At 33.9% G+C, this 131,394-nt stretch overlaps 23 protein-coding genes across 57 annotated transcripts; 13 read left to right on the top strand and 10 right to left on the bottom strand.

The window, feature by feature from the left end:
* Window positions 1–1,677: 1,677 nt before the first annotated feature.
* Window positions 1,678–4,609, bottom strand: LOC111020669 (fatty acyl-CoA reductase 3). Its single transcript, XM_022297391.2, has 10 exons — window positions 4,453–4,609; window positions 4,217–4,320; window positions 3,907–4,109; window positions 3,691–3,791; window positions 3,377–3,569; window positions 3,113–3,274; window positions 2,868–2,949; window positions 2,487–2,756; window positions 2,102–2,229; window positions 1,678–1,953 (listed from the first exon to the last, which is right to left on the bottom strand). The coding sequence occupies exons 1-10, from the start codon at window positions 4,538–4,540 to the stop codon at window positions 1,797–1,799; spliced, it is 1,488 nt and encodes a 495-aa protein (XP_022153083.1). The 5' UTR covers window positions 4,541–4,609; the 3' UTR covers window positions 1,678–1,796.
* A 4,445-nt stretch (window positions 4,610–9,054) lies between these two features.
* Window positions 9,055–17,113, bottom strand: HIRA (histone chaperone HIRA-like protein). Of its 3 annotated transcripts, XM_088120673.1 has the most exons (11): window positions 16,284–17,109; window positions 15,898–16,038; window positions 15,152–15,427; window positions 14,585–14,836; window positions 14,106–14,503; window positions 12,966–13,986; window positions 11,737–11,947; window positions 11,356–11,596; window positions 10,963–11,085; window positions 10,429–10,546; window positions 9,055–9,982 (listed from the first exon to the last, which is right to left on the bottom strand). In XM_088120673.1, exons 3-11 carry the CDS (start codon window positions 15,179–15,181, stop codon window positions 9,620–9,622), a joined length of 2,757 nt encoding a protein of 918 aa, XP_087976799.1. In that variant the 5' UTR covers window positions 15,182–15,427; window positions 15,898–16,038; window positions 16,284–17,109; the 3' UTR covers window positions 9,055–9,619. The 3 variants fall into 3 exon arrangements, with proteins under 3 accessions (XP_087976799.1, XP_022153080.1, XP_022153081.1); XM_022297388.2 differs by lacking the exon at window positions 15,898–16,038 and having other exon boundaries at window positions 16,284–17,113; XM_022297389.2 differs by lacking the exons at window positions 15,898–16,038; window positions 16,284–17,109 and having other exon boundaries at window positions 14,585–14,839; window positions 15,152–15,293.
* Window positions 17,114–19,427: 2,314 nt separating this feature from the next.
* Window positions 19,428–21,825, bottom strand: LOC111020664 (large ribosomal subunit protein uL1). Of its 2 annotated transcripts, none has more exons than XM_022297380.2 (6): window positions 21,711–21,825; window positions 21,479–21,523; window positions 20,930–21,149; window positions 20,327–20,492; window positions 19,871–20,076; window positions 19,428–19,662 (listed from the first exon to the last, which is right to left on the bottom strand). In XM_022297380.2, the coding sequence occupies exons 2-6, from the start codon at window positions 21,481–21,483 to the stop codon at window positions 19,609–19,611; spliced, it is 651 nt and encodes a 216-aa protein (XP_022153072.1). In that variant the 5' UTR covers window positions 21,484–21,523; window positions 21,711–21,825; the 3' UTR covers window positions 19,428–19,608. The 2 variants fall into 2 exon arrangements, with proteins under 2 accessions (XP_022153072.1, XP_022153073.1); XM_022297381.2 differs by having other exon boundaries at window positions 21,479–21,520.
* Window positions 21,826–23,430: 1,605 nt separating this feature from the next.
* Window positions 23,431–23,751, bottom strand: LOC111020610 (protein BIC2). Its single transcript, XM_022297312.1, has one exon. It carries the CDS (start codon window positions 23,749–23,751, stop codon window positions 23,431–23,433), a length of 321 nt encoding a protein of 106 aa, XP_022153004.1.
* A 5,469-nt stretch (window positions 23,752–29,220) lies between these two features.
* Window positions 29,221–35,469, top strand: LOC111020579 (transcription factor TGA9). Of its 9 annotated transcripts, none has more exons than XM_088120932.1 (13): window positions 29,225–29,408; window positions 29,494–29,596; window positions 29,687–29,810; window positions 29,938–30,002; window positions 30,382–30,458; window positions 30,559–30,795; window positions 31,849–31,953; window positions 32,062–32,121; window positions 32,240–32,317; window positions 32,443–32,497; window positions 33,131–33,402; window positions 34,363–34,584; window positions 35,165–35,469. In XM_088120932.1, the coding sequence occupies exons 3-13, from the start codon at window positions 29,713–29,715 to the stop codon at window positions 35,318–35,320; spliced, it is 1,425 nt and encodes a 474-aa protein (XP_087977058.1). In that variant the 5' UTR covers window positions 29,225–29,408; window positions 29,494–29,596; window positions 29,687–29,712; the 3' UTR covers window positions 35,321–35,469. The 9 variants fall into 9 exon arrangements, with proteins under 9 accessions (XP_087977060.1, XP_087977058.1, XP_087977057.1 ...); XM_088120931.1 differs by having other exon boundaries at window positions 29,684–29,810; XM_088120934.1 differs by having other exon boundaries at window positions 29,221–29,596; window positions 29,684–29,810; window positions 34,426–34,584.
* Window positions 35,470–40,921: 5,452 nt separating this feature from the next.
* Window positions 40,922–42,466, bottom strand: LOC111020644 (CEN-like protein 2). The gene is made up of 4 exons (XM_022297355.2): window positions 42,186–42,466; window positions 42,026–42,087; window positions 41,680–41,720; window positions 40,922–41,605 (listed from the first exon to the last, which is right to left on the bottom strand). Exons 1-4 carry the CDS (start codon window positions 42,387–42,389, stop codon window positions 41,382–41,384), a joined length of 531 nt encoding a protein of 176 aa, XP_022153047.1. The 5' UTR covers window positions 42,390–42,466; the 3' UTR covers window positions 40,922–41,381.
* A 3,837-nt stretch (window positions 42,467–46,303) lies between these two features.
* On the top strand, window positions 46,304–48,517 carry LOC111020572 (uncharacterized). Its single transcript, XM_088121300.1, has 5 exons — window positions 46,304–46,638; window positions 46,745–47,004; window positions 47,165–47,376; window positions 47,480–47,741; window positions 47,818–48,517. Exons 2-5 carry the CDS (start codon window positions 46,747–46,749, stop codon window positions 48,157–48,159), a joined length of 1,074 nt encoding a protein of 357 aa, XP_087977426.1. The 5' UTR covers window positions 46,304–46,638; window positions 46,745–46,746; the 3' UTR covers window positions 48,160–48,517.
* A 3,105-nt stretch (window positions 48,518–51,622) lies between these two features.
* On the top strand, window positions 51,623–53,925 carry DPBF2 (Basic-leucine zipper (bZIP) transcription factor family protein). Of its 2 annotated transcripts, none has more exons than XM_022297266.2 (5): window positions 51,623–51,853; window positions 52,346–53,307; window positions 53,391–53,462; window positions 53,550–53,579; window positions 53,656–53,925. In XM_022297266.2, the coding sequence occupies exons 1-5, from the start codon at window positions 51,664–51,666 to the stop codon at window positions 53,782–53,784; spliced, it is 1,383 nt and encodes a 460-aa protein (XP_022152958.2). In that variant the 5' UTR covers window positions 51,623–51,663; the 3' UTR covers window positions 53,785–53,925. The 2 variants fall into 2 exon arrangements, with proteins under 2 accessions (XP_022152958.2, XP_022152959.2); XM_022297267.2 differs by having other exon boundaries at window positions 51,629–51,853; window positions 53,681–53,925.
* Window positions 53,926–55,014: 1,089 nt separating this feature from the next.
* Window positions 55,015–62,940, bottom strand: LOC111020618 (Glycosyltransferase family 29 (sialyltransferase) family protein). 9 transcript variants are annotated; one of them, XR_015789308.1, is made up of 4 exons: window positions 61,078–62,914; window positions 55,885–56,002; window positions 55,447–55,546; window positions 55,015–55,357 (listed from the first exon to the last, which is right to left on the bottom strand). XR_015789308.1 is itself a non-coding variant. In XM_088120752.1 (3 exons), exons 2-3 carry the CDS (start codon window positions 62,215–62,217, stop codon window positions 55,838–55,840), a joined length of 1,305 nt encoding a protein of 434 aa, XP_087976878.1. In that variant the 5' UTR covers window positions 62,218–62,730; window positions 62,816–62,940; the 3' UTR covers window positions 55,015–55,837. The 9 variants fall into 9 exon arrangements, 6 of the variants coding, with proteins under 6 accessions (XP_087976878.1, XP_087976879.1, XP_087976880.1 ...); XR_015789309.1 differs by having other exon boundaries at window positions 55,015–55,546; window positions 55,885–56,013; XR_015789307.1 differs by having other exon boundaries at window positions 55,447–56,002.
* Window positions 55,938–60,422, top strand: LOC111020617 (poly ADP-ribose polymerase 3). Its single transcript, XM_022297319.2, has 17 exons — window positions 55,938–56,460; window positions 56,594–56,789; window positions 56,871–56,984; window positions 57,077–57,134; window positions 57,218–57,287; window positions 57,594–57,768; window positions 57,845–57,978; window positions 58,063–58,297; window positions 58,380–58,507; window positions 58,596–58,672; window positions 58,754–58,914; window positions 59,009–59,218; window positions 59,305–59,407; window positions 59,494–59,576; window positions 59,650–59,793; window positions 59,873–60,055; window positions 60,287–60,422. Exons 1-17 carry the CDS (start codon window positions 56,126–56,128, stop codon window positions 60,353–60,355), a joined length of 2,475 nt encoding a protein of 824 aa, XP_022153011.2. The 5' UTR covers window positions 55,938–56,125; the 3' UTR covers window positions 60,356–60,422.
* Window positions 62,941–66,026: 3,086 nt separating the features above from the next.
* On the bottom strand, window positions 66,027–67,222 carry LOC148212640 (A20/AN1-like zinc finger family protein). The gene is made up of 2 exons (XM_088121301.1): window positions 66,895–67,222; window positions 66,027–66,746 (listed from the first exon to the last, which is right to left on the bottom strand). Exon 2 carries the CDS (start codon window positions 66,720–66,722, stop codon window positions 66,210–66,212), a length of 513 nt encoding a protein of 170 aa, XP_087977427.1. The 5' UTR covers window positions 66,723–66,746; window positions 66,895–67,222; the 3' UTR covers window positions 66,027–66,209.
* Window positions 67,223–69,552: 2,330 nt separating this feature from the next.
* Window positions 69,553–74,492, top strand: LOC111020631 (protein SUPPRESSOR OF K(+) TRANSPORT GROWTH DEFECT 1). Its single transcript, XM_022297337.2, has 8 exons — window positions 69,553–70,346; window positions 70,760–70,865; window positions 72,059–72,257; window positions 73,332–73,400; window positions 73,485–73,559; window positions 73,655–73,753; window positions 73,863–74,018; window positions 74,138–74,492. Exons 1-8 carry the CDS (start codon window positions 69,875–69,877, stop codon window positions 74,261–74,263), a joined length of 1,302 nt encoding a protein of 433 aa, XP_022153029.1. The 5' UTR covers window positions 69,553–69,874; the 3' UTR covers window positions 74,264–74,492.
* Window positions 74,493–75,142: 650 nt separating this feature from the next.
* Window positions 75,143–80,522, top strand: LOC111020632 (protein SUPPRESSOR OF K(+) TRANSPORT GROWTH DEFECT 1). Its single transcript, XM_022297338.2, has 8 exons — window positions 75,143–75,934; window positions 76,322–76,427; window positions 77,730–77,928; window positions 79,133–79,201; window positions 79,287–79,361; window positions 79,448–79,546; window positions 79,654–79,809; window positions 80,164–80,522. The coding sequence occupies exons 1-8, from the start codon at window positions 75,463–75,465 to the stop codon at window positions 80,287–80,289; spliced, it is 1,302 nt and encodes a 433-aa protein (XP_022153030.1). The 5' UTR covers window positions 75,143–75,462; the 3' UTR covers window positions 80,290–80,522.
* Window positions 80,523–81,499: 977 nt separating this feature from the next.
* Window positions 81,500–82,245, top strand: LOC148212639 (Late embryogenesis abundant (LEA) hydroxyproline-rich glycoprotein family). Its single transcript, XM_088120554.1, has one exon. It carries the CDS (start codon window positions 81,584–81,586, stop codon window positions 82,133–82,135), a length of 552 nt encoding a protein of 183 aa, XP_087976680.1. The 5' UTR covers window positions 81,500–81,583; the 3' UTR covers window positions 82,136–82,245.
* A 2,449-nt stretch (window positions 82,246–84,694) lies between these two features.
* LOC111020616 (Rho GTPase activating protein with PAK-box/P21-Rho-binding domain-containing protein) lies at window positions 84,695–89,107 on the top strand. Its single transcript, XM_022297318.2, has 5 exons — window positions 84,695–85,878; window positions 86,553–86,673; window positions 86,940–87,059; window positions 87,736–87,966; window positions 88,328–89,107. The coding sequence occupies exons 1-5, from the start codon at window positions 85,394–85,396 to the stop codon at window positions 88,910–88,912; spliced, it is 1,542 nt and encodes a 513-aa protein (XP_022153010.2). The 5' UTR covers window positions 84,695–85,393; the 3' UTR covers window positions 88,913–89,107.
* Window positions 89,108–89,755: 648 nt separating this feature from the next.
* On the bottom strand, window positions 89,756–94,823 carry LOC111020652 (uncharacterized). Of its 12 annotated transcripts, none has more exons than XM_088120711.1 (6): window positions 94,427–94,818; window positions 94,147–94,322; window positions 93,906–93,933; window positions 93,427–93,584; window positions 90,627–90,688; window positions 89,756–90,141 (listed from the first exon to the last, which is right to left on the bottom strand). In XM_088120711.1, the coding sequence occupies exons 4-6, from the start codon at window positions 93,497–93,499 to the stop codon at window positions 89,866–89,868; spliced, it is 411 nt and encodes a 136-aa protein (XP_087976837.1). In that variant the 5' UTR covers window positions 93,500–93,584; window positions 93,906–93,933; window positions 94,147–94,322; window positions 94,427–94,818; the 3' UTR covers window positions 89,756–89,865. The 12 variants fall into 12 exon arrangements, 6 of the variants coding, with proteins under 6 accessions (XP_087976837.1, XP_087976839.1, XP_087976838.1 ...); XM_088120713.1 differs by having other exon boundaries at window positions 93,427–93,578; XR_015789285.1 differs by adding an exon at window positions 90,171–90,207 and having other exon boundaries at window positions 89,756–90,062; window positions 93,427–94,322; window positions 94,427–94,823.
* On the top strand, window positions 90,620–91,718 carry LOC111020650 (uncharacterized). 2 transcript variants are annotated; one of them, XM_022297364.2, is made up of 2 exons: window positions 90,675–90,908; window positions 90,996–91,718. In XM_022297364.2, exons 1-2 carry the CDS (start codon window positions 90,764–90,766, stop codon window positions 91,589–91,591), a joined length of 741 nt encoding a protein of 246 aa, XP_022153056.1. In that variant the 5' UTR covers window positions 90,675–90,763; the 3' UTR covers window positions 91,592–91,718. The 2 variants fall into 2 exon arrangements, with proteins under 2 accessions (XP_087976835.1, XP_022153056.1); XM_088120709.1 differs by having other exon boundaries at window positions 90,620–91,718.
* A 2,299-nt stretch (window positions 94,824–97,122) lies between the features above and the next one.
* On the top strand, window positions 97,123–102,540 carry LOC111020649 (RNA-binding (RRM/RBD/RNP motifs) family protein). Of its 3 annotated transcripts, none has more exons than XM_022297361.2 (10): window positions 97,124–97,281; window positions 98,055–98,069; window positions 98,661–99,167; window positions 99,244–99,360; window positions 99,543–99,683; window positions 99,849–100,022; window positions 100,798–101,005; window positions 101,110–101,285; window positions 101,844–101,929; window positions 102,056–102,540. In XM_022297361.2, exons 3-10 carry the CDS (start codon window positions 98,694–98,696, stop codon window positions 102,198–102,200), a joined length of 1,521 nt encoding a protein of 506 aa, XP_022153053.1. In that variant the 5' UTR covers window positions 97,124–97,281; window positions 98,055–98,069; window positions 98,661–98,693; the 3' UTR covers window positions 102,201–102,540. The 3 variants fall into 3 exon arrangements, with proteins under 3 accessions (XP_022153055.1, XP_022153053.1, XP_022153054.1); XM_022297362.2 differs by having other exon boundaries at window positions 98,055–98,087; XM_022297363.2 differs by lacking the exon at window positions 98,055–98,069 and having other exon boundaries at window positions 97,123–97,281.
* A 416-nt stretch (window positions 102,541–102,956) lies between these two features.
* NF-YB11 (nuclear factor Y, subunit B11) lies at window positions 102,957–105,858 on the bottom strand. Its single transcript, XM_022297269.2, has 3 exons — window positions 105,319–105,858; window positions 104,976–105,094; window positions 102,957–103,483 (listed from the first exon to the last, which is right to left on the bottom strand). Exons 1-3 carry the CDS (start codon window positions 105,489–105,491, stop codon window positions 103,281–103,283), a joined length of 495 nt encoding a protein of 164 aa, XP_022152961.1. The 5' UTR covers window positions 105,492–105,858; the 3' UTR covers window positions 102,957–103,280.
* A 141-nt stretch (window positions 105,859–105,999) lies between these two features.
* On the bottom strand, window positions 106,000–106,922 carry LOC111020591 (germin-like protein 9-3). The gene has a single exon (XM_022297292.2). It carries the CDS (start codon window positions 106,694–106,696, stop codon window positions 106,088–106,090), a length of 609 nt encoding a protein of 202 aa, XP_022152984.1. The 5' UTR covers window positions 106,697–106,922; the 3' UTR covers window positions 106,000–106,087.
* Window positions 106,923–107,056: 134 nt separating this feature from the next.
* LOC111020592 (uncharacterized) lies at window positions 107,057–109,118 on the top strand. Its single transcript, XM_022297293.2, has 2 exons — window positions 107,057–108,179; window positions 108,446–109,118. The coding sequence occupies exons 1-2, from the start codon at window positions 108,050–108,052 to the stop codon at window positions 108,835–108,837; spliced, it is 522 nt and encodes a 173-aa protein (XP_022152985.2). The 5' UTR covers window positions 107,057–108,049; the 3' UTR covers window positions 108,838–109,118.
* Window positions 109,119–113,132: 4,014 nt separating this feature from the next.
* Window positions 113,133–114,147, top strand: LOC111020611 (NAC domain-containing protein 90). The gene is made up of 3 exons (XM_022297313.2): window positions 113,133–113,369; window positions 113,450–113,745; window positions 113,870–114,147. The coding sequence occupies exons 1-3, from the start codon at window positions 113,183–113,185 to the stop codon at window positions 113,957–113,959; spliced, it is 573 nt and encodes a 190-aa protein (XP_022153005.2). The 5' UTR covers window positions 113,133–113,182; the 3' UTR covers window positions 113,960–114,147.
* A 5,534-nt stretch (window positions 114,148–119,681) lies between these two features.
* On the top strand, window positions 119,682–124,756 carry VAMP714 (vesicle-associated membrane protein 714). Its single transcript, XM_022297368.2, has 4 exons — window positions 119,682–120,102; window positions 120,653–120,843; window positions 123,069–123,232; window positions 124,279–124,756. Exons 1-4 carry the CDS (start codon window positions 119,886–119,888, stop codon window positions 124,367–124,369), a joined length of 663 nt encoding a protein of 220 aa, XP_022153060.2. The 5' UTR covers window positions 119,682–119,885; the 3' UTR covers window positions 124,370–124,756.
* The last annotated feature ends 6,638 nt before the right edge of the window (window positions 124,757–131,394 follow it).

Genomic DNA, 131,394 nt, shown 5'->3' with positions numbered 1-131,394 from the left:
TTTAAGGGCCTTGTATAGTATAAAAATATTATAATGATAAAATAAAAAGAATATCTTTTGTCGTCGTAAAATATATATATATATATATTTCTATATAAGCTTAACTCAGTGATAATTCACCATCATCATTGGATCGGTCCGGCCCAACCCAGTCCAAAGAAACATAAGCTCAAGCTCGGCATAAGCTTCAGCCCTACAGGCCTCGAGCGTTATTTAGGTCGGATTTGGACTAAACCGACCACTAAAACCTAAGTCCGTAACTTAATCCATGGACCTAAATGGATGGACAAAAGTTAGATCGGACTTGGTACGGACTTACTTTTAATCATTAAATTTTGTACTATTTTTTATTTAGAATTTGTATTTTTATTTCATGTTTTTGTACTATTTTTTAGTTTTTCAAAAAATATTATCAATAAATTTTGTTATATCATATAACTACAGCTTAATTTATTTTGATTTTTAAAAAAATTAAATGGTATTACCATATTAATATAAAAATATTTAGAGGAATGAGAATAACAAAAAAAGAATGATCGTAAATACTAATTAATTATATATTAATAATTAAAGTATGATATATATATATATATATATATTGGATTATATTAGATCGAGTTTTTTGACTAGTTAACGGACTTATCCAAATATGGCTCAAATGGGTCGGTCCATGGGTAGCTCAATTTAAAAAACAAAAATTCATATTCAATCTAATTTATTCATAAGCTGGTCGATTGGGCCAAGTCGATCAAACGCGTGGACCGTGGGCCGTATTAAGATCCGGCCCGAACTGGACTTAGACCAGCCTTTGAGATTTGAACTCGATAATGATAATTGGCACTTGTTTCTAACGAAGAAATCATGACCCACTTGTTGTACTTAAAAAAACCAAACAAATATTATTTAAACATCTTTTTATAGCCCATAAAAATTCTTATGAACCTTTTTAATGTCCATTAATTATGGTCAATGTTTCATCCAAAGATTTTTAATGCTTTTGGATATATTGAATAACTTTTTAATATTTTGATTTATTTTAAGTGATTTTAAATGGTTGTTAATGAAAGTTAGTCTAACCAAATGTTAAGTTGTTTAACTTATTTGGCTTTAGTTCCTCTGAATTCGGCTTCACATAAAATTGGGGAAAAAATGATGCAGCCTTAAAAAAAAAAGTCACCTTTTAACCTTTTGAATGTTCAAAATTTCTATTGAGACTTTTTTTTTAGGGTGCTGAATTGAACCTCCGATCGAAGAAAAAAGGGAAAAAAAGTTATAAGTATTTACCTAAGTGATGATCGTGCCGTGTTGGTATTTACTATCATAATTTTTGTTTTTTAGTTTTCTTTGAATATTAATTAAATATATTATAGTATAATAGTAACCTTATTTTTTTCTCTCAAAATTTATCAAGTGATCGATAAATATGTTTACGTTCTCGTCCTCATCTAACTCCTGAATTGTTAATTATAGACGGGCTCAATCATCATCGAACTCATCCCAAGATTATTAAAAATCATGGAAATAACAAAAACAAAAACAATACCACAAAATTTTTATTTCTTTTTAGAGTAAGAAATTTGAACCTACACATGAGAATCAATAACTTTGGTTATGTAATTTTATTGCCTTTGATGTCGATAGATTTTTCCTTTGCTAAAAATACAATGCAATAATTAATTACCCCCACAGGACTTTATAGCAAACATAACTTTTATCTTAATTTAAATTTTTTCTAAAAAACATTCAATTAGGAAACAATCAAACAAGTAATTAATTTTATTTCAGATAAATTAGAATCATCTGATGACGTGTTTAACAAGCCCAGGCAAGTGGACATTCATGAAGTAATCCTCCCAGTTTATAGCCTTTGGATCCATAAAAAATAACGCCTCGGTTTTTGTATCTTTATTTTGTATATCCTTTCTCAATCTTTCAGCATTTGTATCATCAAAACTGTACATCCAAAATCAAAATAATACATATCAATAAATGAGTAGGTAAGATAAATAAATAAATAAAATTTATATATATAATATATAATGAAATGTTAAGAAACTTGTAGAATGGAAAATAGAATTTAAACAAAAAAAACTTCACTTACACAGCATTGAAGAATAAATATGGACGATAAAGTTCGATGAGTCGCATCACCAAATTGAACTTCCTCTTCATCTCAACATACTTGTCTTGAAAAGAGTGGCAAAATGCCTTGTTTGCAAATTCCAATCCCTTCATAATTCAATTATTAAAAAGATAAATGATGTCATTAATTATTATATATAAAGATAAAAAAACTAGAGTTGATTTAGGAGGTATCGCCATATAAATTTTTTTTTCTTTTCTTTCTAGTTTAACAAAGGTTAGAATTGAGATTTAATCATTAAGTTAGGTTAGGTTCAAATTGACATAGTTGGGTTGAAATTGAAAACTTTCTAAGTTTAAGATATAGAATAGAAATTTCAGGGTGGTTGATGATAACAATGTACCTTGAGAAAAGTTAAGTAGCGAATGGCAATATATCTACGGAAGCTGGTCATGCTCTCAAATACGGTAACTTTTCCAACCTTAACCACATTTCCATCCCTATTGATCCATGGGTTTTTGGTGAAATATTGAAAGTTAAAGCGTTGAAAATCAATATTTCTCATGGAATTTCTTGCCGATGAACCCACATGATATATGGTTTGATTAGATGGATGGAGTTCGTGAGCTACCATTGACATTAAAATTGTATTTACCACCATATCTGCCGGGATCTGCATTTTTCTAAACGTCAAAACTTTTTATTCACTCCCAAAAAATATACAGAGAAAGATTCTAACACTAAAAAGAGATGAATATTAGAAAACAAATCACGTTGATCTCACCAAATCAATGATTGAATTAGTACCAGCCAGAAAACAAGTTAGTTTTCCTTTAGCATATCCTAGAGTAATGCTATCGATGGTCCTGTAAAAATGCTACAAATCCTCAGTATTGATTTAAGTTTCAAAAGAATAAGACTAGATTAAAAAATCATTAAAATAGGAGACAAATATTTAAAAGGTTGTTTTGGTGGTTCACCTAATTAACCACTCCAATTTGAAAGATATACTCAGAATAAAATACGTACCGGACTCCTTCAATCCAACCCGGAAAAGGTTCTTTGTAAGTACTTGTAACTATGGTTGGTCGTATGATAATCAAAGAAAGATCGTCTTTTTGATCACTAACCAACATCTCACCCATTGCTTTTGTAAATACATATGTGTTTGGCCATCCATACATCTTAGCCCTTATCATAGTCAAGATTAAAACAAAAATTCAAATATTTTAGTGTATATTTATCATTAATTAATAAAATAAATAAATTCATTATGCTTTACTAATTATATACCTCTCGAGGCCCAAATCTTTCATCGCTAGAGTTATATATTCATTCGTAGCACCATTCTCTTTAAGTTGTTTTAATCGCTCTTCCACTACTTTTTGTTCTGTTTCAATGTCCAGCCCTTTGATGCCATTCAACGACTCTCCCAATTTATACGGAGTTTCTAGAATAAGTCCTTCCCTTTCTCCTGAAACATAAGCTAACAAAAACGCACATCCGATCACAATTAGTATAAAAGTAAATATTTCGCCTTGAAGATCCAAAACGGAGGATTTTTCAAGCTGGAATAATCAAATAAACTATGATATAGATGTACTAACCAGTGGATACATGAACAAGAAGCTTCAAATTACAACACTGCTTTGCAAAGCTTACAGCATTTCTAGCTCCGACAGTGTTGGTCCCAAGTGCTACATCGTATCTATCAAAGAAAAACAGACAACTTTTTGTAATAAAATACTCCGTCTTCAACTTTTAGTAATATCTACGACTTTTTCATTGACATAGATATTTTAAATTTTTAGCATGTACCGTACCTTTCATCGAAATTGGTCGTTGCAGCTAAATTAACGATTATTTCTACTTTACGCTTCATCTCTTCAACCCGAATTGAATCTTTCATTCCCAAACATGGGAGTGAGATCTCCCCAGGCACCACACAAACTTTTTCTGAAATCAATGCACTTAAGTTTGCACCCCATTTTTTTCTCAGCACTTGAAACAAATCCTTCTCAATTACCTGTATTAAAAGACCAAACAATAATACATAGTTTGTGTTAACAAATGATAATAATATAAAGTCATGGTTTTAGATCATCATAAGCAACTAATTAAATAACTAATTACCTCATTATGGAAACGTTTCACGGCTGAAATCTCATCACTAGACCTCAGTAGTAGATAGAGTTTCTTCACGTTGGGTTGAGTCCTCAATATTTTCTCCACCAAAACTGCAAAAATATCCCACATTATTATTTTTTGAACAATTTTCATCTTCTATAGATTACAAGTTTTTCTTTAGGAGAAAAAAAAAAGCTACAATATCACATAGAATAATCATAATTACATGTAATAATACATACTCTTTGCTAGAAAACCAGTAGCCCCAGTGATCAAAATGCTCTTGTTCTCCAGAAACTCAATTCCTCCATTATTGCCTGACTCATCCATGAGAGAGATAGAGAGAGAGATATATTATATTTCTGATGAATAATATGTAGACGATTTTTTTAAAACACTCTGGTTTCCTATATATATATAGAATATGATACGGGAATTTGAATATAGTTCAACTGGTTAAGGCATCAATATTCATACGGCCGTGTGAAGGTTCGTATTCACACGGCCTCTTAAATCTGCGTAATTAAAACGTGCCCAAAGTTAGAATAATGTGAACACACGAATTTGTCAACGATTCAAGACATTTACTTTTCTCTTAGAGTCGGAGGCTACAAATAATAATATATTAGCCTATACAGCAACTTTCTGTCTTTTGTGTTCAAATGTATTTTACTTCCACGTGGAAACAGACCACCCAACTTATGGGTTAGGTTTAAATCGTACCAATGATTCTTTGCATGAAAATATGGAAGCTTTTTTTTTCCATTTTTTGGCTGGAAATGGAAAATTCATCTAACATTGTTTTTAAATATATATATATCTATGAATATCTCAATAGTTAAAACTTTTATAACGAAATAATATATTCATTGATATTTCTACGATTAAAAGTTTGACATCAATATTAGAGATTAATTGATAATTTTCTATATAATTTTAAGATATTGAGCAAAATATAATATAATTTTACGACTTTAACATCTTCTCTATGTCACTAGATCTAGAGACATTATTTTGCTCCAATTAGTATTCATAACATGTTGTTTTCGTTATTTGTTCTTTTTTATCTTAATTATAAAGTTTTTTTTTTCCATTTCCACGCTTTACTATCCACCTAACTAAACACATCTTTGAAATTATAGGAAAATGTTTAAGAATTAAAAAAAAATTTAAATAGTCTTTTTGCTTTTAAATTTTGGTTAAGAATTTAAAATTGCTTCTAAATAGATTAGAAAAAAAATTAAATGAAGCTATGAGTTCACCAAAAAACCAACCTAATCCTTGAAAAACCAAATACAAAAATAATTTTCAACATTTTAATGTTGGGCTGCGAAGATAATTTCACAATATAATTGATGGTGTGTAATTAATAAAGTAGTGACCAAAAGTCGTAAGGAAGTCATTTGTAGATAAAAGTCTAAAAATAAAATCATGCATATTTAAGTTTAAGATCGACGTATAATATCATATTATTATAGGTGCGTAATATTAAACGGTGATCAAATTAAATATAAATGACATTAAATGTAATATTATTTTTTTAATATCGATCCCTATCCCCCTGCCATAAGTTTTGTAGGCATGGAGATGTGAGACATGTATAGATATTTTGTATTCATAAAATCATTTTCATTTTATTGACTCATCAACTAATTTGAATGAATAAAAATAAATAGTTAAATTAAAAGTTTGGTGCTGGAAGTTTTACTTCTGTATTTTAAAAAGTTTCTGATAAGCATTAAAACTTAATAGTTTGTTTCTATTTAATTTCTATGAAAATATTTTATATAAATATTTGAAGAACTCGTTATACTCTAGTGCTTACATCTCTAAATCTCTAAACTTGTCGAAAATTAGCCAACCCATGTATAAGCATTAAATCGTAAGGGAAAAAAACCTATTAAGCACAAATTTATAATTTAGGTTTAAATATTATTTTGATCCATGTATTTCAAAACGTACTTTTTTATATTTTGTACTTTTAACAAGTTATCATTTTGATCTCTCATTTTCATTTTCATATCATTTTTTTCCAGTATAATTTTAGCATGACACTTCATTTAATTTCTTGAGATGTAGCCATAAATAATTTGTATTAAACAATTTTCATTGTTTATAAAATTTTTGTTAAAATTTTACAAATAAAGATTAAATTGGTCACTTTTTAAAATTAAATGACCAAAACATAGTAAAAACTAAAGAAACAAAAGTTAAAAGTATCTGTATCAAAATAAACATTTTAAAAGTATATGGAGACCAAAATGAACCAAAGTCAAAGTACAATAACTTATAATTTAATAAATAAAAATATTAGTTAGAGGCGAGTAAATGAACAGGGAAAATTCGTGTTCGTAGTGTGAGTAAAGAAGTCGTAGCGATTTCAAGTTGTACTATCGGAGTATTAGAAATTTTTTCGAACCGACCATGTCGGTTCGGGGTGTCATGTGCTAGCCCCCACAGTAGCTTGCTGGAAATATAATGAATGCAGGCAGAGACAGATAGTTGGCTTAAATTTCTCCCATTTCACATTTCCGAAAGGCCATACCAAGAAATTTAAGACTGTTCTTTCAAACTATGAACTAAAAAGGCAACCAAAAATTTCTCTTTCTTATATTTATTGCTTTGACCTTTCTATCAGAAGCCATCTCTCCCTTTATAGAATCAAATTTATGTCTAACTTTAAATATACATTTGCCATATTAATGAAAAAATTTATGTCACTTTCCTTTTATGAAGTTTGCTTTGTGGCGATTTATTTTTGTAAGAAAGGAATTGGGTTCATAAACTTTCACGGATATATGACTATTTTGTCGATGAACTTTGAAAAGTTTTAGTTATGTCAATTATGATTTTGTGTATTTCTTGTCGTGGAACATGAGGTAAAGAGTGTATGTTGCAAGTTCCACTTTATTTTGTTAAATTGACCTTATGTTTTTATCTCATGTCATGTGGCTTACGCTAGTTGATCCTTATAACCAAGACTCGTTATGTAGCTGACACTATAACCAACTGTAAAATTTTATGAAAATGAAATGTTAAAAGATATAAATATCAATTGAAAATATTTACTGGGTTAAATAAAATAATTAATGGGCATCCTAAAGTTGTTACAAGTTGGCATTAATTGGGGGGGAAATTAGAGGAAGATATTAGGTGAACAATTTAGTGGTCCTCTAAAATATTTCATGAGCTCATCACGACCATAAAGTGTAGATTTTTGAACAAAAACACCATAATTTATGAGGGAGAAATGGGTGAAAAAAATAGAAATTGGGTGTCGTAATAATCTTTCTAAAACATGTGTCACACTCTGCAAGAAAGATTATTGATGAAGTTTTCTTTGCTTTGCACAACTTTGAACAATCCTTTCTACTTTCTTCTACATTTTCAAGTACCACTCCCACCTAATGGTTTAAACTAAACAAATTGCTTTAGAAGCTTGAATTTTAAAGTCCTTGAAAACTTTTTTTGGCTTTGAATTTTGTCGGATTAATGTTGCTAAAAATTGTTGAGAAAGAGAACGTAAACCCACTTTGATTAGAAGTGAAGAAGATTTTTAGTAAGTAATGATAGCACGTTGGGTAGACCCTAAAAGTAAAATTATATGAGATTAGGCTTAAAATGGACAATATTATAGATTCATACAATTGTGGAACTATGGAATAGCCTATTTCTCTTAGCAAGCAATATCAAAATCATTATGTCTACGCAGCCTCTCGGCCTTCTCTATACGTTTTCTAGATAGAGTACAAAAACACAGACCATGAAAGCTTAAACTCAAAGTAAACAATATCATATTATTATTGAGAAAATAAAAAATTTTATTAAAAAATATATATGCTTTTTTGTAAGAATAGAAAGAAGGGAAAGAAGGCAAAACATGCCCAAATTTTGTAAGAATGTTAGGTTTGTGTGTTTATGGGCAATATGAAGTAAAGTAATCATCGATATCTTTGTTCATACTTCATAGTTCATACTTCATAAGCCAACAGACATGAATATAGTATGTCTTAGCTTCCAAGACATTGAGATCACAAGTTCTAAAATTTCTCTTAAATAATCCATAGAAATGAAAGAAAATAAAAGAAAGGCCTAGGTTTATTCATGTGCAGAAACAGAAATGACAAAGTGAAGTGACCCAAATGGGTATAAAAAGTATTATAGGTTAGGTGTCAATATCTATCTAAGCTTTTGAGAAGTGTTGTTCCCTTTCTCACTTCTTGGGAATATTACTAAGAAGAAAAAAAGATTTAAACCAACAACCCAAACACAGATATTCTAACCAATTGATGTTCAGTAGTTACTATCTTACACCTATAATATAAATATTTGTATTGATGCACACCATATCATGGGCTGGTAGGATTTATAAGAATGAGGGATACAAACGACAAAAGAAGTTACCAAAAAGTAATGAAGAAAGTAGAGACGTTTGACAGAAATAAAACAAATAAACAAAGCAAAAACTTTCCTTGTTATGAATGGCAGTAGTGATGCAAGAGTAGAAGCAACCTATCATAGAACTATTTTTTTCATGAAAAATCTCAGACGAAACCAGACTTGTATTAACAATAGAAGATTTCAAATTTTCCAGTACCTCAATAATTTCGATGACTTCCAATGATAATAGAGTGCAATGTCCTCCCACCCTCTATTTTGATGTCAACCCATCAAAATCATGATAGTGCTGCCAATAATTTTCCTTCCTCCTTAGCCCTGTTCCTGCTTAAATACACATTATGGAAACTGAAAAGTACAGGTTAATAAAAGTAGGCAACAAGCAGGAGAATGGCATTGCAACTCAGCTCAAAGCTTTAATTAGCTGATTAAAGATTCAAAAGCAGTTTCAGAAGCACGGTTGATATAGATAGAAGTTCTAATCTGAACGTACAAGCATCCAAGATCTACATTTAACACAATATCATACAAATATGTGTAGCTAAATCTGTATCATTTGCGGAGACCTTGGCCATCTAAACATAGTAGGTCCCCTGGCTGAACCGATGTCGTACTGATATCTTTGGACTTGGGAATCTACGTCACACTCACATGGTGATAAAAGTGGCTCAGTTATCTAAACAGACACTATGTTTTAACATTGTACAAATGTAGAAAAAAGAAGGTTAAATGAAAAAAGAATTTCTCACTTCTTGCCACCATCCTAAGAATCAACTCTTGAACCACAACTATTACTTCAGACATGTGGTAGTGAGAAAGAATGTCCAAGAAGCAGAAGATTAACGAAGATGGAAAGCTTCTGTCATGCATATATGTATAGGGGACTGGCAGGCTAGATCAAGAATGAACGTTAAGAACACGACTTGGTGTGATACATACGTAGCTTAATCAATGTCAGTTGCAGAATTTAGTTTCAAATGTGATGTGATCTGTTGGGGTCAACAAGAACAGTCAGCCTTTCGCTTCTGATGCTAGGTTAACTTGATCTGTTACTGGCTGGCCCAGATCACCCTGATCTACTGGTGGAGAAAAACTTGTTTGATCCATTACCATCTTGGAGGAATCCTTTGGATGAGTCACTGTCGGGGGGTCAGATTCCATTTTATCTGCTGCTTGCTGTGGAGCAGACTGCTCATTATCTAATTCCAGATGGCATGATGTCGACGGAAGGGAAGCTTTTGGCTCAACATTATTTTCAGCATTTTCATACTCGGAGAGGAGATCCATGAACTCATTGAGCAGCCGCTGGACTTTTCTATTTGATGCCATGGCAGGAAGTATGTCTTCTCTTAGAAGTTTATGTTTTCTCATTCCCTGTATAAATATAAAATTGTGAGCAACGTAAACTGTTTAGAGCCAAGAAACCTCATCAAAAAAACCCTTAAGACGTTGTATAGATATATGACCTTAATTCAAAACCCAAAAGATATTGAGTGTGTCAACTCTTCACATTGATGATTGAGATTTAAACATAAAAAAGTTAACATGTGCCAAGAGAGTTGATCACAACCAGTCAACGCAAAAGAATTATCACTATTCCTCTCTCGTGACTTGTCCATCCAATCAAAATAATTTCAAAAAAATATATAATGAAGAAAAGGACACAAGAATTGAACACGGGGAGGGACTACATCAACGATTTCACAAAAGCAAAATTAATATACACAAGTTAGAGAACTTCAATGCAAACAACAAATTGGGGGATGCGAGTATCAGTTTGAGTGAGATGAAATTTGTCGGGATGGGTAACGAAGCCTTACAAGCACACAAGGATCCCAGGCTTGATTCTTTATATCTGCTGGTGCATCTCCAGCCATCCCAGTCGGTGGTCCAAGTAAACTCTCGCAAACTTCACGTAGCCGAGATTCATCTGCTTCTCTGTGATCATTTTTCAAAATACCAATTATAGGCATGAAACTGAAAAGCTACAAGATTTGCTGAATGAAAAATAAATAACATCATCTATCCATACAAACCATAAAGTATAGCTACTCATAAATCCCACCTAAGAGGAAAAAGAGGGACGGGCCTAATACCCCTCCCAAATCAAGAGACATCATGTAACTATTCTTATACCCGAGAATTTTGAACTCTAGAACAGAAAAAAGTGTTGAACCCATGTATCAACCACTATCACAGATCTGCCTATTGTATCCACATCTCTTGTCATTAATTTAAGACTGTTCCTAAAACTACATGCAATAAAGCACCGAGGAACATTTGCAATCAAATGATATGAACCACATGAATATGTGCTAAATCAAATCAAAGATGTTATGCTGAATGAGAATCACCTTGCCAGAAACCGTATGTATGATAGAAGCCACTGGCGATACTCATTGGGTGACTTCAATGCTAGTGCCGATGCCATCTGAGTTTCTAGGTGAGCACGTGTCTGCATTCCATCATCGGTCACCCTAGAATGAAAAGACTGAATTCATAAAATTGACTTCAAAATTATGTAAATAAGTACAAGATCTAGAAACTACTTAGGAACCTCAAGAATAATAAGAAATTGAAAACTCCGTCTTCCGTCCAAATTTATCATGTGTCATTAAGAACCAAACATGTTGGGATCAATATCATGATTATGGAAACGAATTGTCTCTGTTCCAGAAAAAGTGAAATTCCGCCAGAACCCAAAATCTTGAAGCTGTAGAACTCTATGATGAAAATTAAGTACAGACCTGCTCCAACCTGGCTTTCTAGCCAAATATTTCCTGATATCAACCTGAAGTGCAGCAAGCTCTCCGCTCTGAATTGAACCCAAGTTCCAAGAGCTGGAAAAATTAGAGGCAGGGAAACAGTCGTCTGCCACTCTCAGCCAACACGTAAGGCTTGTATCAAAGAGAAAAGCATGGCGAGTGGCCAAAACAACTAGAGGAGATCCAGATTTTGACAGCTTGGCAGATATAACTTTAATTGTGCCTGAAATAGTGGAAGTTTCAGCCATCCAATAAAATGAGAAAGGAAAAGACAAAAATAAATAGAAAGAAACTTTGATATAAGCCTGCCGCTAGGAAATAATAACATTCCTAGATCTAAATAATTCAAAGGTTGAATGTTACCAGAATCTTTAGTAGATGAGTTAGGGTTCAAAGGAATTAGCGATGCCAACGAGTCATGAAGGAGACAAGTACGGTTGAACAGGTCCCACACATACAAGGAACCCTTCCTTGTCACCAGCAACAATTTCCAGCAATCATCACAATCGATAAATGTAGCAGCAGATCCCATCATCATAGCTGGCATAGCACGTCTACCACACTTGGTATAAACCTACACAAGGATTAAAACATGTAACCAAATTTTAAGATTACTTAAAGGGATAGGGTTTGTTTCTTTCTTTTTTTAAGGAGAGACCAAGCTTCCACCGGGAGAAATAAAATAAAAAACCAGCCCAACAAAAGAACCACCTAGAGAAAGGTGATGGATAAATAAGTTTTATTTGTTATCTTAAGCTTAAGTAGCCATCGGCTTTAAAATGATGTTAAGAAATAACTAACAGCAAATTACTTGAAGGTAAATAGCCATTGGCTTTAATAGGTTGTTATGATTTAACCGTGGCCTTTAGGAACTAGTTAAAGCCTTGGTTAATCTCCCAACACCCCCCTCCCCCAAAAAAAAATAACCCTGCTCTAAACACAATTGAGGATAATAAAATACTTCTTATTTTGAGTTACACCATCATGAGTTTCACAAACACAGAGCACTAGCAAATTTAAGATGCCCCAGATGAATGGAAGGAACAGAGAAGAAAAGAAAAAAAAAAAAAAAAAAAAAAAACTTATTCAATAATGGTGGAGCCGGAGGTGAAGCATAGGGTAAGAGGGAAGCAGTAGAAAACATAAACGGAAACGAGAGATTAGTGTTTTATTGTTATATTAAACTCTCTTGTCTTTACTTCTGAGTTCTGACAGCATAGGGTAATATGAATAAGGCTAACTGAATCATCTAATGAAGCATTAAGCAAGTGCTCTACCGCAAAGAATGTAAGAAAATTTTGGCTCAATGACAATAACCATAGTTCCTTTTATCGAGGAAAGTCCAACTGTACCACATAATACATGGTACAGGCATATCATCCGGTGCATTCTCCTACTTAATCTTAGTGTACCTGGCAAACTTAATAGCACACTGATCAATAAACTCAAGACCCAACAATTTCACTTATAAAATGCCTAATGATACAGGAATTATAAAACTAATATACTAATATACATTAAAACACATAGAGAGCCCCTCAACAATAATTGTAACTAAATATTAAATAAAGAAGAGAGGATGGCAGGACTACCTGTAAGCATCCATCTTCACACCCTACTGCCCAGAAATTTGCATTTCCAGCCAAAACGGTGACTTTCCCTGAGACCCTATCAGACCACAGATTTCTAGATCCCTTGGTGCAAGAAATAACTGTTTCTTTCAACATGGATGTGCTTCCAGCCCCAACAATGTCATTTGCAGCATGCTCCTTTGGTCGAGCTTCTAAGCAAATTGGCTCGTTACCCTCCCCTTCTTTCTTATCAAACACTCTAATTGACAGAACAGAACTACAGGTGGCCAATGAATTTGAGGCCTTCAAATTCCCAGAATGATCCATTATGATGTCAGCATCCCTACCTGAAGAGAGTGGAACCTTCTCAATGACTAAACTCTCAGTGATTGTCGCTCGAGCAGTGACCCCTGAACGCTCCTTTAAATCAGTATGTTTGCTAGGCATTCCTCTCACGAAAGTTTCCCTGGCACATTCAGGGGTAGCAACACCATTATTTTCCTTTTTTTGGTCAGATGACATAGAAGGGAAATCAAGCGCATTACTGCTCTGAATCCCACCAGACTTATTTTCCTGCTGAACAGGCACTCCAACTGCTTCTGGAATAATTCTCTTTCTTCCATCAGGCCTTCTATATTCTCTTTGCTTCACAGGACTAGAAATCTTCTGGGAAGCTGACGTTACCTTATTTAAACCATCCCCACCAGCCCCCCCACCCTTCTTTGAATCGTCAACTTGGGCCTCCAAAGTCTTTGTAGCATCCCTCGCATCGACTGAAGATTTTCCATGTGTCTGGTTTGGTTGAGTGTCTGAGACCACTTTCTTACTTGGGGTTTGCCTTAATGAAGCTGCTTCAAGCATCAGCTGAGCAGGAGTTTCAGCTAAATTTACTTGTCGACCTCTAACATCACCATAACGACTTCTCTTTATCTCATCAAGCTCCGCATCAGGTAGCCTCTGTCCAATTTCTTTCACCTCAAAATGGAAAGTTGCTACTGACCCATCCAAGGAACACGCAAAAAGTGAATATCCATCAGGACTCCTGCTCCAATAGGAAATTTCAAAAACTATGGGTAGAAACAAATGAAGGTGTTGTAGATGAAGACTTATACAGGATGTTCAAATCAATAACATGATATAGGTATATTTTAAGAGACATACCAAGATAAATCAACAACACTTTGAGTAAAGAAATGTTTGGCAACAAAAAGAGGGCGAGGACTTGCTGTCGTCCATACAGTTATGGTGCGATCCTGACTCCCAATCGCAATCACATTATATGATGGGGATTCCTTGCCTCCAATCTTTGAAGCTCCGTTTGTCCAACCAACAGGTACAGCCTTCATCTCATTAGCATTAGTTAAATTCCTCCTAAACATAGAATGATTGAATTTCACAACAATAACAGGAGCATTGTGTCCTAAGAAATCGAATGTGGCAGACCATTCCCCTCTCTCCAAAACAGGTGCAGAATGTCTGGGCTTCTGAAAACCATGAGTGGTAGTGATGAAATGTCCACAAGGAGACCAGCCTAAACGCCGGAAAAATGTAGATCCAAGCTGAAAAATAGAAAACACAAGAACATAAATATAGCCTGAAATTATAAGTAATTTTCCATCCATAAAATGAAGTAAACATACAGATTTTGTCCAATGGCCATCAGTTCGGTGAGCAAGGCTCCAATCACTCGTTCGCCATATAATAACTGTCTTGTCATCTGATTGGCTGGCTATGAAAGAGCCTATGGGATCCCAGGCAACTCCTTTGACCAGGCTAGAGTGGCCCCTTAAAACAGCTGTACATATGCCATTGCTCATATTCCATATGTGAACTGTGTTATCTAAACTCCCACTTGCTAATATCGAGTCATCTGGAGACCAGTTAAGATCCACCTACTTCATGCATTTAAATATAACTCCCAGGTTAGATGCAATCAATGGGGCCATCAGTAACGCACTTATCAGGATGGATTAAATATGTCAATGAGTCAGCAAACTGGAAATTATAACCGACCCACAACTACAAACAGTTTATGAAAAACAGACATCGCCATGCTCCCAAATTGATACTTATTTTTTTCAAAAAATTTAAACTCGATCAAATGCAATAAATCCCGCATGAACAAATCAGATCATCGAATAAGTTTTAAGATATGAATGACTAATATGCTATCCAATAAATTCCATAATCAAAAGCTAAATCATTACCACATCAGCTGTGTGCCCTCTCAAAGTCATAGCAACCTTCCAATTTTCAACATCCGGGGGCTCCCCACTTCCAAATTCAGTGGTCCCTGAACCAGGTTTCTTTTCATGTACAAGAATTGTTTGATCATCAGACCCTGATGCCACAAAACGCCCATGCTTAGCCCATCTAACACAATTAACTGACCCAAAGTGATCACGAAGAGTTGCAAGAAGCCTCTGATTTGAAGCATCATCTTCTAAGTTCCTACCAACAGATTTCACATTCCATATCCGAACCTACAGAAGTACAGTATGTAACTAGGATGTAAGTGATTTAGTGGCTTACTGAATTGAATTTAATTATAATCACAGCAATCACATATCACAACCAACACCACATCAAAAAATTATACTTGCCAACCATGCTTCAACAAAACTGCATTAGTAATACAACACAATTTGAGACGCATGCATGTGTATATGGAAACTCTCATGAGAGCTGTTAAGAAGCACTCTCCGACAGTTAAACTCAATCCTGTGACAATCAGAATCAGAGTTCAAAACAATAGTGGAGATGGGTTTACATTGTTTAGAAGGTATTAATAGTAGGTGACATGCAGAGGAGGTGCTATGAAGTCAATGGCAAGTCATGGGGATGCCACTCATCTAGAGCTGAGATACATAACGAGAAAGCCAGGGCCTCAGACCACAACTAGTCAGATGAAGTAACAAACTTTGATGTTGAGGAGAAGGGGAAACAGGCTGACCTCTGTTTTTTAAGCGTTAACGGGAGCAGTAAGACACGAAATTTTCAATTCAAATTCACTCCACTATTCAAAGACACGAAACATGCACTACAGAGTCAACTCGATCGTCTTCAACAAGCATTATAGTTTTCTCCGGATTATCTAAGAGAACAAGAGAAAAGCAAAACAAAATTTAAGAAATTCGCACAAGTTTATACGGTCTAGACCACTCTCATCAACTATAAAGTAAAAGGATAATGATGGTGTGCCATAGCTCCAGCGCTAATTGGAAAAAGTATACATTTTTCTCAGTACCAGTTATAAATAACAATAGAAGTCCTTCCATATTAGCCAGGTTCTTATTCGCCACCAACAAGAGTAAAAAATGATAAAAAGGAAAATTTTACCTTGTGATCACCTCCTCCAGTGGCGAATCTCAGTCCACCAGGTTGGACATCAATCGAGAAAATTTGCATGCCTTCATGCCTAACCCAACTAGGTTTTTCTGCAATCATCTCTACGTCGGAACCCAGCTACAACCCCTCCCCCTCAGGCTGTTTGTAGCCAATTCATTGTTTTCCAACAAAATAAAACAACTCAGCACTGATCTAGAAAACAAAATTGCGTAAAACAGAGCCCTAGAGAAACCCAAATTTCAAAACACAATAATAAGTGGAAATTTGACCGAGTGTCAAAAAAAGACAAACGTTGAAACCGTCCAGCTAGAAACAAAACTCTCAGCCTAGAACCCTAGAATGAAGGACCAGAAGAGCCCTGGCCCTAAACCCTAGGTTCGATAAAACCCAGTAAAATAAGAAACAGAAAAACGGGCGGTCGAGCCTAGAGTAGCCGGAACTTGTAAAACCTCCGCAAAGAAGAATGGAAGCAGCTGAGAAGTGCAGGAGGTGAAGAGGAGAAGTGGGCGGGAGAGAGAATCAGAAATTGAAAAAGACAGCGGGGGGCGGCCATGAAAGAAGCATCGGAATTGCAGAGGGATTCCTCGTCTTCAAATTCAATCGTCAATACAATGCAATGAGATGAAAATCAAAGAACAGAAGAAGAAATAGCTTTGTTCAGTCTCTGTTGTTCGCTGCAAATTCTCCAAGCGCTTTGTTTGTTTCTTTCTACTCCCTTTTGCTAATAGAAGGGGAAGCACAATCCGTGCCGATAAATCGAATCCTTTCTTTTTAGGCAGTATAGGTTTTGTTTTGCTATCTATGATGAAATCGTGCCCTTCTCTCTCTTTTTTTTCTTTTGTTGATTTCTTATTTTGGTACTTTTCAATTACCATTTTGCAAGTTGCATAATAATAATATGTGGGATCCAATTTGTAAGCGGGAAAATAATTCTTAATGGTCAACAGCTGTTAAAGTTGTAATTTAATTTTTACTGCTTCATTTTGGAAATATAATTTTATTTAGTTTTTCTTTTGTATAAGAATAATTCCATTTAGTTATCAACAATTTTCATCACTTACGGATATTGAAATTGTAGTAATCGAGTGATATAAGCATTAAACAGGAGGCCAAATTAGTTCATGATAAATATGAGAAGGTAGTTCTTTCCATGTAACCCATGATGGTATTTATAATTAATAAAGTTTTGTTTCTTTCAAAAAGTATATATATGAGAAGGTAGTTGTATATAAGCTAATAATATCTTTAGCATCTTCCAAAGAAAAAAGAGAGATATTTCGCATTTTTATAAGCTAATTAATTTTGTTTTGTTATGTGGATTTTATACACATATTCAACATTTGATTTTTATTTTTAAAATTTGGTTAAGAATTCAAGTATATTTCCAGGGGAGGTAAAAAAATTGGGGAAATTTGAAATTTTGATCCCTCTCATAATTCACTTTGGATTTATGACCTCATTTTGAAAAAATCTAATCTATGACCCCATTCCTCCTTATTTATTAATAATTTCATAATTTTTAAATGTAAAATTACCGTAGTACCCTCACGTTTCAAAATCAACATCTCCCTCCACAAATCTCTTTACAAATCTTTATTCCCTCCACAAATTTCTCACAATAATTAATTCCGACCTTAAAAAATCTAACTTCTAAAAAAAATATCTAACTCAAATAGTAAATTAAAAGTTTAATATGGAAAAAAATAAAAAAAACGTACATAATTGCATAATTTGGACAAATTTAATTACAAAAAAAGTTATGATTACAAAAAATTTGGGACAATATTGCATTAAATGCTCAAGATTTAATTGATACCAATAGGGCCAAGAGGAGAGGAGAGAAAAAGAGTGAAAATCCCGAACCAGGTTACTATTCGGTCCGGGATTCTGCCATCCCGGTCCGGGATGGTTCAATCCCGGACCGGGATCCTTCTAACCCGGACCGGGATCCTCCTATCCCGGTCCGGGATCCCAAATTCCAGATTTTTTTTTTTTGCGTTATCTCCCTCTTAATTCCAGTTTTTTGCATTTACAGGATATTTTGGTAATTTTACAAAGACAAAAAGTAGAAAGGGATCACAAATTAGAACAATAGGGATAAGGGGTCAAAAATCCAGATGAGTTATATAATGGGACTAGAAACCCCAATTTACCTAAAAAATTGCTAATGAAAGTGTAAAAAACAAGCATGATTAAAAATACAAAATTTAAAAACTAAAAATGAAACAATTATTCCAACGCGGCTTAGGTAATTCTAATCATCTGTCATTAAACATTTAGAAAGTTATGTCTTTTATGTATAATTTAAACAAGTAATTTAAAAAATGTTGTTGGGTTATTAATTCAATATTATATTTGAATATAATAGATTGTTGCATTGAATATATTAAAATTATCACCAAAAGCAAGTACGCCTGGTTAAGATATCTTGCTAATTTATTTTTTATATAGATATTAAATTTATCACATTAGGAACAATATTTATTTCTGTCAAAAAATTAATGATTAGAAATGTAAATATATACTAATTATAAGAATAATTACAAAACAATGACTAAAAAATCCATTTTAATATTTGTATTTACGTTTTTAAAAAAACTTGATGAAAAACGTTTGTAAAAAAGCTCTGATTTTGTTACCACCAACCAAAAATACGTTTGTAAAAAAACACCCAAATGTTTGGTAGTTAACAAATACACTAAACATCTACGAATTCAAGAGGGCATCGAAATACAATCTAAGAATAAGGTGCTTAAACATCTAGTTCATAATAAAATTATTACAATATAAACTTCAGATAATTGTAAGAACATTGGATTTGTAAAAGAGGTAACAATCAATTCTACGGTGAAGAAAGGATTACTCAGTTCAAAAATCCAAGAACCTAGCCTCTACCTTTTCGATACAGCCCTTTAAACTAATACAATATAAACACCAAGTAGAATTTAACAATAAAATCCAGAAAGTCAAATTTATTATTAAAAGAACATCGAAAAGGAAATGACATGTTTTGACAACATTTGGAACACAGATCTTGCAGGCAAACTATATTTGACACGTTAAAATATTTTTCAAGGAATATATATGAGCTCGAATTAACATAATTTAAAACAAAACAATACGGGGAACACAAAATGAAACAAAAAGGTGAAAAGAAAAGCATTACTCCCAACACAAGTGTTATCGATTTTGCAGCTAATGGTTTACTGTGCTAAACAAAAAACAAACAGGAAAAAAATTTTCAATCATAAATATAATCTCAACCTGGTTCTTCAATCAAAGAGAAAACAGTACTATCTAAGTTTTTGAAAATTCTTCAGAAGACCCGATATGCCTTCCCCATAGTACTCTTCAGGTACAAGCACCTCACCTGATGAACAAAACATTGTTAGACAAAAGGACAGGAATTCGTGTGTAGAGAGCTCTAAATCATGTTGATATGTTCACAAAATCAAACTAGAATGATGATATTGTATTATCATCGTGAAATAAGGGAGGCGAGGCTCAAGAGTGCTCAGTGTATAAGTCAAAAACAGATAATTAAACGATGCGGTGGAAGAGTGAGGGCAACGACTTACGTTTTGCCAGTTCTTTTTCAATAATGAAACAAGGAAATTGACGCTCATTTGAACATTTTGAAAGACTTGCTTCTCCTCCATGGCAACATTACCCACAGCCACGCCCATGCAAAGAACTTTCTTCAATTGGAACTTAACCATTGCCTTTGTCTCATTAACTTTAGACTCAAGGGATTCTTGGTGAGTAACAAGGGTGGGAAACTTTCCTGTAATGACAATGTAGATGTCAATGTTGGTAGGAAATGTAAATACAAAACTCTCTAGTGATTATACACAACAAAGCAGATTCATCAAAAGAAAAGTTTGGACTTTTAAATATACAAGCACGCAGACCATGCTGAGCCTAAAAAAAAAGTGGAATATAAAGTGCCAAGTTTCAAATATCATTTGCTTGCATCACCACAACAAAAGATCAAGGTTAAATTCACTATGTCTAGTAGTCAGAAGCACACTTGCCTGCCTTGTTGAGCCCAGGGCCAAGAAGACGGGGAATTTGCTTGATAACAGCTTCAGAAGCTAAGAAGGCATGATACTTCTTGGCAAGTTTCTTCACCAACTTCTTGTTTTTGTTTAGCTTCTTTAGGCCTTCCACATCCATATAATCCAAACCAATCTTCTCTGCCTATAATAAGAGAGCACCCACAAATATTAAGTAGAAGGCTAGAGCTGAAGAGCAACGGTCTATAATTTCAATTTTCCATGTGTGAAATCCCCAAGAAGTCCATTATTTTCAAAAAAAAAATTAAGTACAATGTCACTGACAGTACGCATTGAGGATTCGGCATCATGCCTATTAAACATAAATAGAAAAGAGTACCAACATGATATGGTCGTATAGACATTATTACTATTTAAAATTTTCAAGTATATATTTAAACCCAGTATTGCGAGTAGACTGCAACACAAACTACAGCAAGCCACATGCAACAAAATCATAGAATAAAGTTTGCCAAGCTTTTCGCCACACTATGCAACCCAAGATATACTAGGAAAAAATGGAAAATAGTTACTGCCTACTGGACATGATAAGTGAAGAAGTTATGACCATATAAAATTTACCTCCTCAACGTGCAAAGCATCTCCAAGCATGCATATCTTCATCTTAGGGCGAGGAATGTGGGGCAACTTCACTGACCCACTGAAACGCTTGTCCTTCTGTGGATCATAGTTCTTTAGTCCAATCTGAAGTTCAATGGTCTCAGTAAACTTACGCTTCTTTTCATTGCTATCAACAAAGATAGCTGAAATGGCTTCTCTCAATGCATCACTCTGAAGTTTACTGCAGATATCAACCAACGAAACTACAATCATTAAATGCCGAGAAACCCCATAAGGCGAACACTACCAGGAATCAGAAGTTCCAATAAACGATATCTTAATACAGTATAAACGCACAAAAATGCATTATAACTCCAGTGTCAGTAGTCACATGAACTCAAACAACTACGGCCCCAAGTAAAATCCGATGTTGGAACTTCATATTTCCGAATCTACCTCGATTAAATAAAACGAACAAAAATTTATGAACCCGGCATATAATCCAATTCGTGTTCTACAAGTAGACTCTAAAAATTAAATAAAAATACATGGGAAAACAGTCCAACATACCTCATTTTCGGAGCCTCGTTTTTCCTATGGAGAAGCTACAGACTGCTGAGAAGAACACAACAAGAACAAACCGAATCAAAATTAGTTGCAAACGAACGAGCTAGTTGTGCCAAATCAAATGCACCAGTCAAAGAAAAACAAGAGAAACAAGAACAGAATATCAGATTAAGGAAGAACAAACAACACGATACAAAAAAGGCAAATCTCAGTTTGAAAGAGCGTGGTGGTGTACCTGGTGAGAAGAAGCGAAGCTAGGGTTTCCGACGGCAGTGATTATCGATATATAATGGAAGACCGAAGAGAGGCGATCCAAAAGGGGAGGGGCAAGTGATAAACCTAGGATATGTGTGGTCTGTAATTTGGACGCACAGAGCTATGGGCCGAAGCTTTTGAGATTCGGCCCGTTAGCTATCGGCCCAATATATTGTCCAATGGGCCTTAAGCTGGAGCCTTGATGCGCTCTTTTTGTCCTCAATTTTGTTGACGGACGACGGTCAGTCTTTCAAAAACGACATGTTCCATATTGTCGAATAAAACAGAAAAATTTTCAAGTATGTCCGATTTTCAATTTGCTTTATTAATTTTTTTAATGCTCAATTTATTTTGATTGTATTTAAATTTACAATTAAATTCAGAGTTTTTTAACAATAAGCTAATGTATCAAATCACTTTTTCAAAAAAAAAAAATTCATTCTTTTACTAGCATATTTAAACAGATTGATGTAGCACTTATACATGAAACTCAAACTACCGTTTAAAAAGGAAAAAAATTCAACCTACTCATCAACAAATTTAAGCGGCTCATGAACAAAATTAATTTCTTCCACGTGGCCTGCACACTTGTTTAAATATGTTAATAGAACAATAATTTAATAACACATCAACATTCCATGACAAATTTTAATGGCTTTGTTTATTAAAGTACTTAAAAAACAAAAACTTTCAATACATTTAAGAGCATAATTAAAAAGTTTAAGAAACTTAATCACCAATGTGAGAATTATTTAAAAGATTGTGGACCATATTTTTATATATTTTCGTTAATCATAAAAATCAGGCTTAAACATGTGTACCTTCTCATTATGGGTTATAGATTAAAATCATACTCCAGATTCAGGTCTTAGTATTATAATAAAATAAAAAATCAAAATGTTCAAGTTTGAATAAATGTGTCCACGAGGGGAAACAATTAAGCCTCCTTGTAAAAGGTGTATTACAATTTTAATTTCCTTTTGAGTACAATAAAATGTGGGACCAGGAGTCTGAATACACCACAAAGTCAGAAATACATACCAAACAAGGTTAATTAGACTCATGTTGACAATGAACCACCTTTAATTTTCAAGAGTATAGATGTTTAATTTAGGTTTATAATCAACTTGACTCTATGAAGTCGACTATTACAAACGTCAAAATTTGGATAATACAGGTTTGAATTTTGAAAAATAAATAAGTTTATTCATCTAAGTTTGTGTAAAGGGTGCTTGGTTTTATAAGTTTATAATTAAATGTCTAATTTTTATATAATTAAAAAAAGGAAATTAAAAACAAATTTTCTTCACATCAAATACATCAAATGCACGTTGTTCATCACATGTAGATGTATTAATACACAATTTTACTCTCAATAAATCATATTATATCTAGATATTAGAATTCGAAGTCACAGCCTCGAAAATAGATACTTAAACCAAGATAATGAGGAGCAGTAGAATTTTATTTGTAGAATAAGTGAATCACATTACAAATAAAAAGATCTACAGAAGGAGATCGAGAAATAATTGCAACCTCCAATAATTTAAAAAGGAAATAAAATTATAAATCCCCAACATAATAATTATTCCTCTTATCATTTTACAAGAAGCCCAGGTATGGTGACGTTTGTGTCTCTCTGTAACACTAATTAATGAACCCAAGGTAATTAAAAGTAATATAACACAATCAAATCTTCACTAACACCTACTCTCTACCCTCAACGCCGGCCGGGAATTGGCTGCCCGCCGTCCCTCCGCCGCAAGCGACGCCCTCGCCGTCGCAATTCTCTTGGCGGCCAAGATTCTGTCGAACGCGGAGTAGTCGATCCAGTCCTTAAGCAGCTCCTCCTTGCCCCATTTCTCCGGCACGGTGACTTTCCCCGCCACCTCCTCGCGGTGCCGCTTTAGCCGCTCGCGGACACCGCAAGAACTCTTCGATGGCTGCAGCAACTTCTCAACTCCGCTGCCGTCGTGCGACTCGGGAGCAGCCGCGGAGGCGGGGTTAATAGGCAGAATCATGGCGTTTTGGGTGATGGGTTGTTGTTCAAATTTGCACAATATAGAGGAGAGGAAAATTGAATTAAATAGAAGGGAGGGTTTGGTGTATGAATGGTGAGGGGATTGTCTACGTTGGGAGATGGGTTTTGGGGTAAAGTTTTATGTGGTGATTTTGATGCGTTTTGGGGGATAAAAAGTTTGTGAGGTGGACATTGGTTTTGTGTACAAATTACAAAAGAAAGAGGAGAAAATTGAATTTGAAAGGGAAAAAAAGGTGTGATTTTTAGGCGATTTTGGGTGGCGGTGGGCTGGTTTTGGTTTTGGTTTTGGTTTTGGAGTTGTGATGTGGAGCCATGAGGAGAAGAGAATTGATTTGGAGTGGGGCTTAGGGGATGTGGACACGAGCCATTTGCGTCTTAGATATTTTTTTTCTTTCTGACCACACATTTTCACATCTGTCGTGTCTTATATTTGTCGGGTGTACGTGGCCGCCACCCGATGTATAGTTGAATTGGTTAAAATATTGGTAATTTTTCAATGAACCTTTTGTTTGATGGGAATCTATTAACTCAATTTTGTAGAACAATAAAATAAAGTTTTTTCTAATTTATATTTTCTGTTTTCTTCCACCACATAAATGAAAACATTATTCTATGTGTGGGTCAGTGGTAAGATAGGCAAATAAAGTCTTCACATTGAGTATAATTCTCATAAATAAAATATGGCTTCTTACAAAATATAATTATGTAAGTAGAGTAATATTTTTTAATAAAATAAAATAGTGGGATTATACTATTTCTTTTAATTGAATGTGTGAATACAAGTATTTGACTTTTTAAATAATTCTAAAAATAAATAATTCAAACAATTTGAACTTTGAAGCAAATCAACTAAGAAATTACATGGTCCACATTTATATTCATTTGGATCGGCAAGTTCATGACTCGAACATTTGAGTTTTGCTTCTAAAAAAAAAGAAAAAAGAAAAAAGAAGAAAGAAAAAAAAGTGTGTTGTATGAACATCCCAGCCCAATGCATGAACTCTGGTATTCTCAAGCCCACAAGAAAATAAAAGGGCAATTAACCAAAATAAAATGGTTGTGAAGGTTTTAAATTTGAAATCGTATATCCATTTTTTCTTTTTGATTTCAAATCGTGAATCCAATATTGTTTCAAAAAAAAAAAAAAATCGTGAATCCAATTTGATGTTGAAGAAGAAGGTATAAATTTATATTTATGATTTTGTACCATATCTTCATATAAATTATTATTACACTAAATATTATCTCTTTTAAAAATTATTATAATAAATTATCGAAAAAAGGTTCAAACTTAAAATGACAAATGAAATATCTAACATTAATTTATCTAACTCTGGTTTTTTTTTTTAAACTTAAGCATAGGCATAGTTGAACACATTAATAATATTTTTTAAAGGTTTAATTATGCTGGAAATGTCAAAAGTAGGAGGTGTTTTACAAATAAATTATTCTTTCAAGTAAAAGAAAATAATTGATTTAGAAGTCAGACGGGTGTTTAAATACATTTTAAATTAATATATGAAATTTATTTTTGTTTAACGTTATAAAACGTTTTATTATTAATAATGTTCTTAGTTAATTTTAACGTCATACAGTAATTTTGTAAATTATTTTTTTCTTTTTATCTTTCCTCTATTATTATATACTTCTAATGGATTACTTGTGAAGTGATTTTTGGAAAAAAGTTTGTTCAACATTGTTTTCATTGGTTTTGTAATGAAAATATTATGAGCTCTAATTTTTTATTTCATCCGTCTCCGACGAGTGTACGTTTGAGGTCGAAGTTGTGTTAAGATTGGAAAACAACTAACAACATACGATGTAGTAGCAAAGTGGTGTCAAAATTGCTTTCAAGGTAGTGTCCTATCCACGACACAACTAACCATTTTTCATCTAAATTGTTCATTATATTTCCTACAAATTCTACACTCTCGTTGGACTTAAACAAATCTCTTTAATTAGTGCATTGATTGGCTTTCAATTTTTACTTGGAATTAATTGCTCTATTTATTGTTGAAATTAATAGAATCTAATTGCTTCTACGTTGACATATAGTATATTTAAACTTAAATTAATATTAATTATTACTGTGCTAATTATTGATTTTAATGCCAAAAAAAATTTTAAGTACAACGTGTGGGAGTGAGATTTGAATTTACGATATTTTGTCGGAGATATATATTTTATGCAACTGAACTATTTGCTAAGACTCCATTTTATTAGATATTATTTGAATTCACAACCATAGAAAATGTGACAAAGATTGACAAGCAAGGAGAGGGAAAGCAGCACCGATATTGGTCGCTGGAGGAGGAGAAAAAGGAATGAAGAAGAAGATGGTGTCCAATCGCAAAAAAACTATATGAAATATAAATTTACAATTTTCCAAGAAGCAAGCATAATCAACCAATGACTGTCACGTCATTCTTTCGGTTAATTAACTAACGATCAAATGAGCTCATAAATTATTTACGACAATTTTTTCCAAACTTCAGGGAGTAAAAGTATTGGCTTAAAATTTAAGAGGCCGTTTGTTTTTCGGGAATGTAGATGTCCGACATCTACCGATGCCTGGAATTTCAGATGCCCGGAACTTTAGATGTCCGGCATCTTCAGATAGCCATGTTTGTTTTGTAGAAAAATTTATTAAGGATGTTCGGGAATATTTGGATAGTCACGTCTGATATTAAATTTATAGAATGTTCCGAAAATGCCCTCACGAATATTCATATAATTTATAAATTTATTTAATATAATTAATTTATTTTAATTAATTTAATATTTTGTTTTGTAGAACAAATTAATTCCTATTAATTCAATATATATTTCATTTTCAACTTTAGTATTTTTTCCAAAAAGACAATCATATAATTGGTATTATCTTGGGTAAAATTTATTTATCTTACCATCATATTATATTTTTTTAAGAGGAAATATATCACAGATATATTGGTCGTCAAAAAAATTGTTGCTTTAAAATTATATATTTATGATAATAAATATTATTAATAATATAATTCCTTCAAAATATTAAAAATAAATCGAGATATTATATAATTTAATTGCAGTTTATTTTATAGGTAAATGTAATGTATAAATATACTTAATTGCTTATTAAACAACGGGTCCATTAATTTATTTAGATTATAAATTTAAAAGTAAAATAAAAAATATTTTGGAGAAAAATAAAGAAAATTGATGAAAGAAAATATATTGAAGAAAAATGAAGTGCAAAAATGTAAAAAGCGGATGTCCACGAGAATCTACGTTTCAAAAGGCATTGCGTTAGATGCCTCCCCTACAGGCATTTTAAGATATCAGGGCACCACAAATGTGAGAACCCAGATGTCCGCCCAATGAAAATCTTAAATTTCCACGAAAGAAACGGTGCCTAGAGACAAAATAGACACCAAACTTAAATCTTAGGGACCAAAAAGTATTTTGCAAAAAGTAAGGATACTAAAAAATATATATAATTTTCAAAGCGACCTTCTTTTTTTTCTTTCTTTTTGAGTTCAGCCACGATGGATATTTGGACTACTTCAAAATTTTAATCGAAGGTACGTGTCTATTAGACCCTTATTATTTAGACTTTATCTCCCGTAACTATAGGGATATATATAACAAAAAAGTCTTAATAATGATAAAGGAAATATTCATATAATATAAAGTTTGAAAATAACCCAAAAATATTTTAAACCTTATTTTAAAATATATATGTGCATAAATAATTACGTAATCCATAAACACATTTATTTTTTGACCCATACTCATTTTTTATGTCAATCATTGGTATTGTCAATGAATATTATAATTTAGACTTATATTGCCTACAACAATAGTAGATACACGCATCCTAAAATATTCACATATATTAGTCTATTTATGATTAAAGATTTGTGGTCCATTTCATGTAACTCTTGTTTCTATGCCTATATATCATATCATCTTTCATATTTAAAACACTTTTTGTGGTCCATAACTCATATGTTCTCTGTAAAACACTTTTAAAATTTTATGCTTGAATTTAACTTGATATATCAAGATTCTTGTATAATTATTAAAGAGAAAACAACATTTTCAACTATTTATCGAATAAAAAAAAAAGTTAAAACACGTGTTTCTACTGTTGTTCTTTTCTGTAAAAGAACCCATGATGTCTTTTTTAAGAGTAACTTTCTAAGTGGTGCATTCATTTTTCTAAAATATTTTTATATAAAATATGCATATAAATTAGAAGAGTATAAGAGAAGTTGGTAATTTAGATTCTGTTTATTCTTTTCGGATCAATTCACTAAATCAAATGAATTGAGTGAATACGTTTTTGGAGGGTTCAGAAAACAAAATTTTATCTTTTTTAGTAATTTCATATCTCGAATTTTGAATTTTAAATTTTAAGATGTAAAATTATATTAAAAAAAGATAAAACTTTGATAAATATATTATTTCAGTTAAAATTAGAACATGTAAATATAATATTTTATAAATTATATAATATTGTAAAATGAAAATTATACAAGTTTCATGACAATGTCGATAAATTAATTAACATTATTTTAGATTAAACTAAATTTTTAGTTGGTAAATACTACTAGTTTAACATATATTGCTCAACATGCATTGAATAATTTTTCAAGTTGAGATTCAATTACGGAATTTACTACTAAACATATCTCTGAAAATACCGAAAACGAATAATAAAACTTTGTATTTCATTGAATCCCTGACAACTAAATGCACACTTACACATGACAGTAGAGACGTTTTAGGCACAATGAGAGACCTGATTTTTCTATAAATAGAAATTGAATCTAATTTTTCTAATAATACAAATCAATATCACGAGAGAGTGATTAAATAAATATTTATACATGATTAAATTTATCCAAACACGTCGATCTAAGTTTTTGAATTTATTGGTGATTTAACATGTTTAAGATGGTAAAATCTTGGATTCGAATCCTACCCACGCATGAGAGAAATTAAATTTACCCTATGAGAAGAACATGCAATCTTATTTCAATAGCTAAAATAAAAGTTTTGCTCTATGCATTATTGACAACTTCGTCCAAGGTAAAACTTTACTGATCAATGGACCTTAATTAAATTTTTTTTTTAACAAAAACATTTTCCCACTCACACCTCTAATGGCAACACTCTGTCTAAAGCAAACTCAATCCAATTAGAGAGGTTAAAAGCATCCATGTAGAGGAACAGCCACTTTGTTGGAGCCTTTTTCCTTTTATTATATACCCTTTTGATCGTTCAAACAAAATGTTGTCTCACCCTCAATATTCCAATGTCTATCCATTCCTTTATTTATTATGTACTTGCTCCTTGTTGGAAAAAGTCCCACAAAATGACCAATTCAACCCCAAAGCTCCCATTTTTACTCTGTTTTTTAGCATTTTATCCACTTTCCCTTTATATATTAACATCTTTTTTCAAACCCCACATGGCAGAGAGAGAGAGAGAGAGCGACAAGATTTTCCACATCCCTGAATTCAAGTTCCTCAAACTCTGAGATTATGTATTCAATTTCAATCCTCAAAGTTCATTATAAAAGTCATAAAACTCGAGAGAAAGCACCACCAATAACCCTGGTTTTCTTCGTAGAGAAGCACGCACCAAAGAGAGGTTTTTTTTTTCCCTTTTCCTTTTCCAATTTTTCTTAATGTAAATTTGGCACATGGCCACATTTAAATCAGAGTAAGAATCACAGCCCTTTCGCATAAAAAGTTCATCCTCCAGCCCTCTCTTCCTCTGTTTTTGCTGTCTTCTCTTGGCTCTGTAGAAGACTTGTTAGAGTTGCAATAGAAGCAGAGGTAAAAGACTGAATTTTTTACAAGTTTTCTCTAATGGGTTCTTAAGTTTCTGCTCAATTTTTTGAAGTGAGTTTTGTTTATTTGTAGAAGGCAATGATTTGAAGGAAGATTTGTGCATGGCGAGCCACAGAGTTGAAGAAACTGAACCTTCCAGCCACCATCTTCCATATAATCTTTACGGAATCCACAACAACAATCCTCCCTCCACTTTGATGTAATTTCCAAACTTTTCTTCATCAATTCCATCCTTTTGAGTCTAATTCATGTTAGATTAAAAAAAAAAAGTTCGAAACTTTGAAGTTTTTCCTCTGAAAATGCTTAAAGATTGCTCACTTGTTCAGCAACCAAGATGGCCCAGCTTTTGATTTTGGAGAATTGGAACAAGCAATTGTGGTACAAGGACAAGGTATGTTCTGTGTGTGTGTCTCTCTCTCTATGACGTTTGATAAGAATAAGAATATAACCAACAGGAGGGAGAGAGAGAGAGAAAGGGGTTTTGGTTTTGGTTTTGGGGGTTGCCATTTTCATAATGATAATAAGTTGGAAGAAGAGAGTTGAATGGCATGAGGGTACAAACTTGGAAACTCAAAATCTGCAACTTTGATTTACTGACTTCTCCATAACTATACGCTGCAGAATCCCCAAAAAAAAAAGAGAGAGAGGATTCAGGATTGAGGAGTAGGTTTCTTATATAGAATTCTACTTTAAAGGCATTGAAAAGAAAAATCCTCCAGATTTTTCAAAACTGGGGATCCTCTGAGATTTGCTTTTATGATTCTGTGCAGCCTTTTCCTCAGGCAGGCCTGCAATGACTCTGGAAATGTTCCCTTCTTGGCCAATCAAATTCCAACAAACTCTCACAGTAAATTGTTTTTTTCTTCCCCACAAGCACTAGCAGTGGCCATTAGTTTAATTAATTTTACTGTCGGTTTTTAATTGTGGGGGGTTAAAAAATGGAACAGGGGATTAGTTTGAGGTGGGGAGAAGGAGGAGGAGAAGAGAGGAGTGATGAGTCAGGATCTGGTGTGGACGCTCATACAATTCCGATGAGTAAAAAGGCATCATCTTCTTCTTCTTCTTCTTCATCAGGTCGTCATCATGATCAGAGCTCTTTTCAGAAGAATCTGCAGCTTCAAACTCAGATCACGCAGCTCACTGATGGACTATCACCACACCATCATCACTCCCCTCAACAAAAGGTTTATTAAATTCTCTCTAATTACGTGTTAAATCGTTAATCAATCTAAAAACTTAAATGGGTGGATTACGGTAAATTTTCTACATACTCTAGTACCATATTGAATTCAAAAAATTTAAGTTGATGGATTAAGATTAGGGTAAGTTTAATCTTGTATATATATCTTTTGCATAGCTTTTGAATTTAATTGTGATTTTAGCAGACGAGTTACTAAAAGATTCAACTGATTGAGAACAATAAAAAGATTGTTCAAGCCAATGTTTTATCATAATTATATATAAATGTCAGCTGCATTATTCTACCTCATGCTAATTTAAAAAATATAGTTATTAAAGAGGGTCATATTTTATACACGGTGATGATCAAATATTGCTTTCGAAGTCATTAAAAAAATTAATAACTCATTATTTAAAAGAAAAAATTATATTTTTATATTTCCCTCTTAATTGTTAAATTTAACCAACGTGGTACGCACCAGTAAAAAAAGCCAAATATTTTCTAATATCTATATTCAGTCTCTAAAAACTTTGCCTTTCTTTGATTTTCTGAGAGTTACTGGGATCTGTGCCGTTGGAGTGATGAAGAACCAGATGAGGTGGCAAAATATAGATATATATATATATATATATAATATTTATTTATTTTTATTTATTTATTATTATTATTTTTTTTGGTTTTTGTGTTGGAATGTCTGACATGAAGAGATAGAAGGAGAGGTGAAACTGCAACTCCATGAAAAGGCGATGAACGGAATCTTCACAGTAGTTTTCTTTTTTTGTCCACTGTTTCTGCTTATAAATTCACCAACTTTTACTTTACTTGAAGATCCTAATTAAATTACCCTTTTATTTTTTTTTCCCTTTCGTTGTCGGTTTTTCAGAACAGAAACTAATTAAATACAAATCCAAAGTCTAAAAAAAACAATTATCAGATAATGATGTTTTCTCGCTAAATACATTTCATTTGTTGACATGTTTGGTTGTTGTTGTTGTTTTTTTTTTTTAAATTCATTTAATTATTTCTAGAGATTAATTAACTATTATCTTCATTTCAGCACCCATTTTTACTTGTATTCATATATTTTAAAAACAATCCACCAATAATGCAGAGAAAAGGATGTGGTTCGACTTCAACATCACACAAACAACTTGACGCTAAGGTCATTTAATTATTATTAATCAAACGTTTATTGTTGTTGTTGTCTGTTGTTTCTTTATTTATTCTTTGACTCTTTTTTTAATTTTTTTTCCCTTTGAATTTTGTTCAGACATTGAGACGTTTGGCCCAAAACAGAGAAGCTGCGAGGAAGAGTCGACTCAGAAAAAAGGTATTTTAAAATTTTTTATTTTATTTATTTGCATTATTAATGAGATATAATATAACTGAGTAAAAATAGTGTAACGTTAAATAAATATGGTGATTTGGTTTGGAAAATTGATTTATAGGCGTACGTACAGCAACTTGAAAGTAGTAGAATTAAGCTTACGCAGCTTGAACAAGACCTTCAACGGGCACGATCTCAGGTTTTAAAATTTTTTCAACCTTTTGGATTTAAAATAGCTTCAAAGTTTTTGTTTTTTGTTTTTTGTTTTTGCTTTTTATTATTAATCAAATTACTAACAAAAATTGTTGGGTTTTATTTTTATAGGGTTTATTTCTGGGTGCTGCCGGTGCCAATCTCACCTCTGGTAAGCTTCGAAAAGGTGATCTATATGTACGGAAGTGTAATTGTTAAATATATATGTATATATATAATATCTTCATTTTAGCCTTAACTAGAAGTTTTATGTTTGTTCTATTTTTAACCGGACGATGTATTTTATGCAAAATAATCGGTTCCTCATTTATGGGGAGGACCGAATTTTGTTCTTGCCACTCTTGAAAAATTAATTACTTCTTATTTTTTAAAAATATTATATAGTTTGTGTTTCTCTTTCTTAATTTGTTAAACAACTAAATTAAACGAGGGTGAGGACAGAATGGATCTAAGTATGAAACGGATAACTAACAAATTATATATATATATATATATATTTAAGTTATCAATAAATTTTTAAAAAATAATCATTTTTTGTTCCTATTATTATTTTGCTTCAAAACCACGTTATCCAATTTAGAGAAGAAAAAAAAAACCCTCAATACATATTTGTTAAATATAAAATATGAATAAGGATCAAAATAATACTTTTAACTTCATGACTAGAAATTTTTTTGATTGAAATAGATTAAATGTTTAAAGAGTAAAATAAAATAAATTACTTTACAAACTAAAATAAGATTTAAAATTAAAATGTTAATATTTTGTTATTACTAATGGAGTTTTTGAAATATGGTAGGAGCTGCAATGTTTGACATGGAATATGCGAGATGGTTGGAAGACGACCACCGGAACACGGCGGAGCTGCGGGCGGCGTTGGACACGCATCTACCGGACGGCGATCTCAGAGTGATGGTAGACGCGTGCGTTTGCCATTACGACGAGATTTTCCGGCTGAAAGGAGAGGCTGCCAAGTCCGACGTCTTCCACCTCATCACCGGAATGTGGATGACTCCGGCTGAGCGCTGCTTTGTCTGGATCGGCGGCTACCGGCCGTCGGATCTTATGAAGGTTTGTTTTAATTAAATTTATCTTTCCCTAGCTTATCACCTCACTTATAAAATATTAAATTTAAGGTTAGAAAATATATTTGGTGTCTTTACTTTCGTTAAAAGTAACTATTAAAGTAACGATTTAGTTCATAAATTTTTAGTTGTAACAATTTAGTCCATACACTTTAATATATAACAATTTAATTCCTATCAAGAAAATTCTCTCCAAAATTAAACGTCAATTTTTATCGTATAGTGATTTAATTTTTGTAATTTATAAATAAATTTGATACTTCATCAATTTATCGATCTACATATATTACAAGTTTAACAAAAAAAAAAATCACAATGGAAGCTGAATCATTAAAGACTTTAATTTCAACAACTAAATTGTTACATTCTAAATTTGAATGACTAAATTGTTATCAAATTACGTAAAGTAAACTGAATCATTACTTTTAAAATCGTTATTTCAACTAAAGTAGAGACCAAATGTGTTATTTAACCTAAATTTGATAGCTTATTTTTTCAGAATTTCATTTTACAAAATGGACGGTTCAATCCTCCACCTGATCATGGTATGTTAAAATAATAATTAAATTGAGCCACGTGGAGGCAAGGGTCGTCCCCAACCTTCATTTTTTTTTTCACTTGTACAATAAATATAGAAATTACGGGAATTTGAACCCAGAAAAGTCATGTCTTCACACTTACTACAAGTTGGCTCTCTTTTTCTAATTCAAAGTATATACAATTTCTCCTTCATTTATTAATTTTTGTTTGAGTCTCTTCTTTAAATTTGATGTTTATATTTATATTAAAGATGGATAGAAATGGGAGTATTTTTTTTTCTTTTCAAAATGGTTTGAAGAAATTACTTAATTAATTGAGTTGAAGTTGGCTGTGATCAGATAAAATGAAGAATTAACCCGTAATTAGAATCTGAAATTGAAAGTGAGGAATTGAATTGAATATTCAGATGTTATTATCACAATTGGAGCCAATAACAGAACAACAATTGATGGAAATATATAAGCTGCAGCATTCGTCACAGCAGGCAGAAGATGCATTATCCCAAGGTCTGGATCAACTCCACCACTCTCTCATGGAGACCGTCGCCGGAGCTCCAGTCATCGACGGCATAAACCAGATGATATTGGCCATCCACAAGCTTTCCAATCTCCAAGGTTTCCTTCACCAGGTAATTACACATCTATTATAATTACCATTATATCCTTCCTTCCTACTCATTCTTAATTATTAATTAGCATTCACATCCATTCAAATTTATAGGAATAGAGCTCGTTAATTATATGAAAATACATAGTATCATCATCATAATCAAGCATTGAGACTTTCATTCCAAAGGTTCATGCAATGTAATGCTTAATTAATAGGTTCCCAATCAAAGTAAGTTTTGAATCGTTTTCAAACTTTCTTTCTACACCTGTATTTTAGAAAAATGTTTATATTGAAATTTTTTTAAATTTCTCTAATTAGAAAACGAATACTTCGAAAGTGTTTCAAATTAATTAAAAATATTCTTCATTATCTTAAAGTCACATGTTACACACATTACTTTCGAAACTAGAAATACAAATGAGGCATAGAGCTTTCAATTCTTCATGATTGAAAACTTTGATTTTCAACCATTTTGAAAATGGGTATGGTCTTTGTTTAATAATATGGTCATATGATTGAATTTTGAGGGGGGAAAAACAAGTCAAAAGCACATTAAAATTGTCAACCCGTTCACACTGACCAAACTTGAGGTTTTTCAGGCCGATATTCTGAGGCAACAAATACTTCATCAACTTCAAAAGATACTCACCATCCGACAAGCAGCGAGATGTTTTTGGGTCATTGGTGAATATAACAATAGATTACGAGGCTTGAGCTCTCTATGGTCCTCTCGTCCAAAGGAGCAAGATCAATAACTATATATCTCTTCTAAATTCACATTTTAAAACCTTTATTTGAATCATTGTATTTAGTTTGTCGGGTCTATGATCGACTTGTAAGAGTACTTGAGTAGTTGTGACATTAACAAACTCGTAGTTTGAAGTGGTAGTTAACTTCCCATTAACGACCCATTAGGATTGGTACGAGAAATTCCTCTCGGATCTAAATTCTCTCTTACCTGCAAGGAAAATAACTTTAGTTCTCCATTTAAGGTGACAATTAGGCAATTAGGCAATAATCCTTATGATTTAAAATAATACGATATAATAACATACGGGTACAGTTATATAATACGTAACCTCCCTTTGAAAGGCTACTAAAATTGCTAGCAAAATACGATTGTGCAACATTTGTTACATAATGATGAGTTAATTGATAGTTACTTATAACAACATAGGAACTCAACAAACCTACCTATCATATATAATCTCGACATAATCATGCAACTTACTTCACAATGATATAATATTGTTAAGTTATTGAACTTATACCGAAGGAAAAAAAAAAAAGAAACATTTACAAAATTGTGTACATATTTTGGAATAAAAAAGATTGGGGTTCTTTTTTTTTATTTATAAGTTTTTAAAATGGTTATTTATCATTTTTTTTCCGTATGAAATGCATGAATATTTGAACATTTTGTTTTTTTATAAATTTGTCCCTTTTTTTTTCAAGTAAAACGTTTATTTATTTATTTAGAAAATAAGAACTTAAACATAGGTGCTAAATACATAATTTTTTTTAATAAGAAGGAAATAATAATAACAAAATAAGAACAATTAAAAACATTTACCAAAACAGGTTTCTATATTTTAAAAGTTGAAAAAGGAAGAAGAAAACAAGAAATATTGATTAGAAAAAACGGAATCGATTTCAAGAGTACTGAAAGTGCGTTCGAATACACTCATTCCCATTTTCCCTTCCAACCGTTGGATTACCAGAAAGGCATGACATGGGCCCAATGGCCCAAGCCCAACTAACCTCCCCTAATCTATCTTTCATTAATTTAAATTATTAGTGTGTTGATTTTTAATTATAATTAATTATGCTCCAGATAAGCTAATGTTTTTAGTCCAAGTTAACTATAATGTGGGCATTGGCCTAAAAAGAATGTTAATTGACAGTAACAATATCTTAATTAGTTTGGCTATATTATTGACTTAATAAGTTTGCTAGACTTAGATTGGTCGTTAATTTTTTTTAATTTTATTATTCTATCAAATAAAATAGAGAAAATATGGAATTAAATACGAAAAAATTAATTAATTAATCATTTGTGTCTTGTTGATATAATTAATTAATCATTTATATAATTAATCCCAACACACACTTCAAGGCCTAAGTCAGACTCAGACAAATGGTGTTTAGTTGAAATTAGCAAAAAGTCGAATGAATTTGAGTGGACTGTAAAATTGGAAAAGTTAATAGAAATTTGTTCACGAGTAGATTGGTTGATAATGGGGAATCCGCTTTTTGTCCTTAAATAATAATAACGTTGTCAAAAAGTTGCTGAAGTCCACGTGGAGCTGAGATGTAAGTCCCATGGGCCGTTTCATTCCAATATATTTTATGTTATTTTAGCTTCTAAATTTTTTATATATAGGTTCAAAATGTCTATTTTAATGTATAAATTTTAAAAAACAATTATTTTAATGTGTATATATAGCTTCTAATACATGCCTACACGTAAATAAGTTAGTAAAACATTCCAGTACTAAAATAAACGTTTTCAAAATTTAATGATCAAAATGAATATTTAAAATTTTCTATAAAAAAAATGAATATTTAAAAGTTTTATGGACAAAAATGAAATAATTTGAAAATGTTAAAATGAAGAGGGAAAAAAAAAGAGAAATAAGGGGGCTAAAAATGTGTACATATGGGTAGCTAGTTTGAAAATTAGGGTTTCTATGTAAAAAGAATCTCTCTCTAGCAATCATGTTTTCCCCTCGTGAGGTTTGGAGTAGAGAATCTAATGCACTTTTGCGCTGCATTAGATTTTGGATCGAATCTACTCATATAATTGTGTAATGTTTAAAAAGGAAAAAAAAAGTCTTAGTTGAAGTATAATTATTATTATTATATATATATTTTTTGTATTTTGTGACTTAAGCGACAGATCTTTATAACCTTAACTTAGTCTAAAAAGTGAGGATCAGATATTCGAACTCGTAACCCATTAGTTAGAGGATTACGAGGAAGGAGAGGTTTGGAACCTTTCCCCTATTTCTGCATTTCATTCTCTATTCAGTCCGCCTCAAACAAAATGAGAAAAAAGGAGAGGCCAGTTGTGGTGTAATTTATGTTTGAATGAATTTGCACTACAACAATTGTTACCTTCAATGTCAGCTAGTCATTTATAAACAATGTCGGTTGACTAAATGATGTAGGTTTTATAGTGAGGCGCCTTATTTTTCGAAAATGTCATATTCGATGTCGGTTAAGAACCGATATTAATACATGCCAATTAATGTCAGTTAAAAAACGTCATGGTAATACAAGAGAAATAGGCACGCACGATTCATTTTAATATAATGTAATTTGGCTACATGCGCAAAAGCTGAAGTTAATATAAAATAATGAAATAATAAGATAAAGAAGAGAACACTCCACTGCAATTAACAAAAAAAGAAAAAAAAAACTCATGCAAAAGTAGTTTTCAATGATCAATAGTCACAAAACCATAAACCAAAAAATAAACCTAGCCGCTAGTCTTTATTCCCCACTATCAATACATAGGTTCTAGTTTTTCTCACATCGAATGTCACGTGATCTCGTAGGTTTCTTAGATCAATCCATTAAGATTTGAGTTACGCCCATGTATTTGACATATGCGGTAAGTTAGAGTAAATTTATTCAACGAATATAAGATTCAACATATCACGTGAACCATTGACCGAAATCGAAAAATATAGACATAGATGATGGTAAAGAGACGCAAAATGACATCACATTTATAGCACAAGATAGGAGTGTTGGTTTTGGTACTTTAATTTGATTGAAGATGCTTTTAACCCCTGGCTACTACCCCTAGTGCCACTCTGTCATTGTTCTTAATTTTCCCCCAAAGAAAGCATAAAAAATTGAATTTTCAGTGACCTGAAAATGCTTCCAATACTGAAACTTTGAGAATCATTCAAAGGGGGGGCCATATTTGGAACAACCCCTCACATTGGCTGTTTCAGAATTCAAAACCTGTCTCATCCATTACTTTCATTTTTCCCTCTCTCTTTTCTTTAATGAATTTCAGAATCCCTAATCATATTATTCCACTCAATAATTCCCAATGGGAAGAATTGTTTAACTAATTAATTAGTACAATTATGAGATTATTGGTTAATTAGTTTTAATTTAGTGAGAAGAATCATAAACTTTTTTTTTCTTTCTTTTTTTGGGCCAATGGGTTGAGATATGGATCAAGCAACATAGGTGTGAGGGAATTTTATGCCAATCTTTTGCATCTTAAGAAATTGAAGCCTTTTAATTTGCTTTATTTTTATTTTCCCCTCTACTTTACTTGAAAGCTATCAAAATATATTCTTATCAAAATTTATAAGACTTTCCTATCAAATATACATTTGTTTGAGCTAGAACGAGCATATCTTAGTAGTAATTGGCATATATCTCCAACAAAGAAGTTGTAAGTTCGATCTCTACCTCACATATTATACTAAAAGTAAAAAGAGTGAAAAATCTATGCAGTTTGATATGCTGCTTGGTGAAATCCTCCCTATTTTTTCGTTTGTAGAATGCTTTCTTTCTCCATTCGTATACCTTAACCTCTGTAAAGTTTTTTATCTTTTTGTTCATAGAGTGATGAAAATCATTTGTTGACCCTAACTTATATATATATGTCGAAGATCTTTCTATTCTCTAGACAATGTAGAATTTTGATCACATCCCCAAAAATCCTCACCTCGATCAAAAAAGACCATGGGTGGAACTTTGATTGCAAATATAAAAGATACACGCATTATATATATATATATATATATATATATATATTTTTAAGGGTAGCATATCACATCATGAATGACAATATTGGAGTAAAAAAGCAATAAGCAGCTGATGATGTATGTGGACACAATGGGGTTGTGAGAGGGGAGGCAAAGATACGGTAAAATGTAGACCAAATCAATTCCCAAGATCTGTTTGGTTGGCGCAGAAACATTGGTTTTCACTTTTCAAATTAACCAACAAAAACAAAAAACACAAAGAAAAGACCACTTTCAATTATTGTCTTATCGTGATCAATTTCAATGTACCATTTGGAAGTTCTGAAATTGCACGTGCCCCTTTTTCAGACATGAGCCACTCAAGTTTCTCCTGCTCAAAGTATGTTTTTTTTTTCATCTCCCAAAAACACAGGTTTGAATCCAACATAAGTAGCAACTACAGAACTGCAGTTAAAAATTGCCACTTTTTCTGTTCTTTTCTCTGCTTTTTCCCACACCCAAGAGGAAAAAGAAAAAAGAAAAAAGTTTAGAGACTGGAGAGTAAATTTGATATAAAATCAAAGATTTGTCATTTGACAGTGGGTGTTAGTTTTGTGGGTGGTGGGGGAGATAGGGCCTATAGCTTTAGAAACACAGCATCTTTTCCTTTTCCTTTACAAACATAATTAGTGATAATATTAACTTAGGATATTTGGTTCCTACAACTACAAGACATGTTCTAATTTCTCCGGGTTTTGTCTGCAGTCAGATCAAGTGCCTAATTAAAACCGACCCGACCCAAAAATGTTTGTTTAGGTCCGAGCCAGGTCACGGTTTCTTTTCTATTTTTTTTGCTAGTTAAGCTATATATCTAAAGCTGCCGCTGCTCGGTTTTTTTTTTCCTCTCCTTTTCTCGCGAAAGCTACAGAACCCACGAACTGAGGTCGTCTTCACCGCCTTTGCTGCCACATTCCGTTGTATTCGTCGAAGGTAGGGTAAAACTAAGAACCTCGGTTCGATTTAGACCCGAACCAATCCGATTAGTATTAGAACCGGCCCGAACTAAGAATTTCTCTTTTTCAGGTCGGTTTGGTTCTTTGCACCCGGATTAGCAGTCATATGTTCTAGTATTGGGAGTAAAAGCTACAAACTTTTTTTTTTTTCAGCTGGGATATTCGTGAGTGTTGTTTAATTTCAAGGTTATATACGAAATTTTAAAGCTGTAAGTTGGAAATTAACCTTTGTTTTTTAGATGTGAGTGACCGGATTTCTTTATGATTTGAGTCGAAAAATGTATTATAACTTTAGATTGAAAATTGAAAAATGAGATGGATGATACCACACAACTGTTCAAGGTTTTTCTCTTTTTCTTTGTTTGGATATTAATTATTTTGTGATTCTTCTCGAAAAAATAGATCCCACATGAATGAGACAAAGGACTTAAAAAGAGTTTATTAATAACATGTCTAATCTTTTTATTGCCAATTAATTTTGGAATATCAATAGAATCCTACATGAATATTAATATAGTATTAAAGTCCAAAACGAGTCAAACGAACATCGGATCAGAAAATGAAATCCGACCAAGATTGATGAGCCAAATTGAGATAAAACCCCTTATTTCTTGTCAAAATATAATTTTATGTTTTAGTCCACCAAATATTCAATAGTTATAAAAAATACAACTAAGATAAATCACATAACAAAAGTTCAAACACATGACATATTTACTGCGTTACCACACTAAACTCAAAAACTTTTATCAATACTTACGATTAAAGCTGGACACTTTTTTACTTTATTTGAGTCTGTGATTTGGTCATTAAATTTCACCACCAACCCAATATCTCTCTTGAGTTTTTCCTGATAGGAGTTCACACTTCAAGGTGACCGAAAGATGTAAAGAAAAAAAGTTACAGACACAAACCATAAAATGACAGTGGAAAAGAAAGCAACTGCAACGGCTAAGTACAAACTAAACCACTGAAGACCTCTGCTGCCCTTTAATTTCCATGCAAATTTACATAAAACTTTATTCCATTATCAGAAATCATAATATTTACTCCAAGTTTTGAATTCGAGGAATTCTGTTTAATTAGTTTCATCTTCTTCGGGCGGCGGTGGCCCTTTGGGCATTGAAATAGACAGCAGCCACTGGAAGGCCAAGATCGTTGTCTTGTGCAAATTTTCTTGCATTGAAACCATCCCTTGAATTTGCAGGAAGGTCCTTCACTGTTTGCCTTCGTTTTTGCTTGAAGAGAAGGAACACGAATCTGTGGATCCCTATGTTTGGACTTGGAACTTCATATTTCACTACTTCTTTTCCTATTTCAAATACTATGATTAAATTCATGCAAATGGAAGTGAAGCTATCAAGAGAAAACCAAAATGGAGCTTACCAAAACTGGAATCTGTTGTGCCTGGGATGTCTGTAACTATCCTGAAATCAAAGTTTAATTATATCCCAGTTTTATTGCTTATACATATATATACACATGGAAATAACTTGTAATAAAATATATAGTTGGTTAAGATATTAATAACATTTTTACGAGTCAAAAATTCAAACCGATCGACCCCGACATTGTTTAATGGGTTGGGTTCGTTTTATAGCTTATATACCCAAGTAAAAATTATGATAAAACATTGATTGACCATAACGTTTTTGTGTTTCATTTTCGGTTTCTAAAAATTAAATTTCGTATTTACATCTCTTTCTGAATGAGAGTTTAAAGAAGATGATACCAGTGAAGATGTTCTCGCAAGTAAGGATCACTTGGACCGGGAACATCTGGATCAGTCATGACCTACCAAATTTATTAGTTGAAAATTATGGGGCAAGAATTAATGACATATATAGAGAGATGAAAAAAATGAGAGGATGGATAATTTAATAGGATCGTACCAGTGTGAAGAAGGATCTAAGGTCACCTCCAAGAACCTCAACCTTAGGTTTAAGGGTTACAAAAGTTGGGAGAAGCTCATGGCCATTGCAGACCTTCTTGTTTGAATGGTAAGTGACAGTCATCTTCACCGTCGGGGAGAAGGCGTCGACAACGTCTCCGATCACTCTCCCGACGACAAGAGGGTCCGACATACTTGCAGCCATATATTTTATACAGAGAGAGAAAATTAAAGGAGAAAAAAAAGATAGAGAGATTTCAAAAGGTTGGCCTTGAGAGAGTGAGTTTGTTTTGTGTATGGCTTTTTTCTATGAAGTGAGGGAGTATTTATAATGGTGTGTTGAGAAGAGATTTGGGAAAAAAAAAACCTTAATTAATTATTTATTTATTTTTGTGAACATTTCATCTAGTGACAAATGGCAAAATGATATGACATGAAATCTTACTTGTTGAAGTCTGCTCTCACAAATACCCATTTTGATATAAACCCATTATTCAACTCAAAGTGCTCATCAAAAGAAAAGGGGTTTCTCTATACTTTCAAACCTCCAAATTTAATCTTCATAATTTTGATAAATTTTAAAATTAGTCACCTTTAAATAATAATATTCATTTAAGAAAATGTGCACAAAATAAATATGTTTTCCAAATCTCTGGAAGAAAGCTTATAAAAACTAAATTTTATTTAAAAAAATTAACCCTAAATCAATTTTAAATATAGTATACTAGAATCAAAATAGTATTTTAACCCATATATGTATAGGTATATATTGTGAGGGAAGGATAAAATGGCAAATATATTATAAATAAGAATAAAACAAATAGTAGTGGTAATGGAAATGGTGCATTTGGGGGCAAAGATGATATTCTTTTTCATTTCCAAAATTGGTAATTTCGGAGAGTGGAATTTGTCATATTTGGTAGAATTAATCACAGCCATATGCAACCAGTGCATATTCATATGGGATATATTTGTTTATAATTGGAATCACTTCAATAATTTCAATGATTAAGCATCTTTTCTTTCCTTCTTTATAACCTCTTGTTTAATCCATTCCACATAACCTCATATTCTATATTTATTTATTTTGCATATCATGGCTATCCCTATAACCAAAGCCTAAAACCACCTCTATCTCTCCCTCATTTTGATTCTAATTATATATGAAATTTACATGATTAATTAAATAACAAAAACTTTGATTAGTTGAATGATGGAGCAATAATTCTATGGGGGCAAAAATACAACTTTATATAATTATATTTATGGGATATATAGCTTACTTTTTGAGATAGTATGATATATAGCCATAGGGGTATGGTGGTTTCAAAATTCATTATTTATTGCCACGAAAATTATTTTAAAAAAAAACCGTAAAAATACTTCTTATCATATATGATTTTCGATTGAGTTGAAAATTTGTTGGAACGAAAATACATAGCCAAAGATCTTTATGGTATACAAGTCAAGAAAATCATGAACACTAATAAAACTATTTTGTTTTAAGATAACTAATTAACTGTAAAAAACGAATTAATTGTATTAAATAAATTGAGTTAAAAAAAATTATTGAATAAAGCGAGTTGATTTTTATTTTATTTAAAGGCCTATAATATTTCAAAAGTCTATACTTATATTACTAAAATAGTATAGTTTTTCTTAGATATAATTTGTTGTATGTATAAAAGGTAATAATTGTCACAAAATATTTATATGTTCAGGGGTTATTTTATATCATGTGCAACTAAAATTTATATTTCTATGAGGAGTTTTATGTTATTTGTATAAAATCTTTTATACTGTTTTTAAAAATACACATTCATATTTTATGCTATTTGTATTTTGTGTAAATAGCTAAAAAAAATCATGATCTTTATTTGGGCCTTCGACAAGAAGCTCGACCCGGCCCATTATAGTGTGAGCAAAGGCCCCGTTGGAGCCCAAACTTACAGAAATTAGCAGTCGAATAAAAAATTTTGTCAATATAATTTTAAACGTAAACAGATTTTAATTTCTTGTACCACCGAACTATAATTTGCAAAGTCGATCATTTTCTTTTACTGAATTTTGTATGTTTATTTTTTTTAATTATATATCACAACGTTGTTTTTTTTTAATCCTTTGGCTGATCCAATATCGGAATGAAGACTAATAATAATAATCTTCCAAAAAAGGAAAAAAAAAACAATACTTAGGTATAATAACAATAATTTCAAATAAAAACAAACCACAATTAAATTTAAATTAAAATAATAAAATGTATTTTCATTCGATTGTTCCATTTTCAATATCAATAAGATCATGTAGATTTTGGAACACGCGTAGGTCGAAGGTCACTTATTTAGTTGAATTTATAATTAAAAAAAGGCAATACTAGGAAAATAAACAATAATAAACAAAGAATAAAACTAAGACATGTCCACATAAATTTCTTCAAAATGTATTAACTTTTTAAAAGCAAAATATATTTACTCCCACTCAACAATGGCGAGGCAAATACAATAATATCCAACTTCAAAATTGAATAATTGGTATATATCTCCAGGTTGTAAGTTCGATTCTCATCTCAAATAAAAAACCTATAATTCATAGTATGAATCGTCATGCTTTTTTAATATATCACACAACATTTTGAGTTAGCTTTCGAGATTACGAAATTTAAAAAGTAAAGAAAATAGAGAGAAATAAATGTAGGAAAAACAAAATATGGAACTTAAAATTGTTGGTGAAATAATGGTGGGATAACTCATTTTTATAATGGTAGAGAATAGAAAAGGTTATACAACGAGTTTAAAATTCCAACACATTTAAAAATCTATCATTAATTAAGATTAAAGATAAAATATTTTAGTTTTTGAAAATAAAAAGTAAAAAGTTTTCATACTTTAGATTTCATACATTTAATAATTTAAAAGTGCATTTAAATTTTCATTTATTTGGAACTAAATTTCCACCCATTGTATTAATAACATTATACTTTATACTTTATTGTAGTAGAATTTTGCAATAAATAATTAACCTATTTACATAACTTTATTAAATTTAATAAAAAAAAAACTTCACTTTTTGTGAATTTGACATAAAATTCTATGCCCCAAAATAACTTTTAAAGCAATATGGTACTGTAAAATTTACGCATACTAAAATTATAAATTCTTTTAAAAGATTTTCAAACTCTTGATATTCTTAAATTAAATATAATATAATTAAAGATACTAATTATTGAATTAATTTAGATATATAAACTTTTTCTATTCTAACTTTTTAAATTACATTTTTATGATTTAATCTCAGCTTTTGGTCTTAATCTATTCAAATTTGTCCTCTCTCTGTTTTCAACGAACTACTAAATCCTTTTGAGTTTTTTTTTTTTTTTTTTTTGATTTGAAATCTAAATAAAAATTTTAAGTTAATGAAAATTTGTCAATTCAATTGTCCTCTCTCTATTTTCAACAAACTACTAAATTCTTTTTTTTTTTCTTTTTCTTAAGAAACATACGAGAGGATAAATTGAAATGTAAACAAAAATTTCAAGTTAACGAAAATTTGTCAATTCAATTATCAGTAATGCATATGCCACAATTTGGACATGAAAATAAATAAATAAATAAATAAATAAAAAAAAGTGATAGCAGAATCCAAAAAAGAAGTGCTACAGAATATTCTTATAAATTAAAGTATAAACCATACCCGCAGGAAAGAAACATGATGTCATCCTGAAACAATTATTCATGCAAGAAACAAAGAAGTGGTTTTTTATTTTTTGTCCAAAAAAATTGTAAGGAATGGTTTTTAACATTCAAGCAGAGAATTTAAGTCATTAGTGAAATTTATTTGATTTAATATGCATTTAATATCTAAATAGAACAAAATAAGAACATATTTTTAAATATAATCAAAACTTAAAATAGCATAATTCAAATTAAATTCAAACTCAAATGTAATATAAAAAAAAATAATCATATTTGAAAACAAACTGTGACCGTGAGTGAAATTTATGATGTTTTACGTCTCGTCTTAAAATGACATCATCCCATCGCATGTCTGTCTTTCCTCCATCGTCTTCTCATTTGAGGAATAAAAATTGAAAGATATTGAAACCCCAAAATTTCCCAAATGCTCAAAAACCCTTCTTTTTCTTCTTCTTCTTCTTCTTCAACAATTATCCTCTGGAGTTCAGATTGGTGACGTCTCTCCCAACATTTTTCAAAGAAGGATCCAAAAATGGGTTTCTACAGAAAGTCAAAGTATTTCAAAGTAATGGCCCATTAGCCATTAGAGCGACAACATTTGTCCGCAAGATTTATTAGGAAAAAAAAAAAAAAAAAGAACACCCCAAATACGCGCTGTCTCTGGCCACTGAGGTCAAACAGAAGCTAAACCCCCAAAAATCTCACCATCGGCTCCAATTTTCGAACCCCCTGGATCGATTTCTTCCATTGAACTTCGTTCAGGTCAGATTCTGAATCTTCCATCTGTATTGGTATTCTGTGCTGTGTGTTCTTGGTGAGGTGGGGTTGATGTTGGCCAGATCTGTGGTTTTGTTTGGTTTTTTCCCAGGGATGGTTTCGAGAATGGCTGTTGTGTTGCTGATTGGTTTTTTGGGGATGTTTTATCAGGCCACCCAACTTCCTCCTCCACAAATTAATGGCTCTTCCTCTTCTCCGGATCTCCCTGTTTCTTCTCAGAGAATCAGACTCAGTGATGGAAGGTACCTTGCTTTCACTGAGAAGGGGGTTTCTAAAGACAAGGCCAATTTCAAAATCGTTGTCTGCCATGGATTTGGAAGCTCCAAAGACATGACTATTTTGGCATCCCAAGTACACTAACTCACTCTATTTTTTCAATCTCTGATTGTTTTGATCTCAAGTTCTTTGATGTTGTCTTTACTGGGTCTGCCCCCAAATTAGAGTTCTCATCAGAGTCTTATGCTAAAATTAGCTACAAGTCTTTTGACTGATGGAATATGATGGTCTTTAGGAATTGATAGACGAGTTGGGGGTTTACTTTTTGCTCTATGATAGACCTGGGTATGGTGAAAGTGATCCAAATCCCAATAGCTCAGTCCAGAATGAAGCATCTGACATTCAAGAACTGGCTGACCAGTTGCAAATTGGTTCGAAATTTTATCTGATCGGCGTCTCGATGGGGTCGTATTCGGCTTGGAGTTGCCTCAGATACATACCAGAGAGGCAAGATTATTTTTGGTCCATTTTTCCTGTCTTTGAGCTGTTTTCTCTCTTTGATTCAGTTGCTATCTATTGCTTCCTTTCACCAGAAAATAACTTAATGTAGGTTAGCAGGCACAGCTCTTATAGTCCCATTAGTAAACTATCAGTGGCCTTCACTTCCCTATAGCCTCATAAGGGAGGATTACAGAAGAAAGGTTGTGAAATTAGGATTGTGGCTTTCAAACTATGCCCCTGGGCTGTTGCATTGGTGGGTGAGTCAGAATTGGATTCCTTCAACTTCCGTACTCGAAAAGAATCCGATATTCTTCAACGAACAAGACATCGAAATCTTAAAGACGATACCGGGCTTCCCGATGCTCTCCAAGGTATAAATAGTCATCTCTCTTTCACCCTCTTACACATTTTGGTCCGAGTGAGGTTTAAGTTTTATTCTGATTGCAGAGGAGGTTAAAGGAGCAACGCGTTTTCGACACCCTTCGGAGCGATTTCATGATGGCGTTTGGCGAATGGGAATTTGATCCAGCTAACCTAAGAAACCCGTTCCCTCGAAACGAAAGTTCGGTCCATATCTGGCAAGGTTGTGAGGACAAAGTTGTGCCAGTCCAGCTGCAAAGACATGTTTCAGGGAAGCTTCCATGGATTCAGTACCATGAAGTTCCTGATGGTGGGCATTTGATTATTCACTACAAAGGCTTATTTGACACCATTTTAAGAGCACTTTTACTTGGAGAAGACCCAGTTTCTTATAGACCAAAACCTCTTACAGCAAAAGCCATGTCTTAAAATTTAAAGTCAGCAACTGATTCTTTCAGAGAGACAGAAACATAACATTAAATTTGTGAAGTTTGGATCAGATTCTGCAGGAAAACCAGAGACAGACAGAGAGTGGGTTTTCCATAAATTAATTTTCAGAGGAATAAAAAAATGGTGTTCAAATGTAATGCAATTGGTACGCAGTAGTTTAGAGACGTCTGGTCGATGATATATGCATTAACTAGTTAAATTATATTCGAGTTAGTTTGGAGTTTTTAATTTTAGTTTGTGGATGGAAACAAGACATTCTTGTCTAATCTTCTTAGGAGTGTTTGTTTTATGCCTAGACAGTTGTATTTTGTGAATACGATGATACTATTGTTTCTCACTTTCTTTATATGGATAAAAATTAATTTACTTCCCAAAATAAATATATATGAGAGGAATCAGTGGGAAAATGGAATAGGCAGGAAAATTAATCAGTGAGAAAAATTATTAAGACAATTTTCCTAGGTATCAATAGGCCTATTGATTTTTTTTCCTGATTTAATTTTTTGGGACGGGTATGTATTCCCCATCCTGACCCTGCCCGTCCACCATCTACATCTTCCAAATCTTTTTAGATTTTAGGTTAAAAAACACATTTGGTCATTGGAGCTTACGATTTATTAAAATTAAATGTCAAATTTTATCATATAACATTTTAATCATTCTAATTTATGAATTTATTTGGCCCCTATTTAATTTATGAATAGTATTAGAAAGTTAACCAACAAAAAAAAATCACGATAAAGACTAAATCGTTACAAAATTAAAATTACAATGACTAAATTATTACCAATTTAAAAGTACAAGAATTACATTATTACACACTGAAGTTAGAGACTAAATTAGACTCAATTGTTGCTAGAGAAACCAAAAATGTTTTTTAACCTAGATTTTGTGCATGCATTAATAAAATTTAATTAAATATTTATATAAAATTATTGATTCAAAATAATAAATAATCTAATAAATTAGTTGGCTTATGTATATGTAAATTATAACTTAAAATTTCGTATTAAACATATTATTTAACATTAAATATTAAAAAAAAGGAAGAAAAAGAAAAGGATAGCTGACAATTTTTTCGAGGGCAATTCTGAGTCCGCCCTAAACATAAACACGAGGAAGAGTGAGATAGACAAAAAGGTACATATCGTATTTGATATGGGTCAATTTTGAATTTATTTCATTATTGTTATTGTTATAAAAAAAATAAACAAAAATTAAAATAACAAAATTAAAACTGAAAATTGGGTAGAAATAAGATTTAGGAAAAAAAGAAATATATACATATATCTTCCCCAAATTTCTCAACTTACATATCTCCTCTTCCTATTTTGTGGGGATTTTGGATGAAATCGAGATGTGGAGAAGTTAGATATTTTGGGGTTTAATTTAATGGATGTGCTAAGTACTAAAAAATAGATAATAAAAATAAAAATAAATAAAATAATGGATGAGCTCACATCCTTGGGCCAACCCAGAAATTTTGTCCATCCTCAATGTTGGGCCTTGATCCTTTAAATGGATAGTCAAGTTTGGGCCCATGTAAATCATGCATCTGATGACAATGTCCTTAAAAATAAAAATAAATCCCCTATTTCCCCCTTTTCTCTCATTCTCTCCCCACTCTCCCAATTATGGGTAATTTTCCCTTTTCTCTGTCAGAATGATGCTCTCGCTCTGAATTCTCACGGTCTCCCATAGATTATTATTATTATTATCTTTGATCTCTTCCTTCACCGTCCCCCACTCACTAGAATTTCCAAGGCATTCTCCATATATAATCTTCTCCCCTAATTACCGTTACCAATATTCTCACTGCCACACACTTTCACCCAACAGTATCTTTTTTCACCGTCTCACAATTGTTTTTCACAACAAATTCTTTCCCAATTTAGAAGCCTTTTTTCTACCTGACCTATATTTCTTTCCCAATGTATAAATTAATTTTACTCTTGCTACCCTGTTGTTGGATGCTTTTATTATTTTTACTGCTATTAATTACTTTTTTTTTACTCGATTGCCCACCTTATATGTTGTAGTAAAAAAAATTTGTTATGTTTCTCGTTTTTATAATAAAAAATTAATATTATGTCTGGTTACGGTGTATAATTTTGTTTCAAAAAAATTAAAAAAATATATATTTTTTTTTCATAAGTCTTCAAATATAAAAATAATGAATTAATATTTATTCTAGCTCGAGTAGAGTGCAAGTGTATTATTTGTAAGGGTGCTAATACATGTCCTACTCTATCAATTTTAATATTAGAAGAATACCCACAAAGATGTCACCAACTCAACTTAAACATGCAAGAAAATTACTGTCTGGGATGAGGGATTGAACCCCAACATGCAAGAAAAGAGTAAGATGCTAAGTTTATGTTGTGAATTACTATTCACTTAAACATAATCACCATATAATCTTAATTACCATGTTTTTTTAATGATGCCTTTTATTATAAATACTATTTTTATATCAAGTTTGAACCTTGCTCAACTGATTATATATACTAGTAAAGGTATATAATAATTCTATCTTTAAGATAGAAGTCATCACTAATATTTGTTGTACTAAAAAAATATATTAATAATTTTTTTTGACATGCTTTGCGATTAATCTAAAAGGTTCATCAATAACCTTAGGTCACTTTGGACATAAGTTCTCACGATTTTATCATTGATTTCACTCAAAAGTCTTGTACTCGGATGTTGTCTCTTTCTTATGCACCCCTCGATATTTCCTCTCGACTTTATTCGTATTTTCTGACAATCTTCCGCGTTCCAAACATGTAGCATAATTGTACTGCCATGGTTTACAAATGAAACAAATATATTTTGTAAAGAATATGCAATGTCAAATGTGATTTTAATACAATGAAAATTGTAACGTATATATTTATGTTGTGAAGAAATCTAGTAAAACTAATACTATTACAACCCAAAAAACTGCATGACACGTGTCTCCAACAGAATCTACTTACGTTTCCAACTTCCCAAATTCGATGACGTAATTGGCCACACTCGTGGGTTTCCGGTGGTTCCGGCCGCAGCAGATTTAATCTCCCACCTCGTGGTGCCAATCACGTGCGTGCGCAATGCATGAGAGTTCTAAAATGGTATGCGAATCCAACGGCTGAGATTCAAGGATGGTAACTGCCTTTGTCCTCCTTTTCCTCGTATTTCGCAAACAGTTTACATCAGCTGATGGAAAAAAGTTGCATGCTGAATTAAACGTGTCAAAAAAAATCTCTCTTTTTTTTGTTTTTTTTTTCTTTAAGAAAATGGGCAGGGTCAGAGAATAATTATAAATGAAGAAAAAGAATAAAATAAAATGAAGTTGGTTTATTTATTTGAAAAAAAAAAAGAAAAATAATTGAAATGGCAGTTACTTTCAAGTCTGTGAGCCTTCTTTCTCACCTCCACCGCTGCTCCTCGAAACTACTCTAAAACAAAAACAAAAAAAAAGAGAAAGAAAAAGAAAGAAAAATGAAAAAAAGAAAAAAGGAAAAAAAGTTCTCCTCTAAGTCCTACTTCTACATCTTCTATATAAGAGAGATTAAAATAAAACAACATAATGCTTCTCTTTGTTCACTCCGCTCCTTTCTTCTTCTTCCTCTTCTTCTTCTTCTTCTTCTTCTTCTTCAGCAGTGCTTTGAGCTGTTTTTTCTGATCAGAGGTAAAAATCTATCTTCACTTTGAATTTTGAAAATGGGTTTCTGTTTTGGAACAATTTTCTATGATGATTTATGGGTAAAGTTTCTTCCTTTTTTTTTCTTTTTCTTTAAGGATCCCTTTCTGGTTTGGTTCTATCTTCATCTTTCGTGGTTGATTTGCTTTGCATGCGAGTTTTGAATTGGTTTATCTCTTTTCAATGTGAATCTCATTGAATATTGAAACAGAGAAATTGGATGAGACTGGCATTGTGATATCAGCCACTGTATTTGATGTGGTTAATGCTGTGTTTGGAAGTGCTTCTTAGATGAGAAATTTTATAATAACAAATTGTTTTGATGTTTCACTTTTACAATGGGAGATTGAGAAGAAGTGATTTTTGGTCATATCAAAAGCACTGCTAAACACATGCGATGGAAAATATGCAGAATTGCTTTCACTTTCATTGTTAGATTTGATGTTGGGATTTTGATATCTGTTTTTTTGTGTTCTACAGTGAATTTGAAGTTGTTTAAGCATAATTTTTGGCAATTCAATTCTAGCCATCCAAACAGTGTTATTGTTATTGTTGGAGAAATGGATAACTCTGAATTGCAAGATATGGGAATTGGGCAAATGCTATCAGAAGCAGCAGCAACACAGCCATCAGATGGAGCATTAAGAGACTATTTATTCTCTTCACTTAACAAACACAACAACATTTTATCTCTCACATTTGATGAAATCCAATGCAAGAGTGGGAAGAACTTTGGGGGTATGAGCATGGATGAGTTTCTTGCCAACGTCTGGAATGTTGAAGAAACTCAAACCCAATTTCAATCCCAACCCAATGAAAATGAACCTCAACAAAATTACCCTTATATGGCCCCCAATTCCCGCCCGACGCTCGCTCGCCAGCCCTCATTCTCCATCCCCGTTCCTCTCTGTGGGAAAACGGTGGATGAGATCTGGTCCGAGATACACAGAGAACAACATGCAAATCGGCAGAACTTCACAAGTGTCCCGTGCCAAAGCCAGCCAGCTTTAGGAGAAATGACTTTGGAAGATTTCTTGGTGAGAGCTGGAGTGGTGCAGGAATCATCTTGTTCTTCAATGAAGCAGCTGCCCTGTTCTCCAAAGGAGAGCAATAGCAATACCTTCTATGGAAATAACAGGCCAATGGTGGATTTGGGGTATGGGATGGGGGACAAATTGGGGCTTTCATTGTCCTATCAGCAGAATGCTGCAAGAAATATGCCTGGGATTTGCTTCCCAACTTACCAAATCCTCAGCCACCACTCAGTTGGGGAACCATCTGATAGCAATTCAATCCACAAATGCCATAGCATGACTGATTGGGTTGAGCACAGCAACAAGAGGAGGATAATAGACGGTCCCCCGGAAATCGTGGTGCAGCGGAGACAGCGCCGAATGATCAAGAATCGGGAGTCGGCCGCGCGATCTCGGGCTAGAAAACAGGTTCCTATGCCCCTCTACATTACCCTCATATCATCTAATAACCTGCTCACAATCTAACCTGCAAGTGCAAATTTTGATTGCAGGCATACACAGTGGAGTTGGAAGCTGAGCTGAATCATCTAAAAGAAGAGAATTTAAAACTAAAGCAAATTTTGGTGAACCTTTTGCTATACTCTTGACAAAGCTCATTCATTCTGTTTTTTACTTCCATTCCCTTATGCTCAATATTGTTAAATGTGCAGGCTGAATCTGAGAGGAAGAGAATGCAAGAGGTAAGAAAGTCAGGTCGAGTAGTCAAGATTTATCGCGTGTTTCGTTATGTTTATGAATGTGATGTTTTGTTGATAGAGTTTGTGGAACATATCAATGGCAGATGGTGCAGAGGAAGGAGACTGTGAAGAGGCAGAAGCCTACAGAGAGGCTGAGGACAATAAGGAGGGTGGGGAGCATGTGTTGGTGAAGGAGGAGAGAGGATAATTAAGTTTGATTATGTAAATGGTGAAATTTTACAGCAAGTGATGGAGTGGAGATTGTGTCTCAGAAAATAAAGAAGGAAATATGTATTATTCACTCTCTTACTCACATAAAGTTGCATAATGGAAATCAAGCTTTCCTTTCTTTCTGGTTTGGATTCACCTTTTATTTACCTTCTATTTGTAAAAGTGATGCAAAATGGTGGAGAATTTTCAAGAGGTAGAACTGAAATTATCTATGAGAGAAATTTTGAAATTTTGTTTTAAAATATGGGTATATTAAGTATCTGTTCGGTAATAATTGTGAAATTTTGAATTTTTGTTTTAAAATATGGATATATTAAGGTTTTGTTGGATAATATTCTTCTTATTTTATATTTTCAGTTTATTAGGGAACTATGTTTCTAGTTTTTTATTTTTTCTTAAAAAAACGTAATTGTATAGAGATTTAATTTTAGAAACCACATAAAATTTAATAATAACGTAAAAAATTATTATTTAATTAAAAATAGTTTTAATTTAACTTTTTACTTTGAGAGAAAAAAATAAATAATTACCTTAAAAAAGGCTTATAATGGAATATATCATTGTTTATGATATAGGAGTTCCTATAAAAGGAAAATGCTCTACCTTTGAGTAGAACTATTGATTTAGTTAGCTTTAGCCGCTCAAACTTTCTATATTTTTATTCCTTATCAAACGAATAACACCTTCCTCTGAAAATCCTAACCATTCTTGGGATGATATTGAAAAATCTCATTGCTATTACTAAAACAAGCATGAAACATATACTTGCATATTCATATATTAGTAAAATTAAAAAAAAAAAATTCTTTATAAAATATGTGAAAACAAGATTGAATTATTTTTTTTTATTATTCAAAGTGACCATGCAAGAAACGAAAACGTTATTAGGATCACGATTATTAACTTCATATTCTAAGTCAAAATAGCAAACGATTATTAACTTCATATTCTAAGTCAAAATAGCAATCTCATCTTTAAAGTAAGAGTAAAACGAATAAAAATTGAAATTCCATTGAGAAGATATCTGTAAATCTTTGGGTGATTTTTTGGTATTCAAACTTATGATTTCATTACGTATGAAAGGTAATACACACTCATTTGATTCAACATTTTCAAGGTTCAAATATACACAATTTTAGGTACGTGACAATGAAGACAATAATAAAGGAAGAAGAATGGCTATTTTACCAAATATACCACCAAGTAATGAATAATAAGTCCATAATTTCATTAATCTCATAAATCCAACGACATCTCGAGCACAATATGGAAACACTAGAGAGATTGAAATCTCCCTATCTGAGCCATCTCATTCTCTGTTATCCTATTAAAGCATACTTCAGTAATATTTGAATTGGAATGAAATGAAACAAATTGTAAATCTCTCCAAACGAGCAGTCTAGATTCACCACCTGTCAATTGCTGAGGCTACAAAAGCATCCCAGTTGGACACGTGGCAGCCACCCTGGTGCCGAATAACACCTGGAATTCTACTAATATGACAGAGAAGTCAAGAACAAGTATGGACGTGTCTCTCTCGGAAGTTGTCTCTGACATGAAGTTTTTGCAATGTTAAAGGGAGGAGCCCACGGAATGGTCTCACTTCTCAGCTAGTTTCCAGTTCAAAAAACCCAAGTACCTGAAGGAAGCTTCAAAGTTGGATCTCATCGATTGTTTTGCTTTTCACTGGCTTCTTTGTTGGGGAGTGGATTGTTTGCTGCTTTCTCATCTGTGTTCATCTTAAAGAGAGACAGAAAAACTCAAAGATGAAGGTTTGAATTTGGTTAATCTCTTGGTTTTCTGTGTTATACCCACATGCGGATTCCTTTGGTTCTATCAATAATATCCTCTATGAATCTGTGGCAGTATATTTCATGGCTTTCCTAGGTTACTTTCTGGAGATTCTCCTATTCATTTTGTTACATCAGTAACTTTTCTGATACTTGGGAGTCTTTTTCTTCTGGGTTTTTGTTCAGTTGTTGTTTTACAGCTTAATCATCTAGTTGGCTTAACTTTTTGCACTACTTAGATCAAAACTTGTAGAAGTTTAAAACAAAATAAAAACCAACTTTTGTACCTGCAAATATAATTAAGCTCTCAGTCAGTTCCTTTTGAGATGTCCAACTGATGCAGAAATATGGTAGTACTGCAAGGCTCTTTCTTGCTTTAGTCACCAGTTGCTGACAATGATTCAGCTGTGTGAAATCTTGAAAAAATGACACTTAAAGCAAACTGAGGAAAAAATAAAATTTAAAGATTATTGAAGAAATGTTACAGCAAGAATAGAATTTCGGAACCTTCCATTTAGTTTAAGCGAAATGGGAATGCTAGTGCTAAGTTCTGTAAAAATTTTGAAGGTTCATGAAACGAGGTCCCATTCTCACACTCATGGTTCTGGTGAAGAAGAAAAGAAAGTGACAAGGAAGCAGAAGGCAGAGAGCAAGACACATGAAAGCGAACAATCGCCAAAGAAAGTCAAGTCCGAAGATGAAAATAGCCGCCCCAACGGCAAATCCGAAGTCAGCCTTGCAGATGAATTTGAAGAGTTCTGTAAGGCTACGAGAGAGAGTCTCTCCATTAATCAAATGAAGGAGATTCTGCAAATGAATGACCAAGACTCCACTGGCCCTGACTATGAAGTTGCTTCTAAATGGTATACCACCGACAGACAATGCACATTGTAGCTTTTTCCTTATACCATTTGAACCGTTATTTTTCTTTAGCAATGCTAAAGAAAAATTCATAGATATTGTTGTATGTTTCTGAGACTGTTCTTACGTGGACAGTCAAGACTTGCTGTTCTATGGTGTCCTAGAAACATGCCCAGTTTGTAGTGGCAAGCTGGTATTTGATGGGAAGCGCTACTCTTGCAATGGCTTTCTAAGTGAATGGTCTACCTGTACCTTCAAAACGAAGGATCCTCCTAGGAAAAATGAAACCAGCAAGTTACCAGAATCAGTCTTGAATTCTCCCATTTCAGATGTAACCCTCCATTTCCCTACTTGTTTCTTCTTTTCCTAGATAGCCAACATTGTCATAGATCTCTGTTTCTTAATGGTGTAGTTGATAAAGAAGCATCAGAATCCGGGTCAACGTCCAAAGAGAAATCTTGGCCAGACAGATAAACCCTTCTCTGGAATGACAATTTCACTCTCTGGTCGTCTATCGAGAACTCATGTAAGTTCATGGGTTGAGATTGAGCTTTTATGGCACAAGTTTTTAACTTCCTACTACTATGTTTAACAAGTTTCCAATGATTGTCAACTCAGCATTACTGGAGAAAAGAAATTGAGAAGCATGGAGGGACCGTTAACAATTCTGTAATTGGTACGTTTTCTTTATCCTCGCCAAGTCCTTTTGTGTTGTCTTCGCTGTAATCACTGGAAGTATTGATGAACAAATCTTTGCAGGTGTCAGTTGCTTGGTTGTCTCTCCTGCTGAGAGAGAGCGGGGTGGATCTTCTAAAGTTGCAGAAGCAGTGTATATTTCTTCCTAACTAGCCAAGATATATGTAGTTTAAGGGCTGTTTGGTTTTCAAATTTTCATACTTGGGTTTAGGCTTTTACTCTCTCTCTCTCCATGTACTGTTGTTAAAACTTGAAACCAAGGCGCACCAAACAAGAAGATAAGAAAATTAAAATTGAGAAATGTGGTTTTAAAACCGGGCAAAGTGCTTCATCAAAGAAACGATCTAGTTTTCTGCCTAGTGAATCAAAATCTAGTTAACTGAACAAAATGAATGTTTCTCAAAGGTCCTGCTCTCTTAATAAGTATTCTCTTTTTCAGCGAAACAGGTATACGAGTCATCCGTGAAGCTTGGCTACTTGACAGCATTGAGAAGCAAGAAGCTCAGCCATTGGAAGCTTATGATGTTTTGACAGATCTCGCTGTGGAAGGCAAAGGGATCCCTTGGGATAAACAAGATCCCTCGGAAGAGGCACTTGAATCCCTCACAGCAGAAGTATGCATATAATTTTGAACAAACCGTAGATAAATATATAGAGTTCTTACCAATTACTTTTACATATGTTGTGCAGCTCAAGTTATATGGAAAGAGAGGGGTTTACAAGGATACCAAATTACGAGAACAGGGTGGAGAGATATTTGAAAAGGATGGAATCTTGTATAATTGTGCCTTTTCACTCTGCGATCAAGGCCGGGGACTCAATGAGTAGCATACTGAAACTTTTCTCCAGAAAGTTATTTGATCGTTAATTTTCTCCAGTTGGTTCTTATCCACAAGCTACTGTTGTAGGTATTGTATTGCTCAACTGATCAAAGTACCAGATAAGAACTTGCATCTATACTATAAGAAAGGAAACGTGGGGGATGATCCCAATGCAGAGGAAAGGCTGGAGGAATGGGAAAATGAGAAAACTGCTATAAAGGAGTTTGTGGGGCTGTTCGAAGAAATAACTGGAAATGAATTCGAGCCATGGGAAAGAGAGAAGTTTGAGAAGAAACGCTTGTCGTTTTATCCCATCGATATGGTACAGTTCCAGTGTTTCAGTCAGTTTGTTCATGATATTTGAACTTCTTTATTTATAAGTTATTCTGGGGCAATGGCTATAGGATGATGGAGTAGATGTGAGGCATGGAGGGCTTGGTCTTAGGCAGCTAGGAGTTGCATCTGTTCACAGTAAGCTTGAGCCCGCGATTGCAAACTTTATGAAGGTTTTGTGCAGCCAGGAGATTTACAAGTAAGGAATTGTCTATAGAACCAGATTTCATTTCCCCTTCAATCCCACTCTCGTCATTAGATCTTACATCTTAGTCCTCGGATTTCAGGTATGCTCTCATGGAGATGGCACACGATCCTCCGGAATTACCTATGGGAATGCTTTCTAATCTTCACTTGAAGAGATGTAAGCCCTTCTTGGCCTATTCTCTTTTCTTCTCCTGTTTTTGTTCTTCTGCTCAAGTGTAAAGAGAGAACTTCTTTGCAGGCGAAGAGGTCCTTCTGGAATTCATAGAGAAAGTGAAATCAATGAAAGAGACGGGGCTTAAGGCTGAAGCTGTTTGGACAGATTATAGCAATAGATGGTTCACTCTTATGCACTCTACCAGGCCTTTGATCTTCAAGGACCATCAAGAAATTGCAGAGCATGTTAGCCTCAACTAGAAACTTTCTACATTTTGATGCAAAAACTTATTTTTATTTTTTTCTGGTTTATGTTTATCTTAGCCACCTAGTTATCCAGGCTGCAGCTGTGCTGGAGGGTGTTCGAGATGTAACAGTGGCTTCACATCTTATCGGAGACATGAGTGGATCTACCATCGAAGATCCACTCTCAGATCGATATGAGAAACTGGGTGGTTCTGTTTCTCTCCTGGAGAAGGATTCAGATGACTACAAAATGATCGTTAACTATCTGGAGAAAACCTATGAGCCTGTGAAAGTTGGAGACATTGTAAGAGCTGGCATTCAGTTAAATACTTGAAATATTTCAAAGAATGTTGGTTTTTGAGGTTGGCATTTTGAACCTGTGTTTTCCAGGAATATGGAGTGAGTGTTGACAACATTTTTACGGTAGAGTCGACAGCTCTCCCCAGCTACGAAGAAATAAAGAAACTACCAAACAAAGTCCTATTGTGGTGTGGTGGGTTGGCCTAGTCCTGTTAATTAACCATGACTTCAAGGACGATGATCGTTTTTTTCTATCTAAATTCCCAACTTTCTTCACAGGCACCCGAACTTCAAACCTCTTGAGGCACTTGTACAAAGGCTTCTTGCCAGCCATATGCTCTCTTCCAGTCTCGGGTTACATGGTACTCAGCAATTGCAATCTTTTCTTAAAACACCAAAAGAAACCTCAATGTGGATTCTCATTTTGTTTTGTAGTTTGGCCGAGCGATTGTGTGCTCTGATGCTGCAGCAGAGGCAGCTAGGTATGGGTTTACGGCCGTAGACAGGCCAGAAGGGTTTTTGGTCCTGGCCACTGCATCTCTTGGAGAGGAGATCACAGAGATGACAAGCCCACCTGAGGTAAGTGTATAAACTTGATTTTGCGGTGTTCCTGCACATTCAGCAGGTGGTTAAATTAATCGGCACGCGGCTGGTACAGGATACAAAATCGTTGGAAGAGAAGAAGGTAGGAGTTAAAGCATTGGGGAGAAAGAAGACAGACGAATCAGAACACTTTGTTTGGAAAGATGACATTAAAGTTCCTTGTGGCTCTTTGATCGCTTCAGAACACAAAGATAGCCCTCTTGAATACAACGAGTATGCTGTCTACGACCCAAAGCAGGTATGCCTCTCTTACAAACTGCTACTACGTTCTTTCTCATCAAAGAAAAACCTATATCAGGAGCACATTCTCGCACATGCATAGCATTAATTTCCTGGTGAAACTAATTGAAATAAGTTTAAAAAGAAAAGAAACGAAACAAAATGAATGGAGTCCTCTCGTTTTTTATAATTGGCATTTATTTGGCAAGTCCATAAAATTAAACCCGTTTTCGGGTCCTATACCTTGCAGACAAGTATAAGGTTCTTGGTGGGGGTGAAGTACGAAGAGAAAGGTGTGGTGATGGAAACACAGGAATGAAGGAAAATGGAAGCAGTTGTCAAAGCAGGCCCTGCATGGATCTCTCTCTACCCCTTTTGCTCTATTTTTGTAAAGAGAAGAGTGTTAGTTTTGTTCCCATGGATATAAGTTGCATATTGTAGGGAATGTTTGATTCACTTCGTAGTGTAGGTAGTGCATATAATCATAATCACTAATCTGTTGTAGGAAGTACTCGGTTTCTGTGACGCCTTTCCACAGTCTTTCTTAGTTCCACTTAGTTTCAAATAGATAATACGAACAGCAATATGTAATGTTTAGCTACGGCCTGTTGCCAGGTTTTGGTGTGACAAAGCTACAATGTTGACATCTGAATAAATTTCTCTGATTCCTCCCCTCCCCTCAGTTTGGATTAAATTTCTGATTCCTCCCCTCCCCTTGGCTTGGGTGGGTATTAAGTTTACTGTTCTGATTCCTGATATATATATATGTATGTATATATATATATATGTATGTATGTGTATATATATATATGTATATATATTTATGTATATACATTCATGGTTGGTGTGCATTTGAAATCATGCTCACTCGAAAAATGTATTATGTGCAAAATTGCAAAGCATTGTACAGAGGATAAGCCCAAAAGTACCAGAAGCACCAAAATTTCCTTTGCTACCTAACGAACAACTATATACCAAAAAAGAATGAAGCAAGTTCTACAATTGACATCAAAATCATTGATATAGAACCGTAGGAGGTACCTCGAACTTGTCCGACAAGAAAGGTATTCTCTGCGGCCTAGCAATCAAATCGTAATAAAAAGCATACTCTGCCTCATAATCGTGTAAACCCAGTTCAACCTTCTGGTTTGTATGATAATGATGCTTAGCTGAAGCCGACTTCCCAAACCCAAATATACTTACTCTCTCACAAATTCCCAAGGCCAACATAACGGCTTGCATACCAGAAGAATAGTGGAATAAAGGACCTTCATGGGCTGTGCTCCACTCTTCCAACGACTTCCCTGTTACCTCCACAAAGTGTTTCATAGAGTAATACTTCACAATCCTAGAGCACAGAGCGTCAAAATTCGGATCAGTAATCAGCAGCGGAGATTTGTGGGAATTGTTGCAAACAGTGTAATCCATGAAATGTACAGGTTGACAAATGTACATGACTGTCGGCACGTTTCGTCCATAAGGGTGGCAGAAACACCTCTCTCTTCTGGCACAAAGGTGTAAGATGTTGCTATTGATGAAAGAAATGTTGGTTTTGGACCCAACTTTGCTCTCGTAGTTATCTGTTTTTGCATTATTCAATCGGATTACCATCTCGTGGCTGTCAATTAGCTTACCGTGATTACTGTTCAATAAGATTCCACTGTTTCCCACGACGGCACATGATGAATACCTCTGATCGGAACCCACAAACCCATTGTGCCTGTCAAGTGGGTGTTTGATAAGTCTTACCAGTTCCGGCATGATATCCGTCGGAATCCGTTTCTTTCTCGCCCAGCTATTCAGCGCCCGCCTGAAATCCAACCAATGTCGGTAAAAAGCCGGTGAGCGGAAAGTTACCGGAAAGCTATTTGAGGACCTCGCTTTGCTGTCGTAGTGGTTGAATCTTCGCCAAGTAGCGTACGTCTTGGACGTCTTCGGACCACCGAAGCTCGCCTCCAATAATTGCTCTATCTCACGCTTCGAGTGGGCTTCTCCGAGATCAATCGAAGCAAATTTCAGCAGCGTGGAATTGAACACGGGCGCTGGAGGTCTCGGAGCGATTACATTAGTTTCCAGCTCTAGGGAACTGAAGGCACGGCGGATGACGATGCGGCAGAGGAGAGTGACAGCAAAGGTGATGAACAGCAACACGCTGAACACCGGACGGACCGTGCGCTTCATCGCGAGAATGAAACCGCCGGACCGATCGGGGGGAAATGCTAAATAAAACCGGCCATGGATTGTACAGATCTTGAAGCAATATGTCTCAGATCAATATGCAGGAAGTTCGGCATCCAAAGAGACGATAAAGAAATGGTTGGGATGACTCAAATTTGAACTCGAGAAAAAACCGAAAAGCGAGATTTATGTGATTGCTTAGAGATTTCGAAAAGCAACGAACACTGAATGGGAATGCTATCTCGTCGGTGACGAGATTGGGAATGAGTAGGTAAGAAACAAGAACCACGCAACCGAAGACTCCAAATCCCTTAAGATTCGAAACACAGAGTGAGCATACAAAATACACTAAATCCAAAAGAGAACCGTCTCAAACAACAGTAACACCAAAGAAGATCTGCGAGAAACAGTAGGCAAGCAAGTAAGTGAACTAAAATGTTTGCAGTTAGAATTTAGAATTAAACCCCAATGTCGGTTCCATTCATGCATTCCCCATTGAAACGGAAACAAAGCACTCTGAGAAAAGGAGAGTAGTTCAGACAAAAACAGAATCCCGAGAAGTCATTATCGAAACCAAAAGATTTAAACGAGAGCCACAAACCCTAACATAAATCATCTGGTTCCGTGGAGGAATTATGAGATCGCAAAGAAAGCTCAGAATCATAATCTTGGTTTCCGGACGGGATTTTCCCGTCGATCTTACGGCTATTATTGCGCCATTTTATATACACCAGAAATTATAAGGTGCGGCGCAGTACATGGCAGTAACCATGTAGCGCTCTTTTAAGTCTATAAGTATTTACATCAGACGGTGCAGATCACGCGCATGCCACGTTTTCAATATTGGAATGGAATCCGTCCACACAGAAACAATTCCCGGAGTTCCGCATTTAATTATCTAGTTACTCGACTCCAAGAAATTCTATAGTTATTTTTAAAACCGTGAATGGGTATAATGACTGGAGCGGGGTTTGTTCGATAATTACGAGAAAGAGCATGATTAAACCTTGTAATATAGAATTAATTTATGAATTAAAAATTTTAAAATATGGTTGGTGATTGGTCTAAAGAATATAATATAAGGTGAGATTATTCCCAAGGCATAGAACTTTGCGACAAGAAAGACAATGGTGTATTGTATTTTCTTTCTTTCTTTTTGGCATAAGCAAATAATAATAAAGGAGAGTCTTGGGAATCGGCATGACTATTTTTTATTTTTAGCGGTCGTTTTTTTTGGTGAATACAATGGTGAATGTTGCTCTATAAGTTGATTTTTGATAGTTTGCTTCTCCCGGCCTTCTTTTTGTTTCTTTGTTAAATAAATTGTAATTTGGTTTTCAATAATTGTTGTGTAATGTTTTGTTTACTTCTTGTTCTTTTCATAAACATGTATCTTATAACTATTTTTTGTGTTTATTTTCTGGACTTTTAAAAATTTGTGTTGTATTTATTTTTTTGTATTTATATGCATTTTATAAGTTAAAAAATTATAAAATAATATTTTTATCTATGTTTTGAAAAAAAAAATGAAACATTGAACAATAAATCATAAAGGAGAGTCTTGATTTTTTTGTTTCTAAAATTTATTCATTAAAAATAACAAACATAAATAGTTGTCAAATTCTTGTGTTTATCCGAAATTAAAAATAGAAATCAGAAATAGAAATATTATTAAATTTTGTTATTTCTAAAATTTATTCTTTAAAGTTAAGAAATACAAATAATTATCAAATACTTGTTTTTCTCAAAAATTAGAAATAAGAAAGAGAAATAGGAACATTATTAAATGTTGCCATAAATGTTTGTTTACTTTTTTACATTGTGTTATTGAAGCGTTGATGTGATGTGCAAGTTTTGTTTTAAATTTTCAATTGAAAACTCTCTTCAACTGAAATAAATGAACCGGTGGATCTTAAGCAAAAATATAATATATTTGTCGATTACCTACCTGAATATCAATGGAAATAGAACTAAATTTGCATTTAATTTAGACTAACGAATTATAGTTTGGCAAGGTGTAGTTCAAAAAAGTTCAATTAGCATGGGGTAAAATATATGTTAAATTAGATTTATTTGTTCATCTACTTTTATTTATCGAAATGAACTTCTTTACATTTGACTATTGTCTCATCATACTAAACTGCCATTTATTGCCGATTGAACCACGTCGAAACTAGGGTTGTGTCCCTCACCCTTACCTTATTTTTTGAGGTACATATACATATTTTATAGCCATTCGAATTTAACCTACATATATGCAATGTTATATTTTAAAATAATCAAAATAAAATATTTAATATGACTAACATTAGCCAAGTTTTCTTAAAATGTGGTGTATTTAACAAAGTTAGTTTTTTTATTATAAGGATAGATTTAAATGGGGGAATAAAAATTCAAGACCAATATTTTATTTTAATTCAATGAACTTACTATATGAGGCAGACATCATTTGGAGTGGAAAGTTTTTTTTTTTTTTTTTTTTTTTTGGTAAACAACCAAATATGAGATCATATTTGTTTTTCCAATGGCATATATATGAAAATGAAGAAATCAGTAGAATATTTCAAATGTAATATCATAACTATAATGTACATCATGCGTCGTGCTTGGTTTAGTCGCTAAAACACACCATCATATATTTTTTTTAAGGTTGACGATAATAGTATCTAGTTAAATTGAGAGTAATATTTAATATATTTTACATTTATTTTAAGTAACGTTAGGAAGACTTAGATCTTAATTTTAAAATGGAAGGAGAAGTTTGGAGACGAGAAAACTTTAAGAGATGTGGGTGCGTAAATTTAAATTCATGATTTTAAGGAGTTGTATGCTTTTCCCAAGTTATGTTCACGTCGTTCGGTAAGTACTCAGATATTTTTTTTATTTAAAACATATATCAAAATGATGAATGAATATTTGAGCTCAAATTTCACTTAATTGATATTATATTGGAATTGGTCAGCCGAGCACGTCCAGTTAGTACGTGTGGACGTTGTAAAATACTTCCTATAGGAATAGTATAGACTATACCAACTAGTTCTTACATAAAAAGTTTGGTATCGAATAATAAACTTGAACATAGCTCAATTGGATAAGACACTTATGTCTGACTGAGTTCGAATTTCTACCCCTATTTATTGTACTAAAAAATAAATAAATTTTTGTCCCAAATATATATAAAAGTGTCCCTCATCCTTCCTTCTCCCTCTCCCTTCCCTCTTATCTATTGGAAGTCTAATTCATTTTATCCCAGGTTATCACTAGCAAAAATTAATTCTAGCAAGTTCTTTAAGCATAGTCCTAATTGACATATATCTTTAACCTTGTAAATTCTAATCCTCACCCGACATGTTGAAAAAATCTTAAATAACAAATCTTATTTCTTCAACTAGTTATCTTTATTTCATATTTACATTCTATAAATGAAAATGTGTTTTAATGATAGAGTATGACATTCAATCTCCCAATTTCCAAAATTGTGTCTAATAACTTCCATGAATTTTAAAAATTGTCTAAAATTTCTTAATTTGTAATATTGTATCAATGAATTCTCTAAATTTGTTTTCGCTTGACATAAAACAAACGAGAGTGAAAATTAAATTGTAGTGTGGATACAATTTTCAATAGTTGCTGTCATGTGAGCGGGTCCATAAAACAATCCAACAACGGCTGGCTGGCACTAGAAATTATACGTCCCATGGACATGGACAAAGTCGTAATTAACGCTCCTTTTTCAGAAAAGAAAAACATTTAATGCTTTTTCTTTTTTCCTTTTCCTTTTTTTTTAGACTTTATGCAATTTTCACAGGAAATAAATGCAAATGTAGAATATTATTGAATTTTTATACAACCCCCCCAATTTTTTCGAAATTGTCCATCCAAGCCCGTCCCGTCGCCTACCCACCACGCATTAACCACGCGCTGGGCCCACAGGAAAGTGACATACTGCATACATCCAAAGGAAAAGACTATTTTGTCCCTCTCTCTTCTCTCTCTCAGATCTTCTGGAGTTTCTCCCCCTTCACCACTGGATTCGCCTTGGCGATCTGATCCTTCCCCATCCCCTTGAAGTCAAATTCGCAGCCGTGTTGCTCCGGGTACCGGTGGGTCCCGCAGTACACCATCCCGCACCTGCACTTGAACCCCGTCAACCCCACGCGCCTCCTGCACGCCGTGCACCGGCTCGGCTGCGGCGCCACCACTGCCGCCGCCGCCGCCGCATCTCCCGACCTCTGCGCCTTCTCCGCAACCTCCGCCACCGATTGGTTCGCTTCCGATGAAGAAGCTGGCTTGAGATTTAACAACGAGGCATCTACGAAGGAGGAAGAGGCGGCGGCGGCGGATGTTAGGGTTTGGTTGAGAGCGAGTTTCGCGGAGGAGGATTGACGTTCCTTGAGCTGCAGATCTCGGTAGCACTTGGAGCACAGATCTCGAGTCGCCGGACTCCCGAAGAATCCGCAGTTGTTGACGCAGAGCTTCGGCGCTTGACATCTATGTTCTTCCGCCATTTTTTTCCCGATCTCAAACAATATCTACAACAACACAAATCAGAAGGAGCAAGAAAAAAAAATCAGATACATGGATGAAAACGATCGCACGGACTCTCTACAGATCCAGAAAACGAACAACGCCATACAAAAACATGAAAAAGAAAAAAATACAGAGAAGACGAAGGATTACCTGTTTCGGATGATCGAAACGACGAGCAGACGATGGATATAATAGCCGATCGAAACCGAAGGCGGAAAGATTTGGCGATTCTGCGGAAGAAAGGAAGGGAAATTGAAGCGTTGGGTTTGAAGAAAAAGAAAGGAATCTCCAAAATGATTATAAAGGAAGGGAAGCGAAAAGCGACAAGACGGGAAAGGGAAAGGGCGGTTGTGAGCTCTGAGGAGATTCCTCTCGGGTCTGGAAGAAAGTTCCAGACAACTTCCCTTACTCCTTCTTCTCTCTTTTTTTTTTTTCTTTTTTTGTTTATTGAGTTTTGTTCTGTTAATTGGTATTATATTTTTATTTTCTAAATTTTACTGGTTCGTTCGTTGGTTTGAATTTTCTTTTTTTGTTTTTCACTTTTCTTTCCCACCAAACAAACACCGATTCCATGTCTTTAAATACGCGTTGGTTCGTGTTCGTTGGTTCAATGGCGTAATAAAAACTCCGCGTGAAAACCAAAACACGGTTGTTTATTTGTTGGCTTTCGCTGGCAATCCAAATCATCTAGAAATTGCCCGTCCCGATCCTCATTTTAATTCTTTTTTATTTCCCAATTCAACTCCATGCCTCACAATTTTTTCCTATTTTGGAATTATATAATTATTTTTAACAGTTCACTAAATTTATCTCTTCTTTTCCTTTCTTTTTTTTTTCTTTTCAAACTACTTTATCTCCATCTCAGTAAATTCCATTTCTCTCAAATTAATTTTCTCTTTCTCAAAAACTCTCTATTTTAATATTTCCATTATATTTATTTCTCATTCCTCTAAAAAGAAAATTCTCCACCTACCTAAATTACTTACTCAATTTAACTCATCCAAATAACGTTTTATATATTTTTCTTTATTTTATTTTTTAAAATTCTATTTCACTTTAATTTTACATTTTAAGTGTTAGAATATAAAAAGGAAAAAATTTATAATCTCCCTTCCTTACAACTATAAAATAACTTTTTTCACTCATTTCCTACTATAATTTGAGTTTTATTTCTTTCTCTGCCTCTCTTTTTTTTTCCTTTTTTCTCACTCACATTCTTTTTATTTTAAATATTTATTGTATTATCCGCGTATCATGTTCCAATTTTTCAAAGCAATATTATTGGCTAGAGGTTTTGTTATTCTTCTTTATTTTTATCTCTCACCATTTTTTTTCAAGAGTATAGTAAATCTTGTTCCAATTTTTCATAACGGTATTATCTAGTCGCTTTGAATATTAGTGAGAGGTAAATATATATACATGATACATCAGTGAATATCATTCGTCCTACTTACATATTCAAAAGTTAAGTTTGATTATTAGAGAACAAAATTTATGGATATTATTCATTTTGGTCTTTTAAATAATATTGTAAATAGGAAAAAAAATGTAGCATAATTTTTTTTTCTAAAGGATAGTATTATTGAAACTAACAGGCCACATGCGCTACAATTTTCCTATTTAATTATGAGAATTTATTCATGTTTAACCCTATTTTAAGGTTTGGGTGACTATTTTCTTTTTCCTTTTTTTTTTTTTTACAACAAGTATGATGGAGACTTAATCTCGTGACCTCTTGGTAAAAAATAAGTATGTGCCAATTACTACCGAGTTAAGTTTATGTTGACATTCTGGTGACTATCTTTCTCCCTTTAGTTTATTTTTTTAAAAAAATGTTACGACTTTTTATTTATGTTTAACTATATTATAATTTTAACTTTTGTTGATACATTTTACATATGACTTTGACTTTGCCTAATCTAGCATAGCTCAAATGGTTAAGGCACCTATCTCTGACCAAAAGATCATGAGTTCAAACCTCATCCCCACATGTTGTACTAAAAAAATATATGACTTTGACTTTAATTTGAAATATGATATTTGACATACATATGCTACCTCCAATTAAATATTAAAAAAAACTGCTCTTTTTTAGTACAAGAACCTATATGGAAATTCGAATTCACAAATTATTAGTAAAGATATATTTTTAATTAGTTTACAAGTATGTTTGATTTTAAGACTTATATAATGAGTATATAAATATATAAAAGTCAAACATCTAATACAAAATAATAATAACAAAAAAGAAAAAACCAATCTCTCTCTATAAATTTTGTATTTATTTTTTCAATGTTCGAATTGATAATTTGTTTGGATCATGTAGATATTTGATTGCAGCTAAAATTGGATATCATCGTATGTTTCTTTGGATCGTCATAACGTACTTTCACATTTTACACTCAAGTGAAGTTTCTTTTCAAACTCAAATGAGCCAAACCTGAAGAAGTTGATTCGATCTAGGGACCAATGCCCATGGACAAACCAATTGGGAGCCAACCCACCCACGGGCCAGTCTAGTCTACCTTCGACCATGATCAAAGCTGACTAGGTCGAAGTTTGAACGTCATGCCTTAGCAAATGAGTTACATTTTTTAGATTTTTTTAATGTGAAATGAGATTCGAACTCTCAATATCTACCTTAACTCGTCTTCGCATAATTATTTTTTAGATTGATACAAATTCGACAATTCACCAAAATTCAAGCATCTAACATAAATGATTAGCTTCCCTCAAGCTTTAAAAATTTTGGAAGCGGGGAAAATAATTGCTTAGGGCTATTTTAAGCTAATTTTGTGTAACTAAAAGAAAATTCAACCATTTTAGCTGATAATTTTCAATATGTGACGGCTACTGGGTGAACGCTGCTGCTTATTTCCCCCCTTCAATTTTTATATTCTGCCTGTGAATTTTATTTTCTATCGTAGCATTTCCATTCAAGCTTCAACCGTTGATTCCGAGTTAAGAGATTCTTTTTGAGAAATTTTCTGATCAATTAAGTCTAGGTTTTCAATTCTTGGCACGCTTTGAAATTCGAATAGTCGCAGACCAATGTTTTAGGGATTTCGGGAATCGGGTTACGATTTGTGAGTGGCTTTGATCTATTTATGAAATTTGGTTGAATCCAGACATGTATAGCAATTTCAAGGAGCAAGCTATAGAGTTCGTGAAGCAGGCGGTGCAGGAAGATAATGCTGGCAATTATGCCAAGGCCTTCCCGTTGTATATGAACGCCTTGGAGTACTTCAAAACTCATTTGAAGTATGAGAAGAATCCGAAGATCAAGGAAGCCATTACCCAGAAATTCACCGAGTATTTGCGCCGTGCTGAGGAGATACGTGCTGTGCTCGATGATGGCGGTCCTGGACCGGCTTCCAATGGAGATGCAGCTGTTGCGACTAGGCCGAAGACGAAACCTAAGGATGGAGAAGGAGGAGATGGAGAGGATCCAGAACAGGCTAAGCTGCGGGCCGGTCTTAATTCCGCGATCATAAGGGAGAAGCCGAACGTCCAGTGGAACGACGTCGCTGGATTGGAGAGCGCCAAGCAGGCATTGCAAGAGGCGGTAATCCTACCCGTGAAGTTCCCGCAGTTCTTTACTGGTTAGTCCGATCTTACTTCTATTGATCTCTGTTCTTTGATTGTAATGGTCTCGATCACTTCTGTAAAATTGTGCTGCTTCTTTGAGGAGGGATGTAATTCTTTTCGCGTTCTGGTTTTATTTGAGGTGTGATTATTGCAATTAATGTTGAATTACTTCAACGGCAAAAAATTATTCGTTGTCCTGTGTGGCTACCTTGGAATGGAGAGGAAATCCCTGCGCATGGAATTCTAGTTTAAGAATAATGGCGACTCTTATACCAGCCAAACGCGACCTCTGTAATTACACAATTTTATATGGAATGAACTTGCCTTGAAATCTTTTTCTCAATATTTTTTTTTGTATTTTTTGAATTTTTTTTCCATTTTAAATATAATATCTACCACTCATAAATAATCATCTAGCTTTATTTAGGCAAGAGGCGACCATGGAGAGCTTTCTTGTTATATGGGCCTCCTGGAACGGGAAAATCATACTTGGCAAAGGCTGTTGCAACAGAAGCCGACTCAACATTCTTCAGGTAATGGTTTTATGAGCATATGAACTGGCAGCCTGTGATTTGTTTTGTCAATTGTAATGACAAATGTCTTCACTGTCTAGCCGTTATATTTGAATGTAACTGTGTGAGCAACCGACCACTCCATAATTTTCATGGAGCTTTTGTCATGCCATCAATAAATGTCATGAACTTGTACTTCTTAAATCTTATGAAAAACATGCAGGTGATATGATCAAAATCCTTTTGAAGTGGTATTTCTTATTAAACATCTTTCATGCATTAGAGTAGGGGACCCAAGGGCTAAGGAGTTGATAACAGATTAAGTCGTGGACATTCTCTGTTTCTAAATGTCTTATGCTAGTGTATCTCAAGAATTTATGCTGGAAATTGGATGGCCTGTTGCTCAAATTCTTTGTGGATAGTTTTCTGGTTCTTCATCATACTCTGTTTGCTCAGCAGGAAACTTTAACTGGAAAATATTACTGGAGGTAAAGGTAAGCAATGGAAAAAGTAGAAGATTAATCTACTAGGTTGTTTGGAGGAAAAGTAGCATCTTAATGCGCAATCTTATTGAATTTTGGACAACATATATGTCAAATTTTAAGTGGTAGAATCTACTTTTTTTCTGCTCTTGCCAACCAAGGAGAATAGCTGCTTTAATTTTTTTTCTTCTATAATTTCTTTGAAAAAGCCTATTTTTGCATTTTATGGGTCTGACCTATGAAACATCGGACATGGCAGTAGGAATTTTATGGACTGAAATCATGTTCTTCAGTTGGACTAGGAACTAGTTTTGGTTGTTCACTTTGACAAATAGCAGGCTTCAGGAATAAAATAAGTGATTTAAAATAATGTTGAAATTCTTTTCAAGAGGATTTGGTGGCCATGACTGTGTGAACTCATTGAACAGCTTCAAGTAATAGGATTTTTCAGTATGATGTTGATAGTTTTCATTTATCTCATTCTTTGGGTGTAATATACAAGTTTTTTTCTCATGTAACTGATGTTGGTTCTCCATTTAGTCCGATAATAACCATCTATTTCTTTATTTTCAGCCGATTCTTATTGTAGTGCATGCACACCCCAGGTTCCATTGGTCCATTGGATATCTTTGCCTGTTTCTAAGACATGTTTTTTTAATCACTTAACTTGTTGGCTATTTGCTGGTTCTTTTACCTCTTGCTTTAAATTGAAGTACTTTTTTGTGCTGGTAGCATTTCTTCTTCGGACCTTGTCTCAAAATGGATGGGTGAAAGTGAAAAGCTAGTTTCAAATCTTTTTCAAATGGCTCGTGATAGTGCTCCATCCATCATCTTTATTGATGAAATAGATTCCTTGTGTGGTCAGCGAGGTGAAGGTAATGAAAGTGAAGCTTCTAGACGCATCAAGACAGAACTTCTTGTGCAGATGCAGGTATTGTTTGTGGAGTAACAGTATTTGTGAAGAGGGAGGGGGGTTGAGGGGGAATCAATCATCATCTAATGCTTCATTTTCCTTTTCCATTGTCTTGACAATGCTTGTTTATGAACATTGTCTCTTTACTTGCAGCTGAGCTACTTTAAGTGTTTTTTAGCCAGTTGAAAATAGTTTTTGTCTAAATCTAGCGAGTTATGTTATAGTTAAAAGTCCAATGACTTGTTTATGTGATCTGTCCATGCACATGGGTTTCACTTCTTAGATGGTAGAATATTGATCTGATGTTTCCCTGGGTGTTTCCATATCTCGTCAATACCCAAAGATTTTCTAACCTCCCCATCCCTACTGGGTTTGCAACGCAGTTCACATTTTAAAATTTGGTAGTTGGGTAAAGAGAGGGACCTAGATGAGCAACCCCGAGGCTAGAGGGTTTGAAAACGTTAGCATGGTTCCTATCATTATGAAACGTGTCCATCCCCTTAGTGTATGTTCCATAAAGTTTATGCATGATATATGTTTATTCTTTTTACTACTTGCATACGATCTTCTCTATATTGAAGGAGTTTTTATGTGAGCTTCTATTTTTTAAGAAATTTTTTAGATTTAATGTTAGTCTAACTTCTCATTAGAATGAAGTAATCTGCTTAATGTAACACTAACCAAGCAATAGTTTATTGTGTATATGTTTCATTGCTGTGGAGAAGATTACTTTATGAATGACATATGAATTAAATTGGTTGATGCCTTTATGTTTTGATAAAATGTAATACCATCCTTTTTACTTTCAAGAGTGAAAAAGGGGATGGAAACAATTTGGACACTTGAAGGTCTTAATTTTTTCAGTTCCATTTATGTTTTTCTTCTCTCTTAGAAAATTGGTAAAAGAATGCATGCTTGTTTGGAAAATTAATTTCTAAATAGTTTTCCATTCTTTCCTCAATTTGATCTTTGTTCTAACAGACAGAGAATTGTTTGAGTAGTTCCCAAACAAGCTCAAAGACCATTTTATCTCTGTGCCATTTTTGTTATCAATGTTATTTCCAAACTGAAGGATATCTCTCGCATTAATAGGGTGTAGGTCACAACGATCAAAAAGTTCTTGTTCTTGCTGCAACCAATACTCCCTACGCTTTGGATCAGGTGAAGAGAAATTTTTCTATTTCAATATCATGTTAAGGATTATCAAAATGAAGTGCATGTTTAACTGATAAGTAGTGCTTATAGGCCATTCGTCGGCGATTCGATAAGCGGATATACATCCCTCTTCCTGATTTGAAAGCCAGGCAGCACATGTTCAAAGTACTTGGAATTATATTTTATTTTATTCTACAAAAAGCAAGATTTAATTTTGTGAGGAATAATCTCTGATAATATGCCTGGATGTATTTAAATAGGTGCATCTGGGGGATACTCCACATAATTTGACAGAAGCAGATTTTGAAAACTTAGCACGCAGGACGGATGGGTTCTCGGGATCGGATATTTCAGTTTGTGTAAGTGTATAATATTTGATTGGATGAATTGAAATCTTGTTATTGGTGCCCTTGACTCTGAATCAGGTATTAGTCGAAAAGTAGTTCATTGGAACCCTTGAATGCGCAGGTGAAGGACGTGCTCTTTGAACCTGTTCGTAAAACTCAAGATGCCATGTTCTTCATTAAGAATCCTGATGGCATGTGGGTGCCCTGTGGACCAAAGCAACCAGGCGCTGTCCAAATTACGATGCAAGAGCTAGCAGCAAAAGGACTCGCCTCACAGGTAAATGTTTGAATTTATAATTTCATAGCTGATAATGTGCAGCAGCAGAAGACTCGCGCCTCTTTTATATGATATGGAACAGAGAAAAGTTTGCTAAAAATTTGCTGGTTTGGGTGCAGATTCTTCCTCCCCCAATAACAAGAACAGATTTTGACAAGGTGGTAGCTAGACAAAGGCCTACAGTGAGTAAAGCTGATCTCGAGGTTCATGAAAGGTTTACAAAAGAGTTTGGGGAGGAAGGTTGAGGAGTTTGTGAATACCAATTTATCACTTCTCCCACCAGTGTTGTATTTCATTTGCCATTCCCATAATCTGACAAATCTATATATCTTTCATTTTTCTATTCAATGGGAAAGCAGACATGACATTTTGTATTGTTCTGGAAATATTTAAGTCTGACCTTTCTCAACTCACCAATTTGTGTATAGTTACAAACATTTGAAATAATTAATGGTGTTTGCCCATGTTAGTTTCTGCTTGTGGAGTTCTTGAGAATCTGGCACATAAAATGGGTCTGGAAATACTCTACTATTCATTATCATGTATTTGCCATATTTGTTTGTATTCTTAAAATTAGTTATGAGGCCACCACGTTACTTCATCTAAAATTTATGTCAATCGGAGCTAATGCCATATAATCATATAATTTGAATATAATTAAAAGAAACTTAAGTTTACATAGTTGCCAGATACATTATATAATGGTGGCCGAGTGTAGTTAAGTGGTAACAAAAAAAAAAAAATACCACCGTGGTTAGAAAGTAAACAAAAATAAAATCACCGCCAGAAAAAATCGAGACTACAAAAGCTAGAAAAAAAAATGGGAAGATTTTCGGAATAACTTTGCTACTAAAAACATACAAGTATAATTAAATTTAAAATATATTTTAATGCTGAAAATTAATATTGTGAATTGACAGAGATAATTTTCTTACAATTAAACCAATTTTTTTTATTTAAGAGGTAGAGCAGTAGAACTTGTAATCCACAAATGAATCATTAATCTTTTCCACTGGTAGATTGCGAGATGGTTAATTTGGATGCCTTCAATTCAACAATCTTTCTAATAATTAAAAGAAAATGCACATATATAAATATATAATGAGAAAAAAAAAAGAAAAAAGAAAATCAACCATTTGTACTTTTCAACACGCGACGGCTATCTGCAGAAGCGAGCTTCCCACTGGCATAATTTTTTTCCTTTCTATCGTATCCTTTCAATTGTTCGAGCCTCAGCCTCCGATCTCGAGCCAAAGGATTTTCTGATAAATTCTATGCTTCCTGGGAAATCAACACTTAACATCTAGGTTTCTAATTGTTTATTTGCTTTGAGATTCGGAGAGTCAAACATCGATGTTCTAGGGTTTTCGTTTTCCCCGGCGGTACAATTTGTGATCGCGATGTTCTAATCTATCTATGAAACTTGGTTGAAGTTATTCCAGAGATGTATAGCAATTTCAAGGAGCAAGCTATAGAGTACGTGAAGCAGGCGGTGCAGGAAGATAATGCTGGCAATTACGCCAAGGCCTTCCCCTTGTACATGAACGCCTTGGAGTACTTCAAAACTCATTTGAAGTATGAGAAGAATCCCAAGATCAAGGAAGCCATTACCCAGAAATTCACCGAGTATTTGCGCCGTGCCGAGGAGATACGTGCTGTGCTCGATGATGGCGGTCCTGGACCGGCTTCCAATGGGGATGCGGCGGTTGCGACTAGGCCCAAGACGAAGCCTAAGGATGGAGAGGGAGGAGATGGAGAAGATCCAGAACAAGCTAAGCTACGGGCTGGCCTTCATTCCGCGATCATAAGAGAGAAGCCGGACGTCAAGTGGAACGATGTCGCTGGATTGGAGAGCGCCAAGCAGGCTTTGCAAGAGGCGGTAATATTGCCCGTGAAGTTCCCGCAGTTCTTTACTGGTTGGTTCGGTTCTACTTCTTTTGATCTACCAGTATATTGATCTTATTCTTTGTTTGCCATGGTCTTGCTCATGTCAGTAAAGTTGCGCTGCTTCTTTCAGCTTGGGATTTTTTTTTTAGTTTGATTTGACGTGCAGTAGTTACAAGTATTGTTGAATTACTCCAATGGTAAGAAATGCTTGGTTGTCCTGGCTGTGTGGCTCCCTTTGTCTTGGAATTGAGAGGAGATCCCTGAGCATGGAATTCTAATTTAAGGATGAGGATGAATCTTATCCGAATAAAATTGATTAGTTCCTTCCTATCACTGTAATCGTGCAAATTGACATAAAATAACCTTGCGTAATCATTTTTGTTGTTCGTCATAGATAATCATCTAACTTTATTCAGGCAAGAGACGACCATGGAGAGCTTTCTTGTTATATGGACCTCCTGGAACTGGAAAGTCGTACTTGGCAAAGGCTGTTGCAACAGAAGCCGACTCAACATTTTTCAGGTTATCATTTTATGGACCTATGGACTTGCAGCCTGTGATTTGTTATGTCCTGATCAGTGTCTTCACTGCCCTAGCCGTTTTATTTTAATATGACTGTGAACAACCAGCGACCTTCTCATTCTCATGCAGCTTTTATATGCTACCGATGCCTCCAATAAATGTTATGAACCTTGTGCTGCTTTTTAAATCTTAATGAAAAACATGCAGCCAATGTGATTAATATCATTTAAAAGTAGTATGTCTTATTAAATATCTCTCATGCATTAGGGTAGGCGACCTAAGGGTTAGTAACAGATTAAGATGCGGAATTTTTCTTTTTCTAAATGCTTTATGCAAATGTATCTCAATAATTTATGATTGAAGATTGGATGGCCTGTTGGTCAATTTGTGGGAGGTTTTCTGGCTCTTCATCATACTCTGTTTGATCGGCAGGAAACTTTAACAGGAAAATATGACTGAAGGTGAAGGTAAAGTTTATTCTAGAAGGTTGTTTGGAGGGGGAGTAGCATTTTAGTGCACCATATTATTGAATGTAGGACAACGTCTGTGCAGTTGAATTTTTTCATTGCAACTTTTTTCTAATGATTATTTTTGCATTTTCTTATCATAGCCTGTGAGACATGGCAATAGGAAATTTCTGGATTGAAATCACGATCTTCCATTATGTCATTGCATCAAGAACTTGTTATTGGTTTTGGTTCCTGACTTTGGCAAACATCAGGAATAAAATAAGTTAACTTTGTCCCTCTTTTATTTTTTAAAAATTAAATTGCAATTGAATTCTGTGGCTATTGACCGTGAACTCGTTGGTTGAACAGCTTCGAATAAGGGAAATTTTGGGTAGGATGTTGGTAGTTATCATTTTCTCATACTTCGTACCCTGTATGAATTTGTTCTCATGTAACTGATGTTAGATCCCATTTACTCCGGTGATAACCATCTTTTTCTTTCTTTCTTTTTTCCTTTTATTTGTTTGTGGGAAAACCAACTTTCGTTAAGACTATAAGAAAGAGGCCCTCACTAAAATGTCTTAACTGAGTGGGGAATATAAAAACAACTTACTAAAAAGATCCCTACTCTTGATAATAAAAATAAAGGACAATTACAAAAAAACTTTTTGGTAGACATCTACTTTCTTTGCTGTCATTCCATTCTATTCATTGCAGTGCATGCACACTCCATGACTTATTTTCTTTGTCTTTTGCAGTTATTTCAACACGTTTTATTAAACACCAATCTCAGCTACTTGCTGATGTTTTACCTCTTGCACTAAATTGAAATATTCTTATTTTCTGCTGATAGCATTTCTTCTTCGGACCTTGTCTCAAAATGGATGGGTGAAAGTGAAAAGCTAGTTTCAAATCTTTTCCAAATGGCTCGTGATAGTGCTCCATCCATCATCTTTATTGATGAAATAGATTCTTTGTGTGGTCAACGAGGTGAAGGTAATGAGAGTGAAGCTTCTAGACGCATCAAGACAGAACTTCTTGTGCAGATGCAGGTACTGTTTGTAGAGTAACAACATGAGTATTATGTGTAGTAAAGGATGGGGATTGGTTAATCTTATGCTTGCATTGTCTTTTCCAATTTTTTGACTCTTGACAATGCCTATTTGCCAAAAATGTCTCTCTACTTGCTGTTGACTTCAAGTATTTTCTAGTCAGTTTAAAGTGGACTTTGATTATATACAATCTAGAGAGGCTATGTAATAGTTAGAAGTCCAGTTACTTGTTTCTTTGATTCTGCCCATCCACCTGGAGTTTCTGCTGCTTCTTAGGTTAGATATCAGGTTGTTTCTTGATTTGTTTCCTATCTTGTCAAGACATAAAACTTCTCTAACTTTCCCATGTCTACTGGGTTTCAACCTAGTTCACATAGGGACCTAGATGAGCAACTCTGAGGCTGAGGGGTTTCAACACTAGCATGCATCTAATCATTTTGCAATGTGCCCAACCCTTGAATGTATGTTCCGGGAGTTTTATGTATGCTATTTGATTGTTATGTTTTCTGTTTGCACACAATCTCTGTGTTGAGCGAGTTCTCAGGTGAACCTTTATGTGTAATGAAAATTTCTCAATTTGATGTTAGTCTTATCTCTAATTGCAATCAAGTAATTTACCTAATGTACCACTGAATAAGCAATAGTTTATTAAGTCTATGTTATTTTACTTTGGAGAAGACTACTTTATAAAACATACTATCAACCCTTGCAATATGGGAAAGGGGATGTAAAGTTTGGGAACTTGGAGGGCTTAATTTTTTAGTTTTATTTTATGTTTTTCCCTCTTAGAGAATTAGTTAATAATAAGAATTTGTTTGGAAAACTGTTTTCAAACCAATTTTTTCTTCTTTTTCTTGTGTGTGTGTGTGTGTGTGTTTTTTTTTTTTTTTTTTTTCAAATTGGTTTTAAGAACTGTGGTGTGATGATCAGTAGAAATGAATGTTAAGATGTATTGAAATCAGAACATTTATTTAAAAGAAAACAGGTAAGTTGTGGCCGCCCATTGGAACACTCAAAAAGAAGAAAAACAACAAAACTTTTAGAAAGCAGTATCCGATCATGTTTTTTTTGGTTTTTGTTCTTTAAAAACTGGAATATTTATTAGAAATATTTCCCAAATAAGCTCTAAGGCTATTTTCTCACTTTACCTCATTTGTTATTAATGTTCTTTTAAAACTGATACATATATATCTTGCATGAATAGGGTGTTGGAAACAATGATCAAAAAGTTCTTGTTCTTGCTGCAACAAATACTCCATATGCTTTGGATCAGGTGAAAGAGAGATTCGTCCATTTTCAAATCATGTCAAGGTTTATGGAAATGTAATGCATGTTTGACTGATTAGTAGTGTTTACAGGCCATTCGTCGGCGATTTGACAAGCGGATATACATCCCTCTTCCTGATTTGAAAGCCAGGCAGCACATGTTCAAAGTTCTGGAATTATATTTTATATTCTTATACAAAAAGCAAGTTCTATTTTTATGAGGTTGCTAATATGCCCGGATGTATTTAATTAGGTGCATCTGGGGGATACTCCGCACAATTTGACAGAAGTAGATTTTGAAAGCTTAGCACGCAGGACCGATGGTTTCTCGGGTTCAGATATTTCAGTTTGTGTAAGTGTACATTGTTAATTGGATGAAGTGAAATCTTGTTTTTGGTGCCTTGAATCGTAATCAGGGATTAGTCGAAAAGTAATTTCATGGACCCCTTGAATTCACAGGTGAAGGATGTGCTCTTTGAACCTGTTCGTAAAACTCAAGATGCTATGTTCTTCATTAAGACTCCTGATGGTATGTGGGTGCCATGTGGACCAAAGCAACCAGGTGCTGTCCAAATTACCATGCAAGAGCTGGCAGCTCAAGGACTCGCCTCAAAGGTACATTGGATCTTAACTATCCGAGATAAATGTTTGAATTTATAATTTGATATTTGATGTGCGGCACAGGTTCTTCTTCTAGCTGCTTATTGCCAGTTACTATTATATTCTAATATTCTATGCATTGTTTAAAAATAAAACCTTACAAATATGTGCATTCCTTGCGAAGAAGATTCATTCGTCAATCATGGGATAATTTATAATATTTTGACTCAAGCCTCTGATTGATAGATGGAGATTTTCTAGGCCTCTTATTCTACTATTCTGTCTCTTACGATACGATGAAGAAAGAAACTCCGCTCCACCTCTTTTGCTGTAATTTATCTGACTAAACATTTGCTTGTTCCGGTGCAGATCCTTCCTCCCCCAATATCAAGAACAGATTTCGACAAGGTCCTAGCCAGACAGAGGCCTACAGTAAGTAAATCTGATCTGGAGATTCATGAAAGGTTTACAAAGGAGTTTGGGGAGGAAGGTTGAGGAGTAGTTTGTCATGAATCGCACCGAGTCAATCATCATTATCGGGTACAACCCTCGAGAGTTGTATTTTATTTGTCATTCGAGCTCCGACGAATTTATATATTTTTCAATTGTCCATTAAAGGGGAAGCAAATATGACATTTGTATTGAGCAGGACCTTTCTCTAATTTGATCCCACCAATTTGTGTATAGTTACAAAAATTTGAAATAACGAATGATGTTTGCTTATGATATATCTTCTGCTTGTATGGTTTCGCTCATCAAAATATCATTTTCTGTTATTCTGGAAAATTTATTGCAATTATGAATGGTAGATTCTCCAGATTGTGGATTTCTTGGCACATGATTTTGTTACCCAAAATGTTTCCATTTATTGATAGAGACGTTTGTTCTATGTATATGCATATGCATTCACAGTGCTTCTTAAATCCATGGCTTTATTGCGGATATCAGTTTTATTAATTTTCAGTGGTTGAAACAATATGGCCGGTGTTGGTAAAAACTGTTTTGTTTGACCATGCATCTGACAGTTGGAGAGGAAAATTATTCGCGCGCTAAGACAGGTAAATTAGATTGAATTCAACCGACTAAAATAGATATTGTGTACCTGTTTAATGGATTCCTTCCTCCATCTACTTTCATTCACATGTTTATTGAAGTCAAATAGTAATAAGTTTTGTCTGAAGAGGGAGCACTCTTTTCAACTTCTTTATATTCTTGATTTGCACTTGTGCTAAACTTCTTCGCAATAGAGAGGAACTTGGTTAAAACATTTAATTATAAATGTAGTTAATTTGGTGTACCAATTTTTCTGAAATTGTAGTTATTTACTCATTTGTAAGCTGGTTGAAATCGTAGCCATCAATGATTTCACGTGTTGAAAATTTAAAAAACTTCAAATTGTAGTGCAATTTGGATAAAATTGTTGGAGCAGAAATCAATTGTTTGGATAAAATTCAACCCGAAAAGGAAAAAGAAAAGTTTGGTAACTCTCGTCAGTGAACCGTCGTCGTTTCACACAGTTCCTGGCTTCAGTCGGCCACGTGATTTCTCCGGTCGCAATCCGTCCATTCCTTTCCCAAATCCAACGCAATTGCTCTTTTCCTAAACTACCCTCATCCCACAGTGATCTTCTCAAGCTATGTGGAGGCTATTACCGTCATTTACCATTCCCACTCCATACAGCTCACTTCTCTTTCCTTCCTTTAAGCCAACTTTACTCTCTCTGGCCTCTCTCTGTTTCACCTACCACCTCCCAACCGTCGGCGTCGGAGCAGAATCTCCGGCGAAGAGCATGGGGAGAAAGCGTAACTGGAGCTGGAGCTCCGCCCTGGTCGGAGCGGCGTCGGCGATTGCGGCGACGGCGGTCGTTTCCGCGAAACCTAAGGACCCGACGTTCCACCTGATTTCAATCAAGTTCACTTCCTTCAAAGTGAAGCCGCCGGTGGTGGACGCCGAGCTCATCCTGACCGTCCACGTCACCAACCCCAACGTGGCCCCCATCCACTACTCCTCCACCGCCATGTCCATCTTCTACGACGGCTCCCTCCTCGGCTCGGCCCGGGTCGACGCCGGGTCGCAGCAGGCCCGGTCCTGCCAGGTCCTCCGTCTCCCGGCCCGGCTCGACGGCCTCAAGCTGGCCCACCACGGCGGCCGGTTCATCTCCGACGTCGCGAAACGGGAGATGGTTCTGGACGCGAGCGTGGACATTGGGGGAATCGCAAAAGTGCTGTGGTGGAGTCACAAGTTCAAGGTCCACGTGGACAGCCATCTCACCGTTGATCCCGTGTTCCTTGATGTACTGGATCAGGAAAATACTTCCCAACTTGAGCTCTTTCTTACTTGATTTGATCATATGATTATGAAATGAACAAGTATGCAATTATATATGTCTTTCTATTTGATTGTTTGCTTCCCTTATAAGATAAATAATTTAGTTACACATATTTTATATTATCCAATTTCAGTATAACAATCTTGTAGTAATTAGTACACTCTTTTATTGTTTTATTTTCATCTTTGCAGTATTTATTAATCCAAGATAAGTAGTCTAATGCTAAACATATATATATTATGATTAATCATTTGGTTAGTTGGGAATTTGTCTTGTCTGACTTTTTTTTAAGTACAACCATACGCGAACCGCGAGATTAAACTCACAATGTTTTAATTGTACCACCACATAAAATTAAATAGACATTTTCTTCTCAAATGAAGTGTCTAAAGGTTTGAAAAAGTTACACTTTTAATCTTTGAAGTTTGAAAATTAGTTTTAAATAGTTTCGTAATATTTTGACCCTCAGTAACTAGCACGCTCCTCTCCTGTCAACTCGAACTCTGATAGATTCTCTCTTCTCCCTTCGATGTGATATCTCCTTATAATTGGTGAATTTTATCTTCATATATATTTAAATTTATAATAATAGTGGTTAGGAAAAAAATATCAAGCAGAGATAAAATATAGGAACAGTTAGAAGAATATAAATGGACATTTTTTTTATCATCAAAGATGTTTTTGCCATTTTTCAATATCGGGTGACAAATAGGATACCTACAGTAAATTCTCTTAAGTTTAATACGTGGTGCCAGGAAATAGCCATGGTTATTGGTTAAATATGGGCCTGGGTTTAAGAGCCCATTTCCGAGTCCGAACTGGCTTGACCTTTAATAGAAAAATTATAGTAAATAAAGACTAACTTAGTTACTTTTAATTACATAAGTGTAACTTTCAAGATATATGTACATACCTAACTAATTTATAAAATGAGTGGATATCTATGTTCAATTACAATTTAGTCACTGACTTTAAAAAGCGTATAACAGTCCTTTGAATTTTCAATTTTGCATCTCATAGGTTATTTAGTAAGTTCAAAATTTCAATCTAATAAGTTTCAAACCTTTTTGACATTTTAAAATTTTCAATTAATTTTGTGTTAGGACTCTAAACTTTCAGTTTTACAAGTAATATGTTCATGAACTTAAAAACATATAATAGATCAATAAGTATTAAATATAAAATTAAAAGTTCGGGACATATTGGATATTTTTAAAGTTTATAAACTTATTGGACATAAATCAAAAGTTCAAAAATCTGTTATGCACTTTTTAAAATTCAATTTACTAGACAAAATTTCGAGATTAAATTTGTGACTTAACCTACTCAGAAATGAGAAGAGAGAGATAGCTGCTATTATCCTATCCATGTTGATGTGGAAAAATCAATGAGAAATGTGTGGATAATGATTAGTGTAGCTTTTTACTTCAGATTAATTAATGTTGAATTTAATCTAAAGTGATTTATTGTAGATATGGTTGCATGGAATCTTATAAAAAAAAAGTGAAAAGCGAAAAGAAAATGTTATAGTAATCATAATATTAATATAGTATGAGTAATTAAGTGCGTTACTTCAGGTAAAGGTAGCAGTGGAGTGGCAAAAGGCACGTGGAAAGCAATGCAATTTATAATCAACTTTGGATTTCAATTATTCTCCCGAAAAACAAAAAACAAAAATCAAAGAGTGTTCATTTTAATATCTATCAGGTTATTTATGATTGGTTCAAAATTCACCGACTATCATTATTGCTATTCTATTGAAGTGTCTCCAATAGATAGTTTGGGTGACTGAAGGCCTCAAAGAATGACTTTCAATATTTGACTCAAGTCGTATGGTGATTTTTTGTGCATGGGTAGGGAGACAATGCACATACTCCAGATTCCAAAAGACAATAGAATTCCGATAATTAAAAAATATATATATTTGATAGGTGAAAAAATAGGAGAAAATTAATTGTTTTGGGGTGAGTACCCAACCAAATTGAAAAGAGAGAAAGGAAAAAAAAAACTTAAATCATACCCATCAAATTTATAATTTAACATTCCTCTAAAAAAGGAAATTATAGTTTAACAAAATAAAATAAGCCCATACCGTAAAATACATCACATCATTCTTTCTGTCTTTAATTAATTAATGGTCACTATCAAATGTCAATGTAATTTAACAACCTCACATTTAACATGCATGTATGAAATTATCCCATAATTAGAGAATTTTCAATTTTTTGAAATCTAGAGAGTACATTACATTCAATTTGGGAGTACTTCACTTACATAATGTTTTAGTTTTATTTCCTACATAATTTACCTTTTATCTGTATGATCATTGGATATTTCTGACATTATTTCACAAAGTTAGGTTACATTATTCAGTCAGATTGCAACAAAATCTGAGATGAATTATTTATCGATCTTGCTTTTCATATAAACGACAGTTCGAAAACAGGAGATTTGGTTGACCCATTTAATATTTGGTGCCGATGAATAATGATGCATTAATTTCTTTAAATCTAACTTACATTTTCAATTAAATAAAAAGTCTGTTTTTTTCTTAAGAACATGATACCGCAACGCAATACTTCATCCAGAACTTCTCAAGAGAGGACATAGAAAAGAGGAAAAGAAACTGTATGAAATGGGAACTGTTCCTTCTGTTCAAGCGTTGGCAAGTTTCTATTTTTATCAGTAATGAGGCTTAAGATTTAAGAGAGGAGATTAGGGAATTGAAGCGCGTCTGTTCTCTTCTTGTTGGGGGAATGGAAACTGGAAACGGAGAGGAGCCAAAGAAGCAAAAGCCTAAAGTTGTAAAACCCACCATTAATGAAAGCGAAAAGGAGGAGGAAAAAAGGGAGGCGTCTGGTTGAAGCTGCCAAAATTAAAATTAGTAATAATTACTCTCTTGGTTTCTTGAGTCTTTGCCTTGAATTTCTCCACTCTTCTTCTCCATCTGCAAATTCCCCCACCCACATTTCTCAATCGGGATTTGCTTTCTTGTTTCTTCTTCCCCAATAAAAAAGATCAGCATTATAAAAGAGAGAAGGGAGAGAGGAAAGGGATTCTGTTAAATGATTCTCACGTCTTATTCCTTCAATCCAACTCTTCTCCAACCCAAATTCCTTCTTCCCTGTCAGCGTTTTCTCTCTTAGGCCTAATCTTTCGTTCGTTTCTGTTTTATGAAAGACGTTTTTGGGGGTTTTCTTTTGTGTTCCCAAGAAAAGAGAACAAAAAAGAGAGGCCCCCCTTTTTTTTTCCGCCTTCCCATTGCCAGCCATGACTGAGGTTGTTCTCCATTCTTCTGCCCATTTTGCTTCTTCTCGTAGAAGGGTATCTTCTTCTTCTCCTCCTCCTCCTCCTTCTTCTTCTGCAACTCCTGCTGTAACGTGCGCTACCTCTCCCAATGATGGATCTCTCCCCATTATTAACATGCATTCCCAAACACCCACTTCGTCTTCTTCCTCTGCTTCTGTGGATGGCGATGGGGATGTTACTGTGGTAGACTGTGAAGGGGAGGAGGTGGGGAAGGACGGGTTTAAGCAAAGAAGAGATCAGCTCTCATTGTTGGCTTTGATTGTAACCCTTTTTAGGAAATCTTTAATTGCTTGCAAGAGTGATAGAAGGGAGCTCTGTGCAATGGAGATCAGTTGGCCCACTGATGTGCGTCATGTCACGCATGTAACTTTTGACAGGTTTAATGGATTCTTGGGTCTGCCTGTTGAGTTCGAACCAGAAGTGCCTCGCAGGGCTCCCAGCGCCAGGTACATTTTTGGATTGCTTATGAATTCTGGCCATAATTTCAATTCTTAGGATTTGTCATTCTTTCTTTATGGTCTTTTATTGCCTTTGTGTGGTTCTTGAAGTTGAGTTGCTAATTGATTTTGTTTAATCCTCTTGGTCTTGCTATACTCTTATGACTTATCTTTTGCAATTCTGATGTTTGGAAATTGGTTCTAGTTGGATGAGGTTCAACCCTCCAAAACTCTGGTTGCCATCTGTCTATCTATCCATATAGCTATGTTTGGATTTGTTGTGAATAACTGATACCTTTGTTCTTCTTTCTTTTTTTCCTTTGAGATTGAGGATTTGTTGAGTAATGTTTCTGTTCCTGGAGTTGAAGCATTATGGAAATCAAAATGGAAACTTGTGAAGTTTCTCCTGAATAAATCCTTAGTTCATGTTTTTTGTAAAAAGAAAGAAGAATTGAGGAGTCCCGTTGCTTCGCTTTCTACCCAAAATGGAAAGGAAAGGGAAACATACGATTTTACTTCCCAATGAAATTTATCCTACAAACTCACATCATACGTGCGGCCCCTTTCATTTTGGTCCTCTGCATCACATCTCCAGTAATTCCATGGTCCCATGCATTTTTGGTGCTGTTCTTCTGCCTTAACAATTGATGTCTATAGTTACTTCATTTGGAATAATTTTGTAGTACAACTGTTTTTGGAGTTTCGACGGAATCGATGCAATTGTCATATGACTTGAGAGGGAATAGTGTGCCAACAATTCTTATACTAATGCAACACTGTCTATATGCTCAAGGAGGCTTGCAGGTACTTACATTTGTTTTTTCCTTTTACCCACACCACAACTCCTTTTTAATTAGCTATTCAAAATACTGCCTGAATAATCCCACTGAGGCCTAGTGAAAAAAAAAATGAAAAAGTTCTTCAGTCTTTTATCATGATGGTGAAGATAAGATGAATTTTCAGATATAATGCAGAAGGTGGTTTCCAGTCTTTTAGTTTTACACAGTGCCTATGCTTGTAAATTTGTTCGGTCTAATGCGTGCTTCTGAACCTTGCTTTCATGCCTTCAGGCTGAAGGTATTTTCAGAATTAATGCAGAGAATAGTCAAGAGGAGTCTGTACGTGATCAGTTAAATCGAGGAGTGGTACCGGAAGGCATCGATGTACATTGTTTAGCTGGCCTTATCAAGGTTATCTCATTTTAACAGTCTCCCACAAAGATAAATCTATGGAATGGTGAATTGCCTAATGCTGCTGATTGGTCTGTGAAAGTTTGTTTTAGTCATAGAAATTCTTATGAAATGATAAAATTATATCTATTCTGGTGCGTGTTAATAAGGAAATGTAATGTCTCAAAGAACATGAACTATAGCCATCAAATATGCTGGCCTGCATTCGTTCCCTTTTAAACAGCATGTCTAACAAACAATGAACTCTCTGTAATGTAAATTGAATGTTCATACGCCTCTTGAAAAGAACATACTATATGTACTTGAATCATCGTCTCTTCTCTTGGATATTATATGCCAAAGTTGATTGAGTGGTTTTAGACGATAGAACGACCTTATTTGAACAAGATCTTTCTATAGATTATACACTACTGTGTATCTAGAGTTCCAATGAATAACCTTTAGATGATAGATGCAGAAAATTTCATCATTATAGATTCTTTTTTAGCTCAAGTGCTCTAAGGAATGGTTCTATTTGCTCTCTTTCCACTAGTATGTCTGATTCTTGTGGTTTAGTTGGAAGAAATAAAAATATAACCAAGAGCTAGATGCTAATGTTGGCTATGAATGTGATTAGTTTCTTTTGCAAGTAATGTTGACTTCCATGTGCTCAATTTTTACTTGCTAAAATTCACAGGCTTGGTTTCGAGAACTCCCAGCTGGGATTTTGGATTCGCTACCATCGGAGCAGGTCATGCAGTGCCAGACAGAAGAAGAATGTGCTGATCTAATAAGGGATCTACCTCCTATTGAAGCTGCTCTACTGGATTGGGCAATCAACCTAATGGCAGATGTTGTCCAGCAAGAACATTTCAACAAGATGAATGCTCGCAATATTGCTATGGTTTTTGCACCAAATATGACTCAGGTGAAATTAGAATAGCTTATATTGATTGAATCCACTGTCTGGGGCAAGAAATATTGTTTCTAACTTGTGAGTCCACATGGCACATCTCGAAAATTTGGTACCTTAACTCTCTCTTCCTCCTATATGTGAGATTTTCTTTAATCCTTTTTGGAAACCTTTGTTTCCATGTGCAAAACCAACCTCGCTAATAGCGTGATAAGTTCCGAGATAATGCAACAGTACATAAGTTTGGTTTCTCTGATTGTTGAATTCCTGTTGTTTATTCCCTTTCAAGGGGGGACGGTGGAGGAGGGAGTCGGTTTGATGATTATTGGTTACTTGATCCATCTGATAATGGTTCCTTGGCGTACTTTTCGTGCAGATGGCTGACCCTTTGACTGCATTGATGTATGCTGTCCAAGTAATGAACTTTCTCAGGATGCTTATCATAAGGGCGTTGCGAAGAAGGGAAGACTCCATTCTCGACTTTGCTGCTACACATTTTGAGCCATCTGACGAGAGTGGACACCAGAGTCCTTCACAGTCCTGCCCTGGAGATACTATCGCCATATCTCAGGGGGCAGATCAGGCCGTGCCTGAATTTTTTGCAGAACCACCTGTTCTAGAAGCTCATTCCGACTGTACCGAAGGTGCACGGTTATCCGTTGGAGATGTTTTTTCTATAAGCAGTTTCAAGAAACTGTTACCTAATGGGTATGGAGCTTTACCGAACGCCCACGAAGACAAAGAAGCTGTTGCAGGTGATGACTTAGAGGCAGAAGAAGTTCTACCCCAAACTGAAAAGAACAAGACCGATCAATCAAATGGTTCAAAACTGAAAAAGGAAACTAACAAACTAAATAACCAGAACTCCTCGGTGTTCCAAGTCTTGGCGCCAGTGGAGAAGCGGCTGAGCAACCTGAGTTGTATAAACTCATGGACCGAGCGAATCGAAGCGTGGCGATAAATAGGTAACTTGTTAATGAAAACATGATGTACTATAGATACTGTTAAGAGTTTGTTGAATATGCCGACCCTGACCCATTTGAGGTTACTAATTTTCACGTTTGTTTGCTGCATTAACTTGATGGTTTGCAACTGCGCTTCACTATGGATGGCATTGGCATAACGTAATATGACACTTACTGTGCGGTTTCATGTATTTGTTCTCTGAGGAACAGCGGCACAAGAATTTGCCTTTTCAGTTATGTAATAAGAAAATCTTCAATTCTAGGCATCTGCTCAAAGCAGGTGGCAAATTTTATGTTTTTACATGAATCGTGAGGTTGTTTATTGAAAAAACAAAGAAGAAAGATGAATCACGAAGGGGTTGCAAATGAAATATCTGCTGCGGGATACCAATTTTGACAATATAGTAGAAGTTGCAGAACACTTTGAGTACATATTAGTAGACAAAGGACTTATTATCATCTCAAATATCAAATGATTTGAATATTTGATCCTCACTCTTGCAACTGTTGACCTAATAAAAATACCTAACATGTATAAGATGAGTAAAGGTTATATTGATTAACTATATATAAGAGTTTGAGTTAGGTAAAAAAGAAATTAATTAATTAATCAACTAGTATACTTGAAATTCTTACCGTGTACCACCACTAAAGAAGTGGAGAATTTCAAAAGTTTAGCGGTAGGCAACTGGAATCAACAGGAAAGATTGTTAAGAAAAAAAATTGTAGAAGAGAGATGAGTTTTTAGATCCAGAAAACAAGTTGTGCATGTGCGTGAAAAGAGTTCAATCTTTCTGTCTTGTGAAAAAGTATGTCAATTTAACCTAACAAATAAGAACTTGAAGGAAAAAAAATGGATCAATATGCACCCTACAAGGGGGAAAAGCATTCCAAAATGCAAATAAAACAAAACACTGCGGGGATTTGATGTTTTTATTTGAATCCTTCCTCAAACTACATGCATTGATTTGATTTCAGAAAGCAAATAACATACAGAGGAAGAGGCCACAATATCTGGATTCTGGAAACACAATGACGTGTTGCTTTTAGAGCCAGCATCAATGAAACTGTCCACGTCCGCAGTAGATTTGAAAGCCAACCATCCATCTGGCCATCTCATGTGAGAAGTATCGTTTGGAATATTCCCTATTTCATTGTCAAGTGGCAAAATAATACAACACGAAGCAGAGGAAGAGACATTATCACCAAGCTTTCTGTTCACATGCTATAACCATACAAAAACACCACTATCACCTTACAAGAAGAGTTGATTTACTGTGAGATTTCAATCCTGGAAAGTAAATAGTAATATGGAATCAAATTGAATTTAAATGACCAGAGAGATCAACTTAGCATATGTTTTTGTGGAAGATACAGGCCTAAAAATATCATTTTTAAAGGTTACTGGAACCAAAAAGAGGTTTTTGGCAAATACAACCACAGGCAGCTGTTTCATAAGTATGGTTTGGCTGTACATATCATTTCCATTAGATATTTTCCTCATGTGTAGGATAACGATAATAGCAATATGAAAATGTTATCTACAGGGGCGTGCTAAATATAAATGTTCAAAGGAAACCATATTTTAGTCTCCAAAACAATCAGAACCACCGAATCCATGCCTGCCCTTACAACCACCCGTCTATATTCCACTCCAAGAGACCCAAAAGAAAAAAAGAAAAATCAGCTGGCCTAATTAATAAGCCTTACCTTGATTGTTTCTACCCATTGCCAATCTCGTGCATCCTTTCCATCTCCGCTCTCCAGTCCACCTGCAAGAATTCATTTCCTTTAGGTCTTAGATTTTATCTTCAGAACCAGAAATCACAATTCTGCAGAGCCAAGCCATGGCTGCCTGCAAAAGCTTCCAGCACATCTTTGAAAGGCCGTTGCCTGAGAAGCAAACTCTTCTTGAGTCAGTCATGCCACCGTGGAGCCAGAACATTAAACCTGTTGAGCAAACTGCGCGGTCTTCATTCTCTGAGCTATTTGGTGAGCTCTATTCCAAAGATAATACGGTTTCATCTTTATCTGCTTCGCTTTCCATACCACATGACCGATATCCATTATCTTCCATAGATTCAAGCCAAATGTCAACAAACAAAAACCAGAATGAGAAGGAACACCAGACAAAAAACTTCTCCTTCTCCTTCCCTCTTGGGAATAATCATTTCAGCTGCAACAAGAATCATATTGGCTTTTCATCGGTGAAGTCAGAAAGTTTGCAACTTTGCACAGAGAGACTTGGGTCTGAAAGTTCGGATAACGTCGAGGACTTGAAAGGTGAGATGATCAATGAAACCTGGCAAATCAAGGAGAAAGTAGTGAGTACTTCCCTCAGGCATTTTGCAGCTGGGAGTGGGAGATCAAGGACGAGCAGAGAATCTTTCCCTCCACCTTTATCTTTCGTAGGAAAGAGCGGAAAGGCAGGGGTTTGCTTCACTTCCTATAGGCAAGATGGTAGGTTTGTCTTGAAAGAAGTAAGAATTCCCAGTCAGGAATTTCTACAAGCACACAGAGAGGATGGATGTCTGAAATTGCAGATTGTTCAACCCAATGACTACGTGGAAGAGGAAGATGAAGGGGATGAAGAGCGTGATGATGTAGTAAACAACAATGAAGAATATGGAGAAGATAGTGATGTTAGCAATGTTAGGGACAATGGTCAATCTTGAAAGATAGCAAAATAAGCCCAGAAGGTCAAACCCTCATCCTTTATTGTATAAGCTATGGTGTGTTTGATTTTAGAGACTTTGTTTTCCTTTCCAGAGATGGTAAGAAAAAGGCCACTTTCTTCTTTTCTGTGTTAGCTTGCATTCATTGAGAAGGAAATCCTGATAACTGCTGTGATGGATCAGCTAAATCTTCATGGTAACGAGCTAAAAGGATTACGTTTGAGCAATAACTTAAACCTGAAGTAGTGAGAGAATCCTTATTCATGAAAACAGAATTCCCAAATAGATAGTTCTCTGTCATAGCAAGTACGACGACCATGAATTTAGTATATAATAACTGAAAGTTCCAACATGGTTACTCTTCAAAGTTTGACCACCAAAAAATTTGCAGATTGAAGTGATGCATCACAGAGTTTCTAGCAACACACTATAAATTACCGAGCAAGAAGTGAAGCACAGATGGATTCTAAAAAATCTTATTTTAAGTCAATGAGGTTATCTTGAGATGGGAAAGAGAAGGTGATAACTGAAATTATAGTTATGAGTGATTGTATGATTGTACGATTGCTTCTTCCCACTTTAAAATATTCAAGAAGGCCATGATGCCAGCCCTTGAGAGAAGTACATTGAGACAATTTATGATGAGAGTAAAAATGAAAGGGGAGAAGGAATCACCTTCTTTTGTACCTCTAGGCTCTAGGCTTCCCCAGTAATCCTTTCGGATATCCGTGAGTGTCCAGGCCAGCTCACGCGCACCTCAACTAATCTCATGGGACAACCGTCTGACTCTACAACATTTGGTGCCAGAAAACATATAGGAATTACTCATTCCTAAGGTAGGTGGCCATCATGGAGTTTGAACTCATTCTCTCCTACTTAACCCTAGCTCCTTTGAACCAATGAGCCACTCATGATAGTTGTAGGCTTCCCAATTATGATAATAGAATAGTTGGCACTTGAGAGACAGACGGCCCATAATCCATGACCTCCATTATTACCCAAATATCAGTGGCCAGTGCACCCTTTATTAGCTTACCAGGAGTCGCAAGATCATTCATTCACTGTCACCTTGCCACTTCTTTCCGGATCTTCATCTTGGTGCAAGATAAGCGACCCTTATAAAGAAAAGAAACTATAATATTTATAATATTTTGTTAATTGGAAGGGTTTTTTTTTTAACTTCCAGCCTTGGGTTGAGACTTTCCCGTCTCTTTAATATATTTCGCTGGTTTAATAAAATGCCGTTGTTTCTTATCATCAACAGCCACAACCATAAACAACAATCCTTAATATATTAAGCAATAGTTGATAAAAGAATAAATATTATAAGACGATCAGGATCACTCAAATCAATGTAATGGCCCCCAGATCCTCATCACAGTGCCAACTTATAATGTTACTTACGACAGTGAATGCTAGGAAATTAATTTCTCAAGTCAACGGGGTACACTACAAAATGCAATACTGGAAAGCAAAACTCAGGAGGCATAATGAATACAGGACTCTGAATGAATGACCTCAAGCCTCGAGGAACGATTTTTGAACTCAGAAAGAGATGGAAATATTTGTTGTATAATTTTATTATAATGCATGTGGTAGCTACAGATAAGACTGTAATCCTTTTTCCTGTGTTAGAGGATTAGGACCACAATCCTGAGAAGAGATGCTAATGACGGCACCCCCATTTATTGCTCAGGAGAGTTTCTTTGGAAGTTGGAAGTAAGATTTTTGCGCAAGAATGAGCAATTGGACAGACACTTGGAGAATTCACCAATAATAAATAGGTAACTATCTTTAATAGATACTCTTCCAAAAAAACAAGAGAGAGAACTCACGTGCATAGGGTAGAGGTTCACCAAGGTACTGACGAGAATTTGATCCAAAAATCCAGAATTGACTCAGTTCCATGAACGTCGACCCTTGCCTATGATGAAATTATGACCTCCAGGCAAGCAGGCCATCGTCAGACATTTCCAAGTTCCAGCTTCTGCATCTTAAATTTCAACCCATTGATTATCAGTTATTACTACCTAAATTATTCTTGCAGATGTCGATAAACAATTGCCAATACAAAGCACCTAAATATTTTTCAGAACTATAAAACACAATCTAAAATGAACAGAAGAAAATCTATGATATTCCAATTGCTTCCCCACTGTTCAAAGCCAAGGAACTTTTCCACACATCACCTAACAAGTTCAATGCCCAGCTCACCCAGATTACGAATGTGCATTGAAATTGAGGATAATGATCTAGCTTAATGCTCCTGGATTACAACAATATTAACGCAAATCATATAAATTAATAATCTTACCTTGCCTCCGTGCAAGCTCCAATTTCTCCTGTTCAATTTTTATGCAATGTTGCAATAAGTATAAGAAACAAGTAAACTGATAGGCATTATAAAACAAGCAGCAAGTAAAGGGGATCTAAAACATTCAGCTCGCTAGTAAGACGAACTTTAATAAGAAACTCAGCCAAGAAAACCATAAATTTATAATCACAGCAAATCTCTAATGGATCCATAGTTTAAGAAAGCAATTTCAGTCACTAACCCATATTATATAATTCGGAGAACAGACATCTATACCCGACGACATAAAATTTTATCACATCAACAATACTTCGAAAGTACTCTAATGTAGACGTTTTCTGCAGCTCTTTCCTCCCCACTGATTACAGTCTCTGAAACAAATATCACCCCTGTTGCCGTTTTTCTTTACTGTCTAACCTGCACGAAGTAGAACACCATTTCAGTGAGATTACAATACAATATAACTGGTGTTATGGTGCACGATGCACACTATATCAAGAGTATAATACAACATTACGAACAATTCAGTAAGCCAGCCTATTAGGGCATTCATCGCTAGATTCTACAAGATTATACATATATCGGCCCAATCACTACAGTTTTGATTCAAGCACAAAGAGAGCAGCAGGCTCGCTGAGAGTTGCTTGGGAAATTGACATAAATGGCACACTGAAAAAAACTATTTGCTCAAAGCCCACAGTTGAAAAATCACTTCCAATTCTTCCTCTCTTGATCTTTCTCGTTCGAACTACTGAAATTATTCAAATCACTTCTTCTTCCTTCTTCCTCTCTTAATATTTATGGGATATTTCTTCCTATTCATTTCGCCCGTTTTTCTGTTATCGTGCGTGCTTTCAACGCTTCGCGGATTGTTCTCGTTGAACGCCTTCGCCTGCGCCTCGCCCGCGAAACTAAAAGGTTAGGATCTCATCTCACTAAACCTACACTTAATAGCCATGGGTCATGTTTAATTTCGCTGCGGAGTTCTTCTTTGACGTTGTGGGTTTAGGGTTTTAGTTTGAACAATTATGTGAAATATTTATGTCTTTCGGGCGAATTAGGTAGAAATTGCCGTGTGTTTTGAGAACCTCTTGAATTGGGTTTATGGCTTTTTGCGGTTTCGGGCGAGATTGATAAGTTTTTAGAAAGTATTTAGAATTCGTTGGAAAGTACGGGCAAATTGGGGATCTGGGGTTAATTTCTTGGTGTAATTTCTCGTGGTATCCCGGGCGAGATTCAACGAGAAAAAGAGCTTCGAAGAATCTCGTTCGAGGTACCACGAGAAATGAAGGTTGGGGCGGTTTCCCCGAGATATTATACAGCTTCACATTTCTGTCGGCTGCTTTCACGTTTTATCTCGCGCGCTAAGTGTAATATGTTATTTTTTGACCTACATTAATTTTATAAATCGATGTAATAGTTTGTTCATAATTAAAATTACAAACGAAAAAAATTATACGAAAGCTAGCGGTGCAAATGTGCAAGTTCACAGGTGAAAACAAACATATTCTAAAAAATAAATATCACCCACCTTGTTGATGTACAAAAATATCACTTTCAGATGGAAAAGTCAGAGGTAATTTGCAGGTCGGCAGTTCTTTTTGTTCTCTCATAACTGAGTACAAGATGAACTGATGAAAATTAAAGTCCTTCGTGGGAATGTTTGTTGAATATGCGAGTTAGATGTTTTCCTTAATTGAAAAACTTCAATTTTCGGTCAAGACAGATGCATTTCACGGACGTGAAATTAATGTAGGTTAACAAATTCTCTACATTTCTCGCCCGTGAAATTTTCGACCGAGAATTTAGTCATTTTTTCAGGGATAGTTGGGTACATTTACTTCCACTACGCGTCAGAAAAAGTACTAATAAGGTGGATCATTTGAGCAATAAGTTTAAGTTTTTCTTGGGAGGCTATTTATGTTAATTTTCCGAGTTGCTTGCAATTCTCACTTTCCGAAGTTCGATTTCGTTGCAGATTAACTCTCCGTGTGGGTAGAAAAAAGAGTGAGTTTCATCGTTGACGGGGAGTTGTGTTTCAATTTGCTTTTTTTTTTTTTTTGGTCTGTGTTTTTATTCGAAAAGTGTAATAAAGCTACGAAAAATCAAATATATTTGAAAAATAATATATATATATATATATATATATTAAATTTACGTTATACAGTATAATTTCTCAAAATTTTTAATATGGACTACCTAAGTGTTTTTTCTACATCTCATTTGCTTATATTTCAACAACTGTGGGGTTTAATACTTAAAAGAAGGGAAAAAAAATTTGTAGGTTGTGATGTGTGATTCGAGCCTACACATATATAATACACCAATTGTTTTTTTCTTATATTTTTTTAGACCTTCTATCTTATTTATGAAATGCATAAATAAATAAAGATATAATTTATCGGATACTACATGTCAACATTCTATAGGACGGAAAGCATCGAGTCATCATAACGACTCTGCATGAAAACCGAACATTGGAATGAAAATTAAACAGTATTTCATAGAAGCCAAACAGAAACATAAGAGATTGGTTATTTAGAACTTCATAAAGGCCAAGTTGACCAATATAACTCTTAATGGCTTATCATAGCACTTTGCGTCGCTTACCTCAATTGCTTTTCAAACAGCGTGTTGCGATTTACTGAGCAGTCGTAACAATTTATACAACGATGTCAAGGCTCTTAAACCTAAAAATAGATGGACTTTATTAAATTTTCAAGTACGTGAAACTATCACCTTATGAAGTAGAGATCATACTTAAACTATATTGATTGTCAAAACTTTTTCCTTTTCCTAGACATGTTTCATTATTCGCTGACCACACCTAAATTCGAACTTCGTGGAATTGGTTATTTTCGCAATCAAACATATATAATTACAACATACATAAATCTAACTTCAATCTACTTAAATTAATATATAAGTTTACCATGCCTTAATCGAATTTTATTTACATATAAAATAAATTAGTTGTGCCAGTACAAGTATAACTCAACTTAATACATATATCATTATCTTCATTATCAAAGAGTTAGAGACAAGAGATCGGTGTCAATTAATCTGGAGTTAATTTAAAGGTTTATTCACGAGAATGAATGCCAATTGGCAAGGGTAGAATTGAATGGGTAAAGGCGTCAATAGGGGGTTGAGAGGAGGGCTATTTCGTAAAATTGTTTCTGTGGGGTTAATGGCCCATCCCCTCGATACTAAGGACAAGGAGCCCCAAAATCTCCATTGAAGCAACAGTCTAGGGTTCGTTCCTCGGGTTAAAGCAGTGGGTCTAAATATTTTCTACGATTCTTCATTTTGGAGCTCTCAGTTTCCGCAGAGTTCTCCATTTAGTTACGCTGAATTCTCACACACAGCATCTTTGGTACTCTCTCGCTCCTTATCTCATCGTCCATGTCTTTCTTCAATCTATCTTCTCCACTCTTCTATTGCCCTACTGTTTTTATTTTATTTTCATTATCCTCTTTGACTCTCCGATTCTTTCTGTGCTTCTTGTGGTTTGAAGTCGAAACTGCTGCTTTCTCTTCTATTCTTGCATTTTATGTCGCCTGGACGGCTGGAATATAATGGGAATACTAATTCGAGTGGTATAAAATCTGGGGTTAAAGTTTAAAGGCGAAGGGTTTCTTTTTCGACGAATTCCGAAACTGAAAATATCAGTTATCTTGAGAAGGCTTTTGCAATACTATAAGGAGAAGGGAAAGTAAATCGTTTGAACTGTTGCGCATGCTTCTTGGGCTCGAGCTTGGACGAGCATCTAGCTGTTTAATATTTGAGACCTTGAAAATTGAGCCGTTTTAAGGATACATGAATCGAAAGATAGGTTAGCATTCGCGTGACTGCACGAGGTTAGATGTAATATTGTAAGGTAGACGTTAGGCGAAGGAAGGATATTGTATTATTTAACTTAGTAGTGAAGTTGATGGATTAGATGACGAATGCACCAAAATACTTTTGATGCTTGTAGCTTTCTACTCTTTGGTCATTTTGGGTAATCCCAGGTCTTCAAACGGTGGCTTGTTTGATTTTTTTTAGAGCTGAACGCCGCATCTTTTTATGTGATGTTATTTTACTTATTGTTAAGCTGGTGTGGGCAACGATTCCCAATCTGAGTGCCATTTCTTTATTCTTTTGCAGGGGGTACGCAGATTGGTATGTTGTTTGGAACTGGTATATGTTTTTGTGAGATGGACAAAATTGATTCTCCATTAGTAGCAGCAGTCTCATTCCTTTTTTGTCTAAACCTTTTATATCAAAATAGTTCCGTTGGATCTCATATGCTACTTTGTGTGGCATTGTTATGTCCTTGCATTAAAGTCAAGCATTCTATTGTCTCCATAATTTATTCTGCTGCCATTAACATTAGTTTCTTGAGATATTCAGAAAATGGATAGCCCTTGAAAAAAGATGTAGAAAGCTAATTTGTCAAAAAAGTTTTCGTATAGCAATCATTCTGATTTCGAGACATTCATATCTTTATGTTGTTTTGCACCACCTCCGTAATTCTCATTGTAATCACTAAGAGACTCATGAGCCGGTCTCTTTTATGCTACTTGTGTTATAAACATTATCCCTCTAGAAAAAGTCTCTCACATTTCAATCCCCCTGAGTCTATTCTCATGACAACTTTCATTTCAACTTCTTATTGTGCACTCCATTTGGCCTTTCTTTTTGTTTCCTCCTCAGTAATTTTTTTATATCTCCCCATGAATTCTTCTTCTGGCCTCCGTGCCTTCTTCACAGTTACCTTGCAAGCTTGTTTTATTAGACAATAAGATGCCAAGGGGAAAGGGAAATGCTTCATCTACTGCTAGACCAGTTGAACCTGAAAAGCAGAATGAATCTGAAAAGCCAGTTGATTCTGATGAGAGGGTAGATCTTGATGTTGATAATGATCCTGAGGAGACAATGGAAGAAGATGTTGAGTACGAAGAAGTAGAAGAGGAGGAGGAGGTTGAAGAAATAGAAGAAGTTGAAGAAGAGGAGGAAGAGGAAGAGGAGGAGGAGGAGGAGGAGGAGGAGGAGGAGGGTGAGGAAGAAGACGTTGAAGAAGTGGAGGATGGTGGAAACAATGATAATGGAAATGATGCGCAAAATGAAATTGGCAATGACGAGGATGAAAAGAAAAGGCATGCTGAGCTTCTTGCCCTACCTCCTCATGGTTCTGAAGTATATATTGGTGGTATTCCTCAAGATTCTTCTGAAGAGGATTTGAGGAGTTTCTGTGCATCAATAGGAGAAGTTACAGAGGTAAGCTCAGTTATACTTATACTATATCCAGATTTTGTGCTTTTCATAGGGACTAATAATATTTTGCTACAAGCAGGTTCGCATCATGAGAAGTAAAGACTCAAATGAGAATAAGGGCTTTTCATTTGTTACCTATAAAAGTGTAGAGTTGGCTTCTAAAGCGATTGATGAGCTGAATAACACTGAATTCAAGGTATCTTTTATTTTTTTACTTCTGTTTCTGGTCCATTCATAAATAAGTTGATACATTAGGTGCAAAGTAGGAAACTGAAGCTGCAAACTTGTGGATTCTCTGAATCTTTTGGAATCTTCTATGTTTTTTTCTCCCCAATACCTCTTCTTAGTACTTTCTCTATACTTTTGTATGTGACGTAGGGGAAGAAGATAAAATGTTCATCATCTCAAGCAAAGCACCGTTTGTTCATTGGTAATGTTCCCAGGAGCTGGGGTGAGGAAGATCTTAGGAAGGTTGTGACAGATATTGGACCTGGAGTTACAGCAGTGGAACTAGTAAAGGTTAGCATGACAGAATCTTCATGCTGTATCTTAACATGACTTCTTTGCTACATCCGTACTATCCTGTTGTTCCACAAATATCTCCCTGAAGACTTTATAAGTTTGTCCACCATAACATGGTTTACAAGTCTCTAGGATTTGATGTCACTCAATATTTGGTTGCAGGATATGAAGAATACTAGCAATAACAGGGGTTTTGCTTTTATTGATTACTATAATCATGCATGTGCTGAGTACTCAAGGCAGAAGATGATGAACCCCAAATTTAAGCTGGACGATAATGCTCCGACTGTAAGCTGGGCAGACCCTAAAAATGCCGATTCATCTGCTGCTTCACAGGTATTGCCCAATTGCCTTTACATTTCACACATGACTGGTCCATTCCACGTGAATGTTATTTATTTTGTTCCATTGAATAATATTAGTATTAAATGTATTTGATTAAATTTTATATAACTCAGGTTGTTTAATAAATTACGCTTATGGAGTAATTGTAAAATGTTTTTTTTTTATGTAAGATAGTATGCTGTAGCTAATGACGATCTTGTAATTGTTTATGTGAGTAAGAACTATCAAATATATATCGTTCAAGATTTAATTATTTGTGTCAGTTTTTATCTTTGTGCATATAAATTTGTTGACAAATAAAACTTGAATGGTAAAATTGATAATTGAATTGAGTTTGATATCAAGTTTTCTAATCTAACAACTAATTTGTAATTGTAAAAATTAAAATAAGTAATTTCAAATTTTCAATATATCTAGAGTACAATAATATTCTTAACTATTTGTAATCATGCAATCAGTATTTGGTTAACTGCGTAAAAGGACATAAAAGATTGAAAATGTTTGTTCTATCCTCGCATGTGCAACTTGACCTAAAATTTAAATTTATACGATGATAAACATAATGATCAATGTAAAGTTTGTGTGATATGTCTTAACCAATCCTTTGCACCTTATAGTTAATTGATTTTTGTATAGATGGCCTTAGTTGGTTATTGACTGAAGATGGGACATGTTGAGTCTAGTTATATTGATTTCAGACTTTATCTTTGTGTGTTTTTTTCTTTCCAATTATAGTTTTTTGACCATCTTTTTCTGGTCAATACAGGTGAAGGCAGTTTATGTAAAAAATTTACCAAAGAATGTAACACAGGAGCAGTTGAAAAGGCTTTTTGACCATCATGGGAAAATTACAAAAGTGGTTTTGCCTCCTGCAAAATCTGGACAAGAGAAGAATAGAATTGGTTTTGTACATTTTGCGGAGAGGTCCAGTGCTATGAAGGCTTTAAAAAATACTGAAAAATATGAATTGGATGGTGATCATTTCTTCAAAAGCTCTTCTGTTATTTATTTATCCCTTTTACTCACCATCAAATGGGGCTAGTGTCTGATATCTGTTTTTCCACAATTGTATATCCAGGTCAAGTTTTGGAGTGTTCTCTTGCGAAGCCACAGGCAGATCAGAAGTCTGGAGGATCCAATAGCCAAAAGTCAGGATTGCTTCCTAATTATCCACCTCGTGTTGGATATGGCTATGTTGGAGGTGCTTATGGTGGTGCTGTAAATGCAGGATATGGTGCTTCTAGTTTTTCTCAGGTGAGATGTTTGTTCAAAACTCAATTGCTCATGTCTTGATAAGATTAACCTATCCATATCTTTTTGAGTTATCTTTTGTCGGGACAAGTGGCTTTAAGAGTATAGTTATCACTTGTGCTTAGAAGAATTCAAATAGTTTTGTGAATGTTACTTGACGTCAGGATATAATAACATTGGATTTGATTCATCTAGTCCAATGAAAGGAACAATTTGATGTTTTTTAAATTATTCGACCTGAACTTTCTGGGGCTTCTGTGTATTCCATTGGCTTTGAAGCTGACTATTTTTCCTCTTTTAGAGATGAAATAAAGAAACCCTGTGCTGTTGCATTTGCTTTGTCTCTAAACAAAAATTGGGAAAGATACCTCAACCGATATTTGTTCATGTTTATCTTTCGTTCTGTTCAGTATGATGACTGATATCTCAATCACTTTTCCTGGGCTAAAATTAATGTATTGTGCTGTTGCATTTGCTTCTGTGCTTGGATGTACGTTTTGCAGTTCATATTTTTTCTATGAAGTAAAATGTTTTTCTGATTAAATTGCTCCTGAGCTGCAGCCGTTAATATATGGAAGAGGACCAACTCCTGCTGGCATGGCAATGATGCCAATGTTGCTGCCTGATGGACGGATTGGCTATGTCTTGTAAGCTCATACGTCTTCTCTATAATCCATTGAGATAGTACAGACTACAGTTGCAAAATACAATCCATTTCTAGTCTAAATAGATTCTATAGCTTAAGCTAAAAGCTTCTGGATATTTATTTGCAGGCAACAACCAGGGTCACAGATGCTAACTCCTCCTCCACATCCAAGAAGTGGCGGAGGAGGAAGTGGCAGTAAGAATGGTGGCAGTTCTAGTAGGGGTAGACACACACATGACAGTGGGCACGGGCGTAGGTATCGGCCATATTAGTTTCTGCCGTTGAATCTTCTCCGCCATGAACAGAAAGGTTTCTGCTGGAAGTACCTCTTCGTCTAACATTGTGATCATAGATTCTTCTTCGGTATTGATAAAGTGGAGCTAGCTCATTTATTGGCTTTGTAACGTGCTTGTTAGTTTCTACCAATATTATCTAGGTTACAGCTCATATTAATTTATGTGTTTTTCTCTCGGTTTCGTTCTTTTTGCTTCCCACTTTTAGATCAGAATTACGATTTTAGTGATCGAATTCTGTGTGGTAAAAATGGTGATCTTGAACTTGGAGAATTGCATTTTTTACTTCAAATATGAGTATGGCTTACGTGGTTACAAATCCAAGTTCGCCTGATATGCATACAGCTGAAGGTAACAAATGAAGAGTGCTTGGTATCTGTTATCCTTCCTATTTGATTATTTGGCAAGGGTGCGATCAAATTTTATCTGACTGGTATTAATTATCTGATAAAAACTAAAATAATGCCACAATGGTTTATATCGAAATATTGATTCCACCAATTAAATTAATTAATCACTTAATAAACAAACAGTTCAACTTAAACAATTAGAAACAAAAAATAACTAATCACACTAAAGTTTTCTGTATATATTGTGATATTTTGTGGGGTCAATAAGAAAACTAAGAAACAAACATGCATTAGCCCCTGAAACAAAATTTTTGAGGAACCGTTACCTCTCTCACTAATCACCACATTACTAGAAAATTTCCATACCATTCTCGTAAAAAGAAAGAATCGAGAAAGTTTCAAGCACTCTTGTATTACGTGCTCTCTTCGTTAACACTGTAAGTTTTTCTTCATAAATAACTATTTCATTTCGCTAAACCTTATCATTTTAAAATAATACTGAAGAAGCTACTAGAAAATTTCCCAGACCTGCTAAAAAGTGTAGCTGTCGTTTATAATGTACAAGCTAAATTTGTCCGACATAAAAACAATGCTTCCTCGAAGATATGTAGGCCATCATATAAATCAATTTTCTAGTTTGGAAATAAATGGCGTACCAAGTGCAGAAGAACCACATTTCAAATACCTAATAAGTGAAACATAAGGTTTCTCATTCATCACTGGCACCATTCTCTTCTTCATCTTCATCTTCAACTTCATCTTCATCTTCATCGTGATCGTTATCGTTATCGTCATTTCCAACGTCATCTTTGCTTTCATCTTCAACTGTAGGCTCTTCTATCTTCCTCTTCTTTTTTGCTTCTTTTTCCCTGGATGCAGCTGCCTTCTTTCCCGCACTCTTGCGCCTGAATTCTACATTTACCCAAACAATGGTTGCATAATCCATAAATACTTCAATTAGATTTATCTTAATTCAAATACCGGATAAGTTTGAACATTAATTCAGCGACCAACAGATGGAAAATCATAGCCCGTGGAGAAAAAACAACTACTCTTTTTGGATACAATATGATACATCATTTATTTTCCATTAAACTAACCACAATAATCGTTAAGATTTTAAAAGAAATAACTACAATTCTGAATAATAGCTTGTGCTCATATAATGTCCACTAAGAATACAGACATACTGTAGCATGACCAATTGTTCTTTCTGACATAATAACAATCAAGCAAAAATGACAACATAATACCTAATCAAGAGAAAAGAAAGAAAAACTGTCTTCACGCTAAACTTACATGCAGCATTACGAATTCAGAAGTCTTTATACGTAGGCATTAAGCAAAGATCGCATACTTTCTCTCCGTCACATGTCCAACTACAAGTGGAATCACAACTAGCTCTGGTACATTGCAGGATACCACTATTGCCGATTTCAATAAACAAAACCTGGTTATGAACCAGTAAATACAAATTCTTACTCACTTTACCTGCTTTTTGATGTGATCTAAGTATGTACTTCTACTAATAAAACTGGACAACATCGGAAATAAATCCTAACTCTCACTCATTGGATATATAGCAAAGTTTTAAGAACTCATCACCTCAATACCATTTGCAGATACAACTAAACAGAACTAGAATAATAAGTCCCATAGATTCAAAGGCACTTGAATATTTCTTTTTTAGGAGCTTATTCGATCTGATCATGTAATTCTTTAAGAAAATATATTTTGGGTGAGTTATATCAGCTCTAAACTATCTCATTCAAATCGATGGTTACATGAATTTTACTTGTAGAAAGAATTGCGCAGATAAAAAATTTCACCAATATCTCTACTTAATGACTAGGAGACTTCTATCAAACAAATAGACAAAAAATGGGGTGGGGGGTAGCGATGGCAGAGTCATTCATCTTTAGACACCTAGTTTTACAAAGAATCCATTAGATCGAAGTTTAATATCCAACACATGATTTATATATTATTCGTTAACACTGTTCTATCAAGCTTATGATCTAAATTTGAAGTCTGAAAGTCTAGCAATACAAGGCACTGTTGTTCGGCAGCAACTGTCATATTTTTTTTTTATTTTTTTTTTTATAAAAGAAACAATTTCATTGATGTATAAGCCCATAGGTGGGATTACATGAAGCACTTCCAAGAAGGGAAGTTTAGCTACAGTGATGAAGGAAAGGAGAAAATTTACACCAAGATACAACATTGTAAACTATAGCACAACTGTAATACTCATCGAAGAGAACGACTAGATCATGCCTTTAAAGTTGTTTAGCAAGTAGAAATATCAAAAACAGAATTCCCCATTAAGCGTGCAATTCCACGATCCATCAAGAAATACTTTTTTGAAAAAAAGTGTAAACACAGCAGTGGGAAGCTAACGCACCATTGAGGGAGGCTTTGAGAGGCCTAACCAACTCGGGAAATTCCATATCTTCTAGAGCTTTCAATACATCATCCGCCTTTATCGTCTGCCTCTTCGATTCCTTGCATATATCATTCGACCTGCTTAGAGATCTACGAGTTAGTACGAATACAAGAACTAACCAGTACAAAACTTCAATTTCGTTAACCCTAGCGCCATAACAACCAGAAATACATGGCTCTAATCGGTTTCGCGTTCGTATTTTAGGTAAACAGCAGAGAAACAAGGAACCCTAGTTTCTACCATCAGAATCAATAGAATTTCATTCAGAATTGAAAGCATTAGGGCAGGTTGCCGAGCTTACGTAGCGGAGAGGTAGTGAATGAAGATTCGAGCGCTCTCGCAGAAGGCAAGAAGCGAGTCTTTGTTGACGGAAATGTCTTGGTTCCGGGAGCACTGAGAAAGCTTCTCTTTAACCACTCGGCGAACAATGGTCTTGGGAAGCTCTTCGATCTCCGCCGCTACTTTCTTCTCCATCTTTCTCCACAGCCTTAACTCTCTCTCCACTGTTTTCTTCTATGGTTCTTCCCTGAAGAGACTGCTTCTCTCTCCAGTCTTCCATTTTCATCGTTCTCGCATCTCTTTCCCGCCATTAATATCGTTCAGGTAGTTTCTGGTATCGGCCCAGAAGACATTGTGGGCTTCACTTGGTGATGGAAATTTATTGGGCCGGGCCGGGCTTCTCTCGACCTAGTTCGGCTATTTACCAAGAATGGCTATTTCTCGATGATAATTTGGATTCTCTTTGAAAAAAGAAAGGTTTAGATTTTAATAAATATTCTAGCTCATTTTTTTTAAAACTAAAATTAAAAGTAATTTTAAATAATATATAATAATTTACGGTAAATGGCCTATTTACAGTGAGTATTTACTATTTATTGATTTACTGTAATTTTTATTATTACAAATTTAGTCCTTTATGGATATTTTCTCATCAAACTAAATTCAGCCATGATTTAGAATAAATACGCATGGTGATGGAAACTAAGCTAATGTCATAATTATTTTTTTTTTTTTTATAAATTGCATTTTGCTGTAATTAACCATTGTTAAGAGCAGCGGTTATTATTTATTTAGGTTTGAGGAGCAAGAGCTGCTCTGATTTTGCGAACGGTGGCGACGTCCGTTCTAAAAGACAGGGCGAGTGCCGCATCGTCGATACCGGAGCCAAAAACGGCGGACGGAACAGCCACCGTGCCGGCGTCCGCACTTCCAAATCCGGAAACAGCCACAGCCGAATTATCCGCATCGCTATTGAACTGAAAATGCACCAATCCCTTGGGAAACAAGAACGAATCCCCCATCTCAAGCCTCGAACTATAGAGCGTGTTATTGGTATCAACAAATCCGACCTCAAGACGGCCTTTAACGAGGAGCAGAAGCTCCGCCGCGCGGGGGTGGGTGTGCGGCGGGTTGACGGAGCCGGCCGGGAACTGGAGAAGAGCCAGAGAAACGCTCTGCCCAATCTTGGCCGGAAATTGGGCCAGGCTCGCTTTGGTTGCCGTGAAATTTGGAGGGTTTTGGGAGAGGGCTTTGCGAATTCCGTGGAAGGTGAAGTAATTGGCGTCGATTTTGGTGGCGTTGGCGGAGAAGAAGTCCGAGAGGAGAGATGGGTCACTCGCCGCCACCGACACCGCCATGGCAGTTGTTAGGAGAAGCGCTGCTGCAAATTTGGGCGCCATTGATGGATGACTGGGTTTTGGGTATTTGATATTTTGGATTTATAAGAGAGGTTTGTTTCTGAGAATCGACAAAATGAACCATTTTCTTGCTGCGGTACGATGATCTCTAAGCTTTTCTTCTGTTCTGGTTATCTTGTTTACCAGACGACTAGGCCTAATATATTAATCATAAGATATAATTTTTCTTTTTGTTTTACTTGTCGTTTCTCACTTTCTCGTGTTTCTATTCTTAATTCTGTAGAATATCCACATTTTACTCGTTCATCAAACTTTGTTGGTACTCGCACCTATATTATTGGAGCAGAGGGGACTGAGGTACTCTCTACCAAAACTTTCAATTTACACCGACACGTTTTTTAGCACAGTCCTAGCTTTTTTTTTTTTTTTGAGGAAAAAAACCACTGTACAAATAATTCACTGTGTGGTATGATTAAAATCCAAAGTCGTGTGATATTTTTATGGTAGGTGGAATATTTTTCCAACGTGGGACAATTTACCTTCCAATATTTTGTGAAAATCCAACACTATTTAGGTCTTATAATGTTTATTTTACTTTTTAATCTTTTGTCTTTGTATTTTTCTTTTTCGGTTAGTTGTCAATAATTTTTACCGGTCAAAATTTAAGTATTTTATTGGATAAAATTGACACAAATTGTAAGTGAAGCACATGATTTTAAGAGGCACTCAATTTAACGTCCATGTGGCTCCAAGTTAGACATGGAGCTACATTATTGTTTGGACTGTGAGTAACACCACAGTGTTAAGCAACTAATGAGGAATGCAATATTGCAGCATAAGATATAGAGTTGAATGAAGTTTTTACCCAGCACCAGCACATTAGTTTCTGTTGACCAGGATCTAACTCAATTCTCTCATGGATAATACTTGGTTTTTTAACCTTAATTAAGGAATAATCTTATCTTAGCCACCGTTAGATGTTTGATAACTAAAAATTGATTTCTTTCCCCACTGCCAGACTCCTTTTCAAAAGCAAATTTCATTATGTGTAGAAAATAGCGTAGACTTTTCTTCCACCGTACCGAAAGGATAAAATTTTACTCTTCAATAATATAGCACAATTATTAAATATTTGACTGACTCGTGGGTGTATTATTACAAATATCTATCCACCTCTGACTAGGGAGAGTGTTGTGGTTTGCTTCACGGATTGGGTTTGTGGTTCATTGATGGTAGTCTTACACTGACACCAACTACCAAAGAAGCCTTTTGGGACACCCTTCATTAAACACCATAAACCATTCTTGCTTTCACTCTACAAAAAAAATAAATAAATAAAAGAAACGCCACTAATTTCCTCTGCCTTCAAAAATTACAACATCTTCTTCTTCTCATATGGCTCTTGCAAGTTTTGTTACAGCATTGTCATTTCTGATCCTTCTTCCCACAGTTGAGCTTTCAACCGCTCATTTTCTGAAAGGGAACGTCTCCTGCCTTGACTGCCACGCCTCCTATGATCTCTCAGGTATACAAAACCAACTTCTTCTGGTTTCCTTAAAAATGTTTGTAGAAATTACTGGGCTCGTTTTTTAACCTTTTTGTTTCTGTTTCTTCGTTTTAGAACAAGAATGGTATCAAGAAATAAGAAATTTGTTTACGTTGTTTCTAAAAATTCTCTATGATTTTGAGAATGTTCCTAAAATCTTAAAAACAATAGTTAGTTATAAAATATTTAAATTTTTTAAAAAAATTAGAAACTAACAAGAGCCGTAAAGGGGTGGCACTTGACAGGGACGGTGGTGATGGTGAAGTGCGATAAGGTAGACAAGGTGGTTACAGCAACTACGGGAAAGGATGGGTTTTTCGAGGCGGAGCTGCACCCCAGTTCAGATGGCCGCGACTGCGAGGCCAGGCTCGCCGGAGGGCCCAACCAGATCTACGCCGCCACAAACACCATTGTCGCCGGAATCGTAAGGGGTGACGGCGGCGTCTACGGCATCTCCACTCCGCTGGCGTTCTGCACTGCTTGCCGCTCCATCAGCAGTGAAGCCGTCAAATATTGCAAGGCGGCCGGAAGGAAATTCGGTTCCTCCAAGACCTTCAACCTTCCTCTGCCGCCGGAGTGGGGCCTGGCGCCGTCCAGCTACTATTTCCCTTTCTTCCCCATCATTGGCGTTCCTTAGATATATTCATATTCTACTATACATATATTATATTATATGTATGTATTCGTCTAGGTGTTGTCTCTCAATCTTCTTACTTGCACTATTAAAAATTTGACAGTTACGTTTAAAATAACTGTTAAATTTTTCACAGAGGTAAGTAAGAAAGATATATAGATGACTGATAAGGTGTGTTAAATTATGTTTAATTTAGTTTGTAATTTGTTTTTTAGGAAAAACAAAAAGAAAACTTAAATTGTGTTCAACTTTTGTATATTATATTTTTGTTTGATTTGCGGACTGATTTTTTGTGGAGCTACATATCTTTGAGTTATATGTATCTAGAGTTATACAATTAGAGCAGATAAATACTGGTTTGATTCATAAGATTTGGATTAAAATTTTAATTTGATTTGTCTTAATTTTATAATTCTAAAGGTGGTGTGGACCATGTGGTAATGGTGTTAAAAAATAATTTTACAGATATATTTTATTTGACGAGTATCAGAAACATAGCTTGGGTTGATAATTAATATTTAAATATTTTAGTTGGGTGTTTGACCGAATACTATTAAGTATTTGGATCATTACTATTTATTAATTGTAATTTTTAATTATCGACTTAAACATAAATAAAAAAACGTGAATTTGAATATTCATTTCGATGTACAAAAAAAATAAATAAATAAATTTGGAAGGGTGGAATTAGGGAAGCCAGAATGAATTTCCCAAGCAGTGATTAACCGTCAAACACCTATTGGACTCATACTTTTTTGTTTTTTGTTTTCAGAAAATAAAAAAGTTAAGAGTTCACAAAAGACAGAGTTATTGAACTAATTTAATAATTATAGGTGGCCCAGTCGCCAGTGGATCCACGGAGTCACGGACCACGCCCTCTCAGTCTCCGCGCTTCCTCCGCGATTTCTACGCTTTATTTCCTTTTATTTTATCATTCTTTTTTCGCTTTAATCAAATGTATATATACAAACTTTAAATTAAATTTAACTAACCATCTTAAAATAAACCATAAAAGAAAATCAATTTAACTAATTATTATTAATCATTTAAATTTTAAACTAAATCTTTTTTTAAAAAATTATTTCATACTTTACGTATATCTATAACTAAAAACTAGATTGAATTATAAATTATCAATAAGATATAATTAAATAAAATTAAAATTTAGTTTATTAATTCAAACGATTTTCATATATGAATATGTGATTTTGTTTCGACGCTTTTATCGAGACCGACATTTCCATAAGTATATTACCTGAGGGTTAAAGGTTATTAATTATCAACTAATTAAATTATAATTAAAATCTTATTTACTAATTCAAAAAATTTGTATCAATATTCATAATTTCTGTGATTTTTTCTTAAAATATATGTCAACATTAATATGTCCATCGTAAAATCGAGACCTCGATATTTACCTCGACATTTGGAATAAGACACTTAAAATAAGAAAGAAATTGCACAAATTTTAGTTATTACTGTATTTTTTTTTCCTGTGCTTTCAAATGGCCTGCCAAATTAAATAAGTCGAATGTTGTTGTTTTCCTTTTATACAAAATACATTTTCCGTTATGAGATTTTAGATTAATATCAATTTGGTCAGATTTAGAAAATGATATTTTTAGTAGTTGAGGTTTGAAAAATGATTCTAGATAGATTTTGAAACTATTTTAACTATCAATTGATTAATTGTAAGATGATGAATTGTGGTAATTGTGTTTCCTCGCTCGTTTAGGTCTCATTTACTTACCAGGAATCAGAATCGGAATCTAAAAGTTATTTCTTCTATACTAAATCGGAATTAGAATTGTTGTTTACTAAAATTGTCTAGAATTGGAATCGGAATAAGATATACGTCAATTATTATATACCAATTTTTTATTTCTAGCTATTACAAAAATATTATTTTGCTATTTTTTTCATTACAATAATAATAAAATTTTAATTTATTTTATTACTATATTATTGATAGTAAATAGTTTTTATCATAATAATTTATTTAATATTAATAAATAATGACTAATAAAATAAAATTACATTCACTAAAATATTTTTTATTAGAACCAGCATCATTTATTATAAAATATTATAAAACATCTATTTTATAATATTTAATAATAATGTTATTAAAATTTATTACTATACTATTTAATAATTAATGAATTTTATTTTTTTAAAATCTATTGATATTAATTAATAATAATAAATTAAAATTAAAATATTAAATATTAACTATAAATTTTTATTAAGAAAAAAATTATTAGTGGTGTAAATGGAAAAGTATAAAATAATTAAATAAAAAGTTATGGGTCTCATCAATACATAAGAGAAAGAGTAAAAGTAGAAAAGTAATTACAATAAATTAAAAGGGTCAAAAATAAGAAACGTGAATGAAATTGATGAGGGTGTATGAAAGGAATGAGATTGCACTTTTTAAAGAATGAGTTAATTTCTATTCCGTTGAAACGTAGTCTCACTTTTCTCCTACCTCTCACTCGTCAAGTAAACCTCGCACCCGCTGCCTTCATTCTTGCATTTCATATATGGAACATGTTACTCCATTGGAATGCTGACATGCGTTCTATTGGAATGTTGCATCAGATCTAACAAATAGGGAAACGACGACCCAGTTATAAGACAAATATTATTAAATTATAGTATATTTTTTTCACGTCGGCATGTACAGTAAATAATTTAACCATTAATCAACTCATGGTAAAAGAAGTTAAGTGATGATTAGTTAGAACCATTTTTAAACCTTATTGGCTAAAATATATGTTTTTTCAACTTCAGGACCAAATAGATTTTGACTTCGAGTTCATGCATAAAAATGTATTTTGTCTCTTTTTCTTGAAGTAAAATCTGACCCGCATATTGAAATGTTAATTAGTTAATAGTGGGGTTTAATTTTTCTAATTATATTAAATTGGTTAAAATTTTACAATTAAAATTTGTGGGTGCATGATAGCAATTACTTAGATCACGAGTAATTTTATATAATTTATTCAAGTAATAATGAATTATAAGTTAAACTAGAACAATCAATACAAGCTTTTTGATAGTATATTTACTAAAATCAATTTTGAGTTTATTTTTAAAAAATCAATTTTTTGTTGGAACTAAATGATGTGGTTTCCTATTGATTTTGTCAATTGACAAGTGAGAAAGAGAATTAATTTGAATTGAATAATTGAACTCATCACAGAAATATCAATAGAAAAAGTACTTAAAGAATACAAGGAGGCGAGACTTTTAAAATTTGAAACCAGATTCCATTCTCTAATTTTCTCTTCCAAAATCATTTTGACTTGGGAGTTATGACTTTGGTGTGGGAATGAAAGAAAACTTTTTGCTTACATTTACCAGTGTGGATGCAGAAGAATTAGTTTCCATTTCTCGACAAATAAGCCACTTAACTAATTAAACTATATTTAAATTGACAATATTATCATTAAATTTGATTAATTTTTGTTACGATAGAAAATTATTTCGAAAATAACAGTAAAGGTAAGTCTTTGACTTTTTAAATAAACAAGTAATTTAAACTATATATATATATATATATATATCAAAAAATAACTTGACTCGATTATTATTTTAACCAATTAATCAAGACATAGTTCAATTGGTAAGGTATCCACTGCTTTTCTAAATATCACTTACTTTATTTTTTGCCCGATTGGCATGGACTACAAATTACCAACATTTCTTGTAAACTTACCCAACTCAATAATACATGATCCAGAAAAAAAAACAAAAGGGAGAAGAAATTTGACTTGGTTAATTTGTGGAAACATTTCTCCAAGATTCCGTGTGTATTGTGGGTGGGTAATATTTGAGAATTAAGAAATATAATATTGGGGAAGAGATGCTGAGAGGGAATATTGAACACAATTAACCAGAAAGAGATATATATATATATATATATATATATATATATATATAGGCGAGTTGTTTGGTGGTATATATAGGGGTATAGGCAGATGATAGGTAGAATGATTAATTAATAAAAATAAAATGTTATAATAATGTAAATATAAAGTTCGAATAGTATACACGCGTTGGAAGACCTTGAGGAGTGGGAGATATAATAATTAAGTTAAGTGGAGCCTCAGCCTCGGCTTGGCTGGTGCTGTTGTTTTCCAAAGTAAGCGTGTGAAAAAAGTTTTCCAAACACAGTCGCTGTCGTTGTCCTTGTCCCAGTTCCAGATTTTTCTAATTTTACTCGGCAAAGTTGAAATCCCATCTCTCTATACTTCCTATGTGTATATATATAGAGCATAACAGAGGGGGGTTTGAATTAAATTTAAAAAGAAAAGAAGAAGAGTTTAATTTTTTATTAATAACAATGGATGAGGTGGTCCGGGGAGAAGAAGAGGCGGCGCAGGAGCTTCTACCGGGGTTCCGGTTCTTTCCGACGGAGGAGGAGTTGATTTCGTTCTATTTACACAACCAACTCCAAGGCCGGCGTAGGGAAATCCACCGCGTCATTCCGGTGCTCGACATATACAGCATTGAGCCTTTCAATCTCTCCAGTAAGCCAGCGTAGATAATTAATTAATTAAATTAAATTAAATTTGTTTAATTAATGTAATGGAGTAATGGAGGGTTGTAGGGTATTCGGGGGAGAGGTGCAGGAGGGAGAGGGAGCAGTGGTTTTTCTTCGTGAAGCAGCAGGATAGGGAAGCGAGGGGAGGGAGGCCCAACAGAACGACGTCGTCCGGGTCCGGATATTGGAAGGCCACCGGCTCTCCCGGTTACGTCTACTCCTCCGACAACCGGGTCATCGGACTCAAGAAAACCATGGTGTTTTATAAAGGGAAGGCTCCCACCGGAACGAAGACCAAGTGGAAGATGAACGAGTACAAAGCCATTCAAGATCACCAAACTTCCTCTAGTTCCACTCCCGAGGTCATTTTTCATTTTTCATTTTTCATTTTTCATTTTTTAATTACAATTTAATTTTTATTTTATTTTATCATTATTATTATTATTATATTATTTAATGTGTTTGTTTTGATTTTGATTAATTCAGTTGCGACATGAGTTCAGTTTGTGCCGAATTTACGTCGTGTCGGGAAGCTTTCGAGCCTTTGATCGGCGCCCATTGGAAGTTTGCAACTGACATACGGCGGCGGAGGGGAGGACGGCACGCTACTGTCTTCTTCTTTCTTTTCTCTATAAGAAATATTTATTATTAATTTTTTGTTTTGAAGTTGCCAAATTTTGTCATTTAGAAAATAAATACCTTCGAGAAGTGTTAAGGCAGGAGATGAATGATTAAATTATACTTTCTAATGCTTGATTTAAGAAGTTGTGAGTTGGAATTTCCACGAATTCCCCGTATGTTGTAAAAAAGACGGATGAAATGTTCGATTATAAGGAAAATTTGATGAGACCCTAATAAATAATAACACTAGCTCCTCATAAAAATAAAAATAAAAAGTTAACATAATTAATGCTAATGTAGTGTTGTCGGCAATATTACCAATTTAACGACTCATTTGGGTTGACAGGTCAAAAGATAATGTGATGCAATTAGTAAATTATAATGAGAAAATTCACATCAATGTGAAATGAAAATATTGGAACATAGTGTGTAATTTAATAAAGAGAGATTGAGTATATATTTAGTACCTAATATTTTTTTCTCTTCACTTTGGTCTCTAATATGGTAAAAAAGACCTTTAATTTTATTTCTTATGTATTGATTTTTTTGCTCTTTTTTCCAATTATGTATTTGTAACCACTAACTGTTAAAGAATGACCATTTAATGAATTAAAAAATTATATATTTTGCAAAGTTGTTAATAGGTTAATTTTTGCCATTTCAAAATTAAGTAAACTTACTACATGTTAAATCACATCAAATGAGCATTTTTTTCTTAAATTATATAGGCAAGTGGTATGTTGGTTTCATCTAATTAAAAGCATTTCAAGTTTAACTAACAGAGTACTTTGATATTATATAATTACTTTCTCAATTCATTTCAAATTGCAAGACTTTATTGGAAACAAAATTAATACATAGGGATAAATTAAAACTTTTACAAAATTAGGAAATAAATCGTAAAAAACAACTAAAATATATTTGAATATAATATAATATATATATTTATAAGTATAGTTAAATTTATATATATATATATATATATATATATATATTCAAATCTCAATCTCCACATTTTGTAAGGTAATATTCAAAATATAGTCTTAATCCATGAGTTTTTGTCAAATTTTGTATTTAGTTCTCGGACTTTTGAATTTGGTACTTTTCATTTTAGTTTTCATATTTCAACTATTAGTTTTATTCCTATGCTATGTACATATGAATGTGAATTTTAATAGACGTTTGATCCAACCATTTAAAATAAAAACCATCTAATATATAAATATTAGGGGCAATGGTAAAAACATTTAATAAAATTAGCAAAATAGCAACTACATTTAGTTTTATCAAATATAGCAATTCTTTTAAGAAAAATAAACGGAGGTCCAATTTTAAAATGATAACTTTATCAAAATGATATATATTTGCAATTTATCTATAATATATCCACAATACTACTTATATGAATGTCTCTACAATATATATATGATATGATATATATTTAATATACTAACAATATATATGATATATATTTAATATGCTATTGATATGAGTGGATGATAAATTACTGGTATGAATATATGATATATTACTGATATCAACGTAAATTTGTACTATATTTAAAGTTTAGGTTTGAAATACATACAAAAAAAATTTGCTACTCACCTTTTAAAAAAATATTATTATTGATGCATTGTATGAGTACGTGAGCGCATTGATCACGAAAACGGGACTTTTCTTTGGGAGAAAAATAATATTTCAAAGCGACAAATAATCGACCAATTGTATGGTGGCCTAAGCCAATGTTCACATTACTTAATCCTTAGCAAAGTCAACTTTGAAGCGCCCGTGTTGGAAAATTCTATCTCCTTATCCTCTTATACTCACATGCTCAAAATACATATTTTTAATTCCTCTTTAATAAGTTAAATAATATAAAAGGGTCCTTCACTATTCTTGTTTCCTTAGAAATGAAACCAACTTAATTTGTATTTATGTATGTAAGCATTGTAATCTCTAATGTATATAGATGCTTTCTCTCGAAAGTAAATTTTGATTCGAAGGTTGTGAGTTTGTTCTCGAAATAAGGAGGTCAGTGCATTTGACTCCTAGCTTATTGAAGAGTCCTTGAAGTATTCGATTATGCATCTTGACAAAGTTTTTAGTTACGTGGTTTGATGAAGTATTTTGTTAGTGACACAACTTATGAAGTCTTTGGCTATACAGTTTGAAAATATTTGTGGATGCTTCTGAATCTTCTGGTATAATTCTCTATTTATACTATTTATAGAGCCTTGGTAGGTTTTATACTAGTGTTCTTCTCGTGAGCTGAGCTTAGGTATATTTGAGCTCAATCTCCATGATATGATCTAATTAGCCAATCCCGTTGGACAATCATAATAAAATATATGAAATAATTTGATTTATCAATTTTAAAATGACATTGTAAATTTGTAATGGGTAATAAATATAATTTTATCATTTATCTATAATAATGACATGATAATGATAATGGGTGGGACTCACGTCAAATCTATCCAAATCAATAGATTTATAACTTTTATTTGTTATTTTGAGTTTAATCTAGTTTTTTTTTTCGGCATAATTCAATTTAGAGGTTAAACAGTACAAAATGACATTGATGAATGAAGCTATATTTTTTATTTTACTCCAGACAATGTTTCAAAAAGTGAGAGATAATTAATGTTTTAAAATATTTTAATTTATTTCCTAAAAAGTTCCTTAGGTTAATTAGAATTCATCTATACGATTAATAATTATAACTTTTAAAACAGTACTATAAAGGATAAAATCAAAACCAACTAAACTATACAAAATAATGTTCATACTATATGTATAGTTGATTCAATTTTGCCTCAGTATTTAAAAGTTTCAAATCTACCACAAACTTTTAAAACGAATGGTAAAATTGAAACCAACAACCTAAACCATGATTTTTCAATAAAAAAAAAACTACCTAAATTATGGACTTTTGTATAACTTAACTTTAATTAATTTATAATTAGCTTTCTTAATAGGTCATAAATTTAAATGCGAAACCTACAAATAATCAAAATTTGAACTGACAAAAAAAAAATCTTGTTCTGTTTATGTTTTTTTTTTTTTTTTTTAATAGAATAACTTAGGGATACTCATTTTAGAGTGAGAGGAAGGGGACTAGGGAGATAAAGTTCTGAAACTCTTCTGTTCAAACTCTCGTGGATTTTGAATAGTCTTAAAAAAAAACGTAAAACCTAAATTCAATTGTATGCAAATCAAGCCAAAATTATGACAATAACTAATTATATTTATTATTATTGTTATTATTTTAATTAAGAAATAATTACATTTTTTTATATAAGCGCCAACGTCATGTTTATTCACAATGAAGACAAAAATTTTCGTTTTCATTATTGTCGAAATTGAAAAATTGAATATAATATCCAAAAGGGGAAGAAAAATCCTCTTCAATATTGTTTGGGGAAAGGAATGCCCTGGACACGTGGAGGACCCCTATTGGTGCTCCAAGATGGCTCATGAGTCATGTCCAGCTCGGATAGCCGAGATGGCCGCCACTAACGTCGACAAATGCTAAGTATGAGGGCCGAGGTGAACCTGGCCCAGGTCTGACCTACCGGGGAGCTCGGTAGGGGCCGATGTGAGCAACTGTCTGTGGCGTGATTATCGGGCATAACCGTCGGTCCTGAGATTACCGGGTGTAACCGACGGTTCCGAGATTACCGAATGTAACCGTCGCGAGATTAGCGGGACTACCACCCATAAGTAGAGGACCTCACTCCCCGATCAGGTACGATGATTTCTGGCCTTGAACTAAACTGGGAATCCGACCTATACTAACTTGATCGTCGGAGTGCTCACCTTTTTGTGCAGGTCCGCCCAAGCGTTCAGGTCGGTCCGGAGGCCGAGTTCGAGCTGCAATCTGGAACACACTGTTGTGCACATCTTTGCATAAACAAATATAGTTGTTTTTCTTTTCTTTTTTCTTTTTAAATTCAAATTCTCTCTTTTATACTTTACCCATTATTACTTTTCTTGGGTAGTATATTACTAGAGTTGTAATTTGTATTATTTCTTAGTGAATAAATTGTTATTCTAATTAAAATTTTATTAAATTTTATAATTGACGTGACTTTTGTTATAAACATTACAAACTTCTATCTAATTAGTACATTATTTAAACTTAATTAGTTATTGTTTTGTCAAGGTCAAGTAAATTGTAGAGATAAATTCTGTTACTATGAAGTAAAATAAATTAAAAATCACTATCAATAATAATATTTATAATTCAGCATATTACTAACAATTTTTGGTAAATACGTTTTTAATGGGGTTGGAACAATAGGAATAGGAGAAGGAATGGCTTACAGTAGGGTCATAGATAGAAAGTATATATTTTTCCTTTTTATATTTTTCCAAATTTAAAATGTCACGTATAACTCTTTCGGAAAAAAAAGTTTGGTATAAAATTGTCCGAAAAAGTTCTCTTTTTTTTTCTCTTTTTAAAAGTTTGTATTTATTTATCATGGTAATTTAAAAATATGTTAAATTATAAAGTTTATTTAAAAAGTTTGAGACAAATCTTATTTTTGAAAGATTCTAATTAAATTCTACACATTTTCAAAATGGATCACGTGATTGAGGTGATAGATAATGCAAAAAATTGTCGTACCTAGTATGGTTGACACGAGCTTCTATATTCTATTAATGTCTGGTTTTTATATAATTCTCCACTCCGACCTGAGCGTTGTATAAAAAAAAAAATATTAGTTTCTATATAATTACAAAATAAAAAATCAATAAAAATTTGAAGAAATAAACATGTCCATGATGCACATCGGGAGAAACCAAGGCCCATATGAGATGCTCCATTGGCCCATCACTGAAAACTCACAAAACAAGAAGTAAATTAGCCCTACGTCTGTGTATGTAAATGTTGTGTTCAAGTTCAACGACATAATCCTACCTCAAGTCATTTATTTTAGGTTAAATTATAAATTGAGTCCGAGGAAAAAAATGTTTAGTCTTTGTATTATTAAATTTGTCCTAATAAAAATTTCGACTTTTAGTTTTGTCTAATTATTCTATTATTTTTCAAAAAAAAAAAGATATGATTTATGATGGACCTATTAAATATGAAAGAATAGATGTCAATTACAACCGTGTTAAATTACATATTAGATAAAAGATTAAGGGTGTATTTAGGAGTGATGGTACAATTAGTGATTTTGAAAAAAGAGATTTTATAATTAATTTCTCAAAACCACCCTCCAAGTATCTTAAAAATCAATTTAAAATGAATTTAAATTTTTCTAAAATCAATTTTCTAATTTGTAAGACATAATCAATAAAAAAAATGATTTTGACAACCGCAAAAGTGATTTTGAGTTTATGGACTTATAGAACCAATAATAACTTTTTCTTTTAATACAAAAATATGTGAAGGTGAAGATTCAAATTCACAACTTATTACTCAAACATGAATAGTTTATTCAATTAAGTCAAACATGAATAGTTTATTGAGCTAAGTATAGATTAACAACATATGTTATAACTAAATAATATATAAAAATAGAAATAGTTTTTGTATTTAATGACGGGTAAATATACTATTAATATAATTTTAGGAAAGAATGATTGTGTTTGTAACGTAGTACGAAGTTTCCGTGTCTCTGTGGGTATCTTTATCAGAATGGGCAAACAACTATGCAGTGGACTCGCCGTGCAACCATGGCAATCAATCCCGGACTCAAAGAACTCTCATAATTTTCCACAATTGAGAGCAGGGAGAGAATTTCTCCCTAAATCGAGACCTTGAAGAATTTTGCGTGTTCCTCAGTACTCATACCAGAGGTTGGAACTTGGAAGGCTTCTGAATTTTGCAGGCGCTTGATAAAGCAGAAGGTTCGCTCAGCAGAAAGAGATGGCCATCCTTTATGCGGTGGTGGCAAGAGGTACGGTGATATTGGCCGAGTTCAGTGCGGTGACTGGCAATACCGGCGCTGTCGCGCGGCGGATCCTCGAGAAGCTGCCGAATGAAGCAGATTCTAGGCTCTGCTTCTCTCAGGAACGCTACATCTTTCACATTCTGAGATCTGATGGCTTCACCTTCCTCTGTATGGCCAACGACGCATTTGGCAGTAAGTGTTTTCTCCTTGTTATGTTATCGATTTTCTGCCTTTGCGCCTCTTGTTCTCTACTACGCATTAATCATATTCGGATTAGGTTTTTGAATTGGTGCCTGAGGCAAATAGATAATGTTGATGTTTTTCGTACCTGTGCCCTTCAACTCACAGTGGAATTAGATACTTCGCTTAATTAATTTTGTTCACCTTCAATTAACTAGCAACGGATTCTAAAATAAGGAAGAAAGAGGAAAGTTATTGGTTTCTTAGAAGAGAACTTACTATGTATGAGATTATTAGACTGTCCAGAGGATATGCCTTTTTTTGGCTTTGTCGAGTCACGTTTTATTGAGAGGGAACCAGGTAACGACTATGGTGCAAGAGATGAAGGCCCGAAGGTTGAAACTCCTCTACTCTTTGTTGGTACATCAAAACGATGATTTATTTGTTATTTCTCCCCGTTCCCTTTCTCAGCGTCAAAGAAATTGTCAAACTTGCAACCGATGGAGCAATTTTCACTTTTCACGAACATATTAATCTAGTTATACTTTCCCTATTCTTTCAGGGAGAGTTCCTTTTTCTTACTTGGAGGATATCCATATGAGGTTCATGAAAAATTATGGTCGAGTGGCCCACTATGCCCCTGCATATGCGATGAATGATGAATTTTCAAGAGTGTTACATCAACAAATGGAATTTTTTTCTAGCAATCCTAGTGCTGATACCCTCAACCGTGTTAGAGGTGAAGTAAATGAGGCAAGTATATTTTTTATACTGCATATATGTAGCATCAAGGGACACGTACAATTTATTCAACATTCCATTAGTTCTTGAAGTGGACGGAGTCTTAATCTTTATCTTACGGAATTCTGCTAATACTGTGTGCTTTATCTTCTGGTTAGAAGTTATAACTATATCCATAGCCAATTCAAGAGAGCATTAAATGTAAGCCACGTATTTGTTGTTTTTACTAACTTAAGCAACTACTTTTAAAGGGATGCTTAGAGACGTGTGATCTATCATTAAACAAAGACTTCTCCTTCTCACTTAAATATTTTGTCTTCTTGCTTGAGGTTTCCAGAGCCATGATCAAGCCTGGTAGATGCATCTTCTTCCTCCTAAAGAATTTGCTAGTTCACATGTCATTTTGATACATTATTCATTTCTTTTTTATTCAAAATTTGTAGTGGTAATGTGATAGGATTGTGATAGCATTATTAGGATTATAATATAATACTCATACTCAGAAAGTTTATTAGAGTTGAGTGGTTATGAATTAGTGAGTTGGGGGGGGGGGGGGGGGGGTTGGGTTGGTAAGATTATCACACTAGTATTCACTTTTAGCTTTAATACCAATAGTTTCTTAATTTTCCACTTCAATTCATTGTTTGTTAAAGCACAATCATCATTATGAATGGATCCAAAGTTTAGGGAAATTTTGTTGAAAGTGCACAGTAGGCTCTGATATAATGATACAATGAGTGTTTTTGCATTCATCATTGAGCTTCAATATATGGAATGCTATCCTCAATCTTGTTTTCTCATGCTTGATATTCTCTAAGAATGAAAGGCTAAGCCCATAGATAAGCTAAAACAGATTGTGGTGAGCAGGGTCCATGAGGAAATTATTTCTGCAGTTTATAATAGGATTAATTAGCCTCCCATACAATCACGGATGATAGGAGGAATGCATGGGAGAATTAGGCATCTTTTGTAAAAAGGGGTTGTGTTGCCTCATGTAAGGTTGTCAGAGGTATATGATGAGTGTAAGCATGAGACAGGCCAGGGGTGCACCTGGTTGTCCGGGAGAGCATCAAACCTTTCCAAAACTTGTTAAATATGTATTTTCTTTCCATAGTTTTTTTTTTTGGATAAATTCATTGAACAAAGGGAGCAACAAACGACCTAAGGACAGGTGGCAAGAAGACCCCTTCCCAAACCAAAACTAACATAGAAAAGCTCTCCAATTTGCATAATCGTAGAGAGACTGTATTTTCTTTCCGTAGTAATACAACAATGTGATAGCCTCAATTTTATTTATCAATACACAAGCCAAGGGAGATAGAGAGCTCCCCTTCTCTCCCAGTTCTCAACAGAGAAACCAGAAGGAAAAACTATCCGATAAGATACCCCAAAACAACTAATCCCCCTCCTTAAACCCTATGGGCCCACACATAACTAACAAAATTTTCTATGGGCCCCCTTGATACTACATAATACCACCTCTCACACCGACTCCTTCCTCAAGTCACACACATACACTCATACATTCTAGTAATTTGGGGCCTACCACAATGCTTTCGCTTTAGTATTCTGTCAAGTGGCTCATTAGTTTGGCTGAATTTATGGTATCTGTGTCAACTTCACAGACACTGAATTGGAGTTTCACCTTACGTTACCAAGTTTTGCATCATTATGAAAAATGAAGGATCAGTTGCTGATAAAATGGCTTGCCAAAAGGATGGAAACTTTTGGTGCCTGATATGTTGTGATATGGAACAAATTTAAGCCAGGGAATTTCGTGAGTCTGGAACTGCACTTGAAATAGATCTTACTTTTTAGATTTTAATCTTAAACCCTCAAATCTGCTATCATGTCATCCTTGTGTGCTCCTTTGGCTATGATACTTAATTGTCCACTTCAATTTCTGGTCCCTATCATAATGTTAGCATATATTCTTTTTTCTGGTGGTACTTTTCTTCTCTGTCCCTAAAATCTTGTGTTGGAGACATTTTATTAGTAAAAAAAGAGTTCAATAATTAATGGAGAAGATAATATCCTTCCCTTTGGCAAAAGTTTCTAAAATCTCTTAAATTGGTATAAATCCTAAAAGGAGAATAGTTACGAAAAGGTTTATACAAACAAGACCAGCTTTTCCACTAAAATTAATTATCAAGTGTCCTCAGATATTACCACACTTTCATTACATTTTATTCTCTATCGGTATGTGTTTTTCTTCATTGCACCTTTGGCTTTTGCAGATACGAACTGTTATGGTGGACAATATTGAAAAAATACTGGAGAGAGGTGATCGTATTGAACTTCTCGTTGATAAAACTTCAACAATGCAAGACGGTGCATTTCATTTCAAGAAACAGTCCAAGCGACTTCGTCGAGCTCTTTGGATGAAAAATGCCAAACTTTTGTAAGTAATTTGGAGGATGTTTGAATTTTTTTAAAATTGCTTTTAGACTGATTTTTAAATTTAAATATATAATAAACTTAGATGAATTTGTATGGAAAAGCAGTTCAATATTATTTCTATTACCTAGGACATGTTTGGGATAGTCAAAATCACTTTTGTCATTTTCTAAAATTACTAGTATATCATTGTCAAACATTACAATTTTAAATGGATGTGATTTTGGCAATGACAAAAGTAGTTTTGATCATGCTAAGATCACTTTCAAACACTGTTTGATACTGAAATACAAGTAATTTTAGAAAATGGCAAAAGTAATTATGCCAAAATCACTTTCATCGTGTCCTTACTATTCAGGAAAAAAAATTCATCAATTGCATTAATTTTGACTTCAAACTTGGATACGTGTGCAATCTTTACTTTGTTTTAGTACAAAAACATGTGGGGTGGGGGGTTCGAACACATCTAACCAATCGAGCTAGGTTGAGTTTGGCAATCTTTCCTTTTAACTTGAATAAGGGTTGCAATCTTTACCTTTTGATGGACTTTGATTTGAAGAATGGTGAAAGAAACATCAAGTATTTTTAGAAATCTTTTGTCCAACATGGTCTTTGAGTAGCTATTTTTTTGTTTTTAAAAACAAAAAGTTATTTTCAACCAGAACTTCCAAACAGCCCAGGGAGTTCGTAGCATATGACTCTGGTAACAGGGATTGTAGAAGATGATGATTATGGAAGAATCTATATAGATTGAGATATACCGTCTTCAGCTTAGAGAACGTGACTAAGAAGAAAAGGGTGATGAAACACCGTGTCAAATTATTATGTTGCTCACTGTAGATATTTGCGAATAATCATTTTTTGGTTTCACAATTAAAGTGAACCTTACCTGATGATGTTATGAGTTCCTAAGCAGGAACGTAATTGCATCAATGAATAAGTTTGTGTGTTGTTATTTGGTAAAGATTTAAGCCTGTTTGATGTTTTGAGTACTAAGTCTGTTAAAAAAATTTGGTTTTTTGATAGAATCTTATATTTGCATCTTTACAGAGCCCTGTTGACATGCTTGATCGTAGTGTTGCTGTATGCAATAGTTGCCGCTTTCTGTGGGGGAATTACTCTATCTTCCTGCAGATCTTAAATTCCACCACAGGTCTGATTACGATGATGGATATTAAGCTGCTTCGGGGACTTTCAAAATGGAGGATGGATTAAGCGGCTTTGCACTACAGATTACAGAATCGTAACATATAATAATTTCATGTTCATAAAGCTGTAAACTTGTAGATTTGCCCCTCCTGTAAATTCCTCTCTTTGGTTGCAGTTTGTGCGTAGCAGCTAGCTGCTGCTAATTGCTCATGGAAAGCTTGTTGAGTTATACTTTCGTATCCAACTAGTTTTATTTCGTTTTGTAAATTGCCTGATATTTAGTGTTGTGCTATGTTATTATTTGAAGTATTCTTATATTTCAAAGGACATTGCCACCATTCCTGCCTCCCAGTTTCAATAGATTCTAAATTTCTCATGATCTTAAGTTTTATAAGTTTGAGCTTTTACACAAACAAGAATTCCGACTTCACTTCTTGTAAATCTGCTGCCGTGTTCTGAGATAGAGCTGAAATGAAACTCTTAAACTGTGTCGGGGGAAACCTTTGTTTAATCTTCTTCTTCATCAATTTGCGCACCTCATCACCTGTTTACCTGCTATTAAAGCATTTTATTACCATACAATCATCTTCATCTTACGGTTCTAACACGGTAATCGTATATCTTATTCTTCTTCTGCTAATTCATAGTAGAATTTACATGTTGAAGGCCTGTGATTTTCATTACTTTAGTTTTCGTCATCGCTACAGGGATCTTCTGTCAGGATCCAATTGATAATTTCAATTGGTGGGTGATTAATGTCCCTGTCATTAAAGAATGAATTTCATGGAGAAATTGAAGTGCCAGTAGCTCTCCCATAGACAATAATATTATTATTATGCTCAACTATCAAGACATTGCGACTTTTTGGTATTAGCTATTCAGAAACTGTATAATTTGTGTTGAAAGTTTGTACTAGAGTGCTACTCTATCTTTGTATGTTTAATTTTCTGAGATTACCCCCTTAGCAGTAAAGGTGGCACTTTCTATTTGAGAGATCCTTTCTTGTCTGTGAGCTATGTGTTTGCATGTTTCTTGTTTTATAATACTCTGAATTCCCTTTTGCCGCCATATTTCACATCCCCCACCAAAAAAAAAAAAAAAAAAAAAAAAATCAATCTAACTGCTCTGAACTATTGAGATCTCTTAATCGTTCAAGATATGAGGTGCTCTCATTTAGTAGTCAAAATTCTTGTTTTGTGATGGACAAGAGACCGTTACGTTTCAACAATAGATTATCTTCTTTAGACATAAGTCTTTGTGTCAGTTTCACCCAAAGAACTGTTTTCTCTTACTTATATACCCCATTAAATCAGGGGCCAAATACCTGCAATCCAATCTTTTCTTTATTTGGTCAACATTTTAATGATAGGACAGTTGATCCGTATATGAATGAAGGTATGGGAGAGGTTGTCCTGGAAGTTTTTCATTGATGAGGTTCTCCTCTTCGAGCTCTTTCAGCATCCTCTATTACGAAGCTTATTTATGAGGTAAAATTCACATGTTTAATCCTTGGTTATGTTCATAATCCATATATAGACAAAAATGGGCTGCAAATCATTTTTTTTTTTTGTTGCGACAGACATAATCTCAATTCTCAAATAAAGATAAAGTCGGAGACACTTTAACAAGTGGAATCTTTGCAGCTGGCAGAAAGAATTATTGTGTAAGAGATGTGCTATTTTTTGGAGGGACCGATAGTAACAGTCTTCACAAGTCACGAGTCGTGTCATCATACACATCGACTTAGTGGCATGATTGGCGATTATCCATTTGCAAAACCCCTGCTGTCATCATCTTCTTTCCTTTTCTTGTTCGTTAGTGCCCCTACCCCTAAACTAAAATGTTTTTCATAAAGGTACCTCTTTCTTCAAATATCCCATTAAAAATTTTGGGGCTTCAAAGCTCTTAGTTCAGGGGTGTGCAGGTTTCCAAACCTAGCGCGCAATGACCTTCTCTGATAGGGGTTCATTTCTTCAAGCGAAACTTGCTGCTTTTCAATTCCTTTTTCCTTTCTTTTTGATTGAAATGTTAAGCTTGAAGGGAACCACGTTAAAAAAAAAAATAGACTTTACGGAAGTTTATAATAGATATGTAAATTCATATAGCATGAGAATCCAAAAAGCTCAAACTATTAGGATTGTTGTTGAAAATTAGAGGCACAGCTAAACAGGGGAATCAAGATTTTTATTTTATTTTTTTCGTTATTTTCAAACCTTTTCTTTTTGTTTTATTTTTTGAGGGAGAGAACAAACCTTGTGGTTGGTAGACAGCCAAATATATATTTTTTGACAGCCAATAATGTAGTTTGTATGTGCAACACCACTTTGGAAACGGCTTCTGTACTTTATATTATTTCATATTGTTCTTGAATACTTTACTTCATAATTCAAATTCGAAAGTAATTTTTTTTATTACGAGAATTGACCAAAATTTCACAATGAACTACACAAAATTCATTAAATTATTTTCAATTATTAAAGAGTCTACCTTTACTGGGGCAACTTCATTTGAGAAATCCAAATTAGTATTTCCATTTTCTGGGCGGCTCATTTAAATAAATGTTAATGTTAAATATTTCTTTAATATTTAACTAAACCGCTCCCACTTGAATTATTAAATTCATTTATAAAACTTTTAACTATTAATAATTCAAGTGGGAGCGGTTTAATTAAATATTAAAGAAATATTTGACATTAACATTTATTTAATGCCTTCGTGGCAGAATGGCTATCTCACTTCTCTAACATGATTGGTCAAATGGAAAGGGCAATCCACACTTGTCAACTCCAAATAATATTAGTTTGAAAATTGCACTCAGTTGTGGAAAATGGAAATTACGTACTTTAGAATATTGTAGGGTTTTTTTTTATTTTTAATTTATTTAATTTATGTATGTTCTAAGGATATTCTTTAATTAAATTTTTTTTTTTATCTAGGGAGGTGTTTCTATTTTTTTTAGTACAATATGTGGGGGGTAGGAGATCGAACTCATAGTCTCTTAGTTGGAAATATATGACAATTATCGCTAAACTATGTTCGCTTTGACAATGTGTTTCTTTTTATATTAATGCTTCTCATCATTTTAAAACGTAATCAATCCTATCAAAAAGTTGGCCAGAAAATTTAATTACTAATATGAAGTCAAATTTTTATTGTTAAAGGTAACAACATGATGACTTCATTGTATAGAACCAACAAGAAAAATATTGTTCAAAGGAAAAAAAAAGAGTAAGAAAAATATTGATTCATGTGTTATCAACTATGAGATGAGATGATAAATTAAAGAAAGAGAAATTGTGATATTATACACAAGAAAAAGTCTAACAAACAAAAGTTGAGCAAAGAAGGAAAATCAATGACAATTGCAAAATATTGGGATTGAATAAGACTGTAAAATCTTGAATTTAAATAAGAAATTATAATTTGGAGCGTCATCGCTGTGACCTCGAAATCACTTTGAGTCTTGACGTGGAATTTATTGATTTTCACATTTTTCTCAACTTCAAACCTATCTTGAATCGAGTTGACTTTATAATTTTGATAGTGAGAAATCTTGGATGGATTATTTAATGAAATTAAAATTAATTGGAATTGGAAGAAGTCAACAAAGGAGTTGACAAGAAAGAAAAATAAGAAAAGGCAATAATGCAAAATGAGAATTTGGAAGAATCTCGAGGATGCCAGATTACTTTTTTCTTGTGCTTAAGAAGAAAAGTTGGATTTAGTTAGAAATTAAGTGAAAACCAGTCATTCATAAACTTCACTTTGATTTAAAATTAGTTTAAACACACTTTTAGTCACTTTATTTAAATAGTTCTCATACTTTTTCACTTCGAGTATGATCAATTTAATATTTAAATCGAGTATGGATGTTTTAATATTTATAAATCTTAACTCATATAAATACTTTTTTAAAATATATATTTTTTTTGATACATCCTATTTGAAAGAGGTTGAATCAACCATAGTTTCAAATCGATTCATATGATTTTAGAATTTTAATTTTTTTCTTTTGACATTCAAAGTTTTAATTGGATTTTTATAGTTGGTTCAACTTAGACTATATAATTTTAAAAGTTTTAATTTGGTCCCTACGAGATTTTGGTCAAATCTCACGAATCAGTCTTAAACCACATTTATTACAAACAGTAAATATATTTTAACTGAAAGGTGGAAAACTTTGAGTGAGAAAAGCAGCTGAATTCTCGAATGAAATTTCATATATTTTCTATATGATTTCATATTTGAGTATGAGAGATGATTCTCTAGCTAAAGCTGCTCATCATCATATTTATGAAATTCAATATTTATTGTAATAAATGCTATAAAACAAATATAGAAATTTGTGCGTCATCCAATCTCTTCTAGTTAGCTCTCATGTCATTTCAACGAAAAGGGTATCAAATAAAGCTGACACAACAATTAGCAACATTTTTACATTTATGGAAATAAAAATTATAAAAGAAAAAATTAAAAGTTTATTCATTAATTCAAATTATTACACAAAACTTTGAGTGTATTTCTATCTCGATCCATATCGGAATATTCAAATACTCTCAATTGGAAATCTCTAAACCATTCCTAAAACATACACCAACATTTATACTAAAAAAAACCAATAAAATCTAAATGATATTTACTTCTTATATAATTGATATTAAATTTTCATCAAGATGCCAATACTAATATTTGTTTTCTTTGAAAATTATAAAATACTAATTTCAATTTGAATACCTGTTAGAATTTCTTTTTAAATATCCATCATTATCAACATTTACCTGAAATTGAGAGGTGGAAGATTGATATTTAAAAACTCTGTACCATTTAAAATCTGAAAATAAAGATATCATGAAATGAACAGTGGTCAAAGGAGAAAATTTGATTTGAATAATACTCACCAATGGTCACAATTGGATAAGAATTTGGTTGATTCTGACACATACTGTCTCCTTGTCATCTTGCAACATTCTGTGACAGATTTTAGTTTAAAGAATTGAAAATTAAACAACTGTAATATGATATGATATCATCTTCATTAAATTAAAAAGAAAGTTAAATAATTAATTTAAAATAAAGCTAAATAGATATCGGATAAAATATTATCCACTTTCAGATTTCATATCTATTTGAGTTTTAAATTTAAAGAGTTAAATATTTTAGTTCCCACCTTTTAAAAGGTAGTACTAATAAAAAGTTCATAGAATCAATATATTGTCATTCTCACCCCCGAAATACTGCCATAGAAGTTTGAACGACAGAATTGATATTTACTTACGTGCTAGTTTTAAATGATGTGACATTTGAATTAAGGAAAAAAACAAAATAAAAAATCAAGATGATAAGAACTTCTTTAAAAATCCATTGTCTGGATGGACAACGATCAAAATTTAGAAGATGAACGAGGTCAATTAAAAATTGAAATATTTTTCAACTTCTAAAATATTTGGAGGAGTTATTAAATTTCATATTTTAAGTGGCTTAATTATTCTTCAATTTTTTTTTCATTTCATTAAATATGATGTCTTATAAACTTTGCCTGTTTTTTTAGTTTTTAAATATAGCAAAAATTTCCCCTTATATTAATAGTATTTCAAATACTTATGTAAGTAGCATATTAGATGTATATTACATACATATTGTAAGTATATCAGACACTCATATCATATGTATATGACATACATATATCAGTAGTTAAATACATTATAGATATATATCATTTTGATAAAGTTATCATTTTAAAATTCAACGTCTACTTTTTATTTTAAAAAGTACAAATATTTTAAAAAAACTAATGTTTTTTATATATTTGTAACTGTCCTTTATCATATTCAGCTGGAAGATTTAATTAGAACAAATTAAAATATAAAAATTGAAACTTTTAACAAATATTAATATTTTGTAAATTGGCCGACGGGGAAAGGAAAAATGAACTGGGTGACGACAAGTGGCCAGCCGACGTAAAGCATGAAAAGGCAATTTGACCAAATTTCCCACTTTCGTCCGCGACCGCGTAAACCGGCTCCTACAAGTTACAAATTTGCCCTTCGTCTCTATTTAATTTATAACATTTCAATGTATTTAAATATAATTTCGAAGTTTTGATTTTAGTTCAAATAATTCTATATTACTTCAATTTTTTATAATGGATTAGTTAGACTAAGAGTGAAAATTTGAAATCCTCAAAAAAAGAAAAAAAAAGGATAATTTGAAATCACGGTCAGTTGGAGGAAATCATTTTTTGAAATAATATATCTTTGTTTCATTCAAATAACCTACTTTTTGTGTTCTTTTATTTTTATAATTTTGTATCATTGATTGTTATCATCTTGTGCTAATTTATCATTCATGACTCAAACTAACGCGTTACTTAAAAATTTAAGAGATTTAGTATCAATGACAATCTTTTTATGATCTAGTAGAATGGAAATTGAAAGTTTAGTATGTTAGTTGAATTTTTGAAAATTTTTAACTAAAATTTTAATTTGATCGAAAATTATTATCCATTTAAACTTTGAATCATGGTTGTTTTAAATTCAACATGGTATGATCTAACCATGTTTCTTTTTTAATAATTGAGCAGATGAATTCGAACTCATGATCATCATACATAGGTGCCTTAATCAATTTAGCTAAACTCACACTAGCGTGAACTAACCATCTCTTTGAGCTCAAATCTTAGTGAAAGAATATAGACAAATGTTGTATAATTACACTATAGATCTAAATTTAATATGCTAACTAATTTTATATAATTGTCAAATCATTATATCTTAATTTATCTTAATCTTATCTAAACAAACACAATAAATGATTCAGGATTTAATTTCAATGTAATATTAGTCCAAATCTCATTTTAATTTATCTTTTAATCCACTTAATTAATATACATTTAGCACTCTCCTCAAATAACTTACACGACTTCCATAAAATTGTTCATATTAACATGCTAATACACATCTATAAAATTAAATTATCTATTCGTTAAAAGCATTTATTTTTTTTTTAAAGCCGGTCAAA

This window comes from Momordica charantia (genome assembly GCF_013281855.1).
Source record: "Momordica charantia cultivar OHB3-1 chromosome 2 unlocalized genomic scaffold, Mcharantia_2.0 BLBB01000002.1, whole genome shotgun sequence".
NCBI classification, from domain to species: domain Eukaryota; kingdom Viridiplantae; phylum Streptophyta; class Magnoliopsida; order Cucurbitales; family Cucurbitaceae; genus Momordica; species Momordica charantia.
The sequence above is the reverse complement of the archived record's forward strand: the minus strand, read 5'-3'. Positions and strand labels throughout refer to the sequence as shown.

What these genes read in the sequence shown, in the direction of transcription:
- LOC111020611 (XM_022297313.2), top strand. Translation starts at nt 113,183, where the DNA reads ATGGATGAGGTGGTCCGGGGAGAAGAAGAGGCGGCGCAGGAGCTTCTA. An exon ending in TGAGCCTTTCAATCTCTCCA is followed by an intron (nt 113,370 to 113,449) that starts GTAAGCCAGCGT and finishes GGAGGGTTGTAG; the next exon opens with GGTATTCGGGGGAGAGGTGC. An exon ending in CCTCTAGTTCCACTCCCGAG is followed by an intron (nt 113,746 to 113,869) that starts GTCATTTTTCAT and finishes TGATTAATTCAG; the next exon opens with TTGCGACATGAGTTCAGTTT.
- LOC111020664 (XM_022297380.2), bottom strand. An exon ending in CCCTGGGCTCAACAAGGCAG is followed by an intron (nt 20,077 to 20,326) that starts GCAAGTGTGCTT and finishes TTGTCATTACAG; the next exon opens with GAAAGTTTCCCACCCTTGTT. An exon ending in TGAAAAAGAACTGGCAAAAC is followed by an intron (nt 19,663 to 19,870) that starts GTAAGTCGTTGC and finishes TTTGTTCATCAG; the next exon opens with GTGAGGTGCTTGTACCTGAA.
- LOC111020652 (XM_088120712.1), bottom strand. Translation starts at nt 93,499, where the DNA reads ATGGAACTGAGTCAATTCTGGATTTTTGGATCAAATTCTCGTCAGTAC. An exon ending in TGAACCTCTACCCTATGCAC is followed by an intron (nt 90,689 to 93,426) that starts GTGAGTTCTCTC and finishes GAATTCTTGCAG; the next exon opens with GTGGACTGGAGAGCGGAGAT. An exon ending in AATGGGTAGAAACAATCAAG is followed by an intron (nt 90,142 to 90,626) that starts GTAAGGCTTATT and finishes GTATGGTTATAG; the next exon opens with CATGTGAACAGAAAGCTTGG.
- LOC111020617 (XM_022297319.2), top strand. Translation starts at nt 56,126, where the DNA reads ATGGGAATGCTAGTGCTAAGTTCTGTAAAAATTTTGAAGGTTCATGAA. An exon ending in CGTTAACAATTCTGTAATTG is followed by an intron (nt 57,135 to 57,217) that starts GTACGTTTTCTT and finishes AAATCTTTGCAG; the next exon opens with GTGTCAGTTGCTTGGTTGTC. An exon ending in TAATCTTCACTTGAAGAGAT is followed by an intron (nt 58,673 to 58,753) that starts GTAAGCCCTTCT and finishes ACTTCTTTGCAG; the next exon opens with GCGAAGAGGTCCTTCTGGAA.
- LOC111020618 (XM_088120752.1), bottom strand. Translation starts at nt 62,217, where the DNA reads ATGAAGCGCACGGTCCGTCCGGTGTTCAGCGTGTTGCTGTTCATCACC. An exon ending in TCTTGTCGGACAAGTTCGAG is followed by an intron (nt 56,003 to 61,077) that starts GTACCTCCTACG and finishes GATTTCACACAG; the next exon opens with CTGAATCATTGTCAGCAACT.
- LOC111020579 (XM_088120932.1), top strand. Translation starts at nt 29,713, where the DNA reads ATGGCGAGCCACAGAGTTGAAGAAACTGAACCTTCCAGCCACCATCTT. An exon ending in AATCCTCCCTCCACTTTGAT is followed by an intron (nt 29,811 to 29,937) that starts GTAATTTCCAAA and finishes TCACTTGTTCAG; the next exon opens with CAACCAAGATGGCCCAGCTT. An exon ending in TCCAAGGTTTCCTTCACCAG is followed by an intron (nt 34,585 to 35,164) that starts GTAATTACACAT and finishes GAGGTTTTTCAG; the next exon opens with GCCGATATTCTGAGGCAACA.
- LOC111020650 (XM_088120709.1), top strand. Translation starts at nt 90,764, where the DNA reads ATGGCTGCCTGCAAAAGCTTCCAGCACATCTTTGAAAGGCCGTTGCCT.
- LOC148212639 (XM_088120554.1), top strand. Translation starts at nt 81,584, where the DNA reads ATGGGGAGAAAGCGTAACTGGAGCTGGAGCTCCGCCCTGGTCGGAGCG.
- LOC148212640 (XM_088121301.1), bottom strand. Translation starts at nt 66,722, where the DNA reads ATGGCGGAAGAACATAGATGTCAAGCGCCGAAGCTCTGCGTCAACAAC.
- NF-YB11 (XM_022297269.2), bottom strand. Translation starts at nt 105,491, where the DNA reads ATGGAGAAGAAAGTAGCGGCGGAGATCGAAGAGCTTCCCAAGACCATT. An exon ending in ATTCACTACCTCTCCGCTAC is followed by an intron (nt 105,095 to 105,318) that starts GTAAGCTCGGCA and finishes ATCTCTAAGCAG; the next exon opens with GTCGAATGATATATGCAAGG. An exon ending in TCTCAAAGCCTCCCTCAATG is followed by an intron (nt 103,484 to 104,975) that starts GTGCGTTAGCTT and finishes GGGTAAATGTAG; the next exon opens with AATTCAGGCGCAAGAGTGCG.
- LOC111020592 (XM_022297293.2), top strand. Translation starts at nt 108,050, where the DNA reads ATGGCTCTTGCAAGTTTTGTTACAGCATTGTCATTTCTGATCCTTCTT. An exon ending in CGCCTCCTATGATCTCTCAG is followed by an intron (nt 108,180 to 108,445) that starts GTATACAAAACC and finishes GGCACTTGACAG; the next exon opens with GGACGGTGGTGATGGTGAAG.
- LOC111020610 (XM_022297312.1), bottom strand. Translation starts at nt 23,751, where the DNA reads ATGATTCTGCCTATTAACCCCGCCTCCGCGGCTGCTCCCGAGTCGCAC.
- LOC111020631 (XM_022297337.2), top strand. Translation starts at nt 69,875, where the DNA reads ATGTATAGCAATTTCAAGGAGCAAGCTATAGAGTTCGTGAAGCAGGCG. An exon ending in GCCGACTCAACATTCTTCAG is followed by an intron (nt 70,866 to 72,058) that starts GTAATGGTTTTA and finishes TTGTGCTGGTAG; the next exon opens with CATTTCTTCTTCGGACCTTG. An exon ending in CCAGGCAGCACATGTTCAAA is followed by an intron (nt 73,560 to 73,654) that starts GTACTTGGAATT and finishes GTATTTAAATAG; the next exon opens with GTGCATCTGGGGGATACTCC.
- VAMP714 (XM_022297368.2), top strand. Translation starts at nt 119,886, where the DNA reads ATGGCCATCCTTTATGCGGTGGTGGCAAGAGGTACGGTGATATTGGCC. An exon ending in GGCCAACGACGCATTTGGCA is followed by an intron (nt 120,103 to 120,652) that starts GTAAGTGTTTTC and finishes CTATTCTTTCAG; the next exon opens with GGAGAGTTCCTTTTTCTTAC. An exon ending in ATGAAAAATGCCAAACTTTT is followed by an intron (nt 123,233 to 124,278) that starts GTAAGTAATTTG and finishes GCATCTTTACAG; the next exon opens with AGCCCTGTTGACATGCTTGA.
- DPBF2 (XM_022297266.2), top strand. Translation starts at nt 51,664, where the DNA reads ATGAAAAAAAGAAAAAAGGAAAAAAAGTTCTCCTCTAAGTCCTACTTC. An exon ending in GCTGTTTTTTCTGATCAGAG is followed by an intron (nt 51,854 to 52,345) that starts GTAAAAATCTAT and finishes TGTGTTCTACAG; the next exon opens with TGAATTTGAAGTTGTTTAAG. An exon ending in GATCTCGGGCTAGAAAACAG is followed by an intron (nt 53,308 to 53,390) that starts GTTCCTATGCCC and finishes TTTTGATTGCAG; the next exon opens with GCATACACAGTGGAGTTGGA.
- LOC111020632 (XM_022297338.2), top strand. Translation starts at nt 75,463, where the DNA reads ATGTATAGCAATTTCAAGGAGCAAGCTATAGAGTACGTGAAGCAGGCG. An exon ending in GCCGACTCAACATTTTTCAG is followed by an intron (nt 76,428 to 77,729) that starts GTTATCATTTTA and finishes TTCTGCTGATAG; the next exon opens with CATTTCTTCTTCGGACCTTG. An exon ending in CTCAAGGACTCGCCTCAAAG is followed by an intron (nt 79,810 to 80,163) that starts GTACATTGGATC and finishes GTTCCGGTGCAG; the next exon opens with ATCCTTCCTCCCCCAATATC.
- LOC111020616 (XM_022297318.2), top strand. Translation starts at nt 85,394, where the DNA reads ATGACTGAGGTTGTTCTCCATTCTTCTGCCCATTTTGCTTCTTCTCGT. An exon ending in CGCAGGGCTCCCAGCGCCAG is followed by an intron (nt 85,879 to 86,552) that starts GTACATTTTTGG and finishes ATAATTTTGTAG; the next exon opens with TACAACTGTTTTTGGAGTTT. An exon ending in ATGCTCAAGGAGGCTTGCAG is followed by an intron (nt 86,674 to 86,939) that starts GTACTTACATTT and finishes TCATGCCTTCAG; the next exon opens with GCTGAAGGTATTTTCAGAAT.
- LOC111020572 (XM_088121300.1), top strand. Translation starts at nt 46,747, where the DNA reads ATGGTTTCGAGAATGGCTGTTGTGTTGCTGATTGGTTTTTTGGGGATG. An exon ending in TGACTATTTTGGCATCCCAA is followed by an intron (nt 47,005 to 47,164) that starts GTACACTAACTC and finishes GATGGTCTTTAG; the next exon opens with GAATTGATAGACGAGTTGGG. An exon ending in CTCAGATACATACCAGAGAG is followed by an intron (nt 47,377 to 47,479) that starts GCAAGATTATTT and finishes AACTTAATGTAG; the next exon opens with GTTAGCAGGCACAGCTCTTA.
- LOC111020644 (XM_022297355.2), bottom strand. Translation starts at nt 42,389, where the DNA reads ATGGCTGCAAGTATGTCGGACCCTCTTGTCGTCGGGAGAGTGATCGGA. An exon ending in TTGCGAGAACATCTTCACTG is followed by an intron (nt 41,721 to 42,025) that starts GTATCATCTTCT and finishes CTTTGATTTCAG; the next exon opens with GATAGTTACAGACATCCCAG. An exon ending in CACAACAGATTCCAGTTTTG is followed by an intron (nt 41,606 to 41,679) that starts GTAAGCTCCATT and finishes TATTTGAAATAG; the next exon opens with GAAAAGAAGTAGTGAAATAT.
- LOC111020591 (XM_022297292.2), bottom strand. Translation starts at nt 106,696, where the DNA reads ATGGCGCCCAAATTTGCAGCAGCGCTTCTCCTAACAACTGCCATGGCG.
- LOC111020649 (XM_022297363.2), top strand. Translation starts at nt 98,694, where the DNA reads ATGCCAAGGGGAAAGGGAAATGCTTCATCTACTGCTAGACCAGTTGAA. An exon ending in TGAATAACACTGAATTCAAG is followed by an intron (nt 99,361 to 99,542) that starts GTATCTTTTATT and finishes TATGTGACGTAG; the next exon opens with GGGAAGAAGATAAAATGTTC. An exon ending in TGAAAAATATGAATTGGATG is followed by an intron (nt 101,006 to 101,109) that starts GTGATCATTTCT and finishes TTGTATATCCAG; the next exon opens with GTCAAGTTTTGGAGTGTTCT.
- HIRA (XM_022297388.2), bottom strand. Translation starts at nt 16,391, where the DNA reads ATGATTGCAGAAAAACCTAGTTGGGTTAGGCATGAAGGCATGCAAATT. An exon ending in GAGGGCACACAGCTGATGTG is followed by an intron (nt 14,837 to 15,151) that starts GTAATGATTTAG and finishes TGCATGAAGTAG; the next exon opens with GTGGATCTTAACTGGTCTCC. An exon ending in AGTGTTGTTGATTTATCTTG is followed by an intron (nt 13,987 to 14,105) that starts GTATGTCTCTTA and finishes CTATTGGAGCAG; the next exon opens with GAGTCCTGATGGATATTCAC.
- LOC111020669 (XM_022297391.2), bottom strand. Translation starts at nt 4,540, where the DNA reads ATGGATGAGTCAGGCAATAATGGAGGAATTGAGTTTCTGGAGAACAAG. An exon ending in ACGACCAATTTCGATGAAAG is followed by an intron (nt 3,792 to 3,906) that starts GTACGGTACATG and finishes TTTCTTTGATAG; the next exon opens with ATACGATGTAGCACTTGGGA. An exon ending in TCTTGTTCATGTATCCACTG is followed by an intron (nt 3,570 to 3,690) that starts GTTAGTACATCT and finishes CGTTTTTGTTAG; the next exon opens with CTTATGTTTCAGGAGAAAGG.